Source organism: Xenopus laevis, chromosome 3L, assembly GCF_017654675.1.
Source record: "Xenopus laevis strain J_2021 chromosome 3L, Xenopus_laevis_v10.1, whole genome shotgun sequence".
NCBI classification, from domain to species: domain Eukaryota; kingdom Metazoa; phylum Chordata; class Amphibia; order Anura; family Pipidae; genus Xenopus; species Xenopus laevis.
Window position 1 is genome coordinate 124,936,354 of NC_054375.1, and position 130,625 is coordinate 125,066,978.

At 40.5% G+C, this 130,625-nt stretch overlaps 4 protein-coding genes across 6 annotated transcripts; 1 reads left to right on the top strand and 3 right to left on the bottom strand.

Moving 5' to 3' along the window:
- Positions 1 to 1,052: 1,052 nt before the first annotated feature.
- Positions 1,053 to 6,472, bottom strand: LOC108710615 (putative stereocilin-like protein). The gene is made up of 7 exons (XM_041585508.1): positions 6,316 to 6,472; positions 6,115 to 6,225; positions 3,901 to 4,058; positions 2,078 to 2,264; positions 1,877 to 1,986; positions 1,667 to 1,799; positions 1,053 to 1,501 (listed from the first exon to the last, which is right to left on the bottom strand). Exons 3-7 carry the CDS (start codon positions 3,939 to 3,941, stop codon positions 1,310 to 1,312), a joined length of 663 nt encoding a protein of 220 aa, XP_041441442.1. The 5' UTR covers positions 3,942 to 4,058; positions 6,115 to 6,225; positions 6,316 to 6,472; the 3' UTR covers positions 1,053 to 1,309.
- Positions 6,473 to 30,443: 23,971 nt separating this feature from the next.
- ctdspl2.L (CTD small phosphatase like 2 L homeolog) lies at positions 30,444 to 50,363 on the bottom strand. Its single transcript, NM_001096466.1, is given in 13 exon segments — positions 30,444 to 31,148; positions 32,034 to 32,129; positions 32,694 to 32,820; positions 33,708 to 33,787; positions 34,462 to 34,524; positions 34,603 to 34,689; positions 34,796 to 34,907; positions 35,982 to 36,060; positions 36,156 to 36,365; positions 36,460 to 36,606; positions 37,373 to 37,511; positions 37,828 to 38,044; positions 50,236 to 50,363. Coding segments are annotated over 12 exon segments (1,401 nt in total). The 5' UTR covers positions 38,023 to 38,044; positions 50,236 to 50,363; the 3' UTR covers positions 30,444 to 31,082.
- A 2,264-nt stretch (positions 50,364 to 52,627) lies between these two features.
- On the bottom strand, positions 52,628 to 71,958 carry golm2.L (golgi membrane protein 2 L homeolog). 3 transcript variants are annotated; one of them, NM_001086374.1, is given in 10 exon segments: positions 52,628 to 54,127; positions 57,471 to 57,557; positions 60,350 to 60,484; positions 60,985 to 61,083; positions 61,182 to 61,262; positions 62,414 to 62,546; positions 63,527 to 63,593; positions 63,688 to 63,790; positions 66,860 to 66,914; positions 71,462 to 71,855. In NM_001086374.1, coding segments are annotated over 10 exon segments (1,158 nt in total). In that variant the 5' UTR covers positions 71,789 to 71,855; the 3' UTR covers positions 52,628 to 54,056.
- A 4,934-nt stretch (positions 71,959 to 76,892) lies between these two features.
- Positions 76,893 to 114,330, top strand: frmd5.L (FERM domain containing 5 L homeolog). The gene is made up of 14 exons (XM_041586929.1): positions 76,893 to 77,248; positions 93,664 to 93,768; positions 96,705 to 96,747; positions 96,836 to 96,914; positions 98,705 to 98,802; positions 99,056 to 99,179; positions 101,918 to 102,005; positions 102,245 to 102,333; positions 104,127 to 104,190; positions 104,631 to 104,722; positions 105,306 to 105,380; positions 107,069 to 107,137; positions 108,024 to 108,130; positions 112,574 to 114,330. The coding sequence occupies exons 1-14, from the start codon at positions 77,147 to 77,149 to the stop codon at positions 113,119 to 113,121; spliced, it is 1,683 nt and encodes a 560-aa protein (XP_041442863.1). The 5' UTR covers positions 76,893 to 77,146; the 3' UTR covers positions 113,122 to 114,330.
- Positions 114,331 to 130,625: the final 16,295 nt, after the last annotated feature.

The following is a 130,625-nucleotide window of genomic DNA, read 5'->3' on the forward strand; positions in this document are numbered from 1 at the left end:
TTCTACAAACATTTTCTAAGTCTTCACACATTGAAGTAAAATAGTTTGATTGTACGCTGAAATCGTTCAATCGTTAGATTTTACTTTGATCGATCGATGGCCAAATTTGGTGAAAAACACTTCGACTTCGATATTCGAAGTCGAAGTATTTCAATTCGATGGTCGAATTTCGAAGTATTTTTTACTTCGAAATTCGACCCTTGATAAATCTGCCCCATAATATCTTTATATTTTACAAAAGAGGTTACATTTGGGCACTGTATCAACCCCAGAAAGTAATAAACTGAAATGGGCAAACATATTATATTCAACCTCCTGGCTGCTGTTTTTTAAAATTTTCACACATAAATAAACATACTGTTCCATTATTCAGTATTTTCTGAACAAGCTCCCGAGCCTGAAAGTGAACAAAATATAGATGTTAGGATTACTCTTATTTACACACAGGATAATCGCAAGCTGTACCAAACCACTCCTGTCACCTATAGCACCTTAAAGGAGGTAATATTTTTTTTTATAAATAATGTAATATATTGAACACATCTACAATCAAACTATAACAATCAGACAGAATACACAGTGATGGGCAAGAGATACTTCCCTTGGGTACAGGTACCTCCCGACCCAGCTCTGATAGTTTGGTTCAAGAATAGGTTGGATAAATACTGTATTTCATTCAACTCAGTTGCAAAGCAAACTATACATAGTAGCCTTCAGTTACGAAATATATAAGCAATATATAGGAAGATGTGATGCACCGTTGAACAAATAAATAGTATAAAATTGTCAAAAATGGTTTCTTTTTGTCTTCTGAAGCACAGTTATTTAAGATATTTTTTCTTTCTGCCAAGAAACATGAGTCTCTGATCCTACACAAATCCACATGTTCTCTACTCAAAATACAACATTTGTATTTATCGGGTGCAAGTTGCAATCTGATTCCCAGGCACAAATCTAGAGCACCCATTGACAAAACCTGCCGTTGGACCCTGGAGTTCCCGAGAGGTCCCAGGTAGGAGTAGCTTCAGGGTTCCCTAGTGTCAGTAGGCACAGGCAAAAGGCAGAATGGATGCATTGATAACAACGTGGAAGTGCAGAAGTACATTGAATTGAATTAATATTGGCTGACCTCTACTCTTTTACTTAAAGAGATCCTTCCATCTAAAAACTGTTTTTTTTTTTGCACAGTGGAAGAATGTAATTGCAAGCAACATTCTAATATACAGTCATTTATATGTGAAGACTAATCCATATAGACTTATATTACTGACTACACACACACACAACTTCAATTCAAGCCAGTGTTTATTTAGCATGCCTGTGCTGGTGTGAAGGACACTGATCCCACATCGGCCAGTGCTGGTAGGACTTGCTCCAAGCGCAGACTTTGAAGGAATGTGACCCCAAGAGATGGCAGTACCGGAGCTAGAGTGGAGACTGACTGCCAGCTGAGACTCTGAGGGTATCTCCAGGGGACATCCCAGAACAAGAAGTCCAGCATCTGCAAAGAGATAAAAAGTATGCTGGATGTCTACTTTCATTTCACGCTTCTAATGTACTACCTCTTCTACTCACCCATGAACCATTAACACATTTACAGTATAACTATTTTACTCCTCTTCTTTACTCAGCATTTTTTTTTCAATTCCCCTATGTTACACCTTACCTTACTATCTGGATAATGTTCTTTTTGCTTCACACACTCAAGGAGGCTACTTTTGAGCACCACAAATATATCCTGATTCTGCTGGAACTGCCAGAGATCTTGGACATCTGCCTGACATATGTAAGGCCCCAATCTGAGGAGGACACAAATGTATTAAATCGTGGCTCTTTGTACTTGGAACAGTCTATATGCATTAAAAAAAATACTTACAACTCCATGTCCTGTGCAGTCACATTAGGAATCTGAAATACCTTAGAAAGGATAATCCTCTGATAGGAGGAAGGCATAACCACAGTGAGATAAGGAAGAACTTGCAGAACCTGAGTATAAACAAGCAAATAAATGAGATCAGGTAAACGGCAGAAGTATATGCTAATGATGCCATGTGAGTTGTCCAATTCACCAACTAACCTGATGTGGATTCAGCTCTTGGAACTTGTTCAACGGGAGCAATGGGAGGAGGTTTCCAACCTCCTGTATGACAGAGTCTGATAAACATGAGATATTCTTAAATATAGCAGAATTCTGGAGCCAGAGCCCAAGAGCAAGTCTTTGGTCAGTGGAAAATGATCCAGCGAAGCTGCTGAGAGCCAGGAGCCTGCACAAAATGAAACTGGCATTAGTGTACTTGGCATGATGTACAGTAAATACACAAGACAGACCAATGAAAAGGGTTGTAAAGGGAAGATAAACTGGATTGGCCAAATCAAGACACACTAACATTAATAAAGCAAAGAACTGCAAGGAGAGTTTGAACTCCCAGCACAGAAGGACTTGTGTGAGGATATGTAACTTTTCATATTTGGAATTGATCCATTAAATCGGCCTGCTGCATATTTCTTGCAAAAGTAATGAGATACAGATGTAAAAGAGCAATACGAAAGGTTCCACATTCTATAACTGTTTGGGGAAATAAAATGGATCAGTTGTTACCATCGAACAAACTCCCCTTTTATTTTGATTAGTATTAAAAGTTTTTTTTTAACTTTTTTAGCTCAAATGCATCACTCTGTCATTGGACGGGGTGTAAAATTATGGGTGATTTATGATCAGACTGGCCTGCCAAAATTCCAGAGAATTTTTCAATGGTCTCAGGCTCTAGTGGGCTCCAGTATGGGAAAATTTCCATTAACCCTTTTCATCATAAACCTATATAAGCTATATACCACTTTGCATTATAATCATCTTATTGTTCTGAGAGGGGGCCCTGGATGTCAGGTTCTCTGGTAGGCCCTAGGAGGGCAAGTCCAACATTACTCCTAAAATATCCATTATGGCTGACAGGTTTAAATTTGTCAAACTGAAACCAGGGGCATAACTACAGAGGAAGCAGACCCTGTGGCTGAAAGGGGGCCCATGAGACCCTTATTAATGTAAGAGGGGGGCCTAATGTCAGGTATAGGGGGACCTAAAATTGATTTGCTGTGGGGCCGAGTATCATCTAGTTGTACCACTAACTGAAACAAAAAGAGGATGGGGGAGGTAGGCTGAGAGTGTACCCATTTCCTGTAAGAAAATTAGATTAACCCAATTCTGAGGCTTATTGTAGACATAGATTTCTATGAGAATGCCATGTAACAACAGCCAAACCTTTGCCTTATTGTAAATGATGTGTAATTTGCACTTGTGTCATTATGTTTGTTGACATTTTTATCCCCTGAATCAGTCAATATTTTCTCATATAATAAGGAAGGTAAAAATAGTTATATTGGCTTTTAGGTGTTTAGAATTTTCGAGCTGCCATTAAAGCGCATTCATTGCCGTCACTGACATGGTTGATTACCACGGGATTCCTGCTTCAGAACTTGTGCACTAGAAACGTGGAATCAACACCAACTGTGCCAAAGGCCTGACAATTAGAAGTGTCATTAGTGAATATTTATATGTCTATATCCAAACCTTGGTCTGCTTAAGGGCACGGGCACATACAAAGATTCAGAGAGATTTAGTAGCCCGGCAACTAATCGCCTCTTCTTTGGACGACTAATCTCCCAGAAAAAGCCTTCCTGCCGGGCCGGCTAGAATGTAAATTGCTGGATGGCACTCGGAATCTCCTGAATCTTCACGTGTGTCTCTGCCCTAACAGGATTACATTTGGTGGGACAATACCTGGCCATGTAAGTAAGTTTGTAAATGGAAAAAGTCATATTAACAAACTTTTAATAATGTTGTATGTTACAGTACAAGCCCTTGATTGTATAGCACAGCCTGAGAGCCTTGGGTGGACAACTTACACCTCACTGTTGTCATACACAGGGGGAAGGAGTTTCAACATCTCATCAGGATCCAGGTAGTGCAAAAATGGAACAAGGTCAATGAGCAGAACCAGGTCAATGGCCACTTGATTTTTTAGTAGCGAAGATACTAAAAGGGAGTAATATTCAGCAGGTACCTATGTAAACAGAGACAAATATGGAAGTAAAATACCAAATAACAGAAGGATGAGGCTCTATGAGGGGGTTGCTGTTCTCATGTCAATTTTGTTGCACATACTGTCATAGTTTTTGGCTACAGTCAGTTGCAAGCTTAGTGTGAGCTAGAAATCATTGCTCCAGTTAAAATAAGGTGGGGCTCGACAAAATAAAATGTGAAAATGCAGCCAATGCAAAAGTTCAGTCTTGTATTTATATACGGCAAGAATTAACCTAAGGAACTCGCCCTTTTCACATAAGTGTGTATTTTTTCTTCGTTGCTCCAGCTGGGGTGCAGGTGTTTTGTGCTTCTTGTTTATAGATTGTGCTATGTGATCCCCATGCCTCTGTAAGGATGGACAGCACTGTACTGCTATTGAAGGACCCTTATACCTCACTTTATGGTAATAACTTCTACCAGATTTTCATGACCAACTGATTCTCCTGCACCAGGGAAAGAAGCAACCCAGAGATCTCTTCAAATCTCTTCATTTCTGAAAAATGAACACTTAGAACATCACAACCCAACTAAGCAGCAGTACACATTGCTGGCTCTTAGGCTAATGCCTCCCTGAGCAGGTTGAAAACACAACTACGATAGGACTCTTCGTTCTGGGTAGGTTGCATCTACATAAATACTGAAATGACACATCCTTGTCATAGATAATATTAAGATTGGTTGGTACTGAAAGACTGCTGAGCTGAATGATAGCAATACTATTGTATCACTCTTGATGTGTGTCTTTTTTAGTTCAAGGTTCAAGGTATTTAAGGTACAACATTTAGTCAGGATACTTTTTACCCAAAAACAAAGTTAGTTCCAAGACTATCTAGACAGGGCTCCTAGGCCCACTGCTGTTCATTGCCCCTGTCCCCTCCCCTTTATTCTCACAAATTTTCATCATCAGGACCAGCGCAATTTGGAATTGCACACAGAAAATTTGCTCTATTTGACGTATGAATTTTGAGGATATATAGAGTGCCTCTATATGCATGTAGGGCATATAGAGGCACTGCACACAAACCTCACTCAGAACTTAAGGCTAAAAACACCATCACATTTCCAACTACTGCTCTACCCTCCAAACCCACAGTTTGGGAATATTGCTCTAGACTAGGGGTCCCCAACCTTTTTTTAACCGTGAGCCTTTACATGCAAATGTAAAAAGAGTTGGGGAGCAACACAAGAAATAAAAATGCCCCTGTGGGTGCCATATAAGGGCTGTGATTGGCTATTTGGTAGTCCCTATGTGGACAGGCAACCTATTGGAGGCTCTGTTTGGCAGTACAGGTATGGGATTTGTTATCCAGAAAGCTCGAGACCTGGGGTTTTCTGGATAATGGATATTTTCGTAATTTGGATCTCCGTACCTTAAGTCTACTAGAACATCATGTAAATATCTAATAAGCCCAATAGGGTGATTTTACTTCCAATAAGGATTAATTATAAATTAGTTTGGATCAAGTACAAGGTACTGTTTTATTATTACAGAGAAAAAGGAGATAATTTGTAAAAATTTGGATTATTTGGATAAAATGGAGTCTATGGGAGATGGCCTTTCCGTAATTTGGAACTTTCTGGATAACGGGTTTCCGATGTTTTCTTATGCAACCAAAACTTGCCTCCAATATAAACACCTGATTTGAGGTCACTGGGAGCAATATCAAAGGGGTCGGTGAGCAATATGTTACTCGCTAGCCACTGGTTGGGGATCACTGATCAACATGCAACCATGTTTAGGCTAACTCCTAACTTTTGAATGATTTACAGTTGCAACAACTATCTATACTGTACATCCCTGGTTAATTGCAAGTCACAGATGTAATTATCAGTGTGCATTGACCTGCTGTGCTTCTATATGCTGAAGGATGAATTATCAAGATCTATTTTATAGAAGTGTTAAATGTATTTCAGCAGCTGAATATACTCAGTTTGCATGATGTCCTAACAAATATCCCTGTGTTGCATTGTGTATTCAGAGGTGATACAACTGTACACATGCTGGTATGTTAAATACCACTTGCTCTGGACATTACCTGCAGGGAAGTCTTATTCTGGGATAAGTTGCTTAGTATGACCTTGGCAGACTCACAGGTGAGATGTGAGATACAAACACCAATGTCTGAGAGTGGAAGCTTGAAGAATTCCTGAGGGAAAAGATGGAAATTATATCATCACTGGACAAAATGGATCATATACAGTAGCGTCATGAATTCACCAAAAAAGCAGATATTTACCTCAGTAAGGATCCAAGACTCAGGTGAAACTTGACCCCCTGCCAGTTGAATTAGGACATTCTGCAAAGAAACAGAACTGGGTATTACTGTTTAACTGTGACTAGAAAATAAAAGTCCCCACGAAAAAACTAGGGACCCCCAAATTCTGCTAATAAGGCACTTTGATAAACATATATTGTAAATGCTTTTTTGTGGCACTGACCATCTCTTATCTAAAAATGTGGGCACACACTGCCATACTAATACAGGTATGGGACCTGTTATCCAGAATGCTCGGGACCTGGGGCTTTCCTGATAATGGATCTTTCTGTAATATGGATCTTCATACCTTCAGTCTACTAGAAAATCATGTAAACATTAAATACACCCAATAGGCTGGTTCTGCTTCCAGTAAGGATTAATTATATCCTAGTTGGGATCAAGTTCAAGGTAATGTTTTATTATTACAGAGAAAAAGGAAATCATTTTTAAAAATTTGAATTATTTAGATAAAATGGAGTCTATGGGAGATGACTTTTCCATAATCTTTCTGGATAACGGCTTTCCAGATAACGGATAGCCAAACAGTGTAACATTGAATCTTCCCTGTGCCAAGAATGTCTTCTATTCTTCAAGCAGATCTACCTGTTTTCCTACTGACCTGAAGCACAATTATTTATGTGAAATGGAACATTAACATACCCCAAAATTGCACAGAAATTCTTTCTTCTGGTCACTATTAAAGAGGTCATTGGTGATGTAGGGCAGCACAGAACGTAGCACCTCAGCTTGTATTATGTCAAATCCAGAGAGAGACAACACTTGCATTTCCTCTAAAAGCAACAGAAGAACAACAGTGGCATCTACAGCCTTCAGATACAGGGTAGTGATACTAGCATTGTCCACAGCGAGACCAGCATTCTGCATGGAACACAAAATAAGGGGCATTACACTTCCGACTGTGAGTCCACTCCCCCCAGGACAGACTGAGCTCAGATCAGCACTGCAGTTCCATTGAAGTTGTGTTTTGTCCTGCTCAGAGAGGCACACGGCTGGCTCAGAGGAGAAGGGTATTTTGCAGAAGTGTATTATCCATTTTGTCCTAGGATCGCTGGAAAGCAGGTCAGAATGCGCACACACTTGGGCCAAGAAAGCATCTCTTTCCATCAGCCAGCAAATAAATACATTTTCATAATCCGTTGAAGCATTTATCAAGCTGTCAAGACCACAGACCTGGTCTGTCCCTGGCCAGGATAGACTGCGATGTTTATAGAAGGCCTTCTCTTGACTGCCAGAGACATTAAGCATATAACTCTCCATATCATATGCTTTGCAGAATGCTATAAGTGAGCCCGGCTGAGTCTCTAGAGATCTCCATTTTTCATATCTGCACAGAAGTGATACCATCTCCTGCACACTGTTATTATGATGTATATTGCAGGCAGGCCTCAGCCAAAGATTAGCAGGGTTCTGCAATAAGTCAGTAAAGAGAGAGGCATTGGTGCATACACCTGCACTGAAGTTCAGCCGGTCAGAATCCCAACAAACCTGCACTATGAATGGATGAATGTTCTTACTTTTCCAGCTCTGGTAAGAGCAAATGCCATCGCTCCATGCACAGGGCAAGCTTCCATTAGCTTGTGCATCTCTTGTGTTGTTACAAAAGGTGGTCAGAAAGTTCTTTTTATCATAATTTGCACAGAATCTTAACAATGAAATATCTACCAGAGTAAGATGCCACTGCTCATAGTGACACTGGATAACTGAGTAGTTAAAGGACGGCTCAGCACGGGCTGGTGGTACACAATCAACCTGTATATAGAAATTTTCTGGTTGTGATTTGATCAACTGAAGAAGGGAATAATTAGCACAAAGATTCTGGGAGAAATTCTCTTGGTCATAAAGCCAGCAGAACTCCACCAGGAATGGAGAAGGCGTATTAGTGTAGGAGTAATTACACACATTCCACGTCAGCATCTCCTGTAGAGTGTTAGCATCAGATACATTATAACAGAAGCTCAGTGTCAGTGTCAAGGCTGGTCCGTCACTGATCCCATGCATAATCCAAGGGTTGTTGCATGCAGATAGCAGAAAATTCACTGTATCATTTATTATGCAGGAGGAGACTGTGAACAATTCAGCGGCAGCCCAGTCATTGTAAGCACAAAAGTTCGGTACTTCTGAAGGGACACTGGAATTCGCACAAAACACAGAAACCCATGACAGATTTTGGTACTGGGAAAGCGCCTGTATGAAGCTGCTGTTGGTGCAAATAGTACGGGAGAAATTGTAGAAATCACTCTGAGCACAGTAGTACAGGGAGACATTAGTCACAATTACTGCATCCCAATCTGCATATTGACACCACTCAGTTGAGTGACAGCCTGACAGAACCAGACTATTGTCTGGATTTTGCAGCATCTTCTGACAAAACTGTGGATTATTGCACATAAAAGAAGTAAAATTCACTGGATCAAATGTCCAGCAAAAAGAGACTAAGAATAAAGGGGCAGACATGGTCGACCAGGAGCCATAGGAGCATAGTTTCCATATATAAAATTGAGTAACTGGATTTAAAGAACTAACAGAAGGTCCCAGGGTTTGCAGAGGATCCTGGTTTGTACAGACTAAGAGAACAATGACATCCTTCTTGGGTTTGCTACAGTTAGGACAAATGGAAATGAGTCTGCTCAAGGTCACAGCTGAACATGCATCAAAATTGTTGTTGTTTGACCCCCCATTGCAGAAGATGGGGATCCAATTGTTTTTGGTGTCACTAATAAGTTGTGCCATGACAGTGGCATTGCTACAGATATGTTGCTTAAAACTGCTGGAGTCATGAACTGCCCAGGAAACAAGCAAGGAGGAGTTACCAGGTGACCTGTCCCACTGGGCGAAGTATGAGATATTCCTGACACTTCCAGCACAGTAAAGCTCAGATGGACCATTTAGCTTCAGCTGCTGGAGAAGAACTGAATCTTTGTACAGATAGGATTCCATCTGCCCCTGATCAAACAACCAGCACAATGCCATATTGGTAAAGTCGACTGAGCTCCAACTAGTGTAATTACATTCATCCTGGAGGTCAAGTATATGATCAGGACAGAAATCCAGCAACCAACTGTGTTTGCCATTCTTGGCAAGAAAAAGCAGAAAAGTGACATTGTTGCAGACGGTGGCTACAAAATTCTTCATATCTATCTGGCTGCAGAGTAGGATGTCAGGAGGTGCAATACCATCACTCTGCATCAAAACATCTCTGTTCAGGATCTTCTGCCACTCTGAATAGTTGCAAAGAACCATAGAAATATACATTTCACAAAAGCTGCTGAGCCAGAGGTTGGCACCAAAGTTCTGCAGCTGCTGTAGGATTTTTGGGGACTGGCAGGCGTAGGCTGAAAACCCATTCTGATCATTTTCTGCACATAAAGCCACAATGTATGGATCAGTTGTATCAGGTTGCCACTGTCCATAGTTGCAAATCTCTTGCAGTAGAGTAGGTGAAATTGCTTCAGTGGGTGCAACGGTTGAACATGTTGGATCCAACCATGCATTGTCTGGATTTAATTTGAGCGCCTCTAAAACATCTGGATTAGTGCAGAGATACTGCTCAAACTGCTCATAGTCAGATGCCCAGCAAAGTTGAACAGACATGGCAGGAACAATGTTAAGTTGCCAGGACATGTAATTGCATATCATTTCAGGGTTTGTGTTGTAGGAACAGAATCCTGTTAACCAGTCATTAGAACTTTGGTTGGACAGTTGCATTAAGAGATCTGTATTCTTACACACAAAGTTGATAAACCCCTCCTTGTCACTATAACTGCAGGTAGACACAGAAGAAGGGGGCACAGTACTACCATCTTGCCACAGCGAATAGTCACAATTTGCTTCCACTGACCTCACAGTCCTGCTTGAGGGACTCTTGCAAGGGTCAGACAGGAGATCTGTCAGCAACGCATAGATGAACCCACAGACCTGGCTCTTGGTTTTATTTATCTGATTGATAGAGTTGAGAAAGGAACACAGCGTCTTTAGAGTATTATTGTGGGTGTCAGTAAAAGCTGTGCACACATCTCTGAGGGCAGGAAGTAAATGCCCAGAGCAAATAAGTAGGAAGGTGGTAAGATCAGACTTGAGGGATACACTTAGAGCTGGTGATTCTGAAGATGGATGGCTGACCAGCGGCATTCCTAGAAATTCCCAGCTCATATTCTGTGCCATCGACCTGAAAAAAAAAAAAAATTGGTAAAAAGACAAGATACACTTTGGCAAAGAGGAATTTAAGATAAGAGATGATGGGAATGTATAGTCTAGAAATGAAGCATCCATTGGTTGGTCCGCAGGTATTCTAAATACAGATCAACAGCAGGACCACAAACTGGACTATTGTTATCTAGACAGCACATGCAGTGTGACCAAAGCGACTGATACAAGAAAGTTGTACATAAGTTTGTTTGGTTCTGTATTAATTAATTAATTAATTACAATATACTAGGAAAGCTTTCCATAAAACCAGTGACCAACATGGGGCAATAAGTGTGGGCACATGGGGTTGATATAGCTGAATTATAGTGACGAGTACAACAGAAACAGTTGTGTGACACGACTTTCTGTGTCTTTGAAAAACTGTATGTACACATTTTGGAATGTTACAACTGTGGGATATCGTGCTCTTACCCCTTAAATGGTATGGGATTTCACCAGTCCTATGCAAACACAGGGGCCGCCATCAGAAATCGCAGGGCCCCATACAACAAAATTTCCTGGGCCCCCTGGGCTGCGCCCACCACAAGCTTTACCTATAGGCCCTCCCCTCCCACAGGTCCGCCCCCCACCACACAGTAAAAAAAAACAAACATTGGTGGCTAGGGTTCCCACATGTTAAGAAAAAAATATTGGTGGTCAGGGCCCTCCCATTAACAAAAACATTTGTAGTCAGGGCCCCCCATTAAAAAACATTGGTGGCTAGGACCCCACATGGGGAAAAAAATTGGTGGCCAGGCCCCCCCCACACGTTATAAAAGAATTGGTGGCCAGGGCCCCCCTTAAACGTTTATGTAAAAGAACATGCCCCCCCAGAAGTTTAAAAAAAATTGGTGCCCAGGGCCCCACCACACAACAGGGACCACAAACGGTTACCTTTAGGGGGGCCCGCCATGTTGCACTTACTTCATTAGTGTGGCCCACCTGCTATAAGTGAACTGCCAACTACAGAAGGGAGGAGGGGAGCACAGGTGGCTGAATCTTCTTCCAGTGACAGCATTTTCTTCCCTTATTGGTCACAGAATTTCAAGTCCTGGTAAAGCTGCATGGTGATTGGATGAGTTGGAGGGGAAGTTCAAACCTCAACTATCCAATCCCTGAGCAGCTCAACCGGGACTTAAACTCTGTGACCAATAAGGGAAAGTAATGGACAGAAGATACCTCCCTCTGTGCTCCCGTCCTGCCTTCCCGAAGTCGGCAGCTCTCAGAAACCTGGGGGGCCCGGCTAATCGAGTAAGTGCGGTGTGGCCGGGCCCCCCTTACCTTCCGGGCCCCCTACAACTCTCCCCCCTGTCCCCCCCTGATGGCGGCCCTGTGCAAACATAACAAATCTCTGTCAATTTGACTTGTTAAAGCGGGGGTACCCAACATTTTTTACCCATGACCATCATACAGATGTAAAAGGAGTTGGGGAGCAACACAAGCTTGGAAAAAGTCCCCGGGTCGCCAAAAAAGGGCTGTGATTGGTAGTCCCTATATGCACGGTCAGCCCACAGGAGGGTCGGTTTGGCGGATGACCTGGTTTTTGCCCAGCCAAAACTTGCCAGGAATTCAAAAATAAGCCCCTGCTTTGAGGCCACTGAGAGCAACATCCAAGGGGTTGGTGAGCAACTGGTTGGGGATCACTGGGTTAAAGTGAGAAATACCAAAAATGCTGGCACAAATAAAGTAGTTTCAAAGAGTGAATATAAGCAGCCAAATGAATTTTAGGGAACACTGATAGGGTGACTGAGAGCACAGACAGAACACTTTATAATTACCATAAGAGAAGATCTTTCAGGTCCCCTGCAGAAAAAGAACACACAGTTAGATGGGACAATGGATTGAAGATAACAGTGATGTTATATTTTCTCTTGGGTCATTCAGTGACTTTATATAGGCCATTAATAACGCTGCGATTCTGAGATCTGACCTCAACTTATTACCCTCACACCCCATACCTTGAGAGCCACCATCTTGGCTTGATTGTATGAAAGTCTTGAGGGCTTTGTAAAGCAGGACTCCTGATTGGCTTCCCATGAGCACCTTTGACTGGGACAAAAGTAGCCGAATCCACCTTCCGTTGGCTACTGTGCTATTTCTTGTAGGGAAGGTTCCAGAGCACTGGGGTTCAGCTCCCTGAAGCAGTAACACCAAGTCCTGAGCATTGCGAGGGGGCCATATAGAGGTCACCGGTGGTGGGTTTGGGGAGGGCAATTCAGTACAACTTAGGGGACCTGAATAAGTAAATAAATCAGATTCAAGTTGTAGACAATCTTTTAAATATAACTACAGCTGATGTGAAGGCAAGGTCTTTTACCTGTTAAAAGTGCCATCAGAATGACAAATGGACATGTCACTTGCTCCACTCGACTCTGCTGGTATCTCTGAGCTTCCTACAATAAAGAGATGGAACAACAAATGGACGCAAAAAGTGGAAATACTAACTAGAGGTATTTCTGATCACTCACCCTTGTTGCTTACCTTAGCTTACTCGCAATCCCCAATAGATAGAATTTGGAGACTAAGTCCCTATTGGGCCAAACACACTCACTTACATGACACCATTGAGAGCAGTATAAAAATTTTTATGGAGGTTAATGGCGAAGAGACCTCTCCAAATATTAAGTGGGATGCATTCAAAGCTTATATTAGAGGGGAGTTTATCAGTAATATCAGGGCACTCACCAGGGCCTCACAGATTGACATGTCTATAAAAACACAGAAAGCACTGGAGTCTGAAGCAGCCTATATTGATCACCCCACAGATCAAATGCTTCAACATTGGCAAAATAGCCAACGTTCTTTAAAGCTGGCTCAAATTGAGCTTACAAAAAAACACATTCTCTTCCAGAAAACTAACATTTTTGAACATGGGGACAAGAATGGGAAACTGCTAGCAATGCTAGCAAAGGAAGACACAGGCAGCATGGCAATCCCAGCTATAAAATTATCACATGGAGAAATAGTCTCCACCCCGAACGAGATAAATCAGAGGTTTACTGATTTTTATTCACAGTTATATAGCACTAAGCTGAGTACCACTTCAGAGGAGATACATGAATATCTAGATAGCATAGGCATTCCAGAACTAGAGGAACAATCCATCGCTGACCTTGCCAGAGAAATTACACAAACAGAGGTAGAAAAGGCCATAGCTGCTTTCCCAGCAGGAAAGACCCCAGGTACTGACGGTCTGCCAATGGAGTGGTACAAACAGCACGTTAAGTTGATAGCGCCTATGTTGACTAAACTGTACAATGGGGTACTGGACGGATCAGCATTACCACCCTCCATGAGAGAAACTCTACTTATTTTAATATTAAAACCTGGGAAAGACCCTCTAGAATGCTCGTCATACAGACCTATTGCACTTATTAATGCCGACGCCAAGATCTTGGCTAAAGTTTTGGCAACACGTCTGGCTCCACTCCTTTCTACTATAATCTCCCCAGACCAAACTGGCTTCATGCCCGGGCGCACCACAGATATCAATATTAGAAGGCTGTTCACAAATATCTCCATAAAGCATGATAACCAGGGTAGCAGAGTGATAGCCTCCTTGGATAATGAGAAGGCCTTCGACTCTGTGGAATGGGAATATCTATGGGCCACGCTGGCGAAAGTGGGCATTCCCCCACCGTACATTAGGTGGATACGTGCGCTTTACCAGTCCCCTGTAGCCAAATTGCGCACAAACACAAAACTTTCAAACCCTTTTTCAATTAATAGAGGTACCAGACAGGGTTGTCCATTGTCTCCTCTATTGTTTGCAATAGCCATGGAGCCTATGGCGTGCCGTATAAGGGCCTCAAGGGCAATAGCAGGGCTGAAATTAGGCGACCTAACCGAGGTTATCTCAATGTACGCAGACGACACCCTTCTATACTTATCTAACCCAAATCAGGAATTAGCAACTGCTTTAGAAATTATTAACAATCACACTGCGTACTCTGGTCTTAAAATAAATTGGTCCAAGTCAGTACTTTTTCCCATAGATGCCCCCCCAACCGATATTCCCCAACAAACTTTAGGCCTGCAATGGGTAGACACCTTCAAATACCTGGGGATATGGATACATGTGGACCTCTCCAGATATACTGAGCTTAACATTCTTCCCCAGATGAAGTTTCTAGAAGCTAAGAGAGATGCGTGGGCCAACTTACCGCTTTCGTTGATAGGGAGAATAAATTTAGTAAAGATGGTTGCACTACCAAAACTAAACTATGTATTTAGGCAGTCCCCGTTATTAATTAGTGATCAGATATTCTCTAAACTTAAAACTCTTATACTCGCTTTGTACTGGAACGGGGCTAGCCCCAGGCTAGCCCTGGGCACTTTGCAGTTACCTGTTCATAAAGGCGGTTTGGCAGCACCTAATCTATTCCTATACTATATGGCATCGCAATTGGTGACAGTGAGGAATTGGACCACCTCAGATAACACCAATGCAGCAACAATCTTAGAGGCAAAGCTCGTGGGCTCCTTTGAAGGTCTGAGGAATCTTCCTTATAGGGGCTGTAAATATCTGCCTAAACTGTCTCCACTGATGAAAGCCACAGTAACAATTTGGCAATCTGCGTTAAAGTATTATCCTAAACTACAAAATCATTGCTCTGGCTTTACCCCACTGTGGTGTAACCCTCACCTGAAACACCTAGAGGGAATCCCAGACCCACAAATTTGGGCAAGGTACAATATAAAATATATAGTAGATGTTTATGTAGATGGCAAATTATTAGGGTTTCAAGAATTGAAACTAAAATATGCACTTCCAAATATAATGTTATTCAGGTTCCTACAACTTAGACACGCCTTAGAGACACAATTTACTTGTGAATCATTAGACATCACACCAAACAGCCTAGAAATGGGGGTACATAGACCTATGCTACCTAAATCGCTGTCACACTTTTATGCATTGTTGCTGCAAGCCTGTAACACTTCATTATCCAAATTACAGGCAAAATGGCAACAGGACATTCCGGATATTACAGTGGAAAGCTGGGCTGATATTCTTGACTCCACTTTTGATGGTATAATTAGCGGTAATGACAGGATGACGCAAATAAATTATCTGCATAGAGTATATCTCACTCCGCAGCGACTACATAGCATACATTCCACAATCAGTCCTGAGTGTCCTAGGTGCCAACATTCCCCGGCTGGATTTTTCCACATGGTTTGGGAATGTCCATTTGTATACTCATTTTGGAGGGAAGTTGCACACCTTATCCAGGTTAAAACTGACCTCTTCCTTCCGATGGAGCCAAAAGTAGTGCTATTGAACCAGGTAGAGGATGCGGCCCCAAGCAGGGCTCAGCGTACACTGTTGTCCATCCTATGTATGTACGCCAAGAAACTGATTGCTATGAATTGGAAATCAAGTCAGGGGCCCACGGTGCAGAAATGGGAACAGTTAATAGAAAAATATATCCCGTTATACAAACTCACCTATATCAGAAGGGGTTGCCCAGATAAATTTAATAAGGTATGGGGCCTGTGGATAGATGATGACCTGGAAACTGCTCCACCGGTGCAATGTTAAATAACTAGGAATGACTAGACAGGGGCTCTCCCCCCAATTATATACAGTAAAAGTCAATGCGTAGATAAGTTACTCCATGTGGGCCGCTCTGGGTTTAGTAGGATTAGTTAATGTTGTCATACCAGCTTTGGATGGTTGAGGGTAAATAAGGTACTGCTCCCTGAAAAAGAATTGCAACACAAAGACACCAATTTTTGTTTGTTTTAATGTATTGTTTAATAAAATTCTGACAATCCTGTTTTACATGAAGTACTGTAACATGTACCAGCAATGTTATTTTGTTGTTTGTTTCTATAATAAAAGAATTGTTAAAAAAAAAAAATAAAGAGATGGAACAGTAACTGGCACAAGCCACAAGCTGATAACTTGTCTACGAGATGAATGCTGATACCACTGACATCTGAAGTGTCTTCATACTGTGTCACCAGTTAGTCACCAGTGATTTAGATATTCGTTTATTAAAGGGGAAAACATAGCAGACATTACCAGTATGGACTTCACTGAAGATCTGTACCCTCAACCGTGTAAGCAATATGCCATGGAATGTATCAAACAGTGTGATACTTAATATTTTTCTTATAATGTTCAGTTATTTGTCCATTAGCCCCCCCCCTCATAGAACAATATAAATTGCTCAGAGGGCTCTTCTGAGAATTTTGCATTTTACTAAATAATGGAAAGGGAAGTTAGAAACCTTCTGATTTAAATGGCTGTAGGAAAGGCTTGGAAAAATGTCCCTAAAGGGTGTCAGTGGGTTGCTGGCATGATGCAGCTATTGCATGGATTTACAACCAAATATCATAGAGGGTGTAGAATAATGTGGCTGATCCCTTTTGCTTGGCTGGCATGAATGGTCAGTGTTGCTCCATTGTACATTCCCTACAATGTCTAGAAACCTCTGCCAATATGCTCTGTGTTGTAAATGTGTTGCTTTACTTCCAGCATCCAGTGGGCAATGCAGTCAATGTTTCAGCATTAGGAGACTGTAGGGTTGCCGCCCTTTCTGGAAAAAAATTCCGGCCTTCCTATACATTTATCTTTTTCCCTATTAATAACATTGGGATCAGCCATCATTTTTACCGGCCAGGCCGGTAAAATACCAGCCAGGTGGCAACCCTAGGAGACTGGCATATTATAAATACAATATGTTCCTGAGTGCCTCATAGTAAAAAAAAGGATCATCGTTCACCCTTCCTGCACCTGCATTTGTACCCGACCCCCATGTTTCAAAGCAGACCTGGACTGGCAATCTGTGGGTTCTGGCAAATGCCAGAGGGGCTGCTATAAGGTCCCATAGAAAGTCAGCATTTAGTGGGCTGGTGGGGGCTATTTGGGCCTCTGAGTGGGCTGATTGGGCCTCTGTGTACCTGAAATGCCAGGGCCTATTTTAATTCTCAGTCCGGACCTGTTTCAAAGCTTATACAAACACAGAATGGGAAGATGAATGTGTTTGTAGAAATGAACAGGCCCGGATTTGTGGAAAGGCCACCAAGGCCCGGGACTAGAGTGGCAGGATTTTAGGGGGCGGCATGTTGTCCAACCACACCCACATTGGTTCAGAAACACTAGGGATGCGCAGGAGATACAATAGTTGTTTACATTTCCAGTGTGCCAATCCCCATTTTCCTGAATAAAAGGGAGGGGATGGGGGGCGATGAAATTCAGCGGGCCTAGGGTGGCCGCTATGTAAATCCGGCCCTGGAAATTAATCTATGAAAAATAACCCACCTGCTGTTCTGCATAAACTCCTCACACCCAGTTATGGACTGGAGGGATGTACATTCTATTTATAGAGGCTAATTGACTAAAGCTCAAATTTATCTCAACAAAGTTGACCTAACTCCCTTCCTCAAATTAAACACATTTATCAATAAATTTTCTTGGAGCAACAAAACTTTGAGACAAAATCGAGTGTTGTTTCGTATCGTACCATCGACGCTCCAAAAACGTGTTTTAATGAATTTTCACTGCGAAAACTCAATTTTGTCAGATTATCAACTTTATCAGATTATCCAGCGCAGATTATGTTGTCAAGAAACAACTTCATGGACAACTGTCATTGACTTCTACATGACCTTGACAGGTTTCAGATGGCGTATTTTCGGGATATTTAGCAGCTTTGTGGTATGATAAACCTCTAAATATTCAAGTTTTTTCCCCATAATAAATTTGAGTTTTCCCCCTAACAACCACAACCAGAAAAAATCGAGGATTAATAAATGGGCCCCTGAGTATGATGTAGAGAGTGATATCCTGAGACAATTTGCAATTGGTTTGCATTGTTTATGATTTGTGTTTTTTTGTTACTTTTATTCAGCCGCTCTCCAGTTTGCAATTTCAACAATTTGGTTGCTAGGGTCCAAATTACCAAGCAATAATATGAATAAGAGACCAGAATAGAAAGATAGTAATAAAAAGTAGCATCAACAATAACGTTGTAGCCTTGCAGGTAATTTTTTTCACATGAGGTCAGTGACCCCCCATTTGAAAGATGGAAAGGGTTAGTAGAAGAAGGCAAATATTTTAAAAACAATAAAAAAAGAAAAACTGAAGGTCAATTGAAAAGTTTCTTAAAGGGGAACCAAAATGTGATAAAGAGGCTCACATAATACAGAAACCCCTAATATACCCATCACAGTTACCTGTTTCTTCAAAAAGTATGAATAAATGCCATTTTCTAAGCTGAAATCCAGCTGTTTAACAGTTCTACTCTTTCTGCATCATTTGAAATCCTGGCAGGGAAGGAGGGACTAAACACTGATGTTACAAATTGTAACAACTTCTCCACAGTTTACAGACAGCATGCACGAACTACATAACCCACAATGCATTGCACTCCGTTCCTTATTGAAATCACGCGTGCAGGGAATTGTGGGGTTTGGAGGATGCAGGCTGAGGACAGATGGCTGTTGATACAAAGTAACAGTAGTCAGACAGCTCAGCAAAGTAGTCAGACAGATCAGCAGGAGAGCAGGGTACTAGGCTTAGGGAACTGTTCCAAACCATTAAAAATCATAAAAAGTCTGCATATTTTTTAATTGATGAATATTGCAAAGTTGCTTGAAATTGTGTTTACTTTTCAAAAAGCTCAAGTTACTGTATGTTTTTTTTGTAGAGTTCCCCTTTAAAATCGGCTAAAACTTAAAGGTGATCCACCCTTTAAGTGTTATATATTTTTTGTTCCCATCTCTAAAGTGCATGTATTTTAACTAAATAAGCTGTGTGTGTTTGTGTTGCATGTTGGTTACACATAGGTGACTCAAGGCCCGGACTGGCAATCTGTGGGTTCTGGCAAATGCCAGAGGCAGTGCCAGGCCAAGAAGGCCGGCTGCCCTAGGCAACCCAGCGCCGACTCCGCCCCCCCACCGTTTGCGCATGCACCGAGGACGCACATGCGCCAAGAAAGTGCGTGTGCATGCGTCGGGGGTGCACAAGTGCGCATGCGCAGGGGAGCGGAAAACTGCTACCACTGCTTCTGGAACTAGGGGAAGGCGTCAGAAGAGGTAAGTGCCTGGCGCCCCTCTACCTTTGCGCCCTAGGCACATGCCTCTTCTTCCTACCCCTAGTTCCGGTGCCATAGAAAGTCAGTATTTAGTGGGCTGGTGGGGGCTATTTGGGCCTCTATGTGGGCTGATTGGGCCTCTGTGTACTTGAAATGTCAGGGCCTATTTTAATTTTCACTCCGGACCTGGGTGTCTCCATAAGAGGTATTTGACAGTAGAAGTCGGCTTACTACACAGAGGCAGCTGAAGAGTTCCAAAGCAAGGCAGACAGTATGAGTCAGCTATGACGTACTTCAGCTTGCCAACTTGCAACTATGCATTTGACTCTATGAGTACCAGCAAGCCTGCACAGAATAATGGCAATGCTGCTGGCAATGCGCACTTACAGGGTTAAAGTCAGCTGTTCCCAGTGCAAGCTGAAGAGAGACTGCTTAGCTTTGTCATAACACAGGTATGGGACCTGTTATCCAGAATGCTCAGGACCTGGGGTTTTCAAGATAATGGATCTTTCTGTAATTTGGATCTTCATACCTTAAGTCTATTAGAAAATCATGAAAACATTAAATAAACCCAATAGGCTGGTTTTGCCTCCAATAAGGATTAATTATATCTTAGTTGGGATCAAGTACAAGCGACTGTTTTATTATTACAGAGAAAAAGGAAATTATTTTAACAATTTGGATTATTTGGGTAAAACCGAGTCTACAGGAGACAGTCTCTGTAATTTGGAGCTTTTTGGATAATGGTATCCAGATAATGGATCCTGTGCTGATATTTAACTATTTGTATTAATTAGCTGTAATCATTTTTCCGGTATTATACACACCATCAGCACACGATAGATCCCTTTAGTAACAATTTAAATACGTAGATATTGGCCTGTTGAGATACTGTGGTTCTGTATGAAGCTGTGCTCTATCCTGCTCTGTGGTATATCATTTCACATCCCCTGGTTTTAAGGTTTTCATCATTTTATACTGTTTTGTTGTGAGATCCCACCAATACTGTGTATATAATGCATTTCCCTAATTTTACATATTCTCTGAGTTGACACTATTTTTTTCTTGTCCCCTAAAAAATGGGGGGCTATTTGTAAGAGGTCTACAGTACTGTGGTGTTTATACAAAGGGCCTGTAGGTGTCACTGTGCACAAGAGTTATACTCTGTACATAGTACTTTCTATACTGCTTAAAAGGATTAGAGTTGAAGTTACTGCTGAAGTGTAAAGGCTGCATGAACCTGCTGATAAAGCACTGTTATCCTCATCCTCGGCTACCAAAACATAACAAGTGCTGTCCTAGTAAACCTGATTTAAGTGAATTTGGTGACATGGCAGTAACAGTGTTTAAGAAATGTTTTTTCTATACACAATACCCCAGTTTGTATGTAGGGAGCAGCCCTATTGGCAGCCATGTCCTTAGGAGCCTGTGAGCTCCCTGGTGACCCTGTCTGCAGGTTCATTGTATATATTTGTTCTGATATAGAGTCCAGGTTATCTTTCTAAGCATTGCACTGGGGTATTTCACTTATCCTATTTATAGGAATGGAGGCTCCAAATTATTTTGCAGATGCTGGTCTTAGGTCAAACTGGTGTCTATGTTGCCAAAATCAAGAGATTGTTTAGCAAGGTCAAAGGGACTGAATGACACGACCATCTGACCTGGCAAACCAGAAGTCGGCACATTTGCACGTTCTGATTGGGAGCTGTTATATTACTTGCAACTGCAGAGGCAGGGTTGTATGTGCTGCACAGAACAATATCGCATGTAAATGAATGGTGCTCCAGTGGGGGAATAGACTGTGGACAATGGCTGAGATGAGCCACACATCACAATGTGAGAATTTCAGCAGCCTTTCTTATTGGACACAATTCCCACCATCCAGTCTGATTTGCACAGTAGGTACTTTGGAAATTGCTGCTGGGTAGGGGGGGCTGTTTGATGGGACTAGTAGGTCTTTCATCAGTGCAACATCATCATACTAAAGTCTCTGAATGCAATTCAGCGAGTTGGATTCATCCATTCCTTGTCGATATCAGGATATTGGATGTTTTTTTTTTAGCTATTGTTCTGGGGCATCTGTACCCAGATTCCTGTAGCTCATAGTCTGCTAACAGATCTCAAGCTGATGACCAGTATTTCACTACAACCCCGCAGTCTCTTTCTTGATAGTTCATAATCAGATTTTTGTGTTGGTAATGTAAAGGACAACAACAGCCAAATTCAGTGCTACACTAATATACTACTTGGTGTTACTGGCCCTTTAAAAAGGGCTGTATTAGTCTAAGTTAAATTGTAAGCACAGGGGCTTTTCTTTTTAAGGGGTGGTTCACGTTTAAATTAACTTTTAGTACGATGTAGAGCGTGAGACAATTTGTAATTGGTTTTGATTTTTTTTATTATTTGTGTTTTTTAAGTTATTTAGCTTGTTATTCAGCAGCACTTCAGTTTGCAGTTTCAGCTGTCTGGTTGCTAGGGTCCAAATTGCCCTAGCAACCATGCATTGTTTTGCATAAGAGACTGGAAAATGAATAGGGGAGGCCTGAATAGAAAGATGAGTAGTCAAAAGTAGCAATTACTATACCTTACAGAGCATTTGTGTTTAGATGGGGTCAGTGACCCAAATTTGATAGCTGGAAAGAATCAGAAGAAGGTAAATAGATCAAAAATAAAATATGGGGGTTTTTTTTCTCCTTCTCTCATCTTCTTCTTTTTCTCTCCCCCCCCTCCACTGTCCTCTCTCTCTTCTTCCCCCCACCCTCGGACAAACCCCCCCAATCCCTACCCCATTAATGACTTTGTAAATCCCGCTGCCTTGACTATGATGTCACTGTTATAAGAATAAAATATACGGGTCCTGCGAGACCAATACTGTTTGTTGTGCATATAGAAATAATGTCAATAAAATTATAATTGGAAAAAAAAAAAAATATGAAGACCAATTGAAAAGTCGCTTAGTATTGGCCATTCTATAACATACTTAAAGTTAACTTGAAGGTGATCCACTTCTTTAACATGTATCTCCAACTGCTACTAGTTGTGCTAAGGAATAATCACCTACCCAAATACTTTATACAGGGTGCCATTCCACTGCCGGTACCTGTAACACTGACTCAACCATTGGTCACTGGATGATTCTAGAGACGTTCAGGTTTCAGTAACAGCGTGAGAGCAACGTTGCACATCAGGCCTCAACTTGCCACTGGCTATTGTGGAAGAGAACATGCAGGTAGACATGTAATAAACAGGGAAAGTCACAAACCTGCCGAAGCGGAAGTGAAACATATGTCCCCCTTTTTAGTTGTTTTGCCAGCGTGGCATTTGTTTTTTGTATTATGTTCGTACCAATATTATGTAAGTCTTAGCAATGAAAATGCACATAATAAATGATATCCATGATTTGCCCATTATTGACCCCACCCCTCCATATTAGTTTCCTTTGGTTCTAATAATATATTTGAGAATATAGTGCTGGAGAGCCAAACACTGTATGAAAGCTCTCCTGAGAATCACCAGCACTGGTGTGTTGGCTTTCATTATTCATGATATTTGTGCACTATTTAAATGGCGTGTAAAGTCTAAAATAGAATAAGGCTAGAAACGCGGTATTTTGTATACTAAATATAAACATGAACTTAGTGCACCACAAGCCTAATCAAACAAATAATTTATGCTTTCAAAGTTGGCTACAGGGGGTCACCATCTTGTAACTTTGTTAAACATCTTTGCAAGACTAAGACTTTGCACATGCTCAGTGTGGTCTGGGCTGCTTAGGGATCGTCATAAACAATGCTGCTTGAGTTCTGCATGGCTGGGAAGTAAGGCGGGGGCTCCCCCTGCTGTTCATAAGTATGATTGTTTCCCTGCTCAGCAGTTAGGGACCGTCTGACAATTCCTATCCGCAGCAGTAAATGAAGTGAGAATTTCACTGTATACAGTCAGGTTTCTTATAAAAACGGTACACATTTCTTCATTAAAGTATATTGGAGATAGGTTTCTTTTTCATTAAAGAAAGTAAAAATGGGATTTTATTTTTTTGCCTTTACATGCCCTTTAAGACCACAGGAAAGCCTTATGTTAAAACATGGAGCCTTTGTAGCTCTTGTTATGAAGTCATGCTACGTATAAGCGAAATAGTGTGCAGCATGCAAATTACTATACAGTCAGTACCACTACACCTGTAGTCAGATATAATCTCATTAAGCCCTATCTTAGTTACTTTGTTGTTGTTTACTACTACACCCACATTTTTTTAGAGCATTCCCATCCATGTCTTTGGAGACCACATTGACATCTCAGTTTTTCATATTTCATGCATGGCAACATTTATATACCCCCATATAGATCTACATCAAGGCTTTGATCTAACATTCCCCCCCTCCAGCCTCCATACATTAGCCTTATTTAAAAACAAAAAAAAACAAACAATACAAAATAGTAGTTTCCTACTTTCCCACCACAAACTGTAATACTATATTTCTAAATTGGTAGTATTCTGGGTGTGTCTCACTGAACGAAGTGGTCTAGCCCGTGGCTTCTTTCCCCACCTCCATCTCTGATGCACTAGTGAAGTCAAGCCTATTAGTGAGGGCATTTATACACTACCATATGTTATTCTGTACTATAAGGCTACTCCAGGCATTGAGAAGCTTCTATAAACTAGTTATCTGATTTAGAATGTTTAGTTTTCATTGACAGTGGCTGAAAGCAAGACATTACCTTTTTCATCTTGTCCACATCTAGCCTTCACCCACACTCCAAGACAGAAATGAAAAAATGCTCTTTGCCACCCCCATGGAAACAGCTTATATACTGCCTCCACCACCCCATTAATAATACATCCCCACAAATGCCTGGGAGAGATGACACCTTCTTCTTACACTGCCCACAATGAGTAGCTCGGATTACCTTGTAAAGCCTTCTCCAACAAGGTGTTCACATTATGTGCAGCTCACATGGCTGTTGATGGTTAAACCTGTGAGTAGTATGGTCTCTATGTAACCAGAGATCCTACAGTACACAGTAAATACCAAATAGCTCCAGGTGTTCTCCATGACAGAGCAATCTACATGGTTTATGCTAAAGAAATCCACATTTATATACCAGATCTGTTCACTTGGCAAAGTCACCAAACAAGTAGATTTCTGGGCCAAATTAGGCTGATCCAACCATTTCACCCCAAATCAATGATCAGACCATAAATGGAGGCTAGTGAGACCAGGCAGGAGAAGACTTCATCAGTGCACTAATACAGTCCTCGCCCAATGGGATTTTCTAACCCATCTGGCCAACTTCCATCCAGATTCTGGTCAGCCAGGCTGTCGAGCTGACCCCATACACAGGCCAATAAGCTACCATCTTGGTTGAGAGGGTGTATGGCCACCTACAGAGATAGTATATCTGTTAGTTTCCCAGTACAACTAGAACATGTAGCAAAGAAGAACAAACAGTAGGTGATCCCAAGAAGCACAAGCTAACGTGGCACAGATAGAACATGCTGTAAAGGGATTGCCCTAGTGAGCCAAAACATTCCTCCAGATTTTCTCAGCCTCAGTTGGCCATGTGTACACATAGGACTGATACACCCAATATTGAAATGATTACAATTTTTTGCAACGGAGTGTCAGCTTTGATGGAAACTATTGATTCCGATACTAATTGAATGGATTTTCAACATCGACATCCCTATCAAACACAAGTTGTTGAGATGCGACAACTCACATTCCGAAATATTTCCTATGGAAAGACTGCAACTGTTTTTGAGCAGAATAAAATCATCGGTATTTTACTGCCCAGTAAGAATTGTGTAAGCAAACCGTGCCAGTGAAGTCAGAGCTCCTGCAGTAATAAAGAGCCTTTATCATATACATGGAGAGAGCAGTGTTGTAGCAACGAGCAGGATCACTTTTGGCTGCTTCTCCTATTACTGGCTGCTTAATTAGCATTGAGAAGCCATAGAAGAAGGTAATACAATCACTAGGTTAGAGATCACAGGCATGTCAACTTGCTTCAAGTGTATGGGCACTATTACAAAACAATTTAAATTCATTTCATAGAGCAGATTCAAGACATGAAATAAATGTGTAAGTGTATGCTCTTTAGCATAGGCAGGCGTCACCATGCAATAAAAGAACTGCCCTTCATATGGGATCCATTAATAAACATAAGAGCTGTCCATTGCTTTCACCCAACCCATAAAGGATGGTGGTTGTGAGAGTAACTACAACAGACCGAGCACAGGACGGAGTACAGTAGTAGTTTGAGTACTACTACTACTGTATTACTGTTACTACTGTATTACTGTGCTCTCAGGAAAACCACAACAAGCAAAAACAATATGACTGTGCCTGCCATTGCTTCCCATTCAAATGGATGTGAAATGCCTTAAGAGCACCAGGGATTCCAGTTCATGTTCTTTGCTTCAGTGTAAAGCAGAGGCAGTGCTTGGCATGGGACTCCATTTTAACCTGTTACTGGAGGATCACAATGTAGAGGTTGCGTATGCCACACTCAGTTACTGAAAGTAGTAGTGGTTGCTAACAATCAAGTGAGCTTGTACAGTCAGGGCAGGACTAAACGAAGCGATTGTAGCCGACACGTCACAATGTGACTAAACGCATGCGATGTGTCAGATGTTCTAATGCGCTGCGTTTTCATCAGTCGGATCAATGTAGTTGTTACCTGCAATTTCTCCTTCACTTCCGTTTTCATTAGAACATCCGACACGTTGCATGAGTTTAGTCGCATTGTGACGTGTCGGCTACAACCGCTTTGTCTAGTCCTGCCCTCACACAGTCACTCTGCAGCTGCTGGGGTGTTTGAGTCTCTCAATTCACAGCTGTTTGGGGTGCACTAGAGGGTTGCACAGATGATTTTTCAATGCTGCTGCTTTGCACTGATAATGTAAGTAAATTTAAAAAAAAACCTCTTAAGTTGTGATCAAATGGCCCCTGGGCAGATTCATCAGCTCAGCGCTCCCTTATAGGGATAATGTTGCAGGTTTTTTCCCCCAAAATGCATCAGTTAATAGTGCTGGCACTGAAGTCGGTTTTAAAAAAAACAAACAGGTATTATATTTAATTTTGAAATATGGCATGGGGCTAGACATGATTTCAATTTCCCAGGTTCCCCAAACCATGCGACTTATGCTCTGATAAACTTTAGTCACTCGTTTCTGCTACACTGTAAGTTGAAGTGATATCACCCCCTTCCCAACAGCAGCCCATAAACAGAACAAGCGGCAGTAGTGATGTGTGACCTCAACCCTAACCCAGTATGCTCCTTCATTTATACGCCCGCAGTCATGGAAAGGGGGCAGAAGGTTGCGCAAGTCAGCCCGCACCTCCCTAATGTGCAGCTAACAAGATAGCAGCTACTGGATACTTCCACTGAAGGATTTGCATTGCTTAAAGTGTTAGACATCAGAAAATGTTATGGGAAAAACCTGTTTTGGTTTTTTTTAGTACTTGGGTCTTGGTGAAATACAATGAGAAGAGGAGAAACAATAGCTCAAAATAGTCTTAAAGCAGTTCCACCTTCTCAAAGCTCAGAATCAGGCACAAAGCACTAAGATGGCTGCCTCCACACCAATATTACAGCTACAAAATAAATTGTTTGTTCAAGAATACAATTTTAAATGTTATAGGGAAATATTTGCAATGTAAGTGTTATTTAGAAATAAAAAGTAGAATATAAAAATCATGACAAAAGCCCTTTTAAAGGGATCCTGTCATCGGAAAACATGTTTTTTTCAAAACACATCAGTTAATAGTGCTACTCCAGCAGAATTCTGCACTGAAATCCATTTCTCAAAAGAGCAAACAGATTTTTTTGTATTCAATTTTGAAATCTGACATGGGGCTAGACATTTTGTCAATTTCCCAGCTGCCCCTGGTCATGTGACTTGTGCCTGCACTTCAGGAGAGAAATGCTTTCTGGCAGGCTGCTGTTTTTCCTTCTCAATGTAACTGAATGTGTCTCAGTGAGACATGGGTTTTTACTCTTGAGTGTTGTTCTTAGATCTACCAGGCAGCTGTTATCTTGTGTTAGGGAGCTGTTATCTGGTTACCTTCCCATTGTTCTTTTGTTTGGCTGCTGGGGGGGGGGGAAGAGAAGGGTGTGATATCACTCCAACTTGCAGTACGGCAGTAAAGAGTGATTGAAGTTTATCAGAGCACAAGTCACATGACTTGGGGCAGCTGGGAAATTGACAATATGTCTAGCCCCATGTCAGATTTCAAAATTGAATATAAAAAAATCTGTTTGCTCCTTTGAGAAACGGATTTCAGTGCAGAATTCTGCTGGAGCAGCACTATTAACTGATGCGTTTTGAAAAAAAAATTTTTCCCCATGACTATCCCTTTAAGTTGGCCATACACAGCCAGATCCTATCGGCTAATCACTTAAGCAAATGATTAACCCATCCACGGTACACCACACAAGAGGAGGCTTTAGTTGTATCTTTTGTCTCGTAGGTTACAAGAGCTAACATATAATGACCTATGGCTGACTGTTACTTTGTTTACTTTCGCAAAAAGCATGAGCAGTGAACAATTGTTTAACAATGAATATCTGACCATCCAATCATTTCTGACAGACTGTTGGGATAATTTGTCGGAAAAAAAAAAAAATCGTTGATTTGTCTGTATCAAAGGGCTGCTGATATGTTCATGCAGGTCCCTAGCAATAAGCCAGTTCTTCTTCGTACATGTAAAGCTATATTCTGCAACTGTGATGTATGTATTTACACCACTCCCCTTGAGGACCCCACAAAGCACATCCTAGCTCAGAGACCTTTCAAAGCAGTGACCAAAAAATAGTCGAAAGCCACTCGTTCCATCAAACCCTGGAAAAAGTAAGCCTCCGGTGCTTCACAGATCTAGCTTGTGCCAAGTACTCTAACTGCTTCATAATTGTAAATTTTGGAATGTTATAAACAGATGCATGAACGGTTACCCTTATAATTTCCAGGAAGAATTTCATACAACAGAGAGAGTCCTACCATTTGCAGAGACTATTGCTCTGACGGCATCGCCCTAGTGTGTGGAATACTGCTGTTAAGATATAGAAGCAGGGGAAATAAATAATTAAGCTCATCCCTTTCACATTATATTCATCCACCACTTGGCACAATAGTGAGCTGTGAATTATGGCCTATTCAAAATACTGTAGTATATTTAATAACACACTAATGATGGCCATACATTATAACATCTGCTCATTTGGCAACTCACAAGTGGATCTTTCACCAATTTGCCCACCTTGAGGAGCAACATTTGGCTAGATTGCAGCTATGATGGCCGTCGGATCGAGGACTATCAATGCAGAGATGTGTTCTCCGAAAAATCAAATCCGCTCATCGACATTTGCCCGAGTTTTGGCCAGATATCAGTCTGGTAGACCATCTGAGCACCCATACATAGGCAGATGAGCTGCCAAATTGGCCTGAAAGGGTTAGATTAGACGCTTAAATCTGCCCACCTTAAAAATAGCGGACACGGTGAGAGTTAAGGGTGGTGACACACGCTAAGATTCGGGGAGATTAGTCGCCCATCGACAAATCGTTTCTTCTTCGGGCGACTTATCTCACCTAAATGTCTTCCCGCCGGCTAGAATGTAAATCGCTGGCGGGACGGCACTCTGAATGCTTTGTTTTCCGAAGTTGCTCTAAGTTTCCCTGTAGCAATTAGTCGCTGGGCGACTAATCTCCCCAAATCTTAGTGTGTGTCACCACCCTAAGAAAGAGCTAGACACTGATCCTGATTTGCTAGGAGATAGTGGAGAGATGAGACTGGAAAAATGTTTTATAAAAAGGTAAAACGTTGGGTATTTTATTTTCAGATCGCACATAATTTTGAAGGAGGCCAAGCACAACCTGCAGGTTAAATACCTGGTGTTCATATACAAAAACGTATTAAGAATAAAAGGCAGTGTAAAAACCTGTCCTGTTTCAATCAGTTTCCCTTTAACAAAAAAGGAAATGCTCTCACCATATAGAATATCTGTCCGCAGATGAGAAACAGTTCAAGTGAAACGACTGCACGACAATAACGCAGACAGATCCAATGGAATAAAACAGCCACCCAGAGGAAAAGGTTAAATTCTTCATTAATACACTGAAAATATGACATAACTCATGCTTTTTTTTTTTTCTTTAAAATCAAAAATACAAAAATTAAATGTTTTCCTAAAAACTTACTAAAAAAAACTCCTTACTTTAAGGAGTGACTGGAAAATGAATCTGTGGGTAATTTATACAATAAATGGCATACAGTTAAACAGGTAATATACATAGCAACGAAAAGGATGAACAGCCTCCTCTGTAGAGCTCTTTAATTTCCAATACTGTACTCTCTGAACAAGCTTACAAAATACAAACCTCTTTAGGAAAAAAAATGAAACAAGGAAAAAAAAAAAAAAAAAGAATAAAAGTGCCATCTCTTTCGTCTGAACGCAGTGAGTGCACAGCCAAATATTTACAAGTACACCCACCAGAGAAAGCATTGCCGTACACCCCTCTAAAACCCTTCCCTGCAGGGAGAGAAGACCACGTCATACAAAAATATCCACCATTCAAACAAACTGCATTAGTACTGAGCTGTGGATGAATGGGGTAGGGAGACGGTTGTGTTTGTGTATATATATTATATACACACACAGGCGGGTACATGCCTGTATATACAAACAGACACGGGGGGGGGGGGGGGGAAACATGGAATTAGAGGTCCGGCTCCCTTCATTACATAGGCAACACCCACTTACCGCATTCTGTATTGAGCTGCAAGCAGGTACTCCCTTTTTCTGTACACACCTTTACATTCCCAGGCTATTCTCTTTTCTTTTTAAAGTTTCTTCTTTTTTTTTTTTGTCTTAAAAATGTGTATTAAGATTATTACAGATAGGTATAAAAGATACATTGTGTATTTCTAAATGAAGCTTACATGGATTGTACTTTAAGATTTTCTTTTGTTTTAAAAAACAAATATACATTATGCAAGCAGAAAATAAAATCAGCCAAAAAAAAAACAAAAAAAAAACGATAGGATGCAAATAAAAGTAACATTTTGGCTACTTAAGAACAACAGACTCAAGCGACTGAAATACAAGGAATGGATAATGTAAATTGAGACTAATAAAAGATCAATGTGGACTTGAAATTGGAGAGGTAAAAGCTCTCACTGGCCATTCCTGATGACGAGTTGGCTAGTAGACAAGTGATAGGATGTGCCCCGTGGCTCGTGAACATTAAAGTGTCCGAGAAGTGACAAATCCTGGGAATAGGATGAGCTGCCTGGTGTATGACTTTACAACACGCCACGGTAAAACCGTTCCGTTTCCAGACAGTAAATAAACACGCCTTCAGAGATTATGGCAAATATATTTGTGTACAGTTTTGCTTTAGTCCTGGGGTCCTGCATATCCATCCCCTGCAGGCGTCTGACTCTTGCCATCTCTAGTCCGGGGGGCCGTGCAGGTGTCTGTCTTCTGTCCTCTTTAGTCTGGGGGTAAGCAGTCGTGCAAGCGAAATCTGTCTCTGATGTGAGGTCGCACATCCTCATTCTGTGAAAACCGCAGCAAAAAGACCTTAGTATGTGCTCCGAAAGATTAAAGGGATACGGTCATGTTTTTTTGAAACTGCATCAGTTAATAGTGCTGCAGAATTCTGCACTGTAAATCCATTTTCATAGAGAAGAGCTCTTGCTGCAAGCTCAACAATGGCAAATTAAAGGGACACGGTCATGGGAAAATATGTTTTTTTTCTCAAAAGGCATTAGTTACTATTGCTGCTCCAGCAGAATTCTGCACTGAAATCTGTTTTTCCAAAGAGCAAACAGATTTTGTTATATTCAATTTTGAAAACGGACATGGAGCTAGACATATTGTCAATTTCCCAGCTGCCCCCAGTCATGTGACTTGTGCTAAATTTCAATCACTTTTTACTGCTGTACTGCAAGTTGGAGTGATATCACCCCCCCCCCTTCAGCTGCCTAACACCAGAACAATGCGAAGGTAACCAGATAGCAGCTCCCTAACACAAGATAACAGCTCCCTGGAAGATCAGCACTCATAGTAAAAGCCAAGTCCCACGGAGACTGATTCAGTTACGTTATGTAGTGTAGGAGAAATAACAGCCTGCCAGAAAGTTGTTCCATCCTAAAGTGCAGGCACAAGTCACATGACTGGGGCAGCTGGGAAACTGACTATGTCTAGCCCCATGTCAGATTTCAAAAATGAATATAAAAAAAAATCTGTTTGCTCTTTTGAGAAATGTATTTCAGTGCAGAATTCTGCTGGAGCAGCACTATTAACTGATGCGTTTTGGAAAAAACATGTTTTCCCATGACAGTATCCCTTTAAGCACAAGGATTAACAGCAAAAAATAAATAAAAAAAACATCAGAGCCATCAAACGAAACCACATATAAATTAAGCAGGCCAAACTCACCAGTTCTACCAGCTTCTGCAGGAAAGGGACAAGCTTCAGCAGCTCTTTATCGTTCTTATCCATGAACCAACTCTCAATAGGAATTCCGTTTGAAAGCTGTGAATGGAGTTATATTAACAGCTAACCACAAATTACCGTGCGTATTTATATATAGATATATTTGCTAGACATGACACAAAAGACAGTGAACTACAGAACTGAAATAGGAGATTATCTAACAGAAATATATGTTGGGCATAACCAGAGACTGAAGAAAGCCATGGATTTTCTCATAAATCAGTATAGGATCAAAAACAAGTCCATTAGGTTTATGGGTGGAAGGAGTTCTCCTCCACAGTCACATATTAAGCTAAAGACTGAAAATAAAGTTTTTGGTACTTACTGAAGGTACATAACATAGAACAACTACTCTGCTGATTTGGTTAAGACTGGACATGTTTAGAAGCTTTAGGTCTTATGTGTAGGCGCAAATTAAGCTGCAGTTCTTTCATAAAACATGGTTATTGTTCTGTGTAAGCACTCAATGACAGATCAAAATGTGGAACAAGCACACAAGATATGATAAACCAAAATAAATACCAGGCAATCCAATAACCATAGCTGGTATGTGCATTGCTTCAGCTATACCCAATACAACTAGTTAGAACAGTTTAATTTTACCTGGTATGCAAAGGCTTGTGGTGAATTATCAATGATGATTGTTTTAGAGAGATCCCTTCCAAGGATGTTCAGATCCTTAATGTAGTTTCCTTGGACGCACACACAGTGCTCCCGGAATAGCCTGTGTCTGGTAAAAAAAAAAAAAAAAAAAAGCTGGCATCATGTGGTAATCCAACATGGCAAAACTGATCAATGGCACATCTGATTTGACTAATTAAAATGATAATGTAGTAGGGATGCACCGAATCCAGGATTCGGTTCGGTATTCGGCCGAATCCTTCTGCCCAGCCGAACCGAATCTGAATTTGCATATGCAAATTAGGGGTGGGGAGGGAAATTGCACGACTTTTTGTCACAAAACAAGGAAGTAAAAAGTGTTTTCCCTTTCCCACCCCTAATTTACATATGAAAATTAGGAGTCGGTTCATTATTCAGCCGAATCTTTCTAGAAATAATAGTGGATTCAGTGCATCCCTATAATGTAGTGCAGGGACATGTTCCAGGTTTTAACAGAAGCAGGATTTGTTTGGTATGGGCAGACCAAAACAATAAGGTCGCGCGCGCGTGCGTGTACTTTGTGAGGTTCCAATAACTGGAGAAAAAATGTAAACAATGCCAATGTTTCCGAACACTGCCCCCCCCAAGCACAACATAACTCAGGAAGCTGCTCTCCTTCAAACCATGTCAGAGATACACAAGTTAATCAGTGAGCAACAGAGGGCACCTCCATTAAAAAAAAGCAACACTAGGGCTTATTTAGGCACAGGGAGCGTGTTCCTTTAACCTATGGGCTGGGACCCAAAAATGGGCCCATGCTCACTGTAAAGAAATTCTGGGGTTGTGAAGAAGGCTCTTTAGGAAAAACAAACACTAGTGGAGTCAGAATTGGAAAACAGTGGGATGACAAATGCACGTTTTGTGACTCAAAAGTTATCCTCTGCGGCACGTCGAGCCAGATAGAAACAAATAAAAACAAAAACAAGCACCAAACGATTTAATATAAACCTCCATTACCTGACCAGCCGTTTTTTGGGATCCAATATATTCAATAATTTGTCTGCATAGACTTTCTTTGATGCTGTAAAAAGTATTATCTGTGCATGAGCATGGGAGGAGAGAAAGAGGAGAAAAAAAATCAATCAGGGGAAAACTATTTTGCAAGTGTTCTTCCACAAATGTTTGTACAGGGGACATTCATCTTAAGACTACATAAACAAAAAAATAATGTAAAAAAGTTCATTTAATTTAAAGTATTTTCCCCAAGTATAATAAAATATTCCAAACTATTTTAGAGATATCACATTCTCTGTCTCCCTTCCACTCAGCAATAGTAGTGCTAATCTCCTCTTTCTAGCTGTTCTTGCCAAGATGAGAGAACAGTCTATCTTGTGGTAATTTGGAAGACCATTGGGGCCCTTACAAAACACAGAGCATACGAGAAAACATTTCCAGTTTAAACTTATGTCCCACTTAGGCTAACAAACAGGAAAAGGGTTGAATGACATTCGGAATTCACACATTCTTGATTTTGGAATCATTGGCCCCAGCAACAAGTCAGCATTTTAAATTTCAGGTAAATAGATATGTATAGAAAGTATAGACATGATTACAAGCTACACGTCCGCTTGATGAATACAGCACATAGGTTCCTTCAAACATAATATTTTGCTTTACTCTTACATATTTGGCTAACACTAAGGGAACAGACCGTCAGACAGATAAAAAATAATGCTCTACTACATTACAATATTTCAATTTGCCAACCTACCTCATAAATTTGAGACATACGTTCCAGGAACTCTCGGAAAAAAGGCCTTAACCGGACATACACCTGAAACAGAAAACATGTTCAGCAGAACAGCAGAGACATGAAGTCATCAGGGGGGGTAATATTCTCTCAGCTTCTTACCTGGTAAATGACATCCTGAAAAAGCACAGGGAACGTTAGTGCAGCATCTTCCAGTTCATTGAGGCTGCAATGCACCAGCGTCTCATCCTGTGAGGCAAAAACAAGGTGTTACCCCTTATTTACAATTACGGAACTGCAATGCAGAGAACAAGCCAATGTGGGCAGCTTTTGTGGCATGTGCAAATGCCCTTACCAGGTCAAGGACAAGAGAGAATTCAGGTGTGCTCCTGGTTTTCAGAGGAAGAGCCGGCTTCCTGTTCAACTGCTCCTCAGTCAAAGGTGGGACATGTTTTATAAAGAAGTATCTAATAAAAGAAACATTGGAATCTGTCAAAGGCTAGATTAGACTTTAGAAGACTTGTGAATAGTAACTTAAAGGGGTTGTTCACCTTTGATATAACTTTTAGTATGATGTAGAGCAGGGGTCCCCAAAACTTTTTAACCTGTGAGCCACATTCAAATGTAAAAACAAGTTGGAGAGCAACACAAGGATGCGAAAAGTTCCATGGGGTGCCAAATATGGGCTGTATTTGACTGATGGTAGCCCCTATGTGGACTAGCAGACTAAAGGAGGATCGGTTTGGCAGTGCACCTGGTTTTTATGCAACTGAAACTTCCTTCCAAGCCTGGAATTCCAAAATAAGCACCTGCTTTGAGGCCACTGGGAGCAACATCCAAGGGGTTGGAGAGCAACATTTGCTCACGATCCACTGGTTGGAAGTCATTGATGTAGAGCATGATATTCTTAGAAAATTTGCAATTTGATTTCATTTTTTATTATTGAACGTTATTTAGCTTTTTATTCAGCAGCTCTTCAATTTGCATCTTAAGCAATCTGGTAACTAGGGTCCAAATTACCCTAGCAACCATGCATTGATTTAAATAAGGGACTGGAATATGATTAGGAGAGGGCCTGAATAGAAAGAGTAATAAAAAGTAACAATACATTTGTAGCCTTACACAGCATTTGTTTTTTTAGAAGGGAGTCAGCGACGCCCATTTGAAAGCTGCAAAGAGTCAGAAGAAAAAGGCAAATAACTAAAAAATAATGAAAACCAATTGAAAAGTTGCTTAGAATTGGCCATTCTATAACATAATAAAAGTTACCTTAAAGGTGAACCACCCCTTGGAGCAACTTTCAGAATTCAGTGCAGTGTAAAGGTCAGGCCTTGCCCATTCTGAATATTTTATTTTACTTAAAATTATGCTTAGAAGGGTCTTCTTAAATTACTTATTTAAATTGGCACCACAGAAAGAAAACAAAGGTAACTGGAAAGCAGTGTATACTGCCATGATTATAACAGGCGATTTTTTTTTTATTAACTCAGTATTTCGGTTTAGTATACTACGTTCATAGATAGAATACCAGAAACACTTACGGATCAAATACCTCCCAGTCTTCTTCATATGCTGCTTCAGCATGTGCTGAGGAGTATCCACTTTCAGGAGACACAGGGGCTGAAAAAACAAAAATGTAATTATCTTATCATACTTTTAACAATCCACACATCAGAAAATAAACTATAAAATGGCCTGTGGTTTATAAAGCTCACCTGTGAGAGGTGGGATTTCTCTCTCTGGAGTATCTTCAGTCCCCTCTAACCAGCTACTAGCAGTAGTCCGGACAGGTGACCCTGGACTTGGGTAAGAAGCTCCATTTGTAGCAGTGTTGGTGCTGAATTCATCCACCTTCTCCATGTCCAGTTGTTTTACAATCTCCTCGGCTTCCACCGCTTGCCCCGGTGAGTCTGATCCGGATGTGCCTAGAAAAATATTACAACATTACAAACTCATTTTGTTGATCTGTGTGTTACATAAAATAAAACAACACATACTGAAATAAAGGGTAACACATACCATTTTTATTTGCTGGTGAGAAGAAGTTGAAGACTGGAGAAAAAATGGTCCCCAGTAGGGTAGTCCTGGGGGGACTTGTGGTGCAGGGCAAATCCTCCAGCTTCCCATTTTGCTTCATGTGCTGACTTACTTCGTAAGCTGTAGCTTCTACAAAACACAAAAAAAAAAAAAAAATAAACCTTTGAAGAAAGGAGAACAAAACTAAATAAAGCCAGGCAGATCCATGGGTGGAAGAGAAAAAAGCAAGAAGTGCAGTAACACTAGGCATTTATGATGAGCACAAAGACCAGAGTCATGGCAGGAAAAGAAAACCCTTCTGGGGTAGCGTGTCATTAAATCGTAATGGAATAAAAATATTCGGTAAGAATATTTTGAGGATATAAAGACTTACACATCTTTTGCCACAAGTAGACCAATACTACTATTATACTGGCAGTAACTGATCTATTGCAACCAGCAGAAAAAGACAAAACCACTTCCATGAACCAAAGCATACTATTTTAATCCTATATGAGCAGACATCAGTCAACCACAAATTCAATGGTTTTAACAGTAACACAGACACTGAAAAAAGCCTGTGTTCGCCTCTGGTGTCTCACAGGCAGGGAGACATGGGGGTATATTTATCAAAGAGTGAAGTTAGAGATCACCACAGTCCACTAGAGTGAAATTCCGCCACTCTCCATTAATTTCTATTGGATTTTGAAAGGGGTATTTATCAAAGGGTTAATTTTCACACATTGATAAATACTCTTTTAAAAATCCCATAGAAATAAATGGAGAGTGGCTGAATTTCACTCTAGAGGACTGTGGTGATCTCTAACTTCACTCTTTGATAAATATACCCCACAGTCTGCACGAGAAACAATTGATCAAAACCCACTGCCTTGCTTAAGGTTACATGTTGCCTTGCCTCCATTCACTTGACTTTTCCTCCGGACACGTGCAATGGGCTTGCTAGGCTTGTCACCTGTTCGTGGAGTTGAGGTGATGAGGTTGTTATCAAAGTCTCGTTCTACTCTGCTCTTCTTTGCAGGGTTCTCGCGATCCTCCTGACAAAAACATGGAAACATGCCATACATTTACCGGTCTGGTAGTATTTCTGTGAACCGAGTACAAAAAGATTGCTATCTAGAGTGAATCCACTGGACAAAAATAAGCCTTCACCTTCTCAGCCCCTCACAAAAAGAGAAAAGTGACCCCCAGGAACCTACAAGAAGCTCTACCTTTAGGGTTTCCACCTGGCCGGTATTTTACCGGCCTGGCTGGTAAAAATGATGGCTGAACCCAATGTTATTAATAGTGAAAAAAGATAAATATATAGGAAGGCCGGTATTTTTTTCCAAAAAAGGTGGCAACCCTATCTACCTTGTTTGTGCTGCCCTTGATAAAATTTTTGATGGTCGATAGTAAACCAGTTTCTTGCGTAGGCAGTTTGTCTTCTTCGATAAGTGGACTTTCCTCCTCCTCGTCTTCCTCAGAGTGCTTCCTCTTGCAACGAGCAGTCCGTCCTGCTGCCCCGTGACTGCTGCGCGGAGACCCCTTCCGCGTCCTCAGCCTCATTTTTACAAGTGCCACATAAACGCTGGGGAAAGAAAAACAAAGCAACATAATCAGTCAAGACCCATAAGCATTTTATAACAAAGAAGCAAGTTGAACTCCCAGTGGATCTGCCAGTAAACATTACTGGTGTACAGCTCAGATCTGTAATAGAGAAGAGCTCCTTGCTGCAAGCTCAACAATGGCAAATTAAAGGGACACTGTCATGGGAAAATATGTTTTTTTCTTAAAAGGCATTAGTTACTATTGCTGCTCCAGCAGAATTCTGCACTGAAATCCGTTTTTCCAAAGAGCGATTAGATTTTTTTATATTTAATTTTGAAATCTGACATGGGGCTAGAAATATTGTCAGTTTCCCAGCTGCCCCAGTCATGTGACTTGTGCTCTGATAAATTTCAGTCACTCATTACTGCAAGTTGGAGTGATATCACCCCCCCCAGCAGCCTAACAAAAGAACAATGGGAAGGCAACCAGTTAGCATCTCCCTAATACAAGATAACAGTAGATCTTCGGGTCAGGGCACACGCTCAGATTCGGGGAGATTAGTTGCCCGCCGACAAATCTCCTCTTCTTCGGAGCGACCAATCTCCCCGAAATGCCTCCCGCCGGCTAGAATGCGGGAAGCAGTTTGGGGAGTTTAGTCGCCCCAAAAAAGAGGAGATTTGTCGCCGGGCGACTAACCCCCCCCCCCGAATCTGTGCGTGTGCCCTGACCCTAAGAAACGGCACTCAATAGTAAAAACAGCGCCGGATTTGTTTGCCGGCCGCCCCTAGGCCACACGGTCCGACCAGGCGCCCGCGCGGTCCTAGCGCCCGCCTACACTTTCCGTTCCCAGCGCGCCGGCGATAAAGCGCCAGCACAGCTGGTGTAATTAAATGGGGACGCACACGTCCCCATAATGCGGCTGGGGCGGCATGCCGCCCCTATTTTTTGCCGCCCTAGGCCTATGTGGCCTCGCCACAAATCCGGGCCTGAGTAAAAATCCATTTACTACCGCAACACATTCAGTTACATTGAGTTGGAGAAACACCAGGCTGTCAGAAAGCAGTTTCATCTTAACATTGTTTACACTGCAAATAATTCAATCTACAATATAAAATTTCATCCTGAAGCAGTTTTATATACAAGTATACTGTCCACCTGGCATGTATGGCTAGATGAAGGACTGTTTAGGCATTTATTCCTGTGATCCAGGATTATCAATCCTGACGGAAATCAGCCAGAGGTGAAATGAAGAAAAACAGCAACTCTGCAGCTTCCCATCTGCTCATTATTTGTTAGTTTTTTCCCCAAAATTGAAATTTAATGTTCCTGTCTATGGTGTTTGAGTCTGGCAACTCAGCGATCAGGTGCAGATGCTAAACTGTTACAATATGCTACATTAGTGGATACATTTCTCAGCAGCATCTGAGAAATGGAGTATTAGCAACTATTGTATCAATTCTAAAAGCTGCCTTTAATGAAAGTCACAGATTCTGCTCAGCAGGGACAAAGATAAGAAATGTATCAACTAAATGTATCAATTTAGAACAGTTTACAGGGTTGGTGAAGTCCTTTCAAAAAGACAAGGTAGAAAATGAAAAAGCTTCAATATTACAAAAACACAAATAGAATGTAATTGAAGAAGTCTTCATTTCTGATGAACAATCCGAAAATAACTGATACGGTGAGTATCAGTACAGGCGGTGCTTTGAAATTGAAACTACAAAATATAAATAGTCTTAAATCTATAGCAACTGCACAGAAAAGGGGAGAAATTACAAGAGAGCAGGAACCCAATCTGATTAACTAGATACTTTAATTGGAATTTAAGTGGTGGATAAACAAGTAAATACAAGTTTATAAGAGAAAGATTTCCCTATATCAACACCTATAGGATCGCTAATCTGGGAAAATTATCTTAAAGCTCCAATTTCTGGGAAGGCTACCTCCTTTAGAGTTCATGTTCAGCAAATTATTAGAATTTTTCTGTAATAATAAAACAGTACCTTGTACTTGATGGTAACTAAACTGCTTGAATCCAAAACAAAATGTCATGTTTAAATGAATTTTAACAGATTGGCGGTATGGTGATCAAATTTACAGGAAGATCCCTTATCCAGAAAACCCAGGGTCCCAGCAATTCTGGATAACAGCTGCTATACCTGAATTTACAACAACAACAAATACACTGCCTGAAGAACAACTTATTCTGCAGGCTGAGAGCTGCTTTGCTTTTTACACCAGTATTGTTCTGTGCAAAGTGAAGTCAGTGGGACTCCAAGGAACGCTGCCAGAACAGATGAAAATCATTAACAACATATGTAGCTATTTCATTTCAGCTGTTTTTTTTTCTTTTCAGGAGTTCCAAAATGGGCCCCTTATACAAAGAGAGAGCTTTGGACCCAAACAGCTTTACAGAAACGAGCAGAAATGTGATTTATCAGTTGAAGCGATGAATGTGACAAATGGGTTTTTATTGGTATTATTTCTTCTATAGACTTTATGTGAAGTAACTCTCGTGTTCTATAATTCATACGTTTCCCACATTCTGTAGCATAACTAGAAGCCCATGGTCCCCAGTACAAATGTTGTTTAGGAGAAACCTTTCCTGAAACCATTCTCAAGCTGGTCACTCGCACAGCAGAATACGTTCCATAGATAGATCTGTACTATAAATGTGCTGAGCCAGGGCGTTGCAAGAAAAACCTTGGAGCTCCAAAATAATGGAGATAAGAAGATGGAAAAATATAGCAATTTTGGTCAGTGGGGTGGAAGCCGCCTAAAAAAAAAAAGGTTATCCCCAGTGATTTAGTGTTCCCTGGGCATAAAAACACTAAAGCTGGCCATAGATGTGGAGATTTTTAAAAGATCAGATCCTCATTGTGAGACCACAATCTTCTCGGAACGATCGTACGAATTTACCATCAACTAAAAAGACCAATTTGCCAAGAAAACAAAGTGCCTGCTTGGCCCTGCAAACATAGATAGATTGCACTGGGACCGACAGATTTTTTTACCTGCCCGATCAATTTCCTGACAGATGTCGGCCGAAAAATTGTAAGATGTACGATCGTTCAAATCCCACTAACCGCACGATAATTTCGAAGGATTGGTCAAACTTCCCTAAAATTGGTCGCTCGGCAAGAAGAATCATCGCGTCTATGGGGAGCTTAAGGGGGTTATATACTAAAACTCTCATTTTTATTAAACCAAGCTTGACCAAACTCTCATCCACAATTCTACCTTATTTATCAATAAAATAGCTTGAAAATGTCAGGGGAAAAAAACTCTATAAAATCTGGCGGAAACCTGATTCAGACACATTTTTCGGATTTGACAACTGAATTGCTTGATTTTTTTTCGGGTTATTGCCAAAACCCCCAAATTTTTTCAGATTAATGGAAGAAACCCAACACATATCTTCAGACTGTATAAGGGACATATCCCACTGACTTATACGTGACCTTGACAGGTTTGAGGCAGTGGATTTCCGAATTCTGACTTTTTGCAGCTACGGAGAATAATAATAAATCTCCAAAAATTTGAGCTTTTGCCCAAAAAACCTAGACCAGAAAAAAAAAAGGTACCCCTCAAACTATGCTTTTGAAGGCGGGTATTAATATAGACAGAATCTCAGCCATAAAACATAAGAGAACTGAGGAAGGAGACCTAACCATCTGCTTACACTACATAACGTGAGCACAAATAAATCCCAAACATTTCCCCCAAAAAGTTAACGTTTTCCAAACCTAAACATTTAACATTGGATGATAGTTACGCGGTTTACACTGAACCAGGAGCCACTAGTGATTCAGCTCAGGTTCAGATCAGTAAGAGTATTATTATACCAGCAAAACCAATTCTTTCTACTATATGCAGTTCTGCAAACACCTAGTATGTTTGACCAACTCAGCAGCAAGTCGGTTATATGAATGAGGCCTAAACAGCTCCAAGTGCTGCAACATTATCCTACCATTCTAATTTGGTCACTGGCAAAAGGAATCCAATAGCCTGCACCTGACACTGCCCAACAAATGTTCTCATCAGTGCTGGTAGAAGCAGTCAGATTCCATGTGAATAGCTCAAGTACATGCAGCAGAGGTTGGAAACAATAGTGTGAACCCCAGGCCTACAACTGGATTACACTAGGGGCCTCTATGAAGAGAGGACATCATCAACAAGTGGTGAATTACAACAGGATTATTAAATCCTCTGGACAGAAATCGGAACATGTTAAACTAAAATCATCAGCAAAGCATGATTTTAATTCAGGAAACTTGGAAGATGCACAAGTGTTGTAACCAGCCTTTCATTATTCTGTTATCTGCAAAGGTTAACCGCTGTCTGGTTGCTAGGGGTTACAGGACAAGTGTAAATGCCTCACATCTTAAAGGACCAGTAAATTAAAAAAAAAAAAAAGTTTGTATATAACGAAAAAATAACCCACCCAAGACATATTTAACTTTAAAATCGCAAAGTCTTAATTAAAAAATAACACTGAAACTCTGCTTGCGCTCTCTCTTCAGAAAAGGGGACGATCCATCATGCGGTGCTCAATTACGGCCGGAAGCCTTTTCTGAAGAGGAGCGAAAGCAGAGTTTTGGTAAGTTATTTTTTTAATAAAGACTTATTTTAAAGTTAAATATGTCTTGGTGGTTTTTTTTTCCCGTTATATACAAACTAATTTTTTTTAAAAATGTTTTGATGTTACTGGTCCTTTAAAGACAATCTAATGGGGGGGTATATGCTCTTCCAGTGTATAACACTGTATATGCTGCTTGAGAAAGTATAGTATATTCACAGGAGCCAGAGCAAAGGCACTGCAGAATCCAGCAGAAATCGCATAACCTAATATAATTAGATCAAGACATTTAACTGTTACAGCATACTTCTATACACATGTACATGAGGGTTCCTCTAATTCACTAATTCCCTCAGTGGAACACAAACAATGACATGCCTGGGCAACCTGGCTGATCCTAGCCTTACAACTAGGGTTGCCACCTGGCCGGTATTTTACTGGCCTGGCCGGTAAAAACGATGCTTGATTCCAATGTGATTAATAGGGAAAAAAGATAAATACATAGGAAGGCCGGTATTTTTTTTCCAGAAAAGGTGGCAACCTTACTTACAACAATGCTAGCATTACATAAACTGCCCCCAGGGAAAGACCATACTTTATCAACTTTCTCAACAACAAAAAAGGGGAAATAAGTCAATTAATGCTATACATTTAAGTGGATAGATAGTATTGGTGTTCTGCTATCACTGGTGTAACTAGTGGCCCCACAGCAAAACTACTTTAAATCCCATTTACTTTGGGAATATGATATTTTTCAATAAAACATATACTAACACTGCTTATCATCAGGCAATGCCTGGGCACGGCATAGCTCCTGGGCCCCTGAGCAGTCACCTCTCTAGTTACTCCTGCTCTGCTTGCAATAAAGAGAAAAATCATAGTGCTGTGTGTCTCACAGCTGCTGCATCTACTCATTACCATTCAGCCCCTAGAACTACTATCACTACTTTACTCTCACTGCACACCCAACCTAAACGTACACTTTCCCTCTGATGCTAAAATAGCAGGGGCAATATATTTGTGTGCTCAACATAAACCCAAAAAGTAAGCCTTCCTTTTTTTAAAATAAATATATATTTGAAACACCCAATGGGCAACAAAGGGGAAATATTTTCCACTCTCAGTAGGATATAGTTTAAAGGCATTGTTCACCTTCCAACACTTTTTTCAGTTCAGCTGGTGTCAGATAGTTCACCAGAAATAAAGACTTTTCCCAATTACTATTTTCTGTGTGAGACCATTTTTCTAATATTAAAGTGTAAATTTTCACCTCTCTAAAAGCAACTGTAAGGGTCTGGCCACATGAGCAGATTCGGGGAGATTAGTCGCCCCATCAACAAATCTCCTCTTCTTCGGGGTGACAACGTCCCTTCCCCCTGCCGGCTAAAATGAAAATCGCCCCGGGGGAAAGCACATGCAGCGCTTCATTTTCCGAAGTTGCCCAAAGTTTCCTCGTGAGGCACCTTCGGAAAATGAAGCAATGCGTGTGCCTTCCCCAAAGCGATTTTCATTTTAGCAGACGGATGGAAGGGGATGGCAGTTCGGGGAGATTGTCGCCCCGAAGAAGAGATTTGTCGCTGGGGCGACTAATCTCCCCGAATCTGCTCATGTGGCCTGACCCCAAGAGGGGGTTTTTTTTTTGTTCCTGATGTGTAGAATCCCGGAGTTTTATTACAGGCTGTTGCTAATATTCCACAGATCCATGTTTAACCTTTATAATGAAATGTTTGAACTAGCAGTGAGTAAAAAAAAGCAGATATTGCTTCCAATAGTAATAATGACTAAAAATGTGCAATGCATGCGTATTGCCAACTTCACTAGAGAAGGTGTATATTGCCCCTTTAAAATCTGTGAATGTCATCAAGTGAATCCTATAGGAAATAACATACCACATGTATATTATCACGTAATAAAATTCCCACTGGAACAGCATAATGTGCATAAAAGCACCCTTCCTACAGGCCTGCATCTTAATCAGGTCACAATACTCCAAGGTGACTTCAAGCGGCCTTCCATTTTTATAAAAGGGTATTTTTATTCCATATATATGGCCAAATAACCAAATAGAGAGAATGTGTTGCTCCTACATTCATATGGATAAATCAGAGGTATGGGATCAGTTAGCTGGGGGAAGGAAATGTCTTGTTTCTACAGGTATGGGATCCACTATCCGGAAACCAGTTATCCAGAAAACATCAAATTATGGTACGGCTGTCTCACAGACTCCATTTTATTCAAAAAATCTAATTTTATAAAAAAAATTATTTGCTTTTTGATTGGGATGATAAAATAGTACCCTGTACTTGATCCCAACTAAGATATAATTAAATATTATTTGGGTTTATTTAATGTTTACATGATTCTCTAGTAGACTTAAGGTATAGAGATAAAAATTACGGAAAGATCAGTAATCGGGAAAACCCCAGCTACCGAGCATTCTGGATAACAGCTCCCATACCTGTATAATGCATTCAGATATTTTTTCAACAAACGTTGGTTTGTTTTTTTTGTGATTTCAACACAAATTTTAAACACATTTGAATGCTGCATTTGAAAAAAACTTAGAACATGATCAGGCTAAAATGTAGCACTGAATGCTCCATGGGTACAACAAGGCATCTGTCCCACAAAGTTACACTCGACATGAGTTTTTCCTACACCCTACACCAGCAAGCTCAACTAACAATATTTACTTCCCCCTGTTCCATGGCTACACAAGACTGGTACAGGTAAGGGATCCATTATCCAGAAACCTCCGAATTACAGAAAGCCGTCTCCCATAGACTCCATTTTATCCCAGTTGTTTCCTTTTTCTCTGGAATAATAAAACAGTACCTTGTACTTGATCCAAATGAAGATATAATTAATCCTTATAGGAAGCAAAACCAGGTTTATTTAATGTTTACATGATTTTCTAGTAGACTTAAGGTATAAAGATCCAAATTACAGAAAGATCTGTTATCTGGACAGCCCCAGGTCCAAAGCACTCTAGATAACAGGTCCCATACCTGTATACATTTTTCAGAATTCATTACAATATTATACTTTACTAAGATCACACCAACTGACATTTCTCCTGGCATAGAGGTCCCAACAAGCCAAGGCATAGAGGTCCCACACATAATTCATCCCTTTGCCATAATTTCCCTGTTAACAGTAAATCCAACAAGCTGAGTGTTTACTAAATTAAAAATGATCTGTCTCTTCTTACAACCATATGCACCTGGCTAACAATGCCTACGTGAATCTATTCAGCAAACATCTTCTCATAAGGCAACATTCCACACAGCAGTGTGTAAAATACAATGCTGTATGCAATAAGCCATTACAGGTATGGGACCTATCAGGACCTGGGGCTTCTGGATAATTGATCTTTTCGTAATCTGGATCTTCATACCTTAAGGGTAAGGCCACACAAGGAGATTTTGTCGCCTGGCGACTAATCGCCTCGTCTTTTAAGCGACTATCTCCCCGAACTGCCTCATCGTTTTTCCCCATAGGCTACAATGAAAAGTCGCCTGCGGCAATGCGTTTTCAATAGTCGGCAAAAGTTGCCTCAGTGAGATAGTCGCTCAAAAGACGAGGCGATTAGTCGCCAGACGACAAAATCTCCCCGAATCTCATGTGGACTAGCCCTTAGTCTACTAGAAAATCATGTGAAAATGAAAAACCCAATAGGCTGGTTTTGCTTCCAATAAGGATTAATTATTTTATTTTGGATCAAGTACAAGGTACTGTTTTATTATTACAGAGAAAAAGGAAATAATTTTTAAAAATGTGGATTATTTAATTAAAATGGAGTCTATGGGGAAAACCCTACCCCCACCCAAGGTAGACCTCCCACCCTCCTCCCCCCAGGCTAAATAACCCCCCCACCGGGGAGATGCCCCATACTCCATACTTGCCCCTCGCGCAAATTCTTCCAGCGAAGTTTCACGCGTCCATCTTCTGCGTCCTCTGTAAGCTGACTGGGAGATCTGTATTTCTGTGCATGCGCAGTTGGAGAAGTTTCCGGTTTGCGCAACTGTGCATGCGCGGAATTACACAAATTGCCGATCTCTGTCAGCTTAACGAGGATGCGTTGAACTTCGCTGAAACAATCTGCGCAGAGGGGTAAGTATGGAGTATAGAGAATTTACCCAAGTGGGGTAGTTAGCCTGGGGGGAGGAGGGAGGGAGGTCTACCTGGGGTGGGGGGATGTTTTTTTCCCCACAGGTTGATTTCTCCTTTAAAGCACGCTCAAGGCACATGGTGATCAGATCTGACTACAGGTCAGTGTCACTTACCAGGGGCCCCTCTTAGTAGTGAAAGGCTTTCTGACCAGTATATGTATGTATATTTTTATTTATATAGTGTTACTTATGTACACAGCACTGTACAGCAGATAAGGAAGTGGTGCCACATGAGAGATGGAACCCTCCCTGCTTATTAGTATGCAAAAGAGCAGGAATCATGGGACGATAACTGTAGCACCTATAATTTTCATGTTATACTGTAAACACTGAATAAGGATGGCCAATTAATCTTCTTATACTGTATTGTATTATGCACAGGTGTAGCTTTTTCTTTGGAGAATTTTCATATAAGGCAGCCAAGGGGCACCACTCTAAATCTGCCATCCTAGACATGTGCTCGGGGTGTCTATACAGAAAACATGGCCCTGACAAGGATGCTTAACAGAAGACCCAGGCTTCATCCATATGAAACATCCTCAGCAAAATAACAATAAAATATAATACTTTAAAGGAACAGTAACACCAAAAACTGAAAGTGTTTTAAAGTAATGAAAATATCATGTAGTGTTGCCCTGCACTGGTAAAACTGACGTGTTTGCTTCAGAAACACTACTATAGTTCATATAAACAAGCTGCTGTGTAGCAATGGCGGAAATTGAAAAACGGCTATATGGCACAGGATAAATAATGGATAAAAGATAACATTATGTTCTACAGAGCTTATCTGCTATCTGCTGTGTAACCTGAGCCTTTTCTCCTTTGAATGGCTGCCCCCATGGCTACACAGCAGCTTGTTTATATAAACTATAGTAGTACTTATCTGTTATCTACTGTGTATCCTGTGCTTGAATGGCTGCCCCCATGGCTACACAGCAGCTTATTTATATAAACAATAATAGTGTTTCTGAAGCAAACAAAGCAGTTTTACTAGTGCAGGGCCACATTGCATTATATTTTTATTACTTTAAAACAATTGAATTTTTTGATGTTACTGGGTTACTGGGGTAGTTTACCTTCCAACACTTTTTTCAGTTCAGTTGGTTTCAGACAGTTCACTAGAAATAAAGACTTTTTCCAATTACTTTCTATTTGTGACTGTTTTTTTTGATATTGTAGTTTTAAGTTTCATTTTCCAGCTTCTAAAGCAGCTCTGGGGAGAGGGGTCGCCGACCCTGTAAACTGTTTTAAATTGATAGATTTAGGGGATACGTTTCTTATCTTTGCCCTGCTGAGCAGAATCCCTGACTTTTACTAAACTAAACTAAATGTAGCAAAATTGTAACAGTTTAAAATCTGCACCTGAATTACTGAGCTGCCAGACTGAAACGCCAGAGACAGGAACATTAAAGGGGTTATTCACCTTCAAACAACTAGTTGTCTTCAGATAGTTCACTGGATAACGACTTTTTACAATGACTTTCTATTTGTGACGGTTTTTCTAATATTGAAGTGTAAAGTGTGATTTTTCAACTTCTGTTCTTCTATAATAGATTATAGTATGTAAAGAAAAGAGACTAGGAGAATAGAGGTTGAGTGAGGAGAGGAAGAAAATAGTACTGAGAGTAGGCTCCTGGTCTAAAAGTTTTTTTTTTTTGGTGGTCCCTTGGTCTAAGGTTTTTTGGTGGGTCCCTGGTGTCCCAGTCAGACACTGCAGAGGAGGCGGCAGTTGTTGGTGTTGCACTGGCTGCTGTGAGCATGCTGGAGGGAGGGCAGTAGTGTGAATGTGTTTATTCACCAGTTCCTTCCCACTAAGGCGACACTGATATGAGGCACTCGCTGGATTTTAAATATAAACACCACAAACACGTGGCAACAAGAGATTTCATGTGAATACGCTGGGACATCCCATAGATGGGGGGGGTGTGTGTGTGTATAGGAGAGGGTGTGTGTATAGGAGACACACTTATAGGGGGTGTGTGTGTATAGGAGACACTTATAGGGGGGTGTGTGTATAGGAGACACACTTATAGGGGTGTGTGTGTATAGGAGAGTGTGTGTGTGTATAGGAGAGTGTGTTTGTGTGTGTGTGTGTGTGTGTGTATATTTAGGAGAGTGTGTGTGTGTATGTATAGGAGAGAGTGTGTGTGTGTGTGTGTGTGTATAGGAGTGTGTGTGTGTGTGTGTGTGTGTGTATAGGAGAGTGTGTGTGTATAGGAGAGTGTGTGTGTATAGGAGAGTGAGTGAGTGTGTATAGGAGAGTGAGTGAGTGTGTATAGGAGAGTGAGTGAGTGTGTATAGGAGAGTGAGTGAGTGTGTATAGGAGAGTGAGTGAGTGTGTATAGGAGAGTGAGTGAGTGTGTATAGGAGAGTGAGTGAGTGTGTATAGGAGAGTGAGTGAGTATAGGAGAGTGAGTGAGTGTGTATAGGAGAGTGAGTGAGTGTGTATAGGAGAGTGAGTGTGTGTGTATAGGAGAGTGAGTGTGTGTGTATAGGAGAGTGAGTGTGTGTGTATAGGAGAGTGAGTGTGTGTGTATAGGAGAGTGTGTGTGTGTGTATAGGAGAGTGAGTGTGTGTGTATAGGAGAGTGAGTGTGTGTGTATAGGAGAGTGTGTGTGTGTGTATAGGAGAGTGTGTGTGTGTATAGGAGAGTGTGTGTGTATAGGAGAGTGTGTGTGTATAGGAGAGTGTGTGTGTATAGGAGAGTGTGTGTGTGTATAGGAGAGTGTGTGTGTATAGGAGAGAGTGTGTGTGTATAGGAGTGAGTGTGTGTGTATAGGAGTGAGTGTGTGTGTATAGGAGTGAGTGTGTGTGTATAGGAGTGAGTGTGTGTGTATAGGAGTGAGTGTGTGTGTATAGGAGTGAGTGTGTGTGTATAGGAGTGAGTGTGTGTGTATAGGAGTGAGTGTGTGTGTATAGGAGTGAGTGAGTGTGTATAGGAGTGAGTGAGTGTGTATAGGAGTGAGTGTGTGTGTATAGGAGTGAGTGTGTGTGTATAGGAGTGAGTGTGTGTGTATAGGAGTGAGTGAGTGTGTATAGGAGTGAGTGTGTGTGTATAGGAGTGAGTATATAGGGGGTGTGTGTGTGTGTGTTTGAGTGTATAGAAACACACCTACCTAGCTGCGCGCACACACACACGTCCAATACAGCAGGCATAAAGCAATGTCTTGCACTCCAGATGTTACACACCAATTAACTCCACTGCTGCAGGGATTGCTGGGAGATGTAGTCCTGTCATACCCACAGCGCCAAAGCTTTGCTTTTTCTCCGCTCCTTACAAACCCCTCTCTATACAGCAACATGCCCTCATAATGGATATTCCAAATATACAAAGAAAACATACAATTATATCCTGTATCCTTAGCGCCTCGCAATTCCGCGCATAGAAACAGACTAATCACTACCCCCCTCCCCAGACCCCTTCTCCGGAGGCCCCTTCTCCATCCCCGGCCTCGATTTCTCGCAGCCACCGAAAATTACCTGATTAGTCCCGGCGAACTCCGGGTTGTGTGTCAGTGATCACTTAGCCAGGATGAGGCTTCACAAGGTCTCCACGGGCCCCGGCCTCCTTGGTATAACCGTACCGCGGCTGCTAAATCCCAGGCGCCATTTCCCGCCGACCGAGGGAGCGTAAGACCCGGATACAGCGCGTTGCGCATGCGCTACAGAACGAGGGAGGGGGAGAGAGCGGAGCAGAGGAGGTGGGAAATTGGAATGACGGTATTGGGAAAGGGATGCGGGGGAAGAGCAGGTGAGCGCGCCACAATGGAAGAGCGTCTCGTACAATCGCCTCAGTAGCTACCTTATATATCATATTGTGCATTATTACAACCTACTCTTCTCATGCAGGAATCAGGGGGAAATGTAATAAAAGGCACTAAGTTTGCCCAGGAACAGTAACTCATAGCAACCAATCAGCAGGCAGCATTCACTGGTCACCTGTTTAAAAGCAAACATCTTATTGGTTGCTATGGGTTACTGCTCCTGGGCAAATTTAAGGTGGCCATACACAGGCCGATAAAAGCTGCCGACAGACCAAGTCGGCAGCTTATTGGCCCGTGTATGTGCCCCCACGACAGGCTTCCCCGATCGAGATCTGGCCAAAGTCAGCCAGATCTCGATCGGATGGGACAAAAAAGCCCGTCGGATCGCGGCCGCATCTGTTCGTTGATGGAGTCCCGCAATCCAACCACCGTTTCCCATTCTTTAGGATCCGATCCCTAGGGCCCACGATCAGATCAGCCCGACATTGCCCACCTCAAGGTGAGCATATCGGAGAGAGATCCGATCTCTCCGTGTATGGCCACCTTTAGTGCCTTTTATTACATATGGGGGTTAGTGTGTGGAGAGAGAGAGAGAGAGAGATATTGACATTAGGCGCTGAACGCAAATACTTCTGCACAGAAAAGAGCCATTCATTTTTTCACCTTTATTTTGGGCCGGTTTCACTTTTGGTTGCTAGAGCTCCGCAGGCTGGGAGAGTCAATGAAAAAGAGAAAATCATATCATACTTACCAACATTTTCCTTTCCTGTACTGTAACAGTGGGCACCAGGCTTCATCCCGGGGAGTAACTACAGAGGAGGTATTGGGGCTCCATGAGGCCATCATTTATATACAATTTCAATACATATTGGTAAAACAGGTCAACCTCTAGACATTTTGGGGGCCTGAAAAATAATTTGCTGTGTGGGAGCCCCATAATATCTACTTACGTCACTGGCTTCATCCCATTGGTGTGAAGGAACAGGAAAGAGAAATGATGGAAAATGAGAGTAAAAGAGGAATTTTAAGCAGACTCCATTAGTGTTTATGCCATGCTGCACACCGAAGCACTGAACTCAGGAGAAAGATGCAGCGTATTATGTGTGCTTCCCGGGTACATTGTATGTGCAGTCAGTTTTTCAGTGCACTCTCTAGAGTCCTGTGCGGAACCAATTTCTAAGACCCGAACAGCAAACTGCATATTTACCCACTTTGATCCACAACCCAACCCAGACCCGAAACTGCCTTCCTTATCCGCAACTCGACCCGGACCCGCAACTGTCTTATCTTCAACTTGCCGATCACCATCAAACTGTTAGTGATGTTGCTGCAAACCGGACGTGACCATCAAAAGTGGGCAGGGACAGAAACATGTTTTGTAAAACTTTAAAAGGAGTAAAATATAGACAATATTACATAAGAAATTTGGATGCGACCCGCATCTGAAAATCCTCCCCTCATGCCGCAGGATGCCCGCTTCTTTTTGCGACTAACCCACAGGTAACCAACCCGCTGCAGGACTCTAGCACGAACATAGACTATAATAGTGTCAGTGCGCAAAACAAAAAGGCATGTCTTGGGATCACAGTTGTAATCCCCCCCACTCCAAAATAAATATAAAGCAATTGAGCTGCAACCAAACAGAGCCATATAGTCCAAAACCTTCAACTACCTCCCATAAAGTATTAAAAGAGCCATATTTTTAAAATCTAATTGGAGGTCCTTATAGATTTGCCATGGTCCCTGTTCCAAAAGAAGGGTGCGCGTGGCCTAGCAGTCCCTGCCAGAAGCACAGTAAGATGGGATAGCCAATCACAGCATGCGCGAACGTCAGGCCCACCATGCGCGAACGCCCGGCATACAGCGATGCACAACTTTTTTTTCCCCCCATACAGGGGCCAATCTAGGACCTGCCCAGTCAGACACTGGATTTTGAGGGGAACCAGAAAATACTTTTTTTTAATAAAAACACTTTACTTCTATATTTAGGAGTATAATGCACTGGTACATTTTTGTTTTTCACACAGTATGTCTCCTTTAACCTTAAGCTAACAGCCTCAAAGTGATGTTTTCCAGTAGTAGTTATAAACAAATTCACAAGCCAACACAACCTTTCTATCATCTTTTATTTGTAGTGCCTCATATGAACGGGGCCACAGCACTAGCTGGGTGAGAGATGATACAACATTGGAGAGAGAGATTCAGGTCAGTAGAAAATTGAGGAGAATCCATTATTTTTGCACCAAAACAGTTCCAGAAACTACCAAGCGAGGTAAGTGCTGAAGTGTTACCTTGATCTTCTTTATTTAAATGAAATGCTGGGTCTTCAAAGTATGGTAAATTCAGGTTCCAGGTAATAAACCCGAGGACCCTGCTAACTGCATAGAAGCTGGCGGTTAAGATATGGGTAGGATAACACTTCATAAAGACTCTGTGACTAGAACATGAAGCAAAACAGAAGAAACCATTTTACTTTGGGCCTAATGCCAAGCAATGATCTCAGTCAGGTTTCCACTTTTAAATTCCGACTGCATATTTTTGGCATTTCCTCACTTGGAAATAGGAAAAGGGGAATTGTGGGTAGGTGGATATGTTATGACTAGTGTACAGAAACCACGCTCCGGGGTGATGCAGGGTTTTTTTCTTTTCTTTACACTCTGGCACATTTACTCTTCAGAGGGTGTGCAACTAGTACCTAGCCTAGCCCAAAGCTTCTTACTAGAGATCTCTATATACATACGTTAACACAAACCACCCGTCATTTCAAATAAGAGACTAGTCTGGCCCTTTAAGACATAGGGAGTGCAAATCACACACTAATCACACCGTGCCATTCTATTAACACAATTACATACAAAATACAAGTAATATACAAATAGATTTAGTGACACTGGTACTTGGCTGTGCTGCTTGCAGACGAAGATATGACCCTATAACACTCACACATTGCTCCCCCCCAATTAGTTAGGTCCTAAATATGGTCTTAAATACTGTAGATTCTATATCAGAAAGCTTTTATAAATAACATGGCAATAACAGTTAATGGGTACAGCATCACTGTCAGAATGGAGGTAAAAGCACAGCTAGGGGATTTCAGTGTAAAGAATGCAGGAGACGTCTCTCCTTCATGAGGCCTGGTTTTCTGTACAGTTTAGGCACCAGTGTGCAGAATTCATTATCTGGCCAGTCGAGCCTGGAACCCATAAAGAATCTTAATGGAAGCGGAATCATGAACACATTTCTTAAAATTGTCCCCTCTTTACAACCCAATAGGAAAAAAAGGACCCAGCTAAAACTTCTATTTATTCACTAGAAACAGTTCTTTGTTTGTGCAAGTCTTTATCCATCGGCATCAGTCCATTCAACACAGAAAGGCTTACATCAGTACCTCAGCGACATCACGGATCTTTACTTGATGCTCTTTCAGACAGATATATTCTTGATCTTTAAACCTTCTTTTCACAAGATAGGAAACAAACCAGAGAAACCCTTACATCAGTCAGCACTCTGTGATCTGTTTGTTACTAGCGTCCCAAGTTACAGTGTTTCATTCAAGTGATCTTTATGGTATTCGCCAGCATCTGCTTGTCCGTCATGATCATCATCTTCTACAAAAGAAAACAAGTCAAAGATTAGTTTTATTCACAACATGACAATAAAAGCAGATTTAAAGGAAAACAAAGATCCCCGAATCTCCCTTATTTTTGGCACCTGCAAATAAGAAAAACTTTTAATAAACACCCTAATTGTTCCTCTGTGTTTAAGCCACCCCCCAACCATACTTGCAGTTCCCCTGGAAGCACCAGCCCTGCAGCAGAACTTCAGCTGTACCTCTGTAAAGCTAGTCATATATACCCCATCAGGCAGTTTGGCTGATGTCAACCATCTGGCCATGTAAGGCAAGTTGGGAGGCTGATCAAAGATCATCTGACTAAACATTTTGGCAGAGAGGAAGTGAAGTGGAGCTGATCATTTGGGTAGTCTGCCTGATTGAACAATATGAAAGTGGTCACACACATATATGGGTACTCACACATTATCTGCCCATTTCACATTTGGACTAATAGGTCAGGTAATATACAGTTCAACATGTTTATGCTCACCCTTTAATAACCATTACCAGGTAACAAAAACTACCAATTCAACTGTAGACTCCGAGCGAGATAGATTGTTAGGTTAAAGCGGACCTGTCAACCAGACATAAAAAGCTGAATAATAAAAGAAATTAAAACCAAAATTATTTTTATTAAAACATCTATTCCAGTTATAAACTCTTCTAAAAGTCTCAACTGTCAATCATATATTACCAGCCCCTCCTTAGGAATAGGGGCGGCAGCAGACAATTATGTTCACTTTCCATTCTGCACTGCACTTCCCACAATCCCCTGCCCTCCTAACCAGCTAATTGTGTATCCAGTGCATAGACATGTGTATCAGGTGCCCCATTCTGGCACATAAACAAGATTTTGGGATGGTGCAGACTATGCCTTAATAACAGCGTCTTCAAAATGGCACCTGCCTGTCTGCTGTGATTGTGAATTCCAAGACTAATAAACACAAGATTTCAATCATTTTTATAGTGTAAGTGAAATGTATTTTGCTTGACCAACAGCATAAATTAGGATTTGGAATTATTTCTTAAGGTGACAGGTCCTCTTTAATTGCCATTTGAAAGATGACAAGATGCAGAAGAGGTTGGCACAGAATTAGAAAGCTATAAAAAATGAAGAGCAATTGCTAGTGAATTTTGTAAGTTTCCCTTAAGCCATTGGACAGCTAATTGGACCTAATGGTCAAATATAACTTTATTTTAATACAAAAGAGGTTACACAAGTGATCCTTTTCTTGCACTATGGAATTCACATTCCTTAATATTGAATAAAAGACAAGCATGCTTTGTTTGCAGAAAGGAAATATTCAAGCACATTTTGAGGTATTTTCTTTTAACAAAGCAAGCGAGCTGACTGTGTTCTTTCATGCTCTGTGCCAATGGGGGTTTCTGCAAGTAGGTCAGAGTGTCTTAAAAATGTGATTTATGTACCTGCCAAAATGGTGGTGCATTCTTACAAATCTAGCAGCTAGACATAGTTGAGAATTATTGTTGCCTGCCACTGTGTTACAATAGTAGCCCCAGCCAGAGGAAACACAGCATGCCTTGCACGTGGCAGAAACACAACTATATAAAAGAAAGCCAAACACTTAGTGTAAAAAGTAAAAGTAAAAAAAGTCTATGGGGGTTTTCCACATCAATATTCATATTTTTCCACTGATGCTTTATTAACAGCAGAATTATTAACAAAATATGTGGCATGGGAAACAAAAGCCTTCCATTTATGCTCCACTGGAAGTTACTAGTGGAGATAGCACATGGTGAATTTGCCACCTCCACATCATTATTAAACCTTTCAAACCTGTATATATCCTACTACTGTCCAAGAAGTGGACTTCATTAAGTTATTTAGAGTGAGTTCAGGCATATATTATAATATATATATATATATATATATATATATATATATATATATATATATATATATATATATATATTCATATTTACTACTAATTACATCAAGTAACACAATGCCGTCACTATATATGAGTGGAACATTTAAAGCAGGCGTCCCCAACCTTTTTTTTTTTTTTTTTTTTTTTTTTAACCGTTAGCCACATTTGAATATAGAAAGAGTTGGGGAGCAACACAAGCATGGAAAGAAGTCAAATAAGGGATGTGATTGGCTATTTGGTCTGTGTACTGGCAGCCTAAAGGAGGCCCTATTTTGCAAGTACGACTGATTTTTATACAACCAAAAATTGCCTCCAAGCCAGAAATTCAAAAATAAGCAAGGCTTTGAGGCCATGGAGAGCAACATCCAAGCGGTTGGTGTGAAATATGTTACCAATTTAGGGCAATGGCAGACGGGATATTTGCTGCCTGACGGGTACAGCAGGCGACAAAGTGTCCCTTGTTTCCTCTCCATTGGCAAAGGAAATCATCACTGGGGAAACATACGCGACGCCTACTTTCCAGAGTAAAGAAAACTTTGGGCAACTTCTTCAGTGGAAACAAGGTTGTCACCCACTGTACACACTGTAGATTAATTTTAGGTGACACAATGTCCAGTCTGTGACCTAATAATGCCCTTATAAAGGAAAAGAAACATCACTATTTTTCTGAAATTAGATATTTTGTAGCAGTCATCCCGAATGGAGTTGCTATGCCTGATCAAAAGTTACAACATTTCAAACGCTAAGAGCAATGGCACACAAGGCGATTCCGAGCACGATCTCCAGCTATGAGAAAATGAATGGATCCGCACTCTATTCATTCTCATCAAGCATTTTTTTTTTTTGCTTATATATGCTGGCTAATGTATTCATGACCAATAATCACCTGACCAGCAAGTGCACCCTCAGGAGTAGGCAATTACCATAGGAATAAATGGAGGGTTGATCACGGTCACATGTTCAAAGAGCTGGAAAAGTCGCAGGCAACAAAATGCTTGAAATTGACCCCCCCCCCCCATGCCACTGTCCTAAACATTTCATGTGCAGCTTATTCATAGGTGGAGCTGAGCTTTTAATGCTAATCTACAGAAATGATCTGCTGAAGGGAACAGGTATAATTGTTCTGCAAGTCATAGTTAATTTTGACCCACTTTAAAATAACCATCTAATTGAGAAAGCTGGATAAGCTTCTCTTTTATAAGGTAAAATTTAGGCTATAGAAAACATTGCTTATATATTGTCCACTGTTGAGCAGCAATGTATATATTGGTCACTGGTATAATGACGCATAAGAACATGCAATAGAATAAGCCAGGGATTGGTTTAGCAGGGATCATGCGATGTAGATATGCAACCCAAGCTCACCTTGCACATCTTCTTCTCCCCCATCACCATCCTCTTCCTCATTGTATGCCAGTTCTGCCTGCTTGTCTGCCTCATACTCACCCACGTTCCCATCATCCCCGTTATAGTCTGCCACTTTTGATCCATGCTGAGGATCTACAGGGGACTCATTCTCATCAAAGAACCGACCTAAGAAGTCGGAATGACCAGGGCAGAGGAAGAAAAGAGGATGTACAGATTGTACATTTGGAGTGAGGAGAGAAAAAGGAAAAGAAGAATCATCAGCAAAGAGTAGAAAGAAGGGAGAGACAAAAAAGATGGAACTAATTTCAAGACTGCTGCATATCAAAACAGCTATACAGCAATCCAAAAGCAAGGCAATGATTCATAAAGGTAAATAAGGCCAAATCAAGTGCTGTTTGGACTCCTGTATCTGAGTCAGAATGAAGCAAAATCTACCCACACACTGTATTTGGCCACAGATGTAGGTCAAAATAAGGTTTTACTAAAAAAAACATATCACCCATTGTTTATACTTTGGTAAATCCTTATTTTGACTTAAAGATTAAAAGGAAAGGCATTTGGCAGAAAATGTATAACCAGTGTAGAGCAATAATGACCAGGATAGATGGGATATAAAACCTAGCAGAACATTTTGCTTAAATATAGAAAGCCTTCCATAAAACAGAGAAGCGTGGAAACCTGCTGGAATAACTGGAAAAAGTCTGCAACCAAATGCATCTTGACCACTGTTCAAGTTATATGCTGCTGTTAATTGCCTCATAGACATTCAGGGGCAAATTTACTTATGGTCAAATATCGAGGGTTAATTAACCCTCAATATTCGACTGTCAAAGTTAAATCCTTCGACTTCGAATATCGAAGTCGAAGGATTTAAAGCAATTCGTTCGATCGAAAAATCATTCGATCCAACGATTAAATCCTTCGAATCAAAGAATTTTAATCCATCGATCGAACGATTTTCTTCAACCCATTCGCCACCTAAAACCTACCGAAGTCAATCTTCAAGCAATGTTTCTTCTTGCTGTCTTCTCCTGGAATAGCTACTTTTTCCAAATGTTGACTAAAAATCGTTTGACTTTTCGACCATTCGATAGTCAAAGTACTGTCTCTTTAAAAAAAACTTCGACCCCCTAGTTCGCCACCTAAAACCTACCGAAGTCAATGTTAGGTGGCGAACTAGGGGGTCGAAGTTTTTTTTTAAAGAGACAGTACTTTGACTATCGAATGGTCGAAAAGTCAAACGATTTTTAGTTCGATTCGAAGTCGAAGTAGCCCATTTGATGGTCAAAGTAGCCCATAAAAAAAACATTCGAAACTCAAAGTTTTTTTTATTCTATTCCTTCACTCGAACTAAGTAAATGGGCCCCTCAGTGTCAACATTTGGAAAAAGTAGCTATTCCAGGAGAAGGCAGCAAGAAGAATATTCTCAATAATTAAATCTAACTGTTTTCCAGGCAATCTTTAAATAAACATATTCAACAAAGTGGATCTTGCTACCAGTAGATTCCCTATCACAAAGCATGGCAACAAAAGCTCGACTTTACCTTTTGGGAGTACTTATTATTTAGCTTGCTACAGACAGCCCCCCCAGGAATAGTTTTTGGGTTTTTTTTGCAGCTAGGAGACTGAAATTTAATTTTTCTTAGGACCAATTAAGAGGTGCTATGTTATTAAGAATACATTTTTTCAAACAGGAATTTTATATATTATGTCTATTTCAAGTTATTTCTTGAAATTCTGGGGCCCAGCATTAGAAATTACTGGTACAGGTATGGGATCCGTTATCCGGAAACCCGTTATCCAGAAAGCTCAGAATTACAGAAAGGACATCTCCCACTTTATCCAAATAATTAAACATTTTAAAATGTATTTCCTTTTTCTCTGTAATAATAAAACAGAACCTTGTATTTGATCCAAACTAAGATATAACGAATCCTTATTAGATGCAAAATCAGCCTAATGGGTTTATTTAATGTTTAAATGATTTTTTTGTAGACTTAAAGTCTATGAGCCTTCTGGATAACAGGTTGCATACCTCTACATGAAGCAAAGTCCTTCCCAACTGCCTGTGCACTGTTACCACTTCTTCAAAAGTGACCCGAATGGTAATTGTTCAATTGACAGGAGGTTCAGCTTTGAACCTTCTGCCTTAGCCAATCACCATGCAGCTCATTTTTTTTCCAGATGTGCTAGTCTTCACTCTGGCCCCAGCACCACCCATTTGTTTCCTTATGCCCTCATACATTTTCACAAACATACATTTCAAGACACTGTGGCTCCAGTTGGGCCCCAAGGTTTTTTTGAGCCACTTGAAACACTTGGTGGAGGTACTTAAATCGTATGCATCAAAGGGGAGTTGAGACAAATATGTTTGAAACCCCTTGCCATAAAGCAGTTACAAGAAATAATAGCACAAGAGCAATATGGAGCCACACACATGTTAATTAACATATTTTGTCAAGTTATTTTTAAAATAATTATTCTAGCCAGCAGCTTGATAAAGTCGCTACCAAAAGCTCCCACTTCTGTGTTTTGAAGAACATCCGAGCAGATGGTGGTTTTAGGTGGCAAACTAGGGGGTCGAAGTTTGCGTTTGATTTATGCCGAGTGACAACAAGTTGTGTGGAAGATCAAAATACTCCTACAGGTAAGCAGTTAAATGGATTATATGGCAACCCTTTGCATAAAAACCACATGAAACAGTGTTGTGACATACTCATGGTGCTATATCACATATGCCATTTCTCCTCCAGCGACATTGTTTAAAAGTTTTCCTTTTTTGCAGCAGAGATTACTGCACCCTAAAGAAAGTGGGGCTCACCAGAAAGGGACAGGAACTAACCATAACAAGACAAGTCCTTAGTGAGTCAGAATATTAGAGACCCCCTCCCCAGCAAACAATTCAAAGCAACTTAAAATGTATAGTGAAGCTGATTTCATTGAAAAGTAATACTCACTTTGTTTTAAGTTAAAGCTCATTGTCTTTGAATCCCTGGGCATCTGCTTTAGAGGATGTGGCTCTAATTGTAGGGCATTCTCTTCTACTTCTGGGATTTGCACAGTTTCCTTTTTATCAGGCAAGGGTTTCTTCACTAGAAATATATAATATAATTTGTATTGTGAATGTTTGTGATTAAATCTGCAAATATTTATGCGATTCCTACGGTTCAGGTTATAGACATTTATAATGTTTGAGGCTCTGGGTGGGTGCTGGTAAATGTGGTAAACATTAAATATATTAGGGATGCACCGAATCCAGGATTCAGGTTTGGAATTCGGCCTTTTTCAGCAGGATTCGGATTTGTGACTTTGTCACAAAACAAGGAAGTAAAAAATGTTTTCCCCTTCCCACCCGTAATTTGCATATGCAAATTAGGATTTGGCCAAATCTTTCAGGAAGGATTCGGGGGTTCGGCCGGATCCAAAATAGTGGATTCGGTGCATCCCTAATAAATATATATTATATACACACACATATATATGTATATAAATAACTGGTGTTCAAAACATTTTTTTTTTTTTTAACAACTTTCACTACAATTCGAGAGAATGTGTTTGCAAAAAAAAACACAAAAAAAAAAAACCACCTTACCTTCATGCTCGGTGAATGATAATGGCTGAAGGGAGGGTTGCTTTTCAAGCAGACTTTTACTTTGACTTGGCAAAGCACCAGTATCCTGTCCCTTCACATCTGTTTTAATAAAATATTAATTGTAGAATTACCATCTAACCACTGCATCGTCTTAGTAAACCAAAGTATTTAATTCCTTGTTTTCCCGTTTGGCTTACCATTTTGAAGACTATCTTCTTTTGCTGGCTCATTGTCCTCTATTTCTGGCATTCCAGCATCACTTTCAAGTTTGATACCATCTAAGAGCAAGTATTAGGGATGCAAGGTATGTATCATTACATGGCAAAGAAAACTGAATGAATATAGTCTCACAATATGTGGATAAGACTAAGCTGGCCATAGACGCAAAGATCCCATCGTACAAATCGAGGATTCGTACGATTTTCGGACCATGTGTGGAGAGTCCAGACATTTTTCGTCCGGCGGAGATCGGTCGTTTGGTCAATTGGACAGGTTAGAAAATTTCTGTTGGCTGCCGATAATATCTCTGCGTGTATTGCCGATCGTACGATTTTCAGTGGGAGACTGTCACTAGCTTTGTCGGACATAACTATCGCACGATTGCTGTCAGGGGCAGAACATTGGCTGATCTGTTCTTTAACTACTTTATTTGATCTGAATTGTAAGACTTTGATCTTAATGGTTAGTGGCAGGTTGGGAGATGAGAAAGTCCGATCGTATGTTGATTCGTACGATCGGATCTTTGTGTCTGTGGCCAGCTTAAGGGGAAGATTTATCAAGGGTCGAAATGAAAATTCTAATTTTCGGATTTTTTTAATGGTCAAAACTGTCTATTTCGACTAGGGAGTTATTCAAATTTGAGTTTTTTATTTTTGTTTTTTTTTTAAATTTGATTTTCGAGGTTTATCATACTCTGACTCTTTAAGAACTCAAATTCGACTATTCGCCACCTAAAACCTGCTGAATTGCTGTCTAAGTCAATGGTAAACGTCCAGGGATCAATTTGGAGTTGTTTGCATGCAGCCTTCCGGACAGTTTTTTTTTCGGAGAAAAAACTCGAATCGAATTCGATTCAAATTCGATTCAAATTTGATTCCAGTTTTCGGGTCAAATTTAATTCTTTTGAGTTTTAAAAATTTTGATGTTTCAGCTTTAACATTGCTTAACTTTGGCAGTGATGACATGCCTTGTATGTTGTGTACTAAACGTCTTCCAATCAATATGGAAAATACTTTAGTATATTAAAAGTCAAAGGATTTATGTACCGACTCCACAACCCTGCACATTATATGACGAAATAAAAGGTATAAAGCGGATATTTTTGTGAGCAGTAGAGCCTCCTTTTTTTAATTGGTACAAGGTGGGACAAAGTTATACAGTAGTAATGTGTTTTAGCTACCAGGAGTAAACATTTAAAAGTAAACTGTACCTTGTGCAAAAGGCAGCCGATTACTGGACGGATCCTCTATCTTTTCTTTCACCTCACTGGGTAATATGTGCATCTTATTATCAACAGTACCTCCCTCTTCTTCGTCTTTCTGGGGCTGCTTATCTAGTTCCTCCTGAAACAACAAAAGCCAACATTCTCAGTACAGAGAGCAAAATCATAGTAGTGTTCAAACTTTGAAAAAAATAGGCAAACAACCTCAAGAATTCCAGATAGTGTATCCCATATTGGTAAAATACTTTAGCAAAGGAGGTTGGGATGCTGAAAAAACTGGAGCAATCAAAATGCACTCTATGCCATGATCCTAAAAATGCTCAACGGGCATTATTCATGACTATTTGAGCTTTGCATAGGGGCCAGCAAAGCTTTTGACATTTCAATCCCATGCGTCGGTGTGCCCTTACCCGTCAACAGCCTGGCAGCAAAGAATATACACAGCAAACTTTCATGAACCTGTGCTTATTTGCTCTTTCAGAATAGAACATGGAATTTCATGAAGTTATTGTATGCTGTACAAAAGAGGCAATATGATTAAAGGAAAACTATACCCCAAAATAAATACTTTAGCAACAGTTTGTATCAAATTAAGTGGCATATGAAAGAATCTTACCAAACTGGAATATATATTTAAGTAAAAATTGCCCTTTTACATCTCTTGTCTTGAACCACCATTTCGTGATGGTCTCTGTGCTCCCTCAGAGATCACCTGACCAGAAATACCATAACTCTAACAGGAAGAAGTGTGGAAGCAAAAGACAATACTGTCCGTTAATTAGCTCATGTGACCTAACATGTATGGTTTATTTGGTGTGTTTGTGTGCACAGTGAATCGTACAATCCCAGGGGGTGGACCTTATTTTTTAAAATGGCAATTTTCTATTTATGATTACCCAATGGCACATACTACAAGAAAAGTATATTATTATGAAAATGGTTTATTTACATGAAGCAAGGTTTTACATATGAACTGTTTTATGCAATATCTCTACATTGTTTGGGGGGTATAGTTTCCCTTTAATACTGGAAGGTAATGTTAGCAAGCACAACTGCCAATGCTGAAAAAGGAGAACCCAAATACATAATACAATCACTAACCTTTTGCTTGCTAAGGTTTTCCTCATATTCACGCTTACGTTCTGCTAGTTGTTGTGCGCACTGCTGACTGATTAAAAAAAGAATGTAATAGTAAAAGGCAAGTTAGACAAGAGAGTTACACACCTCAGCTAAGTTTAAACAATTCCAACATGTGCCGTTACCTTTCTTCCTGCAGGGACTTCTGAAGGAAAGTGTTGTTATTCTTGTACTCGTGCAACTGATCTTCCTGTCTCAGAAACTCATGCCGCAGTTCAGCAAGTTGCTCTGTAAAGGCATGGGAAGCATTTCAGTTTTGTGGGGAACACACACTGCATGATTGTGCCTGGCCATGCTAAAAGCAACAGGTTCCAAGCAATGCTACTGCACATGTTCTGATCGCAATTGTACTCAATGGTGACCAAAATGTTGCTTGTATGCAGCACACAGATTCACATGTATTTGAATGGAAGGTGCCATGATTCACCCAATAAAAGCATTTATCACTGTCACAGTTGTCATTCAAGGACACTAGTGACACTTATCAGCATGCTGTTGCCCTTAAAGGAAATGTTCAGCATATTAGATACCGTATATACTCGAGTATAAGCCGTCCCGAGTATAAGCCGAGGTACCTAATTTTACCTCCAAAAACTGGGAAAGCTTATTGTCTCGAGTATAAGCCTAGGGTGAGAAATGCAGCAGCTTCTGGTAAGTTTCAATCAAAAAATTGAAGGTTTCTGCTCCCATTGGAGGTGTCGGATATTCTTGGAGACTATTCTTGTACGCTGGCGACCATTCTTAGGCACTGGCGACTATTCTTAGACACCGGTGACCGTTTTTGCGCTTGACCCGAGTATAAGCCGAGGTAGAGTTTTTCAGCATATTTTGGGGGCTGAAAAACTCGGCTTATACAGTACATTTTTTATTTTGCACAGCCCATCTATTTACACAGTTTTTATTTTTACACTGAACAATTCCTTTAAAAGAATATTGGTATCACAAAATTGCCCCTTCCATAACAATACTTTTCATTTTCCATATAGGCTTTGCAGTTGCTTTTCATTTTTTATTATGTGTGTTTTTTTGTCGTTTAGCTTTTTATTCAGCAGTTCTCCAGTTTGAAATTTCAGCAGTCTGGTTGCTAGGGTTAAAGTTATCCTAGCATCCATGCATCAATTTAAATAAGAAACTGGAATATAAATAGGAGAGGGCCTGAACAGGAAGATAAATAATAAAAAATAGCAACAACAATAAAACTGTAGCCTTACAGAGCATTTGGTTTTTAGATCTGAAAGCTGGAATGAGTCAGAAGAAGGAAAATAATTCAAAAACTAGAATCAAAAATGTGAAAAAGTGAAATGTTGCTTAGAATTAGCCATTCTATAATATACTAAAAGTTAACTTAAAGGTGAACCACCCCTTTTAATAAAGTTATATTTTAGAGTAAACCGAAAATGTTGAAAATGTATGCTGCAAATTTTATCAATACATTTTGTAATACGTCTTTTAGCACAGTGAATAACAGTGAAATCGAAAACCCTTTTGGGTTATGGCAATGACACACATGGCGTTTCTCACCAATGTGGGTACTGCTGCAGGTAAAACACTAATTACATGAAATTACTATACATTGTTTTACCTACAGTGATCATCAGCACCCACGATGACAAGTGATTGCCTTTGATTCTTCTTTAATTTGTCTGAGCTATTGTGGAAGAGGCAGTCACCTTTTGCGCTTGTAAAAAACTGTACCTTCTCTTTAAATATGCTGACACACAGAGGTTTCATTGCCCAACAGGATATCTCCTCTCCCGCGGATGACTATTTGCAATGATAGTGAAGAGGCAGGTATTGTCAGGAATTTCTTAGCCCGCAGGAGAGAAGATTTACTACCGTGCAATGAAGCCCCGTGTGTCAGGACAAGAAATGTCTTGTTTCTACAGGTATGGTATTCACCAGGAAACCAGTTATCCAGAATGCTCCAAATTACTGGAAGGCCATCTCTCATAGATTCCAGTTTAACCGAATAATTCAGGATTTCCCATTACTCTGTAATAATCAAACATCACAGATATGGGATCCATTATCCGGAAACCCGATATCCAGAAAACGCAGAATTACAGAAAGGCCATCTTCCATAGACTCCATTATAATCAAATAATCCAGATTTTTAAAAATGTACTTCCTTTTTCTCTGTAGTAATAAAACAGTACATTTTACTTGATCCTTATTGGAAGCAAAATCAGCCTAATGGGTTTATTTAATGTCTACATGATTTTCTAGTAGACTTAAAGCACGAAGATCCAAATTACTGAAAGACCCCTTATGCAGAAAACCCCAGGTCCCAAGCATTCTGGTCCCATACCTGTGCAGAAAATCTTTATGGGCAACATTTATTAAAGTGAAAGTAAACACTATCTGAACTTCCAAAAATATATATGTATATATATATATTTTTTTTACAGACATACCCGATTCCATGGAATGAAAAGGAACTACAAAAAGGTGTTTGACCATTTCCCTAACTCCTTAGTCTCCAATTGTAAGGGAAAGCATTCCGGTTCCTCTTCTTTCCAAAGAATCTGTGCATCATCCACTATAGATAGAAGAGGGACTAAAGTCCCAGAATCCATCACTTCACAACAGACATGGTAAGGGAGGGCTTGCATGACCGTATGAGCCCTAGAGGGGTTGGAAAATGGTTTGTCAGACTCTCAGTAACGTAACTAGAGGGGGGCGGGCCCTGGCGCGGGACATGCTGTCGGGCCCCCCTCCGTACGCGGTTTTCTGCGTGTGTGTGCAGTGACGTGCAAGCTGCCGGGGGGCCCTGAGGGGGTGCTTCCCCGGTAGTTACGCCACTGTGGTTTACTTTAAACCTGTGGAATCAGGTCTGTCATAAAAACAAACGGTTAATTTTTGGTAATTCAGCTAGCGTTTCTGCATAAACCGGTGAACTTGAAACAAGCAGATGGCACTTCTGGAATAGGATTTATTGGGGTTTTTGCATAAACCCAACTGAATCAGCTCATGTAAAAAAATAAAGTGGGGGTATATTTACCCTTTAATATGTATAAATCAAGGGAAGAAGTTGCAAATCATTGTTTTCAATTTTTTTTTTAAGTTTGTTATGAATATGTACAATCACAGTCAAAAACAGGAGAAATTGCAACTATTGACTATTATTACCCTGTGGCCATGATTTTTTTTTTTTTTTTGTATGTTAACCCAACTTTTGAGAAAGATGCCTCTATGCCTCTTTAAACTAACTCCACTGACGTTAGGGAGCCAGAATGGAGACAATAAAAGGTAAAAACAAGAAAGTATTTTATAGGAAATAATGCTTCTGTTACTTACCCTTTAAGTGACTGATATCTGCCATCTGAAGGGACACATTAGTCTGCAGTTTAGACTGGAAATAAACACAAGAAGCTTAATATTAGCTCACCAACTCTTTCACGTTATATTGTTTGTCCATTTTATGAATGTGATCTCCTTACATGCAAAATGAGATAAACCCAAGGTGTCCACAGATCAGAACATTACCTTTTGGAATTAAGATCCAAAAATTGTGATTTTCCAATAAGGGCAATGGCACACGTGACCAGTGAGGATTTTTCATCTCTTTGGGCTGTAGTCAGCAGCTCCTTTAAATGAATTGTTCAGTATAAAAATAATATTGGTAAATAGATAGATTTGCAAAATAACAAATGTTTTCAATATAGTTAGCGTTTGGTTACCAGGCAGTAACCAATCAGTGACTTGAGGGGGGGGCACATGGGTCATAACTGTTGCTTTTGAATCTGAGCTGAATGCTGAGGATCAATTGCAAACTCACTGAACAGTTATGTCCCATGTGGCCCCCCTTCAAGTCGCTGACTAACTCAGAGAGCTGAAAAGCAGGAAGTAGTGTTCTGAGTGTTATTTTAGACATCCAGGCACTCCAGCCTTTAAACATTACATTTTTGGCTAACTAACTATATTAGAAACATTTTTTATTTTGCACATACTATATATTTACCCAGTTTTTATTTTCACACTGAAATATTCCTTTAAGAGATACTGCCACCATAAATTAAACCCTCTATTTAAATCTATCATAACATTGTCTTTGTATGTTATAATTTTGCCACAAAAGTATTTGCCCAATGTTTTATATGATTAATGACCCCATGAAGGGGTTGCCATATTTGTTCAGCAGTATTCCATTAGAATTAGAAACTGTAATTTATAGGCTGAGAAGGGACATTCAGGTTGGCAAAACAGTCAGGCTTTAGGAACTTTAAGTAACAAATGACAAAAGCAGACCTATGAATAAAAATGATCAACATGGCCTAAAGGTAACTTTTAATGTACATTCGTATTTTAGGGAGTAGTTTTTTTTTTGTGTTTTAGTCTCACCACATCTGAGATTTGCAATACAGTAAAATCAGAAATGTGACTATGCAGTGCATGCAAATGGTCTTGGACAGCTGGACTGGATCCCTGGGAAATTAGTAAAGCTAGTAGTTGTGACGCTTAGATGGAAAATACCCCCGTCAGCACCTGGGCTGTTCACGTTAAAGCCCTTTTTTGAATAAAATATTTTAGCGCTTGAAGAAATTGTTAATGATAAAAGTTGAAATGCCAAAAAATTACTTTTTTGTTTCCACGTTTGATGGACGATCGTTCGTTCCAGTGGGCCGACCTGCTACTAACCATTCAGATTAAATAAAGTAGTAAAAAGAACAAATCAGACAATGTTCTGGCCATTAATTGACAGACAGCAATCATATGACAGTTATGTCTGACAAATACTAGTGACAGTCAGCCATTGATATTGTCAGATAGGCAATACACGCAGAGATATTCTCATTAGCCGACAGAAATCTTCTAACCTGTCTGATTGACTAAAGGACTGATCGCCATGGTACCAAAAATGTCGGGGCAATTCAAACACAGTCTGAAAATCATACAATCCATCTTTAGGGCATATTCATCTTCTGGTGTTACCGCCCCTTTAAGGGTCAGGGGCCACAGGCAGATTCGGGGAGATTAGTCGCCCAGCGAACTGCCTCCCCGTCGGCTAAAATGTAAATCGCCAACAGGATGGCACTCTGAGCGATTAGTTTTCCTTAGTCGTCTGAAATTTCCTCGTGAGGCGACTTCGGAAAACAAATCGTCAGAGTTCCATTCCGTCGGTGGTTAGTTGCCCAGAAGAAGATGAGATTTGTCGCCGGGCGACTAATCTCCCCAAATCTGCCTGTGTGCCCTGACCCTAAAGAACACCGTCATCAATTCTTTTTGGCTTGAAAACAATATAAATGCTTTAGTGTGCCAGGAACACATTTGTTACGGTATTTCCAAGCAGTGCCTGCCACGTGTGCATTAATCCCTTTCTTCACTTCAATCACAAGACAACAGCCTGATGATTTGTTTACACAAGAACGTGGAGGATTAAAAGTGCATAATCATAAAAGCAAAAACGTGTATTAAAACATGTGGCAAGGGCCAATAGGAAGTGATAAGGATTGAATTTTACTACAATGTACAGGCATGCTGAACTCTCAGATTTCACACCATCGCCCACATGCTCTAAATCAGTGTTCTTTAACCCGTGAGCGGATTATTTTTCATTTAAGGGGTGGATTATTTTAAAATAATTATGTCATACCAGTTAGACCAGGAGCAATGAATCCCTTAAAGGGCCACATTTGGCCTGCCGGCCTCCAATTGGACAACCCTGGCCTTAATGATAGAACAATGGTTACTATGATAAACTATTAAATAGGTATTTTAGCATTTCATTGGGGTCCTTCAGCATGGTGAGTATAACACCCCTGTAACAAGGAGACAGCATGAGGTAAGATTGCTTTTGTTTGTGCCAAGATGATTTTATGACAAGATTGATTTCATATAAACCAGAAGCTTAAATTGACATGCTAATAGTATACAAGCAATAATTGTCTAAATTATTTTGCATTATGTTTAGAAGGGAGTATGGCACTCGTTTTGCTTTGTTGTAAGGAGTCACCAGGGTTATAGTAAATTATTTTAAGGAATATTAGATGATCAATCCCAGAGAGTATCCGGAAATGTAGCGAGTCTTGTCCAGCAATAAGAGACTAGGAATCAAACTGGCAACTAACAAGTGATGTCTCCTAAGATTTAACCAGCTCCTGGGACCAAAGAGAAAGAAGTGTCAACTGTGAAGTCCAATAAGAGTTAAAAGCATGGACAGAATCCTAATGATAATATTAGAACTGTATTTGGGTTGTGAACTGCATACTGAGATAAGGGGCAAAGCCCCCAAAAGCTCTGTGTTTTCTGCCCCTAATAAACATAATTAGAGGTGTGCACGCACACACACCGGTTACCTGTGGTTGGTTTCTAATTTTCTTTATGTTGTAGCTTTCTTGCTCAGTCACGTGGATAGAAAACAAGTTTTTATCTCCATAAAACGTAGGAAATATTATTATTGTTTTGCCCTTCATGTATTGAGGGAGTCAGGAGTTGTAGTTTTAAAACAGCTGAGGGGGAGTTGGTTAACCAACTTTTTCTTCTCTAGCTGAACCTGGTCAGAAGATAATACGCTTAAAGGAAAACTAAACCCTAAAAATGTATATGGTTAAAAATGACATTTTATATACTGAACTTATTACACCAGCCTAAAGTTTTAGCTTCTCAATAGCAGCAATGATCCAGGACTTCAAACTTGTCACAGGGGGTCACCATCTTGGAAAGTGTCTGTGACACTCACATGATCAGTGGGCTCTGAGCAGCTGTTGAGAAGCTAAGCTTAGGGGTCGTGACAAATTATCAAGCAGAAAATTAGATTCGCTGTAATATGAGCTGATGCTACAGGGCTGATTATTAAATTCTCATGTTAGTTGCACTGGTTTCTGTGCTGCCATGTAGTAATTATACATAGTAAGTAACTGTATTAATTACTAATCAGCCTTATATTGTGACATTACTATTCTATGTGTACTGTATATTGTGAGTGGGTCCTTAAGCTCAGTAAGTGACAGCAGCACAGAGCATGTGCAGTGAATCAGCAGAAAAGAAGATGGGGAGCTACTGGGGCATCTTTGGAAACACAGATCTTTACTGCTGTGTTTGCCTTGGGCTGGTACAGAAGTTCAGAACATAATGTGCAACATTTTTAGCTACTTCTTAAGTTTACTTCACCTTTAATAGAAAATCCAGAAACAATAATTGTAGTTGTTCATTTAAAAATAACAGCACCTAAAAGCCACAAATAACCTAAAATGTATCCTTACAAATGATGCTTGGGTGGAGGGGTCAATTACAGTCATAAAGTTATGTTACCTCCCCAATGAAACCAGTTAATCAGCTGTTGGACGTTGTGTTTGAGAACACAGAGAAAACGTTAGTGTGTGCCATGAGCTGTATGAGAAACAATAGCCCCGGATTATTTGAATGTATGTACCAGGGATGTCCATCAGGCAGGTCTCCAGGCTGTTGGTTGCAGATGAACAACAGATGGAGGGCTGCGGGCTGGACACCCCTGTGTATTTACAGACAACACGTTCGAGTTCAGAGGTTACACAAGACATTAGCCCTTTATAATACACAAAAGCCACGAATATCTTGTCAATTATATTCTTATAAACAGTTCTGATGTCATTTCTGTCACATGACTCACTAAAACTTGTGTATTATAATAAATAAAGTACCCCCAGTTGCAAAATATGAGGATATTAGAAGTTACCTCGGAGTTCCATGACACTCCTTGTCTTTGCCTTGTCTTTTTATATGGCCATGAAACTCCTCGGTAACTTATAATATCCTTATATTTTACAAGAGGGGGTACTTTATTCACTATACATGTTCATCTAGTTGCCTGGCCCTTGTGATGCTCTGGGCCCTAAGTGCCTTGTTGTGGGCAGGAATCAGCTGGAAACATGTGCAGGCCTGGCACTGACCAATTACTCACTGTAGCCCTCCGCCTCTCACCTTGTCCAACTCACAGCGTTGTGCCTGGATATCCCGGGCCTGTAGCCGCTCCCCGAGCCCTTGGTACTCGCCCTGCTTCTGTTCTATCTGCCTCCGGTGACTGTCCGACTGCATCATTAACTCCGAGTTGCGCTTCTCCAGCCGGCTCCGTGCCACCTCAGTGCGCTGGACTTGAGCCTGCAGCCCCAACAGCTCGTCATGGAGAGCGGCCTGGCGGGCAGATACACTCCAGTAATTAAAGGCCAAAAGACCGATAACAGCCAAAAGCGCAACCAACACAAAGGGCGGTAAGCGACCAGTGCGCCGCGGGGCTCCGAAGCCCACCATGCTCGCTGTCACCCTGCTGCAAGGCCTTATCCACACCCACTACAACTCCGATACCTCCCGACAATCTTCCCCTCTGCTTCCAGCTTTGGAGCACAGAAACTTGATAACACAAGAAACACGCCTCGACAACCAATCAAATCTAACGCTTATGATTCCATCTAGTTAATGATTGGGAGCCGTGCTGGTCGTAGCTCCGCCTTATGGGAGGCAACTCACAGCAAGCGCAAGACTGGTTGTAAAAGACAAAGAACGTCCAGCAGCCGGCGCATGCGCAGTAAAGTTCCGCATTCGTTGTTAAGGCCGCGTTGCTGGTTCTTTGAGTAGAGGTGTGGCTTAACGCGTTACTATGGAAATAGCAACAGGTGGATACGCGAGATTTTAGGGGGCGTATCCTCTTCCGCTTGTGCGCTTTAATTATGTGCTGTGCGTGATGCTGAATCACAGAGAAACGTGTACAACTTGTGGCTCAGCGCTTATGTCATATATTAAACCAACAGTAACCATACCTCCTCCCAACATTTCAAAAACAAAGATCTGCTGGGTAGAGCCGCAATTTTTTGGACACGCCCATTTTATCGCCACGTGCCTTAAATACAACATCCATTTTACAAAATTTGGCAGGTTATAGAAGGTTTGAACACATTTATAGGGGTTTTAGAGTCAGATTTTATGTGTTATTACAGTTTTGTTAATGAAAGTGAAATTGCCCTCTAAAGGATCAGTAACATCAAAAATGTTTTAAATAAAAAATTTGTTAGTATACTATGAAAAAAAAACACCAACACAGATTAAAAGTTAAAATGGCAAAGTCTTTATTAAGAAATAACTACCCGGATCTCTCTTCAGAAAAGGCGACAGGGCGGCGATCCATCATGCGGCACTCAATTTCTCTTCCCTGGCTATCTCTTATAAAGAAGGCAGGGAGGAGAAATCGAGCGCCGCACGATGGATCGCCCAATCGCCTTTTCTGAAGAGTAGCGCAAGCGGAGTTTTGGTAAGTTATTTCTCAATAAAGACTTTGCGATTTTAAAGTTTAATATGTGTTAGTGGGTTTTTTTTTGTAGTATACTAACAATTTTTTTTAGAACAGAACACTACTTCCTGCTTTTCAGCGCTCTTGGTTTCCACTGACTGGTTACCCTGGTGACCAAACAGTTACCAATCAGTAACTTAAGGGGTAGGGGCACATGGATCATCCACTCCAGCTGTTTTTAGGGCAGATTTGTCAAAGGTCAAGGTGAATTTTCGAATGAAAAAAAATTGACTTTCAAGCTAATTTTTGTGTACTTTGACTAGGGAATAGTCCAAATTCGATTCAAATTTGAAAAAAACTAAAATTCGAATATCGAAATTTATCATGTACTGTCTCTTTAAAAATTCGATTCCGAACATTCGCCATCTAAAACCTGCCGAATTGCTGTTTTAGCCTATGGGGGACCTCCTAGTACCTATTTGGAGCCAATTGGTGGACTTTGAAAAATCAAAGTTTTTTTTGGGGAAAAACTTCAAATCAAATTCGATCGAATGTGCTATTACTTTAATTCAAACGATTCTAATTCTGCCAAATACGGACCTATTAGATTGAAAACTGACCTATTCAACCCTTTCAATTCGAAATTCAACCCTTGATAAATATGTCCCTTAGTGTTACTGTTTTTTTTAAGCCTACATAAATCAGCGCTGCCGTGTCTGCATTGAGTTAAAACTGCACCAACCACATTAGCCCAATATAAGATGAAGTTTACAGCTGCCCTGTTGGCATTTGCCAGAGCCTCATATTGCCAGTTCTGACCTGCTTTGTGCTGCCCAGTTGTTAGCTCTCCGGCAGTTGCATGCTGCTTACCCCCTGGGATTTCCAAAAATATCTTCAGGTTAGCCATTGGTTAGATGTCCTTGACGTATAGACTGGAATCAACAATGTAATATATTCTTTGTACCTTTATCAAATTGTTCCCCATCAGTGACTTGCCAAAGAAAGCAGGTGCTCAAGTCTCCACCCCACCTTGCACTCATCTCCTTGCACTGAATCCCCAGGAGACATTTTGTATGATACTTTCTAGTATAATATTCTCCATTCCTTACAATATGCAATGATACAGGAAAAAAACCTATCATTATATCAGAGATGTAGAGAGATTATCGCAGGTTAATGCCAGTGCATGGGCTTTAATATCAACCAGCAATCTTGGTCAAGTCAGCGAGAAAACAATGGTGGCACTTGAGGGATGTAGTTCCAGTGGGTTGTCTTTTCCCTTAAAGGAACAGTTCACTGTAAAAATAAAAACTGGGTAAATAGATAGGCTGTGCAAGATAAAATATGTTTCTAATATAGTTCGTTAGCCAAAAAACATAGATTCAAAAGCAAACCGTTATGACCCATGTGGCCCCCCTTCAAGTCACTGATTGGTTTCTGCCTGGTAAAAAGTCTCGAGAGTTTGCGCTGCTCCTTTAAATGGGAATAAAGAGGTTACCAGGGAAAATTGAGGTATGCATATCAGAAAGTGTGACATTAAGGTGTCAATTCAAGAGAGCCGTAATACAGTTAGAAATTGGCACTTGTCACATTTATTTAATGTCTGGTAAACCTTCAGCATAACCTGTTCTGTCTCTCGTGATTAGGGTTCCACAAAAGGCCATTGATGAAACACATTGCATTGCTGGAAATCTATGCAGGATAAGGAAACCTTATATTTGTGTGTGAAATAGGACATCATTCCAGCAAATAATATCACATAGCAGTGCAAGGTAACAAACATATATACAGAAGAGCATCCCAAAGGAATGTGTAGCCAGTAGTGTAACATGCTTAAACATTTGCTAATAAAACCAGACACATGCACATATGTAGCAGCTTTACCAAGGTACATACACAGTGAAACAATTATAACTTTTTAATAGCCACCATCATCTAACAACTCAAGGAAACCACATTATAATTCCATACAGTCACCATTAGGGGTCACTGTCCATATTCAGCTTTGCACATTATAAATTACAATAATATTTTAGACAAATAGGCAATACAAGAAGGGTTAGTAGTATTATTATATTTTGCATCTAGTCAATAGATTCCTGGTTGTAACACAAAGTGGATCAGATGTGAGAGTAAAAGAAGACTGTTTGGTCAGACTCAAATTAAATAAGCGGCAGAGAAAGAACCAGAATTCTATGTACTGATTTTAATATGCACCAAAATAGTGAAAAGAGGAAGGCTTAATATGTTTTGGACTTGATATATACAGTATATACTTAAAAATGCTGACATATTTGTGCAACCTCCAATAATCTCCAATAATCTTCCTTATTCCAGTTTTATTTCTGAATAACACCCCTGCCTACATTATGAAAGATCCTTTTGTAAAGGCTAAGTAAACAGGGTTTTAATGCTTAAAGGACACCTGTCACCCAAAAAAAATTTCCCCCACCGGAGGTATGGGCTAAAGAACCCGGTTGGGATGAAACAAGTTTTTTTTTAAATTCCCACCATTAGTACATTGTTCTTCATCCATAGGTATTGTTAGGGCTATTTGGGCATTCTAGAGCAGGTTAATCTGTCACTTGCCTTCTGATGCTGAAATTAATGGGTGTTAAGTGGTTTGTACTATTATAAGAAGATGGCTGCTATCTAAGAAAAACAAATAGACAGGCTGCCAGAGAGATAGATAATATCTATATAGGGCACTGTACATATTGATGATGGATTTAAAAGGAAACAATAGTTTTGTTGTGGCTATGCTCATATTTTAGAAATCGCTAGATAGATAGATAGATAGATAGATAGATAGATAGATAGATAGATAGATAGATAGATAGATAGATAGATAGATAGAGAGAAAGATAGATAGATAGATAGATAGAAGATAGATAGAAGATAGATATGTAGACAGATAATAGATAGATAGATAGATAGATAGATAGATAGATAGATAGATAGATAGATGATAGATTGATAGATGACAGATAGATAGATAGATAGATAGATAGATGACAGATAGATAATAGATAGATGATAGATAGATGATAGATAGATAGATCAACTAGAGATAGATAGATAGATGATAGATAGATAGATAGATAGACAGACAGATAGATAGATAGATGATAGATAGATAAATAGATAGATAGATGATAGACAGATAGACGACAGATAGATAGATAGATAGATAGCAGTAGCGTCACTAGAGGGGGGCGGGCCCTGGTGCATGACGCACAGCCGGGCGCCGCCCCCCTCCGCCGCATTTGTCAGTGGCGCATGGGCTGCCGGGGGGGCCCTGAGGGGGTGAGGGCCCTGGCCCGCTCGCACCCCCTGCTCCCCCGGTAGTTCCGCCACTGATAGATAGATAGATAATAGATAGACAGACAGACAGATGATAGATAGATAGATAGATAGATAGATAGATAGATAGATAGATAGATAGATAGATAGATGATAGATGATATATAGCTGATAGATAAACTAGAGATAGATAGATGATAGATAGATAGATAGATAGATAGATAGATAGATAGATAGATAGATAGATAGATATCAGCCTTTTATACATATATAAATATATATATCTATATATATATATCTATATATATATATATATATATATTATATATATATATATATATAGAGAGAGCAATATATGGACAAATAATCCCTGTTTTGTTTAAAGGGTAAGGCATTTTTAGTAGTTTAAGGCACAAAATGTCTCAATGTCCTAAATATATTGATAATGGGTTGAATGCAGAGGACCAGATATATAAATATATGAGACACAGGTGGCCCTGTAACAAGTGCAAGTCCCAGCATCCCATGGCAGGTGGAGTATCCTTATATGAAATACATTTCCCTCAGGCCCCAGGCGTCTTACACTGCTCCCTTTCCTGAGACTCAGAACCTCATGTGATGTTTCAGTGACATTTCCAACGACATAAAATCTCCTAAAACAGTTTGAAGGGAATGACGCTATATAGATAGATATATATAGACACAGGGCTATAAGTATATATAATCGTGTGTGTGATGTGTAGAGTGCGCGTGTGAAGCTGAGAGCGAGTGCATTTAGCTGGGACTCGGAGTCGTGCCAAGCTCAGTTTCACTACCTTCTCTGGGTACCAATTATTCAGTACTGATGATGGGGATGCCATGGCCCGCCCACTAATCCGCCACTCCGTCTGTGATTGGCAGAGAGGCTTTCTTTCTCTCCAATCCCGGCTATCCAGTTGGTCGAGAAGATGTCGCTCCTCAGATATCCCACGCTGGTTAGTCGGGGCTGCTGAAGCGAGGCGGGGATTGTCTGAAGCGCAGCCCGGCGGGCACACTGTGACCCGGAGCGGGTGTAAGCCCGAACTGTACCCGCTACCGAGAGGATGCTGAGCCGCTTGATGAGCGGAAGCAGCCGCAGTTTGGAGCAGCAGTGTGTGTGCACCGTGAGGCTGCTGGATGACTCGGAGTATACGTGCAGCGTGCAGGTGACAAGAGGGACAACGGGGGACGTGGGGCGCACGAAGGACAGACAGGGCACGGGGTGGGCCTGGGGTTGTGTGTTGTACGGCCACCGACAGCAGCGGCTTTCTGCTAATGATCAGCACCCCTGTCACCTTCCATTCATATTCCTCCGCTACCGTCTTACTGTACGGGATTTCCATGGGACCGACCCCTGTCCTATTACATCCTGCACCATATAGCTGCTAGCGACCCCTGTCACCTTCCTACACTTTATTATATTAATATTTACCCCTGTGTCACCTTCCTACACTTTATTATATTCATATTATTCATATTTACCCCTGTGTCACCTTCCTATACTTTATTATATTCATATTTACCCCGTGTCACTGTCCTATACTTTATTATATTCATATTTACCCCATGTGACACCTTCCTATACTTTATTATATTCATATTTACCCTGTGTCACTGTCCTATACTTTATTATATTCATATTTACCCCGTGTCACTGTCCTATACTTTATTATATTCATATTTACCCCTGTATCACCTTCCTATACTTTATTATATTCATATTTACCCCGTGTCACTGTCCTATACTTTATTATATTCATATTTACCCCAGTGTCACCTTCCTACACTTTATTATATTCATATTTACCCCTGTGACACGGGGTAAATATGAATATAATAAAGTATAGGAAGGTGATACAGGGGTAAATATGAATACAATAAAGTGTAGGAAGGTGACACAGGGGTAAATATGAATAATATGAATATAATAAAGTGTAGGAAGGTGACACAGGGGTAAATATGAATATAATAAAGTATAGGAAGGTGTCACATGGCTAAATATGAATATAATAAAGTATAGGAAGGTGACACAGGGGTAAATATGAATAATATGAATATAATAAAGTGTAGGAAGGTGACACAGGGGTAAATATGAATATAATAAAGTATAGGAAGGTGTCACAGGGGTAAATATGAATATAATAAAGTATAGGAAGGTGACACAGGGGTAAATATGAATATAATAAAGTATAGGAAGGTGACACAGGGGTAAATATGAATATAATAAAGTATAGGAAGGTGTCACCTTACTATACTTTATTATATTCATATTTACCCATGTGACACCTTCCTATACTTTATTATATTCATATTTACCCCTGTGTCACCTTCCTGTACTTTATTCTACTGGTGCAGACCCCTGCCCTGTTACTATCCATCATTTCATTGGCTGTGATTCATCTTGCTGTACTTCATTGTACTGATTCTGACCCCTGCCCTGCTATTATCCATCATTTCAGTATGTATCACCTCACTATAATATACTGCTACTGACCACTGTAAGTGCCATCCTACTATACTTTATCATACTGGTACCAAACACTGTTTCATCTTACTATACTTTATTCTACTGGTACTGACCCCTGTTAGTGCCATCTTACTATTACTATTATTATACCAGTCCCGACCCCTGACATGCAACTATCCATCATTTCACTGGTACCACCCCCTGTGTTAACTTACTATACTAAGGACTAGTACTAACTACTAAGTACTTTACATTATTATACTGGTACAGACCACTGTGTCTTCTTACTATACTTTTATTAAAAAGTATACCAGGTAACCATTCATCATTTCACACTGGTACAGACCATTGTATCATCTTACTTTACTTTATTATAATGGTACCAAACCCTGTAAGTGTTATCCTACTATAATTTAATCTACTGGTGCCAACCTCTGCCCTATTACTATCCATCATCCATCACTGGTAACATTCCTTTGTCATTTTACTATACTTTATAATGCTGATATCATCCCCTGTAAGTGTCTCCTTACTATACTTTATTCAACTGGTACCAACCACTGCCTTATTACTATCCATCATTTCACTGGTACTGATCCCTTTGTCATTTTATTATACTTTATTCAACTGGTACCAATCCCTGTAAGTGTCATCTTACTATACTTTATTATACTTGTACCAACCCCTGCTCTGTTACTATCCATCATTTAACTGGTACCGACCCCTGCCCTATTACTATCCATCATTTCACTGGTACCGACCCCATGCCTATTACTATCCATCATTTCACTGGTACTGACCCCTTTGTCATTTTACTATATTTTATTCAACTGGTACCGGCAACCCCTGTAAGTGTCATCTTACTATACTTTATTATACTTGTACCAACCCCTGCTCTGTTACTATCCAACAATTCACTAGTACCGACCCCTCTAAGTTTCATCTTACTAGACTTTATTCTACTGGTACCAACCCCTGCCGTGTTACTGTACATCATGTCCCTGCCCCCCCCCCCCATTATAATCAGCCACATGATTATACATTATTTAAATACAGAGTCCTCCACAAAAGATTTAAGTACGTAACTAAATGCAAACCCTAATTTGTCTATTCAGATTAAAAGAATAGGTAATCATGCTATGGGCAATAGAAGGGAAGGGGGTGGCCCCTTTTGAAACTATGTATTAGTATAATACTTCTTTCTCTATTTTTATATAATTTTACTGATCATTTTGTTTTTGTTATCTCTGCCATATGTGTTATACACCTTTCCATTGTCTCCAGCTTTCCAGTATTTTCATATTTTAATTTTTTCCTTTTTTCCCTGCTGTACATTTCTTTTTCTGCTGTGTCCCAAATCTATTTCATTTTCACAATCTCTTGTGTTTTCCAGCTTTTTCATCTTCCTTTGTGTCAGCAGTGTTTGCCATTGTTATGCCCTTTCTTTAGACTCTTTCCCTTTTCTCATCTCTTTCTTTTTGCCGTTCTCTCACTCGTGCACTTTCTTATATTTTGAGCTCTGCTCTATAATTTGTCCTTGACCTTTTGGAACACTTTGTGAGCTCTTTTACACCATTGTTCCATGTTATTATTTTGTTCAAGGTGTCTATAGCCAAAGTGTGACCTGGGAATTCTAAATATTTCACAAGTTCTGTTCATTATCACTTTATTATAAATAACTTTATTTCAACTGGTGCATATATTATACAATCTTATATACAATCATATGTTATAAAGGCATGGGATCCATTATCCAGAAACCCATTATCCAAATCGAATTAACCCATCTCCAATAGACTCCATTGTAATCAAATAATTCAAAATTTTAAAATATATCTCCTTTTTTGCTCTCATAGCAAAACAAAGCCTTGCACTTTACCCCAACTAATATATAATAAATCCTTATTAGAGGCAAAACAACCCTATTGGGTTTATTTCATGTTTGACCAAAATTACAGAAAGATCCTATATCTGGAAAACCCCAAGTATTCTAGATAACAGGTGCCATACCCATATACTAAGCCCCATCACTGTGTGTTACATTATTATACGTTATCTCTTAAGTGCCACATTCTCTTTGCCTCACTCCCTTTTATATAACTGTACAATACTGTAATATTTTCCATTTCTTCACTAATACAGATCCATATCAAAGCTTTACCAATTATCTTTCATTTTTTTCCTCCGTTCCAATCCACGCCACTGGCTTATTTCATTATCTGTGTGCCCCATTACTAAAATAGATTTTACTGGTGTAATTTCCTATATGATATACCATTTCACAGGTGGAATCTTATGATACTGATACACTTTTAAAAATGAAACCAATAAAGCTGACCCCTGTGTGCTGAACTCTAATCCATTTTTTTCAGTATCAACCTGTTACTATACATTGCTTTATTATATGTGATTTTTCTAGTTATAACCCTACTACTGTTTCTTACAACAGTAAAACCTCAGTTTTAAATTCCCTAAGTTTTACCTAATTTTACACTATTGTACACTGTAATGCATTTACCAGATTTGAAATTTTCCTGGATTTTACACCATTTTGTCTGGTCCCCTGAAAAACATAAATAAGGGTTCTACTGTATTTATTTCATATTATGTTACTAGCACCATTCCTGTCACTGCTTGTCACAGTGATTTTAGTAGGTTGCTTCACTACTTTGTTGCATGTACATATATGTTTGATATGTATATATAGCGCCCCTGCTTCAGGCTCAGGCTCTGCTCCCTTGTAGCTTTATTATTGAATGACCAAATCATATAAGATTTGCTAGATTAAGCAAGCTTCCATGCAGAAAGTGCCACTGCTGCAATTCTGCACCTGCAAGCTGGCCTGTGGAAATCAATTGCCTTTGTCTGCTGCTGGCAAATCCAAACGGCAGGAATTTGATGCGTATTTAAAGGCAGGTGTACACTTGAACTGTTGGTGAATTTGTGATAAAGGACTTGTTTCTTTTACATAGAGTCAATGGGAAGTGTAGAACAGTGTTGCAATGGGCTGGAAAGAGATCTGTGGCTTGGTATTGTTAAAGGGGACCCGTCACCCAAAAAAATATTCCAAATCCTATTTTATCGCATTAGTCAAGCAAAATTAACTTTAATTACACTGTATAAATTATTTGAATTTTGTTTACTTCAGTCTGGGATTTCCTAATTATAACAAGTAGATAGGAGCCATTTTGTGGACGCTGTTATTAAGGCAAGCCTTGCATTATCTCAGAATTTTGTTTATGCACCAGAATGGGGGACCTGATGTCCATCCCCAGTAACTGCCCACCCCGCCGCTATGCCTAAAGCATAGAGGAGGGGCAAGCAATATTTGATTGACAGCTGAGATTTTTAAATGAGCTTACAACAGCTATGAATGCTTTAATAAAAATAATAATAGAATTTGAATTTCATGTTTAAGTTGAAATGGACTTTTATTATACAGTTTTTTATGTCTGGGGGAACAGGTCCACTTTAACAATAGTACACTACCACTGATTTATCCTGGTATTTTTCTCAGGTGGATGAGAAATGGAAATTGTCATGATCACATATAGCCATAGATTGAGGACTATATATAGGAATACAGACAGCAAAGTCAAAACAGAGTACTAGAAGTCAGAACAGGCGCAGTCCAGAAAACCAGATTGGAATCGGGTTAGGCTGCAAATAAACAGTCAGTGTCAGAACAGATCCAAGTTAAAACTTACAATGAATCAGAATACAGGTATTGGTCCAGAATGTACAGGAGGGGTTTTCCGGATAAGGGATCTTTTTCTAATTTGGATCTCCATAAATTAAGTCTACTAGAAAGTAATTTAAACTTGAAATAAACCCAATAGGCTGGTTTTGCTTCCAATAAGGATTAATTAAATCTTAGTTTTGATCAAGTTCAAGGTACTGTTTTATTATTACAAAGAAAAAGGAAATCTTTTTTAAAAATTTTAATTATTTGCTTATAATGAAGTCTATGGGAGACAGCCTTGTCTGGAGACACTTGAACAGTTCCAAAGCCAGGCAGATTGCATCAGTTGCTCAGACCATTCACAGCAGAACAGCTGACATAGGTTTAGTGGCACTTCAGAGGTTAATTCAGAGGATTTGCTGAAGGCAGTAAGTCAGAACCAGCACATGCAGTCCGCTGGCTTTGAAACTATTCAGGTGACTCCAGGCACTTACATATTACGGTGCATCCCTTATTGTAAAATATCTGTTTGAAGTGTACTCTTGTTTAAAGGAACACAGGGAAATTGTGATGGTTTTGCTCCTTGGATTTTAGCAGCTTTGCTCCTCCCCACTGTTGTCTGCTAGTGCAAGAGCAAATGTTTATTCTCACTGAGAAAACTGCGCTACCCCTCATATAAACAAGATATAGTTTTCCTTCTTCCATAGTCTTTCATTCTGCATGAATTATTTATGTAAAAAAAATGCTGTATCCAACATAACAGACGTTAACTAAACTTCTGTGTGTATAAGGCTGCTTTGATATTCACCATTTACAGCTGCCCCTGAGCTCCTCTTTGTGATTTCAACTTGTCTGGCACCCAAGTAATTCACCCCACTGATTCTTCCCACATGAAAAGGAGGCCAGAGAGATCAGTTGGCCATGAGCTGAAATACATAGGATTTTTGTACCTAGCATTATGGAGATTTTACAGCAGCCCTATGCATTGATATATATTATTTGCCTACAGGTTGTTTGGGAAGGAGGGGGGGCAGGCTTAATTCTTATTTAAGATATATTTATGGGCCTTCTGAGGACCCAAGCCATTCAGCCAGTAGTGGTGATGAGAAATCATTGTGTGCCGTAGCCCTTAAAATAGATGATAAAATAAAATAACTAAAACGAATTTCAACTGACATTGGAGTACTTGGAGTACACAGCTGGTTTGTGCAATTTCTCCAGTGTCCCTGTGGAGCTCTGGGAGCTCAGTAATACAGATTGCCTAGGGGTTCATTTGACATCCTGAAGTTATTGCACAACTCATGATGCCCTTGCATTTTCACTATTTTGACATTGCTGGGGGGATCAACATGCTCCATTGGCTTGTCAAGAGCAGCAGGGCCACGATGGAGTCTCAGGTCACTGGTTGTGGCATTTAGAATTGGAAACAAGGCGGAAACTGACTGGGAAACAAGGAGGAGAAATGCTTTAGAAACAGTAACACCTTAGCGAACCACTGACAGTTAACAAGACATGGCAGAAAGTAGACATTGGTACACGTGGGGCCTTTTTATTATGCTGTGTAAAAAGTGGAGTGAAGCATTACCTGTAATCAACAGATTTCAACAGTTGGCAAACAAAAGTAAAGTTCTGATTGGTTGCTTTGAGCAACATCAGCAGTAATGCTTCACTCCACTTTTTACAAAACATGACAAATAAACCCCACGGTGTAAACAGGCAAACAATGAGTTAACAAATTGAAGCCAGGCAGTGGCTTAGGGCAGGCAAAGATCAATCAGGGCCAGAAATAGGCAAAAGTCTTTAAAATAAATCACATACATTATAACAGCAGGCTGGTTTACCAAAGAATTGGCAAAGCCCCATTGGCATCAGTGAACTTAAAACAAAGTCCCATTGGCATTGGTGAACTTTACACAAATTCTCATTGGCAACAGTGAATGTTACACAAAGTCTCATTGGAATCAGTGAACTTTTCACAAAGTCCCATTGGCATCAGTGAATGTTACACAAATTCTCATTGGCAACAGTGAATGTTACACAAAGTCTCATTGGCATCAGTGAACTTTACACAAAGTCTCATTGGAATCAGTGAACTTTACACAAAGTCTCATTGGCATCAGTAAACTTTACACAAAGTCTCATTGGCATCAGTGAACTTTACACAAAGTCTCATTGGCATCAGTGAACTTTACACAAAGTCCCATTGGCATAAGTGAATGTTACACAAATTCTCATTGGCATCAGTGAACTTTACACAACATATCATTGGAATCAGTGAACTTTACACAAAGTCTCATTGGAATCAGTGAACTTTACACAAAGTCTCATTTACATCAGTGAACTTTAAACAAAGTCTCATTGGCAACAGTGAATGTTACACAAAGTCTCATTGGCATCAGTGAACTTTAAACAAAGTCTCATTGGCATTGGTGAACTTTACACAAAGTCTCATTGGAATCAGTGAACTTTGCACAAAGTCTCATTGGCATCGGTGAACGTTACACAAAGTCTCATTGGAATCGGTGAATTTACACAAAGTCTCATTGGCATCGGTGAACTTTACACAAAGTCTCATTGGCATCGGTGAACGTTACACAAAGTCTCATTGGAATCAGTGAACTTTACACAAAGTCTCATTGGCATCGGTGAACGTTACACAAAGTCTCATTGGAATCGGTGAACGTTACACAAAGTCTCATTGGAATCAGTGAACTTTACACAAAGTCTCATTGGCATCTGTGAACTTTAAACAAAGTCTCATTGGAATCAGTGAACTTTACACAAAGTCTCATTGGCAGGGGTGATCCTGGCCCCTCCGCTGCCTGAGGCAGCAGCAGTTTCTGCTGCCCCCCCTCCCCCGGAAATTCGCTCTTAAAATACCAGGAGCAGCATTTTTGCTGCCCCTGGTACCCAGTGGGGTGCTGCTGCCTGAGGCGACAGCCTCAACTTGCCTCATTGGCGAAACACCCCTGCTCATTGGCATCAGTGAACTTTACACAAAGTCTCATTGGAATCAGTGAACTTTAAACAAAGTCTCATTGGCATCAGTGAACGTTACACAAAGTCTCATTGTCATCTGTGAACTTTAAACAAAGTCTCATTGGAATCAGTGAACTCTAAAGGCAGAAGTTTGTGCCACTTGGGAGCACTCATGCCACATACAGAAAACCCTGCCAGAAACTGGTGTCTAGTGTGTGTGTGCCAGTCCATCACCAGACCCAGTGACATCATCACAGTGCGCCAATTTAGTGCGGCCATGACAAAGGCCCATAGACTTAAGCATAAGGAAGATCTCATGCCTCTTGTCGTTATCAGGTCAAATCTGCAAGGTGACAATGACCTGAAACTTTCCATATGTTACATCATGATCCATTAACATTTGTACTCCAGTTTTTATCTAATCTCCCCATTTGGCTCTGATATGCCCAGTTATTCTAATCCCTATAGTAAGCATTTGCAATAACTATTCTGCTTGTATGTGGGATGAGTAAATATGTGCTCACTGTATTATTAAATAGAATGGCATTGTGTTCATGAATGAGTGACCTGTGTTTGTGCTTTTTAACTTCAGATTTCATAGAGTGACCCTTATTTAGTGAGCCCAATAGACTAAACCAAATGAAAGCTGTCACTGTATAAGTGTAATACCCAGTGACTTACACGTCTATCTTTGCACACTGCTGTCACTGTATGTTACACTTATGCTCCTGCCTGGGCCGCTCTCCTTCCCTCAATGAAGGTCATTGTGATGATATTCTGCTCTTAAGGGACGCTCTGTCTGGGGATTAATTATTGAAATGCTGCCGGATCGGAGAAAATTGCTATGTAATTTTCTGGGAAGAGACCGTTCTCACATGAGTGGTCTCAGTGTTTAGCATAAGAGAGGATGTTAAAATGGGACACACCGTGACACCAATAGAAATTCTGAATACCAGGCTGTTCCGATTGGCTTGTCAGGATGGCTGTTTTTTTTTCTTTGTCCTCTGACCTCATACAGGGGAGAATGGATAATATATACTGTATATACAGAATATAACAAGATCAGTGTGTTGATATATAGTTAGGACAGCATTTAGGAGGTGCTACAGGTATGGGAACTGTTATCTGCAAACACGATATTCAGAAAGCTCCGAATTACGGAATGGCCATCTCCCATAGACTCCATTATAATGAAATAAACCAAATATTTAAAAATGATTTTCTTTTTCTCTGTAATGATAAAAACAGTAGCTTGTACTTGATCCAAACTAAGATATAATTAATCCTTACTGGAAGCAAAACCAGCCTTTTAGGTTTATTTAATGTTTAAATGATTTTCTAGTAGACTTAAAGCGATTCTGTCATGATTTTTATGATGTAGTTTTATTTCTAAATTACACTGAAAATAATTCACTCTACAATATGAAATTTCATTCCTGAATCAATAAGTGTATTTTTTAGTTGTAATATTGGTGTCTAGGCGCCATCTCAGGTCATTTTGCCTGGTCATGTGCTTTCAGAAAGAGCCAGCACTTTAGGATGGAACTGCTTTCTGGCAGGCTGTTGTTTCTCCTACTCAATGTAACTGAATGTGTCACAGTGGGACCTGGGTTTTACTATTGAGTGCTGTTCTTAAATCTAGCAGGGAGCTGTTATCTTATGTTAGGGGGCTGCCATTGTTCTGTTGTTAGGCTGCTGGGGAGGGGGGGAGGGGTGATATCACTCCAACGTGCAGTACAGCAGTAAAGAGTGACTGAAGTTTATCAGCCACATGTCTGGGGGCACCTGGGAAACTGATAAAAAAAATCAGTTTTCTCTTTTGAGAAAAGGATTTCAATGCAGAATTCTGATGGTGCAGCACTATTAAATGATGCGTTTTTTTTTTTAAAAAAAAAAACATTTTCTCCCATGACAGTATCCCTTTAACTTAAGGTATAATGGTCCAAATTACTCCATCATTCTGGATAACAGGTCCCATACCTGTACCCGACCATAGCCTTGACTATCATGAACTATACAATTATTAAACGGATATGGAGGAAATAAGAAAAGGCTGTTGGGTATTGTCCTTAGCTAAGGCCTGGTCCTGCCCAGAGATTATTTGGTGATCCGAAAGGCGAGTCTGTCCCTGGATACACTGTAAACTTTTTGCTCAATAACATATAAATTCTACCAAATAGTTATAACAGCTCAGGTCTCCCCATATATGCAGAACAACAGCTGTAGTCACTGTAAATTTCTGCCAAAGGAACTAGTGCAATATGGATTTGTCTCTCACCCTTTGAACAAATATGTCCCATAGTGTCAATATTAATGCACAGTTATGCCCCCTGATCCCCTTCCTCATAGACTAGTACAGGTATGGGATTCGTTATCCGGAAACCCACTATCCACAAAGCTTCAAATTACGGGAAGGCCATCTGCCATAGACTCCATTTTAATCAAATAATTCAAATTAAAAAAAAAACATTTCCATTTTCTCTGTGTTAATAAAACAGAATCTTGCCCTTTATCCTACCTAAATTGAATTAACCCTTACTGGAGGCAAAACAATCCTTTTGGGTTTATTTAATGTTTAAATGATTTGTTAGTGGATTCAAGGTATGGAGATCCATATTACTTATCTGGAAAACCCCTGGTCCAGAGCATTCCGGATAACAGGTCCTATGCCTTAACAGTATCCTTCTGCTTTTACTGCGTGTCTCTAAACTTATATATAAAGGGTTTATCTACCCTTTAGAAAGTAAAATGTTATTTTCAGATTATGTTATTTCTGTACTCAGCAATAATGCATTTCGCTGTCACTGTCAGATACCTGATGAGTTCAGTTCTGCAGTGTGGGCTTTGCAGTGGGTTCCTAAACCCAAAGGAGAGGTGACTGATGGAAAATCCTATTCCTGACCAATTTGATATGCTCAGCCCAGAAAGAGAGAATGAACAGTCACTATTCAGTCCAACCAGCGAGACCTGCCATGGGGATTATATTAAATTAGGATCTATTTATATAAAGTCACATCTTTTATTATTTCTGGATCTCGCTAATGAGTTTTTTTTTTGGAAGGGGGGGGTAATGGATGATGGTTTGGTATCTGGTATCCGGAAACCCTTTATCCAGAATGCTCAGAATTACGAATGTCTTCCATTTTATCCAAATAATCCAATTTTTTAAAAAAGATTTCCTTTTTATCTGTATTTGATCCAAACTAATATATGCAGTAATTCATCCTTATTGGAAGCAAAACCAGTCTAATGAGTTTATTTAAAGGGATATTGTCATGGGAAAATTTTTTTTATTTTCAAAACACATCAGTTAATAGTGCTGCTCCAGCAGAATTCTGCACTGAAATCTATTTTTCAAAAGAGCAAACAGATTTTTTTATATTCAATTTTGAAATCTGACATGGGGCTAGACATATTGTCAGTTTCCCAGATGCCCCAGTCATGTGACTTGTGCTCTGATAAACTTCAGTTACTCTTTACTGCTGTACTGCAAATTGGAGTGATATCATCCCCTCCCTCCCCCCCAGCAGCCTAACAACAGAACAATGGGAAGGTAGATAGCAGCTCCCTGGTAAATCTAAGAACAACACTCAATAGTAAAAGCCAAGTGCCACTAAGACTGATTCAGTTACATTAAGTAGGAGAAATAACAGCCTGCCAGAAAGTAGTTCCATCCTAAAGTGCAGGCACAAGTCACATGACTGGGGGCAGCTGGGAAACTGACAGTATGGCTAGCCCCATGTCACATTTCAAAATTGAATATAAAAAAATCTGTTTGCTCTTTTGGAAATCGGATTTCAGTACAGAATTCTGCTGGAGTAGCACTATTAACTGATGTGTTATGAATTTTTTTTTTACATGATGTTCTAGTAGAATTTATGTATGAAGATCCGAATTACAGAAAGATCAGTTATCTGGAAAACCCCAGGTCCTGAACATTCTGGATAACAGGTCTTAGACCTGTACTTTGGCTTTGCGGGAATGGTGTAAAATGTCAGTATAACATTTCTTTCTGTAGTTTTTTTGCTGCACCTTCAATATAACCCAGGTTACACAATGTTTATAGGAAATGCTATTGATTGTTCATGTCCAAACCGTATTTGTGTATCACATTTACATATGTCAGCATGTCAGTGCATGGGGTATTGATGAAATCCGCTCTCTTTGGCCTCCATTACTGTGGGCAGAGTGATCCAAGTGAGTCTTGGGAGCTCTCATATTAATTGAAATTTTCATGGTGTTCCAGAAATATGGAGTTAGCAAAGAATGAACCAAAATGATTGGCTTTATTCGTCATATAGAGTTAAATGATTTTTTTAGGTTGGAAAACTGCCCATCAAGCCGACCCACATATTTCCTAGCAAGTTATTAGTAAAGCCACAGGAAAGCAAGCGGTTTACTGAAACCCTCATAATTTGTCTCAAAAGGATTATAATAAATCTCTTTCCTGACTTCAGAATGTCAGCTGGACTAATCCATGGCTCAGCCTACTGTAATACTGTATGTACTGATTCAACAGAAATATATCCAGTATTCCTTTATGCTGGTAGCTGTATAAAGCACTGTGACATCTCATGGAAGTGTGTCATACCACTTTAAAGGAGAACTAAACCATAAAAATTAATACGGCCAAAAATGCCATATTTTATGTGCTGCACTTATTGCACCAGCCTAAAGTTTCAGCTTGTCAATAGCAGCAATGATCCAGGATTTCAAACTTATCACAGGGGGTCACCATCTTGGAAAGTGTCTGCGACACTCACATGCTCAGTGGGCTCTGAGCAGCTGTTGAGAAGCTAAGCTTAGGGGTCGTCACTAATTATCCAGCAGAAAATGAGGTTGGTCTGTAATATAAGCTGATGCTACAGGGCTGATTATTAAACTCTTATGCTAATTGCACTGGTTTCTGTGCTGCCATGTAGTGATTATCTGTATTAATTACGAATCAGTCTTGTATTGTGACATTTCTATTCTATGTGTACTGTATATTGTGAGTGGGTCCCTAAGCTCAGTAAGTGACAGCAGCACAGAGCATGTGCAGTGAATCAGCAGAAAAGAAGATGGGGAGCTACTGGGGCATCTTTGGAGACACAGATCTTTACTGCTAAACAGCTGTGGTTGCCTTGGGCTGGTACAGAAGCACAAAACAAAATGTAGAACATTTCTAGCTACTTCTTTAGTTCTCCTTTATGGTTTTTGCAGCAATTTGTAACCCTATCTTGGCCCAGAATACAATTTCTAGCTTAGTTTAACAGTACATTGCTTCCACTGGACTCCTTTTCCCAGCTGGGTCCTGACAATGGTGGAGGGGGGAGAGAATGGTGGTGTTTAACTATACATTTCAGCTGCACATTTAAGATAGATTGGGTGCCAGAGCTTCTTACATGAACAAAGGGTTTATTTGCTAATGTCATAGGGTTGAACTCACAGCAGATCAATGAGGAAGAGAGATGGCAGCAATATTTAAATACAGATCAACTTTTTAAGCCTGATGGACTTGTGCTTCTTCAGCTAGCTCTAACTTTGGCTAATGCTCTTTCATAGCATTTGTGTTTTTTTTTAAATAGAATAATTTGCTTTTCTTCATGCATTTTAATTAATTGGGAAGGAAGAAAATCATTAGTGCTTAGGTACAGTAGGGACGGCTAATGTGTTGTTTTCAATCAGTCTGGACAGCAGATTGTTATACAATCTTGTTCATCTGAAATGTGAGTCCCCAGAGCACTGCGCTACTACTGTGCGTTTGATATATGAGAAAACATTTGTGGTTAGCTATAACTGATGCATACACTTCAATTGCCTTTTGGTTTAAGTGCGCTGCTGTTTTATCAGGCATAATAGAAAGATCTGCTGAATGAGAGATAGTAATGCTGCTGGATGTGTGGATATTGCCCATTAGGCTTCAACAACTTTAACAACATGTCAAATCACCACCTTTATTCTCTGTTGCCATCTTGTGGTCAGTCTGGAGAAACAACCAGAATAGAGAATGGCAGAGCCAAAAGCTGACTGAGAATTGTATATTTTCATTAAAAATAAAAATAAAATCAAGTAGTTTGTATTAGATTTTTCTATATAGAAGGGTGTTTTTCCAGTATAGCATTCAGACCACCGTTACATTTTAGAAATCTTTGTGATTTTTACATCTCTGATGCTCTTGTTTGTGCTTCCAGTGCTGTGTTTTCCCTTTATTTTCCTCTGCACATTGGTGTTTAGCTGTAGCAGCTTGTGAGTAATACTGGCTAGGCAGGATTTACGCTGCCCCTGTAACACTGAGAGCTGCAAATGAGCAGGAAAACATCAGGGCACGCTTCCTGTATCAGTTAATTCATTGAAATGTAAACCATCAAAACGAATGTAACATTGCTCAGAGTTTTCTTCTGATTGCTTTTGCAATTTACATTATTTTATCCCCTTGCTTTGAAGTTTTAACACTGCTAATATAATGAATTTGAATCAACAGCTCCACATGCTGTCTGGAGAAAATTAAGTTAGTGAAAAGAGTCCTGGGATGTTGCTCTACTTCTAACTGACTAGATACACATCAGCTAACTCTTCTCTGCTCCCTAACTTCATTTTCTGAGCAGAGCAACATTACAACATGCTCTTTTTCTCACTAACTTGTTTTTCTGCCGAAATGAACAGTGGGCAGTGCAGTTCTTATATTCGTCATATTAGCAGTGTAAAAACTACTGATATGGTGAAAACTAGAAAGACAAGTTCATGTAAATTCTGAAAGTGCATAGGAGGGTTATTTGCCATTCCGTCATGCCTCTGTTCAGACAAGAAGAGCAGAGGGTACTTACACATTCATGATATCAGCAGTGAAAAACTGCTAATATAATGCAATCTAAAAAACAAATTCAATTGCTAAAGTGCTCAGAAGAGCAATATTACATTAATCTTTATGGAGATGTCTTTCCCCAATACATATATTGGTTTATGTAAGAATGACAGTTTTCCTAACAATGAGCGGGAGATAAGGCAGGTAAGCTAAAGCAGTGCAAGCTCTGGACATATAAACTATATACAGGTATGGGACCAATTATCCAGAATGCCTGGGACCTGGGGTATTCCAGATAAAGTATCTTTCCATAATTTGGATCTTCATACCGTAAGTCTAATAGAAAATCATCTAAACATTAAGGGGGTTATTTACTAAAATCCAAATGTATCTAATTTTTTTATTAAACAAAGCTCGACCAAACTCCCATTCACGATTTTTGCCTAATCGAGGGAAAACCTAAATCGTACGTTTTTTCGGACTTTTTTCTCGAATTGCTCTTTTTTTTCGGGTTATTGCCCGAAAACTCAGAATTTTTTGGTTTATTGGGCTAAACCCAGCGCAAACCACAATATTTTCAACTGGGACAGGGACATCTGCTATTGACTTTGACCTTGACAGATTTGAGAAGGTGGATTTTCAGATTCAGGCTTTTTGTAGCATTGGGGTATAATAAATCTCGAAAAATGAACGTTTTTTTCCATGAGAAATTCAAGTTTTTGCCCCAAAAAGCCAGACCAGAAAAAAAAAATCGGGTTTTCATAAATAACCCCCAAAATAAACCCAATAGGCTGGTTTTGCCTCCAATAAGGATTAATTATAACTTAGTTTGGATCCAGCAACGTAACTAGAGGGGGAGGGCCCTGGAGCGGGACGCGCAGCTGGGCCCCCCGCCCCCTCTGTACGCCCGGAACCGGCGAAATTAGTTGCGCGCGAGCTGCTGGGGGGGCCCTGAGGGGTGCGGGCCCTGGCCCAATCGCACCCCCTGCTCCCCCGGTAGTTACGCCACTGTTTGGATCAAGTACAAGTTACTGTTTTATTATTACAGTGAAAAAGGAAATCAGTTTTAAAAATTTGGAATATTTGAATAAAATGGAGTCTATGGGAGATGGCCTTCCCGTAATTTGGACAATGGGTTTCTGGATAACCAATCCCATACCTGTAATATATCAAATCCCAACCTCTAATGTGACAAAAATTGCATATATTGTTAATAAATGTCATTGTAATATGGGTCATTATTAATTGAGAGTTTCCATTTAATAAATCCACTTAGTAGAGTCTCCCAAAAAGAAAAAGCTGTTTAATAAATCCGATTGGCAACCAGAGATTTTTAATTTGTTTTAAACAGGCTACAGTTTTAGTATGCACTAGTATGTACGTGTAATCTGCTGCAAAAAAACGTGGCATCCCTGATGACAAATGCATTCATCCTCGCATGTGACCCACCAATAATTTCCTTTGACTTGTCCAAATCCCATAGGATAATGTAAATGCATTTCATGTGCTACAGCAAATTGTTCTGACACTTATGTCAGTAAGTGAGATTCCGTGACTCTAGAAGTCGTTGCAGTATGACACGTCCGTTACATAATACTGTATGACAGCTCAGAGAGGGCCATGACTGCTGGAAAACACAGGCTTTTCATGCTGAATTATTTTCTTCTAGAAAGATGCTAAAGGTCAGCAACTGTTTGATTTCCTGTGCCACCATCTGAATTTGCTGGAGAAAGATTACTTCGGAATTCGCTACGTGGATCCGGAGAAGCAGCGGGTGAGTTTTTCTTTTTTTTTTAGACTGGTGCTATGGCAATGAATGGCCAAACAGTTGGTTACTTTTCCTGTTTGTTGCAATATGGTGGAGTATTTGTAATATACATTTATAGAGGTATATAATCCCAATAAAAGAAGCCTATTGGTAGTTAATAGAAATTCTCCAGATGTAACCAGTGGGTTCTGACTTAGGCACTAAGAGTGAGGACCTGGGGCATCATTAACCAAATTATTCTGCATTGCTTTCTGCTCCCCTCTTTTTTTCTCATGTCTTAGTTTCTCTTTTTGCTTCTGTACTTTGCCCTATTGTCTTACTCTTTTTTCCTTGTCTGTGGCATGCTCTGCTATATTCTTTTACCGCCCTGATTTTTCTTCTTTCCCTTTTCTGTCTCTCTTCTGCTTTTCCTCCTCTTTTCTGCCACCGAGTTCTCACATTTTGCTCTTTAATGGTACACTTACCCTTGCCTTCCTTCTCTGTTTAACCCTTCGTATTTTTTTCTTCTATCCCCTAATTCGGGGTCCCCAATCTTTTTTTTTTTTTTTACCAGTGAGCCAAATTAAAATGTTAAAAGAGTTGGGGAGCAACACAAGCATGAAAAAAGCTCCTGGGGATGTGAAACAAGAACAGTGATTGGCTATTTGGTAGCCCCTATGTGCACTGGCAGCCCACAGGAGGCTCTGTTTGTCAATACATCTGGTTTTTATACAACCAAAACTTGCACTCAAGCCAGTAATTAAAAAAATAAGCTCCTGTTTAAGGCCACTGGGAGCAACATCCAAGGGGTTGGTGAGCAACATGTTGCTCTGAGCCACTGGTTAAGGATCATGGCTCTAATTCTTTCTTATCCTGCCCTCTCTGTTCTTCTACCAGTCACCGGAGGGTGCTATTATTAGACAACAACACACTGTACTGGGGCCTGGTACACCAGAGAATTGTGGTTGCAGTAAAATTGGATTTTCTGCTATCATGTTGGGTCTGAGCTTTGCACTACTTTCAAAACTGAGATTTGCTGCATGATACAAAGTAAATAAACACAGAATATCAAATGAACAACATTATAAACAGATATGCAATGGGGAGTCTCTTAGGGAAAATAAATACCTTATACAGAAGAAATCTACCGTAAATATATTGTAAAAAATGACTTGCTAACCATTAAAACGAATACCATATTTATTTATATTGCATCACAAGGATAGGCAGCATGCCACAAAGAGAGGAGCATAAAAATAAAGACACAGTGAATCAATAAATACAATTAACTACATTTATTTAAATTCTCAGAATTCATGTCACAACTGCAAGGAACGCCCTAGTCCTAGATAGATTTTACAGCCAAGAGAAAGAGCCTACATAAGAGTTGTATGATGAGGAGGTGGCTCACAATCACAGGGTATTTCATCAGACTCTGATGCCGCCTCAATTCTTAGCTATGGCCTTGCCAAGTTAATTAATAGCATTAGATTTTTACTACTGTATGGACTTTAAAGGGGCTGGCTGCCTTTAAATAAACTTTTAGTTTGATGTAGAGAGTGATATTCTGAGACAATGTGCAGTTGGTTCTCTTTTTTTTCATTATTTATCGTTTTTATTTAGCTTCTTAGTCAACAGCTCTCCAGTTTGCAGTTTCATCAGTTGGACTAGGGTCCAAATTCCCCTAGCAACCATGCATTGATTTGAATAAGAGACTGGAATATGAATAGGAGAGGCCTGAATAGAAAGATGAGTAATAAACAGTAGCAATAACAATACTAATCTGTAGCCTTTCAGAACATTTGTTTTTTTAGATGGTTTCAGTGACCCCCATTTGAAAGAAGGAAACAGTCAGAAGAAGAAGGCAAATAATTGAAAAACTATAAAAAAATAAATAATGAAGGCCAATTGAAAAGTTGCTTAGAATTGGCAATTCTATAACATACTAAAAGTTAACTTAAAGGTGAACCACCCCTTTAAAGGAGAACTTAAGCTTAACTAAAGAAGTAGAATAGAAATACATTATGTTTTGGGCTTCTGTACCAGCCCAAGGCAACCACATTCCTTTAGCATTAATGATCTGTGTCTCTAAAGATGCCCCAGTAGCTCCCCATCTTCTTTTCTGCAGATTCACTGCACATGCTCTGTGCTGCTGTCACTTACTGAGCTTAGGGACCCACTCACTATATACAGTACACATAGAATAGAAATGTCACAATATAAGGCTGATTAGTAATTAATACCAATAATTACTACATGGCAGCACAGAAACCAATGCAATTAGCATGAACATTTAATAATCAGTCCTGTAGCATCGACTTATATTACAGGCCAACCTCATTTTCTGCTTGATAATTAATAAAACCCCTAAGTTTAGCTTCTCAACAGCTGCTCAGAGCCCACTGAGCATGTGAGTGTCACAGACACTTTCCAAGATGGTGACCCCCTGTGACAAGTTTGAAGTCCTGGATCATTGCTGCTATTGACAAGCTGAAACTTTAGGCTGGTGCAATAAGTTCAGTATATAAAATATGGTGTTTTTAGAGATATTCATTTTTAGGGGTTAGTTCTCCTTTTAGGGGATACTGGCCTCAACAACATCACTGCTAACATCATTTCCATGAACTTGTTTATTCCTCCCAGGACATCGGGTACTGGCGTGTGCAAAATATTGGTTCCTAAGGCACAATACTCCCAGAAGTGTCACTATACGGATGGCTCAGGCACATTATTCTCAAAGTGCCAATATACTTTCACGGTTGTTAAAGTGAAAACAAAATCCTTTGCTTCAATAGATCCTTGATATAATTCATTTATTTACTACACAACTTATGGGTAAAGTTATTTCAGGGATACATTGCATTGGGTGAGCGGTGTCAGTATCACAAGGTGAATTACTTGACGACAATGATTATAAATATGTGATAATAACGTCTGTTAAACATATACACTCTTATTTGCAGCACTGGCTGGAATTTACAAAAGGAATCGCTAAGCAAATGCGAGGTACTTATGTGACTACGTTACCTTTTGTGTAAGTGTCTGATGTCTGTTTGCACTGATCTTTCTGTGATCATCTACTCTCCACCTCTAGCTCGGCCCCCGTATGTAATGTGCTTCAGGGTAAAGTTTTATCCCCCGGATCCAGCAGCTCTGAAAGAAGAAATCACTCGGTAAGTTCTATGGATTTAAAGAGTGCAATAGTCACATAATGCTATAGAACACACACCGTATAAAGAATAGCTGCCGCTGCCTGTGATACTACTACATAATAATGACATGAGCCAGTAAAAGGGGTTGTTCACCTTTGCGTTCACATTTAGGGGCAGATTTATCAAGGGTCAAAGGGAATTTTCGAAGTAAAAAAATTCGAAATTCAAAGTAATTTTTTGGATACTTCGACCATCTAATAGGATACTACGACTTTGATTCGAAGTAAAATAGTTTGAATATTCGACCATTCGATAATCGAAGTACTGTCTCTTTAAAAAAACTTTGACTGCAATACTTTATAATTAAATCCGCCGAAGTGCTGTGTTAGCCTATGGGAACCTTCTAGAGCAGTTTTCTAAGTTTTTTGAAGTCGAAGAAAAATCGCTCGATCGATCGCTGAAATCCTTCGAATCGTTTGATTCGAAGAGTTTAATCGTTCGATCAAATGATTTTACGTCGACCGCAAATGGCCAAATTCGATGAAAAAAAACTTCAATATTCGAAGTCGAAGTAATTCAATACGATGGTAAATCTGCCCCTTGGTATGATGCAGATAGTGATATTCTGAGACATTTTGCAATTGGTTTTAATCTTTTATTATTTGTAGCTTTTGAGTTATTTAGCTTTTTATTCAGCAGCTCTCCAGTTTGTAATTTCAGCAATCTGGTTATTAGGGTCCAACTTCCCCCTAGCAACCATGCATAGATTTGAATAAGAAACTGAAATATGAATGGGGGGGGGGTGGATGTAAAGATGAGTAATAAAAATAGCAATAACTATAGTTATAGGCCTACAGCGCGTTTGCTTTTAGATGGGGTCAGTGACCCCCATTTGAAAGCTGAAGAGAAGCAAAAGAATAAGGCAAATAATTCAAAAACTATATAAACTCTCCAGTTTGCAATGTCAGCAGCTATCAGGTTGCTAGAGTCCAAATTAGCCTAGCAACCATGCATTGATATGAATAAGAGACTGGAATATGAATAGGAGAGGGTCTGAAGAGAAAGATGAGGAATAAAAAGTAGCAATAACAATACATTTGTAGCCTTACGGAGCATTTGTTTTCAGATGGAGTCAGTGACCCCCATTTGAAAACTGGAAAGAATCAAAAGAACGCAAATAATTTAAAAACGATTAAAAATAAATAATGACAACCAATTGAAAAGTGAAGAATTAGCCATGCGTATAACATACTACGTTAACTTAAAGGTGAACCACCCCTTTAAGATGCTTACATCTCAAAATAATTCTCACCTTTGCCCTTATTTATTAAAACCATTAAAAAAATGTCAATACAAATACTTATTGGGCCTTATTTATGACCGGGAAGCCTTTAAAGTGGAGCTTGTCTTTGAAGTCAAGTGATCATTCCTTGTTCCTCTAACTTATAAAAATTGCACCTTCTTTTACCCTGACAGTCCTGAGTATGGTCAGAGCCACAGCATGAAAATGTAATATAAGCTTCAGCATACTGAAATATGAGACTTTCTATATACAATCAATTAAAAATTCTGTACCGTTTCTGAAATAATCAAGTTTATGTTCACTATTCCTCTCTCAGCATCTGTTTCTCTTCATTCTGTCTTCATGCAGCAGTTGGGTGTCAGATATTCATTGACCGTTAGATCCAATAGATCTTATAGGGGGCTCCCACTAAGGATAGGTGCCAGTCGTTTCTGTATAGTGCCCTAAGATGACAGCATTGCACGTAATAAAAAATGATGGAAAGTGTCTTTTCTGTGTACTCATCAAGGTACTTGGTTTTTCTGCAAGTGAAGAGGGATCTGTACCATGGGCGATTATTGTGTAAAACCTCTGATGCTGCCTTACTTGCCGCCTATATACTGCAGGGTATGTATACATTGTTCACTCCATTCTTCCAGTACATCTCACAGCTCTAACTTTCTATTTGGTCCCCAAACTATTTTGTGTTTCCTGATTTTCACTGTCTCTTTCCTACCCTTCATGGTCCTGCTCTTCCCCTTATGGCCCTTTTGTTTCCCTCACCACCCATCTCCATTCATTCACGGTGCCCCACCTGTCCCTCACCACCACCCACCCATGCCGTTCCTGTATTGCGCCTCAACATCCGTCTTTCCCACAGCTGAGATTGGGGATTATGACCCTGGGAAACACCCAGAAGGGTACAGCTCCAAGTTCCAATTCCTCCCTAAACACTCAGAGAAGCTGGAGCGCCGGATCGCCGAGATTCACCGGAATGAACTGAGGTGGATAGTGGGTAGGGACTCGGGGTAGTGTAAGAAGGGTTACTGTATTAGGGTAGGATTTAGCTTCAGTAGATTCAACTAATTAAAGGGAGTCATAGTGTGGTGGGTAACTCAAGCTGGGCAGTAGAATAACAACAGATATTCTGTACATATTTATAGATTTATACACACAAAAACACCATACAAATGCAGTAACATATACATGATCCCTCCCTATATAATATATAATGCTTAGTATGCCTTTTCTACAATATAGGTTCATTTTGATATTTTATTGTAAACTGTGGGAGCTTAGCTTGAGAACCATGTGGGTTGAGAGCCTATTTACTATTCTGAATATGGCTAAACTGTAGTAGTCTGTTTTGTAACCTTACTATGAGCTAAATGGAACCTGAAACCAGGCCCACACTGACAATCTGTGAGTTCTGGCAAATGGCAGAGGGGCTGCTATAAGATGCCATAGACAATCACTATTTAGTTGGCTGTGAGGGTTGTTTTGGCCTCTGTGCACTTGAATTGCCAGGGCCTATTTTGACTCCCAGTCCAGACCTGCCTGAAACTAAAAAAAATCTGAAATATTTAAAGGCTAAATGCTCCTGCCCACCCTTTGTGGAGTGGCTTTATTCTAGCTTTGCTCCTCAATTTATGGCTACCAAAGCAACATATAAACCTTGCAGGATCTCAGAATGCAAGTGCTTGGGAGTGCTCTGCTTATCATAGGCATTATAAATATAGGGGTGTCTTTCACCGGTGTGAACTGCGCTCTGCACCTTACTCTGGATTTTCATTCCAGCTCAGGGTGCAACTTGCAATTGCACATGTGATCTATTCAAGGGGCATCATTTTGCAACCCTTAATTCTTGTATTTGTGCCATTGCTAAATTAACTCTTATATTACCAAAAACATCCTCACATCAGTCTGTGCAACATTTATTCCCAAACCATATGACATTGGCCCTCCCTTTGCTGCTATTACAGCCTCTGATCTTTTGGAAAAGCTTTCCATTAGAGGTTGGAACATTGTTAGTGGATAGTGATGAGGAAATCTGCCCTGTTTTACACAAAAACGGAACTAGAGGGGGCGGCCCTGGCGCAGGACGCGCAGCCGGGCCCCCGCCCCCCTCCGTACACCCGGAACTGGCTGGGGGAACATGCGGCGGGCGGACTGCCGGGGGGCCCTGGCCCGCTCGCACCCCTGCTCCCCCGGTAGTTCCGCCCCTGGTTTTAAGGAATTTCACCACAAACCCATGCCTTGTGAAAAAATTCACTCATCAACTTTGGAGGGATTTGCTTCTATTCATGACAAGAGCATATCGGGAATCAGGCCTAGTTCATAGTTACAGTTCATCCCATAGTGCTCAATTAGGTTAAAGGAGAACTAACCCCCCAATAAGAAAAGCCCCATCTACTACCCTAGATAGTTTCCTCTCCCTGCTTCCTCCCCGCATAGTTCATTATTCCAGGGCTTTTCTTATTTGGGGGGGGGGCAGCTGGAGGGTAGCAAGTTGTACATTAAAGAATTGCATACATTTTCCCTTAGATTGGGGCCCTAAGCTTACCTGTAATGCTCACCCAAACAAAAAGCAATAAACCCCACAAGCATAGCATAGAATTATTTTGCTAACATTCATAAAACATCATTTAAATTATATTTTTAACCCACACAAACTTTCTTTAGACACCACACATCAGATAAATATGGTCCAAAACACCAAGCAAATCTACCTTACCCATCACTTAAATGCTTAGTGCTGTAGTCTGTAACCAGAGGAGACTAGTGCACCAAAATGAGCGATAGGAATTGTACACAGTGATATGTGATTTCAATTCATTTGATTATTCTGTGTTGTTTGCTTTTAATGTGAATCTCCCTATGCCAGTCTGTGTCACACACTCACTTTCTTTCATATCTCTCTGGGGCTCATTTACTAAGCTGGTGCAACATCACAAAGGCTGCTAGAATAATATTTGCCTGCCATGACCTGCACTGTCCCAATCTTTTGCTTGGGAGCAGATAAATTAGTAGTTGCTACTGCTTTGCAGAATATGTAATGATCCTGTGTGGCAGACAATAAAAAGAAAACAATCTATGGGCAAAACACAAGGGCTTATCTATCAATACAGTAATTTTGCTTATGTTCATAAGCGCAGGCGGCAAAGACACCTAGGGGATTATTTACTAAACCTCAAATTTTGAATAATCTGATAATTTGAAAAATTTGGGGTTTTTGGGCAAAACCCCCCAACAAAACAAGCAAGTCAAGAGATAAGTCTGAAAAAACTGCACAATTCAAGTTTTTGCTCGATTTTATCGAGCTTTTTTCCATCTGATTTATTCTTGTTGTTTTAATGATAAATAAGGCAAAATTGGGTATGGGAGTTTGGTTGAGATTTTTTTTATTGAATTGAGATAATTGAGATAAAATCGGATTTAAGTGTGAATGACGCTAAAGTGTGCCAGTGGGCACTTGCTCTTGAAAATGAGCCCTATGGTTGTGCTGCATCTCCTTAATAATTGACCCCCTTTGTTTTTCACTAGTTATTAGCTATTAGTATTGCCTGCTCTCTTTCTTTTCCCAGAATGCCTTTTTTTTGCCTGTTCTGACCACCTCGAAGTATAGATTCCATGTCTTTCTGTGTGTTACCCTTTCAGTGTTTGTATAACTCGACTTGTCTACTTATTCCATGTGCCGACCATTCTCTCTCTAACTGTACTTGTTGCAAATTTCTATTATTAGTGGGCTGAACCCTGCAGCATCTGAACTGTGTTTTCTGAGGAAAGCTCAGACACTGGAGACATATGGAGTTGATCCCCATCCATGTAAGGTATCTCATTCAAGGAACAGCTTGAGAATCTTGTCTTGCTCTCCCCCCCCCCCTTCATCCAGGTTGTCCCTATGGCTTTTTATTTAATGACCCGCTTGCCATAGGCCTCCGCTTTCTCTCTTTATTTACCCTTCATTGCTTCTCTGTTTATCATCCAATATCAACCTCTCCTGGCATCCTTTTCATTCTAGTGTTGCCTAGTCTCCATAGTTATTTTGTGACCCCCTTCTAACTTTCAGGATGTCTCTGGGAATTCGGCATTTCTTGCATTTACCCCATTTGGATTCATCGTGTTGCAGGGAAATAAAAGAGTCCACTTTATAAAATGGTGAGTAATTTTTATATTCGGCTTCTATGGTCACTTATCGTTTTCTTTTGCCATATATATATATATATATATATATATATATATATATATATATATATATATATATATATATGCACAAGTAACATCACTCCGAGGAATGGGATAGTCAAAGAAACAAAAAATGATATATAAACTACATCGGGTTTATTTTATCCGACGTTTCGGTTCTGTGTTAGAACCTTCCTCAGAGACCATCTCTGTTCCCTGAGGAAGGTTCTAACACAGAACTGAAACGTCGGATAAAATAAACCTTTTTTGTTTTTTTGACTATCCCATTCCTTGGAGTGCTGTCACTTGTGAATATACATTTCGCTCTAAAAATGTACTGGCACCCAGGCTTCTTCGGACATGGTTGTGCGTTCCATTCATCCAATATATATATATATATATATATATATATATATATATATATATATATATATATATATATATATATATATTTATAGGTTGGCGTTACTGAATGCCTCTTTCAGGCCCACTGTGAACATGCTGATGGCTCCCCTACTGAACCACATATGTTTTTCATCTTCATTAGGCCTATTACATCCCCCTTGCTCCTCTCCCATCCTGCCTTGTTTTCATTAAATAAACGAATTCTGCCCCAGAATAACTGGCAGACGTTGCGGAGGTCAGCAGCTTTCATCTTGCCTGCCATAATGGCTGCATTACCACCAGAAATGTTGTTGTCAGGCTAAGGGACTGATTTATTAATCCTCAGAAGTTACCACTCATTAAATCATGATTAAGACATATAGATTCAACTATTTATTTCCCACAATTTACTGAATAATTATCTGGAATGAATCAATCTTCTTGCATGAAGTACACCTGAGAGAATAATCAGATGCGGCCGCTATCCGACGGGATTATTAACCCTGCACAATCCATATCTGGCCGAATTTCGGGCAGATATCGATCGGGGAAGCCGATTGGAGGGCCCTACGCACGGGCAGATAAGCTGCTGAGTCGGTCTGTCGGCAGCTTATATCGGTCCCTGTATGGCCAGCTTTTGGAGCCGAGCAATAGATCAGAATGACATGAGGCTGCTCAAAGCAGTCAAACACTGTCACGATTGATAAATGTGACTTACAGGAAAGCTTTAATAAATGGGCAAAACACCAAACTGCTGGAAATTCTTTTATGTCCATTTTTTCTCCATAATTTGCATTTGTCTCTCCCTAATATCAGTACTCCTTAGTACATTGTAAGTAGACATTTATATAGCTGCATCTCAAAATGAGTAATTTACTTATGTCCTTGCCTAAGTATAGGAGCACTGAGTCTGCCTCATGAATACATTGCTGCCTGCACACAACAGTACTTTATTCACGAGGAACTAGTTGGGGAGGCATAACACCTACATGCTTCTCCCCCATTGAATCCACAGTGGAGCAAGTTAGTGCAGTAAGTCACAGGTTCATTCTATACGGTGTCTAACGGACATTTCCTCTTTTGGTGGCCATTGAATTTGAATATATCTAAAGCTGACATTCTTAATTGCAAACCTCACACTAAAATCAGCAGGAAAATTAATAGGAATCAGAGGGTGGTTTATTGGCCTTAAAGTGCAGTTATGTTGAAGAGCAGAAGCATTATCATGTGCTGAATATGAAAGATCTACTGCATGTTTTGCTGTATGGTGTATTCTCTTTGTGGTTTAACTTTCTCACTTGTATTTTGTTATCCCCTCCCTCGCTGCACATTTTCAGTGTTTCTCCCTTGAAAGCCTCCTTTATTTTCTTTTTCTGTTTCAGGAGCGATGCCACAAAAATGAAATTTGAAGGGAAAACTTTTCATTTGTACATGAGAGAGAAGGAGGTAAAATAATGAGTATACTTCTATGTACAACAGTGACCAGTGAGGCACAGAGATGATGATTATAAGACTCAGCAAACAATATGTATATGCAGAGGAAGCCGGCTGAACTTAATATAACTAGACAGTATAAAGTAGAATCAGATACAGGATAAGATGCCCAGACTGAGAGAACACAATAGGAAACATTGAGCTAATTGGGGGAGAAGAGGCTAAGGGCCATTGTGGGGAATGAGTGATATGAGAGCCTGGTGCACACCTGGATAATCTGTAGGGAATGGAGCTCAAGGGACGTTTGAAGAAATAATTGGGAAAAGCACAGTTAGTGTCTCAGGTACAGAACAATGGTCCCAAAATAGAATGCTTAAACATAGCCGTGTAACTAATGAAGCATAGAGGCGTACATGATCCATCTCTTTCATGTGCTTTGTTTACGACTACAGGAAAAGCGCTTGGTGCTCACATACTTGGCTCCAAATCCAGAGGCCTGCAAACACCTGTGGAAATGTGGGGTGGAATATCAGTCATTCTACAAGTCAGTGTTCCTATAGTGTTCTTATACCCCTCTTACCTTGGCTGTGCATTCACCTACCCTTCACCACTTCTTGGTCCTAATACAAATATACTGTCATGTCATGACATTATTAAAAAAAAAATACTCTGCTTATAACCCTCAAGACATAACTTAATGCATATATTATTCACATTTAGATGGATTATCAAATACACTTACCCTTGCATCTGTACCTGAGCTGTTCTTTGTATTTACCTGGGCTGTCCTTCATCCTTCTGTGGGCTGTGTTTTATCATTCCATTGGTTGTCCTTTCTCTTTCCTTGAAGTATCATTGACTTCCTGAATGCTGACCTCCATTTTATCTTGGGATATTCTCTAGCTTTCCATGGTTTGTCCTCCAGCTTTCACTTAGCTGTCCTTCACCTTTTTTGGCCTGCCTTCCTATTTTCCCTTTACTGATCATATTAACCTAGCTGAACCTCCACCTGATATTTTTTATATCCCTGGGCATTTTTCCACTATAGTATTGCCACCCTCTAGTTCTCCGTCAGCTGTGCTTCTTTCTTCATGTTGTCCTCCAAATTTCCTTTACCTATTTTTTAGACTAGAAAACTCCAACCAAGTTCGCACAGTTTCCAGCAGTAACTTATTCTTTAAAGGCAGCAGATTTCGATATAGGTAAGTAGAGATCAAGGAACAGAATGTACTAGTTTCTTACTAGTTTCTTCTACCAGTACAGTCTGTGGCTAATGCACTAATAACAGAACTACACAGAGACATTATTCTTTCTGTCATGTCTCTTTTCATAACATTCTGCAGGACTCATCACTTTGTAACTTAACATGCAGTATCACCCTATTGCTATCTACACCTGCTAACCTAGCTCAGCCTTTGCTTTCCTTCATTCTCTTTATTGAACCTTATCATGAAACTGTAATGTATTATTTCTATCTTAACTTTTTTCATGCCACTGAAAGTTGTGACCCACAAATAGACTAAAGCAGCCCCCTAAACCAACGTGTAGGTTAACAATACAGACAGGGATGGACTGGGCTGACGGGACACCGGGAAAAAACCTGGAGGGCTAGCAGACCCAGACCTGTTCCCCACCTCACACTATTGCTGTTCTCCCTTATCTCACCCTGATTGCGGCTCTGATGGAAAAGAACAAGGAAGATGCAGGGGGGGAGGAGATGCAGCCCCTTTGGCATTTGCCAGAATCCACAGATTACCAGTCCAAGCCTGATGCCCCTACTTTGACACTATTATTTTACACTACTTCAGACCTGATGTTTTCCTGTTGCAGCAAGGATACAGGTTAAATGTAGAGGGAAACGGACCTGCCACAACTAGGTTGTACCTCAGGTTTTCTGAAGAAATGCCCCTCACCAGGGTTTGAATGTGCAGCTTACTTAGCTTACTCGCTGCAAAAACAACACTCTCACTACAGTCCCCATTCCACTGTCTCAGTGGGCTTTAAATAATTATAATTATATGGGGGACCTTCTATTCAGCCTGACTCCCTTGCTTTATTAGTAATCTCAAATGCCACCTGTAATGTATCTCTGCCCTTTCTCCTGATCATACCATTTGGTTCCAGCTCTCCTTAATTTTCTACTCTGGATAAACCTTCAATTTTCTCTAATTCCTCTGACCTCCTAGGCTGCTAATATCTTAGAAACCACTACAAATAGATATTGAATGTAAATGTCATTTTCACACCTCATCTTAAGATATGGTTTTCTTTGACTTCTTAAAGGGAATTCTGCACTGAAATCCATTTTTCAAAAGAGCAAACTGATTTTTTTATATTCAGTTTTGAAATCTGAAATGGGGCTAGACATATTGTCAGTTTCCCAGCTGCTCCCAGTCATGTAATTTGTGCTCTGATAAACTTTAGTCACTCTTTACTGCTGTACTGCAAGTTGGAGTGATATCACCCCTCCCTTCCCCTCCCCCCAGCAGCCTAACAAAAGAACAATGGTAAGGTAATGAGATAGCAGCTCCCTAACACAAGATAACAGCTGCCTGGTAGATCTAAGAACAACACTCAATAGTAAAAGCCAAGTCCCATTGAGACTGATTCAGTTACATTAATTAGAAGAAATAACAGCCTGTCAGAAAGTAGTTCCATCCTAAAGTGCAGGCACAAGTCACATGACTGGGGCAGCTGGGAAACTGACAGTATGTCTAGCCCCATGTCAGATTTCAAAATTGAATATAAAAAAATCTGTTCTTTTGAGAATTGGATTGCAGTGCAGAATTCTGCTGGAGTAGCACTATTAACTGATATGTTTTGAAAAAACGTTTTCCCATGACAGTATCCCTTTAATCTTAGCAGAGTGTATGTCTTCTTCTCTTTCCAGTGGTAGAGTTGCTAAGGAAGTTATGGAATCAAGTGCCAAAATCAAGAGAGAACCACCTGAAATCCACAGGTAGTCCCAACAAACACAGTTATGACTGTATATAAAAACATCTAGATGATTCTATATAGCAACAAGCTCCTCTTCCAAAATCAGTGGCCAAGTATCACCTCGACCACTTGTTCACACTCATTTCCCAATCGACTGATTTTGTTCACAAAGTCTAATAATTCCCCTTTATACTCCAATAGCAGTGCATGCTTTATTACATGCATACACTAATAATTATATAGAGAGAAATCCAAATATGCAATCAAGCACAGCCACAAATACTACATATAGTCAAGGTACTGAAAGCTGTAACTGAATACTGGGGAAGGGGGGGTATATATATATATATATATATATATATATATATATATATATATAGATATATATAGATAGATATATATAGATATATATATATAGATATATATAATTTTAGGTGCCCATCACCTTTTTTTGTGTCTACAAAATTCCAACTTCCATAACAGAGGGTTCTAGGGCTGTTGTACTTGGACCATGTATTGTATAAAATAAATTTATACAATTTCCTAACTGTTGCCCATCCAAGAAACCATACCTACCAGTCTGAAGTAGTTGAGCACAATTCAGAAACACATGCTTCTTGTGGGAATCTAGTGAAAGATTATTGAGACAAGAAAAACACAGAAAAATGGCCAATAATCATGCTTTCATAGCAATTTTGGCAATAGTGACAACATATGGACAAGTGAACTACCACTTGTTATTGTAATTGTAAGAGATGGACCCTGGACAAATGCCCATTTATTAAAGTTATAAACCTTATTATAGCCTAGGGGTCATCTTATTTCTTCCTCTTCCTCTGTCTTTTGTGTGCTTTTGAAGGGTCTTTTTTTAGAGTTCTTTTTGTAACCATGGTTTTTTAATGACACAGGATGGGGATGGTGCCAAGCCGCAGTTGTCCTTCAATCAGTCACGGGCTAAGATTGAGCAGCGTGCCCCGCACACGAAGGAGAGCTGTACATATATCTATCATGGAAGGTGTGTGCTATGGTGAAAAGGTTTGGAGTTTAGGCTTAGTGTCACACTCTGCTATACATGCATAGTAGTTGTTCATATATATATATATATATATATATATATATATATATATATATATATATATATATATATATATATATACACACACACACACACACACACACACACACACACACACATACATATATATGTTCATTTTTCCAGAGTCACCCTGATGTGTTAAAACTGTTATGTCAGAAGTTAAGGGATTGCTAGACCAGAGCCGTGCCAAGTAGTATGGCTGCCTGAGGCAGTGCTCCATGGTCCAGCAGCCTCCCACCTCGTCCCCTACCCACTTGCACCAGCAACCACCTCCCCTTCTGTCGCCGCTTCCAGCGTTGGACTGGCCCGGCGGGACACAGGAAAAAACCCGGTGGGCCCCGACCCTCATGGGCCGTGCCGGGCCAGACCCCCTCTCCCCACATGGGATTCCACAAAATAAAATATTTTGGCGCCGATTCGCCTGCGGCGCGTGCGCAGAGTGCGCCTTCAAGTGTGTGCACCAAGCAGTGCCGCATAGTAGGGAGCCGGCGGTGAGGCCGGAGGGGGGCCCTGGACAGCAGTCCCGGTTGGCCCCCCAGTCTGACCCTGGCCACTTCCCCGGGTGCACTCTAGGCACATACCTACCCTGCCTTGTACATGGAGTTTTTTATTTATTTTTTTTAAACAAAAAACTTAGGTATTGAAGTAACTTTGGGGAAGCCTAACATATTGGCACCCCCAGCAAATTCAGGTTTCCTTGTCCCTTAAAGGAGAATGAAAGCTTACCCCACATAGTTTGCTGGAATGTAAGACCTCCTGATAGTGTCCTGAATCGCTAGGTTTTTATTGCTGTAAAGGCATTCAGCTACCCATAAATCATGACTCTAGCTGTCCAAACTGCAGACCCTTTTTCTCATGCGATAAAAGTCCCTTCTACAGAAGGAGCATGAAGGATCAAAAGGAGCATGTGCCATAATGAGAGACAACAGAGATACTGCCCGTGGCAGTGGGGGAGTGGAATGTTAGCAATGGAGTGACGTCACTGTACTTCTACGGAGAGCTTTGGAAGACGAGCGTGCAGAGAGAAAGGAAGCAAAGTAAGGGGAAACAGTGAGTGCTTAGAACACTGTTAGAAAATAATGTTAAAATAAAACAGACTTAATTTTAACCTTTCCTTGTCCTTTAAGGTATACTAAAAAATTGTGCAAATAACATATGAATAGCATTATCCCTTTCTGTGCCGATGTGGTAGATCCTACTGTTCCCGGTTTCTGTCTGTGCTGTCTGTTTTCTGACAATATATGAAAATCCACTGCTGCACACCACTTACTTGCATGTAGGGTGCATTCAATTCCCAGACAGCCTCCAAGTCCAAAAGTATCCAAGCTGTACAAAGGGAAGAAGCTCACCAATTCATACAGGCTTAAGCCTTTTTCTTGTTTATTGCAGACATTGTGGCACAAGCTTTCAGGAACCAACCCCTTCTACCTGAGGAAGGGGTTGGTTCCTGAAAGCTTGTGCCACAATGTCTGCAATTAACAAGATGAAGGCTTAAAGGGGACATGTCAACAAAACAAAATAATTCAAAATCCTATTTTATAACATTAGTCAAGCAAAATTAATTTTAATTACACAATATAAATTATTTTCCTTCAGTCTGGGAATTCATAATTCTAGCAAGCAGGCAGGAGCCATTTTGTGGACACTGTTATTATGGCAAGTCTTTTATCATTTCAGAATCTTGTTTATGCCCCAGAATGGGGGACCCAATGTCCATTCCCATGCCCTGGCTACACAATTAAATAGTTAAGAGAACGGGGGAATGTGGGAAGAGCAGTGACATCTAGGAAGTGCTGAATGGAAAGTGAAAGTAATTGTCTGCCCCGCCTCTATACCCATGGCATAGAGGAGTGGCAGACAATATTTGATTGACAGCTGACATTTTTAAATGAGCTTACAACAGCTATGAATGTTTTAATAAAAAATAGAAATTGAATTTCAAGTTTAATTTGAAAAGGACTTTTATTATACAGATTTTTGTGTCTGGGTGAAAGGTCCACTTTAAGCCCGTATGAATTGGTGTGCTTCTTCCCTTTGTATAGCCTGTTTGCTTACAACAGTGCAGCAAGATGGAAGAGAAGCCGCCATGTAACACTTGCATGTAATTTGCAATTATGCAATTTTTTGGTACCAAAAAGGTCACCAGCATGACTCTTGTGGACTACAAAGATTCTAATATTATATCTTATTTTGTATATATACATTAATGAACATGCTGCGGTTATACAGTAATAAAAGTGAGGGTTGACTGGATATCTGTAAGTGGAAAGCAGCCAGTACATATAAGTGTATGATAGACTGTGGTTGGATAATGTAAGATTGACAGGTAAAAGAAAACGGCATCTGAATTGGTGTGAGAGTTCCAAGTTGCTTCTGTGCGAGTGGGTGTGAGTGGGTGTAAGGGGTAGAGGCAGTTTCAGTGCATGGGGGAGTTAGTGTATGGGAGTGGGAGTGGTTGGCAACAGCTGAACCCTGGGTTTCCTGAGCTCAGTAATAAATATATTCATTCCCAAAATAGCTGCTGAGAGTCAGAAGCTTCACCTTGTATGTCAGAGAGGAGTGGAAGAGGCGGGGGAGACTCAAAGAGGGTGTAGAGAGACATGGATGAGCAAAGAGACAGAGCAGGTGAAGGAAGGCTGAGGCGGCAAAAGGAACCGTGGATGTGAAAAGAAAGTGCCATCAGGAGAGTGTCTATTAGAGAGAGACGTAAACCAGAGGCAGAAAGAGAGAGCAACAAGAAAGTGAGACCAGGACAGTCTTAGGCTGAAAGAGAGCTGTTTCAGGGCAACAGAACTTCCTTACATAAATACAGGAGATTTTGGAGAAATCTGTGAGGAGCACCTTCATCATGGTAAAGTGTCTTATCCGCATCAGGACCAAGGTGAACGTTCACCTGCGCATGATCAATCACTGTTACCGTGATGTTAAGGTCCGTGTGTTGAATTTGGGGCCCCGGCTTCTAGGAAGGGCTCTCGGGGCACTCCCCCTTTTCCCAGCTCTTACTGGGGGTGTCCCAGCGGCAGCAACAGCGCCAGCAGCAGAGAGAAGCAGGGAGACTGCAATATCAAGCGAAATCCGGAATTTGCAGCCTGAACCAGCCCAGTACCTAAAGGGTGTGTAGAGCTTTCTGTGTTCTACGCATAATTTATATATGTTTTATTAATATTTGTCTGTCCATATGAGTATTTGTCAGTCATAGCTTCTAAGGCCCATTTATGGTAAGGTTGTCTATCAAGATTTCTGATATCAATGCGTGTACTAATTTATGTGGCACAACTGGCATGGAAAAGATACATGACCCCAACACAAGCAAGCCACTGAAATAATATTTTTGGATTTGGTCTTGGGGCTGCTGTGCTACTTCCCATGATCAGCAGCCATTTCCAGGTCTGGACTGGGAGTAGAAATAGGCCCTGGAATTCCAAGTACACAGAGGCCCCCCACCAGCCCACTAAACAGAGACTTTCTATGGCACTTTACAGCAGCCCCTCTGGCATTTGCCAGAACCCACAGATTGCCAGTCCGGGCTGCCTATACCTCTTTAATGAGAGCCCCCCTTTACTATTCCCATGTACTGTCTTGGTTACTCTAACACAGCGATCCCCAACCTTTAGAACCCGTGAGCAACATTCAGAAGTAAAAGGAGTTGGGGAGCAACACTAGCATGAAAAATGTTCTTGGGCTGCCAAATAAGTGCTGTGATTGGCCATTTGGTAGCCCCTATGTGGATTGTCAACCTACATTGAGGCTTTGTTTGACAGTGCACCTGGTTTTTATGCAACCAAATCTTGCCTCCAAGCCTGGAATTTAAAAATAAACACCTGCTTTGAGGCCACTGGGAGCAACATCCAAGGGGTTGGAGAGCAACATGTTGCTCATGAGCTACTGGTTGGGGATCACTGCTCTAACACAACCTCCTTCAACCCCCAGGCATAATACGCTGGTATGCAGGATATCTGCTATACATACAGATGCAGTTTAAACCCCCTTTAACTGCACATAGACTGCACCCTGGGAGAACAGAATGAGGATGTTTGTATTGGAAGAAAGTTCAGGAAGGTGAGGTGGGGTTATACAGCTGGTAACCATGGGAAGCAAAAGAAAAGCTTTTTATTCTTTTTTTCTATAAATTTTAAAAAAAAGACAACAACCAAAAATGCTCAAAAACCAACAAACAAATCCCCATTATTCAGTCCCTTCCTTCAGTAGTACAACTGCAGCTTGTCAAGTTATAGTTGTGCAACAGCTGCTATCCTAATGGTAGCCTGTGCTTGATGGTTGGCTGCTAGAATGTCCAGTCTATTTCTGGTTTCCTTTTCTTACACCTTGTTGTTGCTGACTCTAGCTGTTCTCTTGTTGCAGGTCTGGAGGCTCTCCGTGACAGTGCTCATTCAACTCCTATTCGCTCCTCTGATCACCTGGATGTTTTGTCACTTCATGCTTCCCAAGAGACAGTGATCAGCGATGAAGCTTACACCCCAAGCTGCAGCATCCTCCCCACTCCTGTGAGCGAGCCTAACCTGGAGCTGACAGTTGGACAGCAGGTGAATGGTACTTCGTGCAGCCCACAGAATGATGAGAGCGATGTGGCTTCAACCCCTGTCTCTGATGCAGAAATTCCTCCACCAGCACTACCTGGGCCAGACGGAGCCAGTCCTGTTGAATCTGAGCCAGAGCAGGCCAATAAGTTCCTGCAAAGTGTTTTTCGACTGCTGGCAGTTACATTCTTTCTACTGTTGGTGCTGCTACTGCTGCTGGTTATATTGGCAGAGTCTGAGCTGGAGTTGGCATTCTTACGGGACATTCGGCTTACGCCGGAATTTCAGCAGTTTCATTATCAATACTTCTGTCCCTTACGGCGATGGATATCTTGCAAACTGCACCCTTTTCTGCGCCTCATTGACTCCTGAGGCCATAATAAGAATGCAGTGAGCCCTCTGTGATCTAGAGGCGTGCTGTCTTCCAGTGTCCTCCCTTTCTCACCCTCTCATGGCTCACAAGCCCTTGGCTGGATGCAAGAAAAATAATGCTGTGCTGGGGGTGGGTGGGCTCATATGTATAGTGGCTACTTAGGAATTAAAACTGTGATGTGGGGTAAATTATTCCCCCAATACAGTGGTTTCCAAACCTCTCCCCTCTCCCAACAGTGCATGATATTGGGATATTCATACAGCATTACGTGTGTTGTGATCAGCATCGCTCATTCACTTGTTGAATCAGCACATCGGAGACTATGCTAAAGTAAATCACTGCAGGTGGCACTTGGCTTAAGTAAATCACTGCAGGTGGCACCTAAGGAAAAGGAATTTACTTCATTTATTTGAAACTGATCAGCCATAAAGTGCAGGTGTTGCAGGCCGGTTACTGGTTTGTCAGATGTACATGGCAGTGTATTTGACCTGATTAGCAATCTGCCTGGCAGCAATAGACTTTATTAAGAGTCCAGTGGATGGGATGGCAACCCTAGCAGAGGAGGAGTTTGGAAACCACAGTCCTGAATCAGTATAATATGTGCATGAGGGATCCCATCTGCTCTGGGTTCATTTTAAGCTTCGCAGTTTCATACATATTCACTTGTTTTGTGCCGGCTCAGCTCCAGGAAATATTTGTTTGGGCTTTTCTATTCCAACGCAGGTTCCTATTAGAAAGGGAAATACTACAAATTCATTCAGTCAGAAATACTGGCACACATTGTAACTCCTGAAATGTAAATACCCAGGCAGCCAGGCTCCCAGCATACTCTAACGTTATTATATAGGGTTAGAGAAACCTGGCCATTGTAGTCAACATCAGGGATGAAAGTTTTAAGGCAACAATAAAAAATGTCCCCAATTCTCCTGGGGGATTGGTTCAGTTATACAGGATACTCCAGTGAGAATTGTGCCTTCTCTATGTGTATGTGCCCCCAGTTTCAGGTTCTTTATTTCTGCAACTGGAGCTTTTGGTTCAAGCACACGGGCAGATTCGGGGAGATTTAGACTTCTGGCGACTAATCGCCTCTTCCTGGGGGCGACAATCACCCCAATCTGCCTTTCCCCTGCCTGCCGCCTGCTATAATGACAAAATGCCAGCACCAATGCTCGATTTCTGAAGTCGCCCGAAGTTGCCTCACGAGGAAGGAGGAAGTAATGACCCTGACACATAAGGAGATTAGTTGCTCCACAATTAATCCCCTCTAGCATGGGTGGCTAATCTCCTCTAATGTAAATCATCAGTGTGACACATACGAGTTACTTCAACTTTCCAAAGTTGCTTGGGTTTTATTCAAATGAAAAAAAAAAAACTCCAAAATTCACAAATTAAAATTTTTATAAATAGGCCTCAAAGTGTTTATAATCCTTCTTTCTAATAAGAGCGAGGAGGAGAATTTCATGGAGCCGACCTGGCAGAAACCAGTGAATATGGAAGAGAGAAAGGGGGGATAGTTGAGGATATGTTTTACATTTGCACGGATCCGAAAACTGGATTGTCACAGCTCATATGTGCAGATCTGCCAAACAGAAGCATGGAGCAGAGACGTTTTCCTGCTGTGCTCAGTCATTAGGGTTAAGCTACAAAACTGCGTTGATGGGTCACCCTAAATAGAACACAATGCAGTCTATGGTCCAAGCAGCTGGTGCATCTACCCTGGGGGATTACATACAGTTACAAGCACTGTCTCCAGCCTTGTGAGCTTTGCAGGCTGCAAGAGAGAGAGATATGGTCAGATTACTAAATGCCCATTGCTCTTGTCAGTCTCTGCTTTTTCCTCTGATCTTGCCATAAGTCTCAAATGTAGCCTTGGCCTTAGTTGGGCTGTAGAATGATACTGTGTAAGGAGGTGCAAGATTGTTTTTAAGCAGGTGAGAGATACCTGTGTATCAGGAGGACGTGGGAAGTCTCTATTCTGGTTTATCCATGAATTGGGTATGAATGCAAGGTAATAGCAGGTGATAAAAGAATAGAGGTGTCTGTTTTGGCTGCATTATATATTTTAGGACAGAAAAAGCTGGGTTTCTCATATATTTGTATTTAGAGGAATAAAGAGTTTGTGTCCTAAATGTGTAAAATGCTGTGCAGGAGCCAGAGAGAAATGTGAGCCTAATGTGTGTATTGAGTGCTAGATATCTCCCAACTCATTATTAAGAGACGAGCGATTTATTTGGCTGTGCCGCTACCCCTATAGCTGTTCCCTTTCGTGCTTAGTAGCCGCAGGCCTCTTTTTGCCTCTTTCATCTACAATGGACCCTGTGCCCATTTCCTACAGACGTGGGAATATTTTTTGCCTCCAGACATATTACCTTACTTTTCTATTTCAGAGACTGTTTTCAAGGTTATATTTTAAGAAAATAGCATTATTTTGTTATTGATAATAACATTTCGTTTTTTTAAATTGCTTTGTAGATTTTTTCCGTTGGTTGTGCTATGTAAATAAATGGACAGAATGTTAATAGGGATGCATTGCCCCCCTGAGACACAGAAAAAGTTGTGTGGAGATCATATGGACCACATCCAAAAATCACAGAGCAACGCCGGTCGCTGTCACAGAGAATATGCTGTGACGTTTAATCACTGCCGTGTTACTGACTGTTAGTAGGAATGCTGTACAGAAGCAGAAGTTTGCGTTTACTTGAATCTCACAAGCTCTAACCAGCGCAGAATAGTGGCCAAAAATATATGGGAGACAACTGTTTCCCTTTTGTGCCTTTGGGCAAAGTATTTCTGTTAGACATCATTGCCAGCAGGTTGTGCCCAATATATGTGCCAGCATCATCACAAGCCATTCCTCCAGCACTTTCTGCATTACATTTTGGCTGTGCCCTTAATCACAATGGCGTGGGTATTTCTAGATGGGCTACGGTTTGTTTTAGGTAATGTAGAGCAGATTTCTGCTTTCTGCAGATCGTGGCTGAAACTAGACTATGCAAAACTACAACCATAAGGGGAAGGTTTGAAATTCAGCCGTAAGTCTGTAGATCCTTTGCTTATTAGATAACACTAACCGTCGTGTAACCGATACAGTGATGACGAAATGCTTCTGTGACAAAGGATGTGGTATAAGGGCAGACACATGATCAGATTCGGGGAGATTAGTCGCCCGGTGAAAAATCCCCTCTTCTTCGGGGCAACTAATCTCCCCGAACTGCCTCCCCTGCCTACTGCCGGCTAGAATGTAAATCACCGGCGGGATGGCACTTGGAGTGATTTGTTTTCTGAAGTCGTTTGAAGTTTCCTCATGAGGCAACTTCGGGCAAGTTGGAAAATGAAGCGCTCCGAGTGACACCCCGTCGGTGATTTACATTCTAGCTGGTGGGAAGGCAGTTCAGGGAGATTAGTCGCCCCGAAGAACTCTGCCCTAAAACTGATAAGGTGCCGTGTAACCAGTAACTTGTCTGTGTCTCAGCTTAGTAAAGCTTGTTCCATTGGGTTGAAAGCAACCCATTTACTTGTAGATAGTTTAGAGGCCTTGTAAATGATCAGGAAATAAAAGCCACATGCATCAAAAGAGCCATTTGCTTCACCCTGCCTGTATATGTGCTCGGAGTCCCGTTTCATCACCAGAAGCATGTTGTCCTCTTCCATCCAAGTATGTGTATAGCCATATGTCATTAAATACTGTGCATTCAGATGAAGTTTCATAGGCTCTCATATGTAAAAACAAATGAATCACCGAGTTCGACATAAGACCAGAAATCATATAATGAATATAGGAACTTGAAAGGGAAAGAGTATCATGCACTATGCCATGAAGGTGTCTGCAATGGGTTGGGTGATTCATAGCTTGAATTTTGCTGTCCTTTGTAAAAGGCAGTGCGGTAGTCCCTAGTAATGGCCACTTTTATGTTTTCTAAAAAGTCTGGTTAAATGTTGGTTGTCACCTTTTTGTCTTTCTGTTTGCTCTTTATCTTTCCTATTGGCATCAGATATTTTTACTGGTCAGGCTGGTACGACCCTGGCCTGGTTGCAAGCCAACAGCCATGTTTCATGATGTTCCCTAGGGAAAGAATTGGATAACCACAGTGAACTGTACCCAACGAGGGACACTTTGCTTTTGTTTTCATCCTTTGTATAAATCCTTTCTATGCAGATGTATTTCTAGACTTTGTCCTAGAAATATCGGACTCATCTCTGGTGCTGTGCTGAGTTGCTTTGTGACTGTATCGAGCATTAGAAGCTGTCTTAGACACATCTCATTGCTGTTTTGGCATAGACGGGTCATGCATTGCCCCAGACTTGTCCATTTTTCTATTCCATGCACATGATGCGGTCACGCATGAGCCAGTGGGCCGCATGATGTATGTGCTGAGGAAACTTAATGCAACTGTGAATCTCTTAGGTCTCATACAGACGACTAATAACATGTCCTTGTGCCAATTCAAAGTCATGATTTTACACAGTAGCGAATGGGCTTTGTGGAATTAAATCATTTAAAGTAGTCCTTGCATTGGACAGTATTTTTCAATAAAAAAAATAAAGACATATCATGATCCGTCTTGGACTCAGTATATTCTTTTTGCTTGCATTGAATTCCTACAATGAAGGGGAAAAACTTAACCAAAAGGCCTAAAATATGAAAATGATCATATGATCATATGAAATAGTCAGGAATCCTTGTTCCTGGGCAATCAGAGCAGCCCTTTTAGCTGAAATCTCCAGAATAATAATATACTAAATACATGCCTATATAAACCATGCCTTACCCTTACCCAGTGCTTATATTGCCACAAAAAGGTGAGAAGTTAGCATCCTTCATTGATTCTCGTTCACACATTTGTAATAACGAGCAAGCAAAGGGTGCCAATACTTTTTTGCACTTTTTACCTCGCACCCCCCCCCATTCTTCATAAATTAAGGCTCCATACATGGCCAGATATAAGCTGCTGCCAGATTAAGTTGGCAGCTTTTTGGGCAGTGTATGGGGCCCTCAGACGGACTTACACGATCGATATCTGACAAAAAGTTGTACAGATCTCCTCCCTCCTCCCCCCAGCCTAAGTGTTACCCTGGCAGGGTTGAACTGGGCCGGCGGGACACCGGAAAAAAACCTGGTGGGCCCCCAGCCCTCGTGGGCCCTGCTGGCCCAGACTCGCTCGCTGCTGTCTTGCTCCTTCCTATCCTCCTCTCCCCGCTGCATGAGGATATAACACTAAATGAAGAAGGTAGGCGCTGGTGGGGGGAAGGGGGACAGTGCTCGGGGTTCTGTAGCAGGGGGGGCCCATGCGAGTGGTAGAGGGGGAGTCCGGGGGCCTGACAAGCGACGGAGGGGGGGGGGTCAGGAACCCTCATGGGCCCCGCTGGCCCAGACCTGGTCACTGGTGACAGAGCTTGTTCCTTCCTGACTTCCCCCCCAACGCATGAGTAAGTAATGCGCAATGCGCATTGAAGAATGTATGAGCTGGAGGGGGGAAGGGAGACAGAGAGTGCTTGGGGATTTGTGGCGGGGCCCATGCAGGTGGCAGAGGGGGAGTCTGGGCAGGCGATGGTGGTCTGGAATCGTGCAGGTGAGAGGCTTGTGCGAGTGGTGTTAGGGGGCCAGGGCCCGAGGGGATGCGGGCCCCTGAAGTGGCAGCCTCGGTGGGCCCAGACCCCCGGTCCGACGCTGTACCCCAGGCAAATGCCCCTAACGTTTTATTTACCTCTCTGTTCAGATTCAGGCATCGGAGTTCACGGGCGCCATCTTAAGCTGCTTCGGTAATTTCGGAATGAGGCCGGCATGTCGACGTATGCGCAGTTGGAGCAATTTTCTGTTTCGCGGCAACTGCGCCTGTGCCGAAAATCACAAAAATTGCAGAAGTGCCGGTCTCATTCTGAAGATTACCAAAGCGGCTCGATATGGCGCCCGTGAACTCTGATGCCTGAATCTGCATCGAGGGGTAAGTTAAACGTTAGGGGCGTTTGGGTAGGGGGGTAGGATTTTTTTAAGTTTAGGGTTGAATTCTCCTTTAAGGCAGAACACATTGCCTACTAGTCCCCTTTCTTGAAATGCCACCCTGCCAAGCAACTCATAAATAAAACAGGAAGAAAGAGCCCTTAGAGAAATGCACAAAAACTTTTTTTTGCAGGTGGCAATATTACTTTAAGCTGCTGTCCACTGTCGCTTTGAACTAGGGATGCACTGATTCCACTATTTAAAATTTGACCGAATCCCTGATTCTGAAAACTGTTTTTACTTCCTTGTTTTTTGACAAAAAGTTACGCGATTTCCCATCCCACCCCTAATTTGCATATGCAAATTAGGATTAGTTCAGCCAGGCACGAGGATTTGGCCGAATCCTGCTGAAAAAGGCCAAATCCTGGATTTGGTGCATCTCTACTTTGAACCAAACTGGACCACTGTAAGTGATGGGGGTGTACTTGCCAGGAATTTACCCGAATGCTGCCATAAATCTACTATGTGCAGTAAAATGAGTAACAAGTTCCTCAACATAGGGCAAGATCAGATCATTTAGTCACCCCGTGGCCCTGCTTAAATGGAACATGATATAAATATAAATAATTCATGGAATGGGTGGCACTCTGCTTCTGAACATCACCCAGTTGCATGGCTAAAGTTTATTATAGTTTCAAGAAGAACCAGCAGCAATTATATTAGTGAAAAAAGTGTATTCGGTAAGGGATGCATAGCCTTACCAATTACACTTTTTTCACTAATATAAATAACCCTGTGTTGCTGGTTCCTCTTGAAACTATATATATGGTATAGACTCGGAGTATAGCTCTTCATATATATAGTATATATATATATATATATATATATATATACCCACACACACTCATTTGCGTCTGCGATTACAAGAACATATTTGTGTCTATTTCCTGAAGCCAATAAGAGAAGATTTTGCTGCACACAGAGGGCTAGACTCCACATCTTGGGATCATACACAGTGAGGAGAAGTTATATATATATATATATTTTTTGTGGGGTTTTTTAAGAAGTAGGGTTGTTTCAGACTTATAAAATTCTGAGATGGCTACATAAACACTAGTTGAATATCTGAATCACATTAATATGTCATGCTATAGACTTTCACCAAGGGTTAAAGTATGTAAATTAGTGATTCAAAATTCCCCCCTACACTCACGTTAGTGTGACACATTGATATAGGGAATCCTTTAGGTGAATACGCTGCACTGAATACTGGGTATGTTTAGGGTTATTTGTTACACATAATATGACACATTGTTTTTTGCGCACACTACACATTTACGGCCCGTAAGTATCATGATAAGTAGGAATGGTCTTAAATGAGGGTGTCCAGATAGTTGAAAGGGTGCAAGATTTACTATGGACGCTGCCACACCGGATAATAGGTTCATGACACATAGCAGGGAGGCACACAAGTGGTTATACTATATGTGTTATTTTCTATACACTAGCAGGGCCCGTTTTCATAATTTCCTAGGGGTACAATGAGTGGTAGTTTTTATACTGAACATATAGGATGGATAGAGCTTCAGAGCAGGCCTGTCAACTGTGCTCAATTTTTTGTTAATACTTTTTGTAAGATCGTTTAAAACTGTGACAACAAAGTGATAAGTGACAGTGAAAGTAGTATATTGAAACAATGTTACATTATATGGTGATTTTAACAGTTGAAGTAATATATTTTCTTAACATAGAGATTATTAACAAAATGCTATTTATATTCGTGCTATGCACTTTTTAATACACTTTTTTTGAGATGTTATTAGTGATATTTAAATTGGCAGTGATGTTCTGGTGATGTAATCAATACGTCAGTTCCCATTTGTCTAGATTCCCGCCAATCCTTGTATTTATGGCATTCTCACAAACAATTAGACACTTTGAGAAAGGCCTCAGAGGAGGCCGAAACGTCAGACTCGCATGTTTTAATAAAACTTTTTATTCAGTATCTAAGACCTGAGAGTGCGGATCCTTCTCTTGCTTGGTATATATATATATATAGTATATAGTATATAATATATAATGCACAGTACCCATCAGCAACTGGCAGCAAGCACATGGGGATGTTCATTTTCTGTCCCCAAATCTTGATGATATAATTGGCTGCCAGAACTCTCATTTACTTGGCCAATATACCGAGTGATATTTAATAAAAACAGTTTAAAATCAGATTTCAACTTTATGGCCCTTAGGAGTTCTAAATCTTTACTTAGGTCCATTTGAGAATAGAGATTGGCTTCTGTTGAAGTCATTTTGCTCAGAGCACCATTTGTTCTAAAACGACAACTCCCACAAGCAATCTTGTCTGCTGAACTGTAAGGGCATGGTAGAGACTGAGTTTTGCAACAGCTGCAGTCAAATCTACAAACACATATTCCTGATCTGTATAGAAATCACATTTTACAGAACAGATCTCTCATTTTTCTTTTGGTACTAAGAATGTTATGTATACAAATGAAAGTAAAAGCAAAATGATCTCTTTCTATGCACGGATGACTAGAACAGACAGAGGCTACGCAGCATTGGAGAGCTCTATGAGAAGCTGCAGCTGTCTGTAGTTATCAACTGCCATCAACTACTGGATGTAAGCAAAGCATTTACCAGAAAAGCAAACCCATTAATCCTCTCATCTTCCAACAAGTAATCTTGGTAGAAACAGTCATGGAACATGTGCAGAGAGAGTGCGTCACTCAGCAGACACTTCATACACACAACAGCTTGCTCAGTACGGAAATCCAACAAGGGAACTTCAGACAGAACGGCAACGGGTTAGTTATACTCACATGGCCTAGGGTAGCTATTCAGATGTATATGGTGTATGGGAAGCAAAAATGGTCGCTATGGGGTATTGGAGAAGGACAAGCTTTGCTCAAGTTATTGCATAAGCCTAACAGAATGGATACACATAAAGGACTAAGATGCTTATCATGGATTAAACTTCCAGGAGTTAAAGGGCTTCACCTCTTCACATCAAGAATATCTCTCAGAACAGAGATCGTATAGTGCACAACCCATAATAAGGGGTATGACATTTCTAGTAAAGGCTATTTAAGACTTGGCAACCATGATAGTGTTGATCGAAGTACCAGCTAGCTGTTGGTGAATGCACCCTAGAGATAACAATTAGGGGTCAGTTTACTAAAGTGCGGTAAATTTGACTTTAAGTTTCCGCAAGTTATCGCTGAGAATATTTTTACGCCTGAATATTCGCAGCGACTAAGTTAACTAAACAGCGATGCGCTCAGAAGTCATTGCGATCACTTGCGGTAACTACGTTAATGAACCAGCTTACGTTGGCGGAAATTTTAGCGAGTTGCGAATTTTCTGGCGACAAATTACGTTTTTGCGAATATTTATGCTATAAAATAGTCTTGTTTTATGGCGGTTATTATGGCAATTTTTACTGTGACATTTATGGCCAGAAATGCATCTTCAAAACTCACAAACTTTATTGACTGATGATTATACCATCCAGAGTGACACCAATTAAATATGTCTGCATCATATAAACCCTGCTGCTCTTTGCTTCTTAGAAATGCACTGTTTAATGTAGCCAATCACAATGAAACCAAAAAAGTGTAGAGGCTGACAAATCCTTGAAATGTGATGGCCGCTGCCAATAATACGCCTCTGAGCTGAAACTGCAGAAGCCAAAACATCCTGTCAGCAATAGCTACAGATCTATCTCCTGTCAGCAAAGAGAATGATGGGTAATGATGGGTAAAAAAAAAAAAAAAGTTTTATGGTATATTTCCTGCCCCTTGAGAATTTTCTTGCGAAAAAATACTTTAATGCCACTACATAGGTGGCAGTAAAATTTTGAGAATATTCTGGCGTTAATTTTGTCTTTAGCACATTTCGCTGTTTAGTAAACCGGCCTATAATGTGTACGTAGCGTTATTTTCAGGGAATGCGATAAGTGGCGAACAATTAGTCTTGCGCAAGAAAATTCGCTAATTTTATATTATTACCGTAGGTTAGTAAACTGGCGATAACATATTTGGCGAAAATCCTGTCTATATATTGTGTGAATATTTTTAACGCACTTTAGTAAACGGACCCCTTAATGCAGTAACAGTGATGTGGTGTACCAGCTATAGTCTGGGTTCAGGTCACTGTATACCACAGCTGCAAGGAATATTAACTTTAGAATTAAAATCTAGATTCGAAAAACTATGTCCAAAAAGAACAATGAAAGCGTCGTGCTGCAGACAAATCCCTGATATTGGAAATGGACAGGCTTTTCAAGGAGCATCTGCAAAACATTGTTGGACTGCCCCCCAAATTTACTCTACAGCAGACCCAGACTGGCAATCTGTGGGTTCTGGCCCAGAGGGGCTGCTGTAAGTTGCCATAGACAGTGACTATTTATTGGGCTGGTGAGAGGCTGCTTGGGCCTCTGTGTACTTGGAATGCCAGAGCCTATTGTGAATCCCAGTCCAGACCTGATCTACAACAATCAGAATTCTTGCCAAGTGTTTGGTAATTTTATTTAGACCCTTTATCTACAATATTTGAATTGCTTCTTCCAAATCGTTCTTCAGTTACTTGGAGCCAGAACACGAGTGGATGTAAAGGGTACTGCTGTTTCACAAATATTTGGAGATCTGTTCACATCGGAAGAAGTGGAAGCACTGACTGATCTGTCAACTCTGGCCATAATACAATGACCTGCACTTTTTGCAGTGTAAAGCCCCCATACACGGGCTGATATAAGCTGCAAAAAACAAGAAGAGTTATCCCAAAACTCAACAATATATAAAAATATACTCTTTTATTAGGGACGGGCAATTTTTTTCGCCTTGTTTCGCCGCAGAAATGACGCCCATCGACTTGTATGGTGGCATGCGACAAAAGAAAAAAAGACGTGCGTCGGAAAATAATTTGACGCCCATAGACTTTAATGGACATTGGCGACATTTCGACGGCGGTGAATTTTTGGCAAAACAAAATGTGTCAAATTCGCCCATCCCCATTCAAAAATCATGTTAAAAATTGGGCAGACAGAGCACATGGTATTCCGCCTTACGTGTTTCATAGCCCCTGGTACTTATTTATAGGCATTAATGACCCCCAACAGGTCAATGGCCCCACCTTTTTATTTCTAAAACCAATCACTGTTTGCCACATCATGCTCAGATGTCAGAGCAGGTTTTTTAAATACACATTATTAGGGTTCCATTTCTCAATCTGCCCATATTCAACATTATAAATGTATATTTATGTTGTGAGCCCTGTTAAAACACTATAAAGGTAAAGTACCATACAAAAATGCATATAGAACGGGGTAATTAGATAAATAAATACAAGCATCCTATAATATATATATATTTCTTCTGTGAGATATAAGCTGCAGAGAGATTAAGGCAGCAACTTATTGGGCAGTGTATGAGGCTCCCAAAGGGCTTTGCTTTAAATTTAGTGCGGCATGCAACGTTTCGGGGACAACCCCTTTATCAAGCATGTGTACTTTTTTGCTTTGTACTGCCGATGGGTTGCCGATACCCTATTTGCTGAGCACCAGGGCGTCGTCTCTTTCAGGAGGGCCAGGGTGTGTGTCTGCAGTTTGGATAAGCTCCCAAAGGGCTTCTCAGATCAATATTTGGCCGAAAGTTTGGCAGATGTCCATCAGCTGGGCTTATAAATGCTGTTGGATCGAGGACGCATTGGTTCGTTGACGCGGTTCTTGATCCGACCGCCCGTTTTCTCCTTATGATCCAACCGTTGTGCCCTACGGCCCACGATCGCATCAGGTGTACTGCCAAACAGAGCCTCAATGTAGGCTGAAGGCTACCAAATGGCCAATCACAGCACTTATTTGGCACCCCAAGAACATTTTTCATGCTGGTGTTGCTCCCCAACTCCTTTTACTTCTGAATGTTGCTCACGGGATCAAAAGGTTGGGGATTTCTGCTATAGAGGGAAGAAAGGGGTGGGCTGAGCATCGCCGGTAGGCCGGGAGCAGTTTGGTGATCACAAATTTACTGGCAGCTACGTTGCCCGTAAATTTGTAATACCGGCCCCAGCCATGGCTTTTTTTTTACCGGCTAGGCCAGTGAAATACCGGCCAGTGGCAACCGTATCTACAATAGAGCACCTATAACAATGACACGACTCCTTAACAGGCCCCCCCTTCCATATCACATGCAATTTGGGTGCTATATAATAACATTATAAATGCTTTCCCATGACAGAAGTGCATGTTTTAGCCATAAGCACACGCATACACAGTTTGGATATAGAGGAAATTTAGAAATGGAAGCTGCCTACTTTGTCATCTATATTATTGGAATCTCTTACCCAGGCACTATAGGACTTTCCTTAAAACAATGAAGCCAAAAGCATCTATTTGTATTTTATACGATTATGTTTGTTCAGCAGATAGAATTATATTATACATTCATTAGAAACAAAAACTGTTATTTCCTGAGGACGTTGTCTTTATAGCTTGACCATTACAGCTATCAGCATAGTTAAATAGCGGCCCCTTTATTCACTATATTCCTGGGCACTAAGGTTTGAAGTCCACACAATGAAGATAAAGTTTTAGGTCACTGGGGTGACTGTATCAGTTGTGGAACACGTGCAGCCTCCCACTGGAGTTTGCTCCCACCAACACATTTCTAGTAGTATTCATGCCATTAATGGAGCAAACAGAGCCAAGGTGTTCAGAGTCCCAGAAGGAATCGACCAACTTCCCATAGTTATCGTAAACCTCAATCTGTCGAGGTCTTGCCAAGCTCCCTACTAGAAAGCAACTCTCTTGCTTGGGGTCCCACACAGCTCGGAAAAGTTTCAGCCAGCGGACAGTTTTATGATTGAGCCTGGAAACAATATACGCTCAGTACAGGCTCAACGTAGGGAACAAAGCAACATTTTCTACTTTTACTGAGCTAACCATCACCGTCCCAGTTACATTGCAGCCAGTGCTAGTGGAGAAATGCTTTAAAGGAATTCACCTAATAAATATCTTAAAGGAAGATATTTTTTATGTAACCATGTACGGGTATGGGATCCGTTATCCGGAAACCCGTTATCCAGAGAGCTCCGTATTACGGAAAGGCCATCTCCCATAAACTCCATTTTATCCAAATAATCCAAATTCTTCTCTGTAATAATAAAACAGTAGCCTGTACTTGATCCAAACTCCGATATAATTAATCCTTATTGGAAGCAAAACCAGCCTATTGGGTTTATTTAATGTTTACTTTATTTTCTAGTAGACTTAAGGTATGAAGAACCAAATTATGCAAAGATCCATTATCCTGGAAACACCAGGTCCAAAGCATTCTGGATAACAGGTCCCATACCTGTACAGGTTTTCATATTTCCCTCTTATTCTACCTCCAGATTGGCCAGTTCTTTCACTACAGTTTTACATAAAGCTCATATTTGTTTCATTGCAAACTTGTGTGTTTTATTTTTCCTAGCGGAACCCTCCCTGAGATGTGCTCCTCAGTGTTCCCTAGGCGGAGGCACTGCACTTTAAATCCCAGTTCTTTTCATACACAAAAGGGATTCAGGGCCCTGGATTGCAAAGGGTTAATTGCTATTTAAAAAGACAGTAACCAAATTAAGGTTATACTTGCCTTAGGCTGCATTGCCCTGCAAGTTACCTAGGGCGGAAAAAAGCCACTCCTGGTAACAATGCAGTTGCCGGTAATTTGTAACACCCTTTAAAAAAAAGCTTTTTTTTCCAGTGTTCTGGACATTGTGCGATGTTGCTCCGCCCCCTTTTGCGGCACAATGCGTAGCTCCCCCCTTTTTGCGTCAAAAACCGCCCCCTTTTTGTGCCTGCCCCCCCACCGGCCGGTAATCTTTTTCAGTAAAAGTTGGCAACCCTAGCTGGGGGTGGTATCAGATAAGCCACCTCAGGGCCAGAATCGCCCCTGCAGTACATGCAGATGACAACTGTGGGCAGGAGTTAGTGTTGCCACCTTTTCTGCAAAAAAATACCAGCCTTCCTATATATTTATCTTTTTTCCCTATTGGGCTGAAGCGTCATTTTTACCGGCCAGGTGGCAGCCCTAGCAGGAGCTCCTGTGAGTACATATAATATGTGACAGACATTGGTATTCTCTGCAGCATTCGCCAGGCCATACAAGCTTTACATATATAAATAGTTTAAAGGAAAACTATACCCCATAACAATGTTGGTCTCTAGAGAAATATATTGCATAAAACAGGTCATATGTAAAACCCTGCAACATCGAAATCATTTTCATAAAAATACACTTTAGTAATATGTGCCATTGGGTTATCCTAAATTAAATATTGTCATTTTAAGTACTAAGGGCCACCCCATGGGATCATGTGATTCATGGTGCACACAAACAAAGCCTACATGTTAAATTACAACATCCAATTAACAAAATTGTCTTTTACTTTACTATTTTTTCATGTTACATTTACAGCTGCATTATTTCTGGTCAGGTGATTTCTGAGGCAGCACACAGACCATCACAAAATGGTGGCTCAGGGTAAAAGATGTAAAAGGCCAATATTTAATGATAAAAATATTCCAAATGATTTAATAGGTCACTTAAAGGAATTCTGTCATGATTTTTATGATGTCGTTTTTTCCCCCTAAATTACACTGTTTAAACTGCAAATAATTCACTCTACAATATAAAATTTAATTCCTGAACCAACAAGTGTATTTTTTTTATTGGTGTGTAGGCGCCATCTCAGGTCATTTTGCCTGGTCATGTGCTTTCAGAAAGAGCCAGCACTTTAGGATGGAACTGCTTTCTGGCAGGCTGTTGTTTCGCCTACTGAATGTAACTGAATGTGTCTCAGTGGGACCTGGATTTTACTATTGATGTCTGTTCTTAGATCTACCAGGCAGCTGTTATCTTGTGTTAGGGAGCTGCTATCTGGTTACCTTCCCATTGTTCTGTTGTTAGGCTTCTGAGGGGGGGGGGAAGGGAGGGGGTGATATCACTCCAACTTGCAGTAAAGAGTGATTGAAGTTTATCAGAGCACAAGTCACATGACTTGGGGCAGCTGGGAAACTTACAATATGTCTAGCCCCATGTCAGATTTCAAAATTAAATATAAAAAAAATCTGTTTCTCTTTTGAGAAATGGATTTCAGTGCAGAATTCTGCTGGAGCAGCACTATTAACTGATGTGTTTTGAAATTTCTTTTTTTTTTTTTTATACCCATGACAGTATCCCTTTAATATGATACAAACTATCTGTTTGTGTCCATGACCTATAGGGGTATATTTACCAAAAAGTGAAGTCAGAGATCGCCATAGTCCTCTAGAGTGAAATTCCGCCTCCCTCCTTTCATTTCTATGGGATTTTTAAAAGAGTATTTATCAATGGGTGAAAGTGAAAGTTCATCCTTTTATAAATACGCCTTTCAAAATCCCATAGAAATGAATGCAGAGTGGCGGAATTTCCCTCTAGAGGACTGTGGCCATCTCTAACTTTGCTTTTTCACGAATATACCCCATAGTGTTTTGTCCCCGAAAAACTTTATTCAATGATTCACTTTTAATGCATTTACATTCAGCCTGATTGGATAAATCCAAAGCATGTAGCCTAGGAGAATAAAATGTTGTATTCACAATATACCTTCTGACTAAAGCAGATGTGTATTACAACTTCTGCTCAATTAGTGGATTGTATAGCGCAGAGGGTTTCCCATGTTTTCCACAAAGGCGTCACTTGTTGTCGATAGGGTTGACACCTTTTTTGTGAAAAAATACCGGCCTTACTATATATTTATCTTTTTTCCCTATAGATAACATTGGGATGAGCTATCATTTTTACCGGCAAAGAGTGTAAAATACCAACCAAACTGGTAAAATACTAGCCAGGTGGCAACTCTAGTTATGGGGGAGTCAAAAAGGCTACTGTTTCATTTTTGAGGGCTCGTTATTGTGGGAAGCGGGTGGTGTAGCAGAGTTCTGTGTGTTCAGTCCCGCTGCACCACAAGAAGAGTTAAAGGGGTGGTTCACCTTTAAGGTAAACTGTTAGTATGTTATAGAATGGCCAACTCTTTATTCAATTTTCAATTGGTTTTCATTATTTATTTTTAAAAGTTTTATAATTATTTGCCTTTTTCTTCTGACTCTTTGCAAAAGGGCATCGCTGACCCCCTTCTTAAAAACGAATGCTCTGTAAGGCTACAAATGTATTGTTATTGCTACTGTTTATTACTCATCTTTCTATTCAGGCCTCTCCTATTCATATTCCAGTCTCTTATTCAAGTCAATGCATGGTTGCTAGGGGAATTTGGACAAACATGCAAATTGTAGAGCTGCTGAATAAAAAGCGAAATAACTCGAAAACCACAATAAATATAAATTAATAAAAAATGAAAACCAATTGCAAATTGTCTCAGAATATCACTCTCTACATCATACTAAAAGTTAACTCAAAGGTGAACACCCCCTTTAAATGTTGTTGAGCTATAAGGCCATGTACCTTCCATATTGGGACAGATTCATGTTTAATACTGAAATGACTGCTCACAATCTGTAATATCCCTTTGCTCAAGGCCTGTGTATATACAGTAGTGCTTTCCCTCTAGTGGATATGTATGAGTAAGCATGCTACATGATTGGTGCATGGTTAGCTACTCTGATGGGCAGCATCATATGGACATCCTCAGATCTATCTCTCATCTCCTGATCTCAACCCAGAACTCCTAACTCGCGTCTCCTCCTGCCTGTCCGCTATCTCTACCTGGATGTCGCAACGCTACCTTAAATTAAACCTCTCTAAAACTGAAATGGTTCTCTTTCCTCCAACTAACACCAGTAGCATCCCCGAAGTATCCATCATAGTTAACAATTCCACTATCACCCCCTCTCCCCAGGCCCGGTGCCTTGGGGTTATCCTAGATTCTGCCCTGTCATTCACTCCTCATATCCAGTCACTTATTAAATCATCACTTCCACCTAAGGAACATATCCAAAATACGATCATTTATCACCCAAGACGCTGCCAAAATTCTTATTCACTCTCTCATCATATCGCCTCTAGACTACTGTAACTCTCTTTTAATTGGCCTCCCCCTCCAGAGACTGTCAGCTCTCCAGTCCATAATGAACACTGCTGCGAGGCTCATACACCTCAGCAACCGCTCCTCCTCTGCCTCGCCATTCTGTCAATCCCTGCACTGGCTTCCGTTACCTTTCAGAATCAAATTCAAATTAATGACACTGACTTTCAAAGCACTTCACAACTCTGCTCCACCCTACATCTCTGAACTCATCTCTATATACTCACCCACTCGCTTACTACGCTCCTCTACTGACCTGCTACTCAACTCTTCTCTCATTACCTCCTCACATGCTCGCATTCAAGACTTTGCAAGGGCTGCACCCCTCCTCTGGAACGCTCTCCCACGGTCTGTCCGACTTTCTCCCAACCTTTCTGCTTTCAAAAAATCTCTGAAAACGCACTTCTTTCGAGAAGCCTACCCTCACTCTGCTTAACGCAACACCACATACAGTACCACATTTCTCACCCACTTACTTCGATCTTGCCC

What these genes read in the sequence shown, in the direction of transcription:
- golm2.L (XM_018250653.2), bottom strand. Translation starts at nt 71,788, where the DNA reads ATGGTGGGCTTCGGAGCCCCGCGGCGCACTGGTCGCTTACCGCCCTTT. An exon ending in AACGCTGTGAGTTGGACAAG is followed by an intron (nt 66,915 to 71,461) that starts GTGAGAGGCGGA and finishes GTTTATTTCCAG; the next exon opens with TCTAAACTGCAGACTAATGT. An exon ending in AGATATCAGTCACTTAAAGG is followed by an intron (nt 63,791 to 66,859) that starts GTAAGTAACAGA and finishes ATGCCTTTACAG; the next exon opens with AGCAACTTGCTGAACTGCGG.
- frmd5.L (XM_041586929.1), top strand. Translation starts at nt 77,147, where the DNA reads ATGCTGAGCCGCTTGATGAGCGGAAGCAGCCGCAGTTTGGAGCAGCAG. An exon ending in CTGAAAGAAGAAATCACTCG is followed by an intron (nt 96,915 to 98,704) that starts GTAAGTTCTATG and finishes GTACTCATCAAG; the next exon opens with GTACTTGGTTTTTCTGCAAG. An exon ending in GAACCACCTGAAATCCACAG is followed by an intron (nt 107,138 to 108,023) that starts GTAGTCCCAACA and finishes TTAATGACACAG; the next exon opens with GATGGGGATGGTGCCAAGCC.
- LOC108710615 (XM_041585508.1), bottom strand. Translation starts at nt 3,941, where the DNA reads ATGTTGAAACTCCTTCCCCCTGTGTATGACAACAGTGAGGT. An exon ending in GTGTATGACAACAGTGAGGT is followed by an intron (nt 2,265 to 3,900) that starts GTAAGTTGTCCA and finishes CATTTTGTGCAG; the next exon opens with GCTCCTGGCTCTCAGCAGCT. An exon ending in AAGAGCTGAATCCACATCAG is followed by an intron (nt 1,987 to 2,077) that starts GTTAGTTGGTGA and finishes GTTTATACTCAG; the next exon opens with GTTCTGCAAGTTCTTCCTTA.